The 104,153-nt window shown below is 45.2% G+C and overlaps 2 protein-coding genes and 1 non-coding gene across 5 annotated transcripts; all 3 read left to right on the forward strand.

Annotated features, from left to right (window-relative positions):
- Positions 1-12,104: 12,104 nt before the first annotated feature.
- Positions 12,105-94,522, forward strand: METAP1D (methionyl aminopeptidase type 1D, mitochondrial). 2 transcript variants are annotated; one of them, XM_040971717.1, is made up of 10 exons: positions 12,105-12,208; positions 74,832-74,989; positions 77,374-77,523; positions 78,864-79,012; positions 79,622-79,664; positions 84,197-84,360; positions 91,037-91,134; positions 92,476-92,523; positions 93,424-93,502; positions 93,612-94,522. In XM_040971717.1, the coding sequence occupies exons 1-10, from the start codon at positions 12,169-12,171 to the stop codon at positions 93,688-93,690; spliced, it is 1,008 nt and encodes a 335-aa protein (XP_040827651.1). In that variant the 5' UTR covers positions 12,105-12,168; the 3' UTR covers positions 93,691-94,522. The 2 variants fall into 2 exon arrangements, with proteins under 2 accessions (XP_040827651.1, XP_040827652.1); XM_040971718.1 differs by lacking the exon at positions 92,476-92,523 and having other exon boundaries at positions 12,165-12,208.
- Positions 45,612-45,717, forward strand: LOC121150997. Its single transcript, XR_005883089.1, has one exon. It is a non-coding gene; the product is annotated as a U6 spliceosomal RNA (small nuclear RNA).
- A 3,687-nt stretch (positions 94,523-98,209) lies between the features above and the next one.
- On the forward strand, positions 98,210-101,406 carry DLX1 (distal-less homeobox 1). Of its 2 annotated transcripts, XM_040972093.1 has the most exons (3): positions 98,210-99,065; positions 99,737-99,936; positions 100,971-101,406. In XM_040972093.1, the coding sequence occupies exons 1-3, from the start codon at positions 98,753-98,755 to the stop codon at positions 101,223-101,225; spliced, it is 768 nt and encodes a 255-aa protein (XP_040828027.1). In that variant the 5' UTR covers positions 98,210-98,752; the 3' UTR covers positions 101,226-101,406. The 2 variants fall into 2 exon arrangements, with proteins under 2 accessions (XP_040828027.1, XP_040828028.1); XM_040972094.1 differs by lacking the exon at positions 99,737-99,936 and having other exon boundaries at positions 98,559-99,065.
- The last annotated feature ends 2,747 nt before the right edge of the window (positions 101,407-104,153 follow it).

Here is a 104,153-nt window from a genome sequence, read left to right on the forward strand (position 1 = left end):
TGGCTTCAGAATGGCTCAGCTCCGGCCATCGCTTGGGGAGTGAATCATTGGATGAAGGATCTTCCTCTCTGTCTTTCCTTCTTTCTGTATATCTAACTTTCCAATAAAAATAAATCTTTAAAAGAAAAGGCTATGCCTTTGGTGTTAGAATTTAAATGTGATACTTAGATCTATTTTTCCCAGGAAATTCAGTTTCAGGAGATGTGTATGAAAGCCAACAGTCACCCTTTGGGCCAGCATGCTCTCGGGCCTGCCCCTGAACCCACCCCATCTTAGCCTTCAGAAGTTGGCCAGCCACTTACATTTATTTTATTTTCTTGCTGCCTTCTTTTTCACTGCTCTCCCCACTGCCACTCTTAATGATTTAGCAAGTCTTAGTTATAATATATGATAAAATCTGTGAAATCATTGCCTTAGGATGTATTTCTGCGAAATGCAGTTACTGACAAAGGGTGGGAGTCCTTCAGTGGCTGTCACAGAACGGCTGGTGAAGGACTAACAGGCAGGAGTTCAGTGGTGTTGGATATTGATTTTGATTTTGTTATTTCAACTGGTCTAAAGTCTCACATTTTTTCTAATTTTGTTTTATAACAGTTTAATTTTATATTTAAGATTTTTCCCATATTTTGTGAAAAATGTCTCAGTGTAACCTAGCCACTTGATTTTTGGGAAACTTATTTTTGACAACCTAACCTCTCAGCCCCAGGGTCCTGATTTCTACTCCATCGCATTTTCCATCAAGCAGGCCAGCAGGACTCAGGCATGCTAGCACCATCTGGCTCTTACAAAGGTGGCTCATTTGCATGACATTTGTTCTGGTTACCAGACACCCAGTTGGTCTCATGTAATAAGAAATGGATGCTTGGGGATCAGTGTTGTGGCACAGTGAGTTAAGCTTTCGTATGCAGTGCCAGCATCCCATATGAGCGCCAGCTAGTCTACTTCTGATCCATCCTCCAGCTAAGACATCTGAGAAAACAGTAGAGGATGGCCCAGTCTTTTAGGCCTCTGCCACTCAGTTTCAGACTGCTGGCTTTGGCTGGTCCATCCCCAGGCACTGCAACTATTTGGGAAGTGAAGTGAACCAGCATATGGAAGGAATTTTTATCTGTGTCCTTCCTACCTTTCAAATAAGTGAAGTGTGCAAGAAAATACATACATACAGAAGTACATAAATATACCAATTCATGGTTTTTTTTTTTAAGATTTATTTTATTTTTATTGGAAAGGCGGATATACAGAGAGGAGAGACAGAGAGGAAGATCTTCCTTCCGATGATTCACTCCCCAAGTGAGTGCAACGGGCCGATACTATGCCGATCCAAAGCCAGGAGCCTCTTCTGGGTCTCCCACGCGGGTGCAGGGTCCCAAAGCTTTGGGCCGTCCTCGACTGCTTTCCCAGGCCACAGGCAGGGAGCTGGAAGGGAAGCAGGGCTGCCGGGATTAGAACCGGCGCCCATATGGGATCCCGGGCGTGCAAGGCGAGGACCTTAACCACTGCGCCACCGCGCCGGGCCCTTCATGGTTTTTTTTTAAAGATGAATGTGTGTGTGTGTAGCTTGGGCTAGTAGCATAAGGGTTAAAATGCCCGCTTGGGACACCTGTATTCCATCTTGGAGTGCTGGTTGCAGCCCTAGCTCCTCTGGGAGATGCTGATAATGGATCCTGTACTTTTGTCCCCGCGACTTGCATGGAGTTCCAGAGCCCTGGCTTTTGCCTGACCCAAGTCTGGCTGTTTGCAGCGAGGTGAGCCTGAAGGTGGAAGTTTCCCTGCCTTTCAAGAAAAACTAATAAACATTTGAAAAGAGATGGATGTGCGACAGCAAGAACAATTACTGCTGGCCCCCTTGTCATGTGGCTGGGAGTTACGCATTTCCACCCAACACTTGATCCTCAGGTTTTTTGTGTTGTTCTTGTACATCTCTATTGCACATATTTCATTCTTTTATTATGCTGTACAGTGGAATTACTCAATGCACTTGATTTACACGTTGATTGGGTGGGGCTATCTGTTTCAGTGAGTTCAATAGCAGGCACAGATCCAGCGGGAGCCACTGTTACTGACCCCTTGTGTGTCTTCAGACATCCGTGAGCGTGCTGTGGCATCTAACCACATCCCCCCGTGGCATCAGTACCGCGCTACCACAACCCAGCCTGTCGCCAGACGCTGCGGCATGTCCTCTAGGGGGCAAGATCGCCCAGGGTGAGGACCGCTTCCCTGCAGGGCTGAGCTTTAAGCACCCGCTCCATAGTTCAAGATGAGAAATAAGCTGTCCCCCTGCCCAGTCACCCAGTTCACTTCTCCACAGGCAATTACTTTTAAATGTTGCCATTTACATTTCTGAGCTGCCAGTCTCAAAGATCCAAATACAAATGGTGATACTATAGCAGCACTCAGAATCTTAACCATTTCCTGTTAAATTTAGTGCATAACTTTATCAATATACTTTACCTCAGTTCTAACTACCTTTAATCTAAACAACAACTGATTTACTGTGTTTAGCACAGTACAATCTTAATATTAACGAACAGCTAGTTTCTTCAATCCGCTCCTACAAACTACCGCGGGAAACAGCCTATAGCATATAGCTCTTTATGTCCTATAGCATATACCTCTTTGTACATGCAAGACAGAATGTACAGAATAGAGTGCCGATCACTGGGTGGAAAGCTATGTACATTTCACATTGTTATATTTTTCATTTTTAACACAGTGGGAAAGGTTTGAGTAAGATTTCTATGAGATGGGCCCAGTGCAGTAGCCCAGTGGCTAAAGTCCTCGCCTTGAATGCACCAGGATCCTATATAGACATCAGTTCATATCGCAGCTGCTCCACTTCCCATCCAGCTCCCTGTTTGAGGCCTGGAAGAGCAGTCTAGGGCGACCCAAAGCTTTGGGACCCTGCACCCATGTGGGATACCCAGAAGAGGCTCCTGTACCCTGTTCTGCTCCAGCCCTTGGGGCCACTTGGGGAGTGAATCATTGGACTGAAGATCTTCCTTTCTGTCTCTCCTCCTCTCTATATATCTGACTTCCTAATAAAAATAAATCATCTTTAAAAGAATAAATCATGACTAAAATTTATTTGGCATTTACTGTCTGCTAGAGACCTGCATAAGTTAGCTCAGCTATTTTGACAACCCACTGAGGGGTAGGGGTGGGTGTGGGTGAGTGTGTGTGTGTGTGTGTGTGTGTGTGTGTGTGATGTCTGTGATGTACATATCTGGTCCTGTCATTACGTGAGGCCCAGGAAGCTTACTGTAATTGGTAATTGGTCATACAGCCAGATAAGTGGCAGAGCTGGGTGTTTTGCTCAATTTTTTTTTTTTAAAAACTTATTTTATTTTTATTGGAAAGTCAGATTTATAGAGAGGAGAGAACAAATGGTCTTCCGTCCACTGATTTACTCCCTAAGTGGCTGAAACAGCCAGAGCTGAGCAGACCTGAAGCCAGGAGCCAGGAGCTTTTTCCAGGCTTCCTACAGGGGACACAGGGTCCCAAGGCTTTGGGTCATCCTCAACTGCTTTCCCAGGCTACAAGCAGAGAGTTGAATGGTACGCGGAACAGCCAGGACATGAACCGGCATCCATATGGGATCCCGGCACATGCAAGGATTTAGCCACTAGGCTATAGCACCAGACCCACACACTTGGGTTCTTAGCCACTATTCTACCTTCCCAAATGAAGATACACTCTGTGCTAAATTATTAAGTTTCAAAACTCAGAGAATAAAGTGAAGATCTTAGGATGGGTGTTTGGCAGAGTGGCTGAGATGCCACTTGGGACACCCACACCCCATATGAAAGCACCTGGGCTTAAGCTCTGGCTCTAGTTCTGACTGCAGCTTCCTGCTGATGCACACCTGGGAAGCCGCAGGTGATGGCCGAAGGAGTTTGGTTCCTATCACTCGTGTGGGAGACCCCAGTTGAGCTCCTGGATCCTCGCCTCACCTAGACATTTGGGGGAGTGAAGCAGCAGACAGATCTGTCTCTGACTCTCTGCTCCCTTTCAAAGGAACGGGAAAAATGCTTCCAGAGGGAAAAGTACAGGTGACTTGGGAGAGAAACAGGAATTCAGCATTTGACTTATCAGCCATTTACATGCTGAAAGACAATGGAATGTTACCTGCTGGGAAATTATTTTGAATCTAGAACACACTGCCCAAACTCTCCATCAGCATGGGAGCAAGATCAAGGTGGTTTTAGAAATCTAAGAAACCAGGGCCGGGTGGCTTGGCGTAGTGGCTAAAGTCTTCACCTTGAACATGCTGGGATCCCATATAGGCTCCAAGGACAGCCTAATGTTTTGGGACCCTGCACCTGTGTGGGAGACCCAGAAGAGCTCCTGGCTCCTGGCTTCGGATCAGTGCAGCACCGGCCGTTGCGCTCACTTGGGGAGTGAATCATCGGACAGAAGTTCTTCCTCTCTGTCTCTCCCCTTCTCTCTCTCTATATATATATCTGACTTTCAAGTAAAAATAAAATAAATCTTAAAAAAAAAAAAAGAAATCTGAGAAACCAGAAAACTTAGCTCACAGTTTTTGAGAAAGTTTCCTGTAAATTTGTTTCAGCAACAGAAAGGTGAAATCAGCTGGCATGTAGATGGAGTGGACAAAAAACAGACTAACATAATGACAAATCTCAGAATGGCAACTGAATAATATGTCTATGAAAACAATCGGAGCCCGCAGCCGATCCACCCACCATCTACCGTGCTTGACCGAAGTCTGGACACTGGTTCCTGCCCGAACTGCTCCCCCTGCCATGCGGCTTCCTGCCAGGGGCCCAGGAAGGCAGTGTGGGTGGCCCGCACTTGTGCCCCCACCACCTTCATGGAAACCTGGCAGAAGCTTCTGGCTCCTGGCTTCCGTCTGGCCTAGTCCTGCCTTGGCAGTCATTTTTGGGAATGAACCAGCAGATGGAAGATCTCTGTCTCTCTTCTGTAACTCTGACTTTCAAATAAGTAAATATTTAGAAGAAGATCACAGAAGTAGAATAGGAAATTAAAAGTCTAGAATAGGTGGTCCGTGTCCAGCGACAGAATGCAGCTGACACGGCTTTGAGCAGGACAAAGGGGCTGAGTCAGGGAGAAGACTGGAAATGGTAGGATGGGAGACTTCTCATTGTAAATTTTGTTATATGAATCTCAGAAAATAGGTGTGTATTATTATGATTAAAACTTTTGGGAGACTGGCACTGTGGTACAGTGAACAAAGCTGCTATCTAATGATGCCAGCATCCCATAGGGGTACTGGTTTGAGTCCCTGATGCTCCACTTATGGTCCACTTCCCTGTTCATTTGCCTGGGAAATAAATCTTCCAAAAAAAAAAAAAGAACTTTTTTTGTTTACTATTATCAAACTCATTTGCCAACAAATGTTCCATTAAATTATGATATAAGATTGTAAACCATGAACATTCTAAATTCAGAAAACAGGGAAGGGGAAGGTATAGTGGCATAGCACATTAAACTACACTGTTTTTCAATTTCTTTTAAAAATATCAAAAGTAGAGGTCTCCTTGAAGGAGACAAGTGGCACCTCTAAAGGGTTTTTTAAAAATTCCTTTGAAAGGCAGAGATCGTTTAGCTTTTCAGTTTCCACATGCCAACATCAGCCAAGGCGGGGCCCAGCCAAAGCCAGAAACTTGCAACTCAGTCCTGGTCTCCCACACGTGGGTGGCAGGGACCCAAGCAGTCGCACCATCAGCTGCCATCACCTGTCATCACCTGTCATCACCTGCCCATCACCTGCCCATCACCTGCTGCCATCACCTGCTGCCTCCCAGGATGTGCATTAGCAGGGAGCTGGAACCAGCAACAGAGTTGGGATTCAAACCCAAGGACTCGGCCACAGGATGTAAACATCCTGAGGATTCAGGTTTTTTTTTTTTTTTCAAGATTTATTTATTTTTACTGAAAAGGTAGACATGCAGAGAGGAAAATCTTCTGTCTGTTGACTCACTCCCCAAGTGACCACAACAGCTGGAACTGAGCCAATCCGAAGCCAGGAGCCAGAAACTTCTGTCTCTCCCACACAGGTGCAGGGTCCCAAGGCTTTGGGCCGTCCTCGACTACTTTCCCAGGCCACAAGCAGGGAGCTGGATGGGAAGTGGGGCCACCAGGATTAGAGTCGGCACCCATATGGGATCCTAGCTCATTCAAAGCAAGGACTATCACACTGGGCCCAAGCATTTAGTTTAATATGCTGCCTTACAACATCCACCCCGACAAGTGGCACTTTCCAGTAGTGAGGCTGTGTCCTGTTTGCCTCCCACAAGCAAAGCACAATTCAAGCTTGACCACAGAAACCAACACAACCATGTCTTTGGAAACTGATGTCAATAGGGCCTCCTAGCTTCCTCTGCATCTTATGGGACAAAGGACAAAGGCGTGGGACACTTGGGACCAAATGCAAGGTATCTCCATCTCTCACACCCTGGTTCTGTAAGCCAACAGGCTCTGGCTGAGCAACCACTGCTCTGAGACAGGCCATTTTTCTGTGGGCTTTTTGCACAGAAATAAGAAAGCAATAAAACACAAACCCTCTCTTATTCTATATATGGTGAGTTATCGTGGATCAGGCATTGTAAGAAGTACTGCATAAATATTTTGTAAAAAGTGCTTGTTTTCAGCCTCTGGTATTAATATCAAATGTGCATGGGCTGTAAAGGGGCCGCATGCTCTCCCCTGTGCCCTGTTTCTTAAAATGAGAAGGGATTAGGTGATGCTTGAAGTTCGCAGTTCTTCCTCCACTTCCTCTCCCCTCTGTTTCAATGAAATATCAGCTGGAACATATGCTGGGTCAACTCTCCCTTCACCTGGGCAGCTCTTCACAGAGTTGCATGAATCACTCTGGCAGGTGAATCTGCAGCACGGAAGTCATCGTTAGGACGTGCTTGCCTGGCCGATTCTCAGCGTGCCCTTTTGTGCAGGCCGTGGGGGCCACCGCAGTGGGGCTTGTTTGCTGCCTGTGCCCAGAGCAGCTGCTGCTTTTCTTCCTTTATCCTTCATCCAGCAAAAAGAGCACACGGCGATTGGTGGTGCAGGCTTCCCAGGAGCAAACTGCGCTGCTCACAGGTTATTCTCTGGGCTAAAGTGCACCGGGGGAGTATGGAGGCGCGTGGCTCAATGGGAAGAGGGGCTGGGGAAGCATCTGCCCTTTTGTTTGTTTCAACAGTTTCCGTGTTGACTATACAACTTGTTAAGTGAGAAGCAGAAGAAGTTAAGAAATGCACTACAGGAGTTTCTCTGCCAGTCTGGAGGGAGAGGTGAAGAAAGGCAGGGGGAGGGACAGACAGCTAGTTTTCTTCTTTTATTATTAAACACCTTCTTATTTCATAATCTCCACTTCGGAGACTGCTACTGCCGTCTAAGTGGTGTGACTGTGGATTGATTAGAGAATACTGTTTCATGCTCACAGGCAGAAGGCATCAAAACCATACAAATGTTTAACCTCTGATAATATCAACCAAACTACTCTCCACATACAGTGGCTGCAGACAATCCTACAGGCTCATGCATCTTTTAAATTTATTTTTTTATAGGAAAGGCAGATACACAGAGAGAAAGATCTTCCATCCACTGGTTCACACCCCAAGGGGCCACAACGGCTGGAGCTGAGCCAATCTGAAGCCAGAAGCCAGGAACTTCTTCCAGGTCTCTCACATGGGTGCAAGGTCTTAAGGCTTTGGACCATCTTCTATTACTTTCCCAGGCCACAAGCAGGGAGCTGGATGGGAAGTGGGGCTGCTGGGACATGAACCAGCATCCATATGGGATCCTGGTGCGTGTAAGGCGAGGACTTTAGCTGCTAGGCCTCTGTATCGGGCCCAGGACCATGCATTTTTAACCAAACGCACTAAGGACTCATAGCAGAAAGAACCAAACAGCTAGCAAAAGAATCAGCAAAGGGAGTAGCACAGACATAGTATTTAAGATGCTGTTAGAGAGAATCTTCTACCTGCTGGTTCACCTGCCAAATGCCCACAGCAGCCATGGCTGAGCCAGGTGGAAGCCAGGAGCCAGGAACTCCCCTCTGCATCTGCCCTGTGGGTAGCATGCAGTGAGACCTCATCTGCCTCCCAGGATGATGCCACGACTCAAACTGGCATTTCCATCTGGGATACACGTGTCGCAAGTAGTCACTTCACCTGCTGCATATAGCAACACCCACCCATTCTAGTCTCCCACCCATTCTAGTCTCCCTTTATGGACAATCTTGTGAACATGTCAGTCTCAGCTCTCTAATTCTGTTTCACAAGAACAAAGACACTGTCATCTCCCCCTGAAATCTACAGAGTAGGCACTCACATCCTCCTGTGTATTGATCGACTGATGGATCGCTGAATTCCCTTGAGAACTTGTCTCCTGCCTTCTCTAGCACAAACGGCATTCTCCATTCTCCACAGTGTACAGGCAGGTGCTACTTTCCCAGGAATTGCCATGTGGGGAAAAGGTACATTCCCAATGGGCCACACCTTTATCAAGATTCCAGGAAGCAAACGTGTTTCGGAGGCCCAGGTCCAGGCTCTCATGTCTGCACAGTTCTGAAGCACATAGTGGGGTGAAAAAGACACAACAGTGTGACTGGTCTGGGACCACCTGCGTGCTCCTCCCTGCATCCTTGCCTTCCCTTCTCTCCCTCAACCCCTGCTATTCCGCTGTGGTTACTGCGCCCGCAGTGGATAGATTCCCTGGTATACACAAGTTGTATCCCATACCAGACATATCCCACACTGTCTCAGAAGGCGGTTCAACCAGCTTGAAGATAGGGGCTGGCCAGATTGGGGTAGACATGCACAACTCCTTGGGGACAATGTTCTGCTATGTGACAATGTTACCCCGTCTGGCCACTTCTACTCCCCCTTTCTGGAGAGAACGCTCAGGAGGGGACAGCAGGTGACTCCTGGGGCCCACCTGAGTCGTGCTCATCAGTAAGGGGCTGGAGACCTCAGGAACCTTCAGAATGTCCATGGAGGAAGGGCTCAGGGAGGGCCATCTCATTAGAAGGCAAGAGAGATTTCAAATTGCATTTATACAGAATTGGATGACTGAGAAACATGCTATCAAAGTGGAAGGGCAAGGGGTCCATAGCACAAAAGACCCCCTCCTTGCATTCTGACCCCTGCCTGGTACCACCAGAAGTCAGGGTTCAAGCAGTAGAGACAAACCATTTGATTTCTCCCAATCACCTCACATACGGCATTACTTTTCAATATGAAACACAGAGTATTTACACATTTTCTCCAAGCATAATCCTAGATTACTCAGTAACATGTCCCTGATTGTCTCAAATGACTGGCATAGGAAACATGACATCCTGCCAGCAAGTTGGCCACGAGAGTGCCCTAGAAACTATTTCCCTGAACATATAATCATTCAAAGCTGGAGCCCAGCTTCAGAAGGCTCCAATCAGCTCCTGAGACAGCTTTCTCTGCTGTACGTGCACATTATGCTTATGCAGACCCCTACTTGCTGGAAAGAATGTTCATTTGGACTTAAAATACATAAATAAATAAAAGCATTTCCTCACACTAAAACAGGACAAATTAGAGGGCAGGATTGGAAATTAGCTTCTCAAGCCACAGAGTAAAATGTGGAGGACCAAAATCAAATCAGAGGCCTCTCTGTTCTGACTGCGAGGACAAAACTGAGAGCAGGGTCAGGGACAGAGAAGGCACCTGGGGTCAGACGACAGATCCACTGAGCAGTACATACCCCAGCCACCAGTTCCTTGCACCATGCCATCCAGCCTGCTTGAGCCCTCTGTATGTATGTATGTATGTATGTATGTATTCGTGGGCCTGGCACAGTAGCCCGGTGGCTAAAGTCCTAGCCTTGCATGTGCCTAAATCCCATATCAGCACTGGTTCATGTCCCAGCAGCCCCACTTCCCATCCAGCTCCCTGCTTGTGGCCTGGGAAAGCAGTTGAGGACGGCCCAAAGTCTTGGGACCCTGCACCCATGTAGGGAGGCCCAGAAGAGGCTCCTGGCTTCTGGTTTCAGATTGGCTCAGCTCCAGCTGTTGTGGCCCCTTAGGGTGTGAACCAGTGGATGGAAGATCTTTCTCTCTGTCTCTCCTCTCTGTAAATCTTACTTTCTAATAAAAATAAATAAATCTTTAAAAAAGAAAGAGTTTGGCATTGTGGCATGGCAGATAAAGCTCTGACCTGTGACTGTGGCATCCTCTATGGGTGCTAGTGCATGTCCTGCTGTTCCAGCCAATCCAGTGTCCTGCCAGTGGTCTGGGAAAGCATCAGAAGATGGCTCAAGTGTTTGGGCCTCTGCTACCCATGTGGAAGACCTAGGTGAAGCTCCTGACTCCTGGCTTCAGTCTGGCCCAAACTTGGCCATTGTGGCCATGTAGGGAGTGAACACAGTGGATGGAAACTTTTTCTCTCTCCATTTCCTTCTCTCTCTCTGTAACTCTTTCAAATGAACCAATCAATGAGAAGATACCTATTCCCTGCTTCTAGTTCATCTAAACCCAGAAGGATATGATGTGAGAGAAGACCAGACAAAGATCATTGGATGAATTATCACCCATGCAAATTCCACTTTGGTCACTTCAAGCTCACTCCAGAGAGATCCACTCTCTGAGCTGCACTTGTTGGAGAGTTCTTCAGTGGACCGCACTCCACCGCTGCCACGTGGGCCCTCACAGCATTTCCTTTCCCTCCTAATTGCATGGAACACATCATGCATTTGTTTACCAACGGTGGGCCATGCTGGACCACACGCACGTGCGTTCCATTCAGATGTATTTATATTAAGTGCAAAAAGCAGGTAATAGCACCAAGTACATGATTCCATCTAAAACGTTTACACCTATTTGCTCGTTTAACTCAAAGGTCTTGGGGCCCATAGAGTATTTTAGGTGGTATAGAGTATATTAGGCCGCTGCCTGAAATGCTGGTATTTCATGTGCACGCTGGTTTGATTTCCACATGTTCCAATCCAGCTTTTTACTGATGGCCTGGGAAAGCGTTAGAGGAAAGCCCAAGTGAGAAAGCCACCGCACCCACGTGGGAGATCAGGATGAAGCTCCTATCTTTTGCCTGGCCCAGTCCCGCCACTGCAGCCATGGAGGGGTGAACCAGTAGATGGAAGATCGCTCTCCTTCAGTAACTCTGCCTATTAAATAATAATAATGATGATGATGATAATAAGGGCAAAGTTCTGGAGCTTTGTACTTTTACTGTTTCATTTCTGAATTATCCAGATGTTTCCCTGAGTACATAAACTAAATTCTTTAAAAATTAACTAGAAGCCCTCATAGCGCTTCACCAAGAATCTTTATCCACGTTCAGCATACTGAACATCTGGAAAGTCTTCTCAGTGTGATGCTTCCATGAAGGGTCCCTGCACCTCCTGTGGAGATGAGGGTCTGCGCCCAGCCCACAGGTTACCCAGACAGCACTAGTGTGGGCCAGGATGATAGTCTACCCCAGCACAGCTAAGAGGCAGGGCAGATCTGATTTAAAAAATAAAAATTCAGCACCGTGGGCAAGGGGAACACAGCAGCTCCTCTGGCTTCACTCCTGATCAGGCTTCTGCAGGCTTCTTCTTTTGGTAGGTGTCTTCTTTTTTATATTTAGAGGCCAGCTATAAGGGAGGGGTCCTTGAAGACCAGGCCCCTGAACTGGTCCGCCAGGGAAACTAAAATACACCATGCTGAAGGAATCCTGCCGGGTCTCCTAGTCTCTGCTGAGTAATGCAGATGCTGGGACAGGAAAGGAAAAGTGGTGTGTTGGTTTCAAATTTAAACTCTGAAGTAAATCCTGGGAATCACTTGGCAACAGAGTGGCAGACGGCGCAAAGTGCTATGTGGAACACCGGACTGTGGTTTATTATTATTATTTTTTTTTTCTGCCTAACTTCGCGTTCCCATGCACCAAAACGTTGATGCTGATAAATATTGGGATGCCGCGCTTACCTGACCGGCTTCCTTCATCCCACCTGGGCACGGGGGCTCAGCGTGAGCCCGCCTCTCGTGGCTGGAGCCGGCCCGGCCGCCCGTGGGCTCCGCGCTGGCCTCGGGGTCCCGCAGACGGCGGCCGCGCGCACGCGCGCTCCCCTCAGGCTCCTGGCCCCGGTCTCCCGCGGGGCTGAGACCGGCCGGGGGCGGGGCGGCGGGCGAGCGCTCACGGGCACGTGACCGGCCCGAACATGGCGGCGCCCAGCGGCGTCCACCTGCTCGTCCGCAGAGGTAAGCGCCTGAAGGGCGGCCTCGGCGGGCTGCTCTCGCTCGCCGCGCTCGGGGTTCAAAGGGTTCCACGCCGGTGCTCAGGCTTCTCGGCGCGCGCGAACGCACTGTTAGCCCCCCGGGCACACCGAGTGACACTTTTGCACGCCCCGATACGTTCCCAAGCAGCAGGAACATACACACACACACACACTGCTTTGACGTTCTCCGCAGTGGACCAACGTCTCCGCGTGGCAGCAACCTACGGGTTCTAGTCTGAAGTTTTCTTTCCCCAGTCGGTTATAACACTACTGTAACAAGCATGTGTTTCAGGCTCTCAGCTTTTTGCCTAAAATACCAGCTTGGTCTGTCAGATATATTTTTCTTTGAACTCGGTTACGGAAAAGAAATTCCAGCGCCGAGCAGTGACTCCTCTGGTAACTCCGAAATCACTCGGACATGCAAATTCCTTCTCTTGACCTATTGTGTTGGCATCTCTTTGGGAAAACTTGGAAAATGTGCTTGTTGCATTTGCACTAGGTTGTCAATCTTTGTTGGAAAGAAGTAGGAAATTGTTTCAAGGATGAGAAAGAGAAAAACATTCTGCAAAGTTAATTGGGTTTAAGGCATTTAGTTCAGTGTTTTTAGTGCAATAGCTACCAAAGTTTATGTACCTTTTCTGAATGAGATACTGTGTTTCCCACCTCCTATATGCTAGCTACCATTTAAACTGAGTTAGGAATTCTTTCCTCGGCTGATGGGAGTAAAGCTAGAGAGGTTTTAACTAGGATTCACCTCACACAGATGGTAACAGGCAGAATGTGTGACTTCTTAAGGCATCATTCCTCTGAACTGCATGGTCTGGTCTCCTAGAAACCAGAGGGTAAAATGGGTGAAATGCCGCAGCACCAGTATGATGACTGAATAAGGCCTATTCAGGTAGAGGAAGGGGTTTGATACAGGAAGAAGGTTGGTAGATACATAGACTTCAGTGGTAGATGAATAAGGAGCCGCAGGAAGATCTGAGGTGAAGGATGTGTAAAAGGAAGGTGAAGGAAGAGTGTTTTGCATTCGGTGCGAGGCAGACCGGTGGTAGACATGAGAGTTCAGTCTTGTAAAGAGAGCCCATTGATGGATATTCCTTAAGATCTGGGCTTCAGGCCAAACTCTATTTGCTATTTTAGTTACCTTTTTCTTTTCTCTTTTGACAAGACATAATGGCATTTTGATCTTGTTTTTGTGTGCTGCAGGTAATAGAAGGTTTTGTGGAGATAAACAGAGTAGAGGAGGAGCAAGTAAATAATAAATTGCCCTAAGTTGTGTGTGTGTGTGTGTAAATCTTTTTGCAGGTCACTAAGGTAACAGTCATTCCTTCTGGTCTCCCTTGTTCTGTTCCTTTCTCCCTTGTTTCAGGTTTTCCAGCCAGTGTTTACTGGCTTGATTTTTTAATCATGAAACTTTAAATATACTTGTATTTACAAGAAAGGCAACAATAGCAAAGTGAACAGCTGTATAGCCACCACCCAGATTCAACACTTTCCAAGGATTCATCGTATCTGTTTCATCTCTCCTTTTTCCTTTTGCTAAAGCAGTTTTAAAAATAAACTTGTTTCTTTATTTGGAAGAATGATGGGAAGGTTTTGCATATACTGATTACTGATTCATTCTCCAAATTGTACAAGGTAGTTGGGACTTGGATGGGCCAAAACTAAGAGTCAGGAGCCCCAACATAGTGTCCCATGTGGAAGACAGGGGCCTGGGCGCTTAAGTCATTGTTTGTTTTTTTCTCAGATGCATTAACAGGAAGCTGAGTGGGAAGCAGGGAAGTTGGGGTTTGAACAGGCACTTCAATAAGGGATGCTGCTATCACAGCTGGTAGCTTAATCCGCTATACCACACAAATTGTAATTTGTACCATCTTGGGAAAAGCTACTGTAGGGAAGGCAGATCAGCAGCCAAGAGGGGACTGTTTTAATTAGAAGAAAGGAAAAAATATGCTGAGGAAAGCATTTTAGGGTAAGGGAAAAGGTAATTTTCTGGAATTTTCTTTTTTTTAAAGATTTTATTTTTATTATTTTTTCATTGGAAAGGCAGATATACAGAGAGGAGAGACAGAGAGGAAGATCTTCCGTCCGATGATTCACTCCCCAAGTGAGTGCAACGGGCCGATGCTATGCCGATCCGAAGCCAGGAGCCTCTTCCGGGTCTCCCACGCGGGTGCAGGTTCCCAAAGCCTTGGGCCGTCCTCGACTGCTTTCCCAGGCCACAGGCAGGGAGCTGGAAGGGAAGCTGGGCTGCCCGGACTAGAACTGTCGCCCATATGGGATCCCGGGCGTGCAAGGCGAGGACCTTTAACCACTTGCGCCACCGCGCCGGGCCCTATTTTCTGGAATTTTCATAGCTAGGTTTGAATTGCAGACAGGTCTTTCCTCTCATCCACTCCCCAACCCACAGGGTTGAAAATGAAAGAGAGGGCCCGATGTGATGATGGTCCAAGTGGCTAAATCTTCATGTTGCATGCACCAGGATCCTATATGGGTGCCAGTTTGTATCCTGGCTGCTCCACTTCCCATCCAGCTCCCTGCCTGTGGCCTGAGAAGGCAGTAGAGAATGATCCAAAAGCCTTGGGTCCTTGCACCTACATGGGAGACCCATAAGAAGCTCCTGGCTTCTGACTTCAGACTGACTTAGCTCTGGCTATTGTGATCACTTGGGGAGTGCATCAGCGGACAGAAGATCTTTTTCTCTGTCTCTTCTTCTCTGTATACCTGCCTTTCCAATATAAATAAATTAATATTTTCAAAAAAAAAAAGAAAAATAAATGAAGGACAAGGGCCAACATTGTGGCACAATAGGTTAAACCTCCTCCTGTGGTTCTGGCAACCCTTCTGGGCACTGGTTTGAGTTCTAGCTGTTCCACTTCCCATCCAGCTCCCTGCTAATGAGCCTGTGAAAGCAGAATAAGCTGGCCCTAGTGCCTGGGCCCCTGCACCCACGTGGGAGGCCTGGAAGAAGCTCCTGGCTTGAGGTCAGCCCCACTCTGGTGGTATGGGGAGTGAGCCTGTGAATGGAAGATCTCTCACTCTCTTCCTCTCTCTGTGTCTGTCACTCTGACCTAAAAAAAAAAAAAAAGAGAGAGAGAGAGAGAAAGAAAATGAGGATGAATTGGTGAATTGGTAAAAATTCTTTTCTATGTGTTCTTTCCCTTCTTTCCTCACTTAGATTGATGCATTCCAATTCAATACAACAATCTTTAGGTGTCAAGATCCATCACCAGCATTTATTATATCATTAGCATCTTACCTTAAACAGACCTCTGAAGACCCTCTGAAGAAGAGTGTGGGGCTTTTCCATGCTTTCTCAGCTCACGTGGCTTTAATTGCAGCATATCCATATCTAGTACTTAGTCCTCTCACTATCCATACTGCTAACTAGACTATGAATTCCTGATGAACAGGAACCATGGGTTCTTCTGCTGCTTTTCCTAGGCCATTAGGGAGCTGGATTGGAAGTGGAGCAGCCAGGATATAACACAAAATGCCTGTGTATTTAAAGTGTAAGAAAAGTATATCTGGGCCCGGCGCGGTGGCGCAAGTGGTTAAAGGTCCTCGCCTTGCACGCCCGGGATCCCATATGGGCGCCGGTTCTAATCCCGGCAGCCCCGCTTCCCTTCCAGCTCCCTGCCTGTGGCCTGGGAGAGCAGTCGAGGACAGCCCAAAGCTTTGGGAACCTGCACCCGCGTGGGAGACCCGGAAGAGGCTCCTGGCTTTGGATCGGCATAGTATCGGCCCGTTGCGCTCACTTGGGGAGTGAATCATCGGATGGAAGATCTTCCTCTCTGTCTCTCCTCTCTGTATATCTGCCTTTCCAATGAAAAAATAATAAAAATAAATCTTTAAAAAAAAAAAAAAACGAAATAAAAAAAAAAAAAAAGAAAAGTATATCTTTAAGATCCCCACAAAGAATGGTAGATGGATATATTCCTACTGCTGTACTTTAGTTGCTATTTAGTTATTTAATTATATATATTTTTAAAGATTTATTTTTTATTTTTATTACAAAGTCAGATATACAGAGAGGAGGAGAGACAGAGAGGAAGATCTTCCGTCTGATGGTTCAGTCCCCAAGTGAGCGCAATGGCTGATGCTATGCCGGTCCAAAGCCAGGAGCCTCTTCCGGATCTCCCACGCGGGTGCAGGGTCCCAAGGCTTTGGGCCATCCTCCACTGCTTTCCCAGGCCACAAGCAGGGAGCTAGATGGGAAGCGGGGCTACCGGGATTAGAACCGGCGCCCATATGGGATCCCGGGCGTGCAAGGCGAGGACCTTAACCACTGCGCCACCGTGCCGGGCCCTTAATTCTATTTTTAAAAATTAAAAAATATTTATTAAGTGCATTGTTAAGTTCTGACCCTAATGGCTATAGATTCTTCCATGGAGAAATTGCTTACATAGCCATCTTTTTTTTTTTTTTTCCTCAAAAATGTAACACCTGGGTTGGGGATATCATTCTATATCATGACATTTTTTGTTAAAAAATGTTCATTTATGATTTGGAAGGCAAAGAGACAGAGAGCTCTTCCATCAGCTTACTCAGTCCATAAATGGACTGAGTAAATAACCAGGGCTGCCTAACCTGAAGCCAGCAGCCTAGAACTTCATTCCATTCTCTCACAGATGACAGAAACTCAAGTACTTGGGCCATCATCTGGTCCTTAGTAGGAACACTAACTGGATTGTAAGTGGGACAGTTGAAACTTACACTGGAGCTCTGATATGGGATAATGGTATTGCAGGTGGCTGCTTAACCCACTGGACAACAATGCTGGCCTCTTACACATGAATTAAGTGTTTACCTTTTTTTTAAAAAGAGTTATTTATTTTTGAGCTGGTGCTGTTGCCTAGTGGCTAAAGTCCTTGCCTTGCATATGCTGGATCCCATGTGGCTGCTGGTTCTAATCCTGGTGACCTCGCTTCCCATCCAGCTCTCTGCTTGTGGCCTGGGAAAGCAGTCAAGGACGGCCCACTTGGGACCCTGCACCCAAGTGGGAAATCTGAAAGAGGCTTCTGGCTTCTGGCTTTGGCAGGTGAAGTCTAGAGGCAGAAAGATCTGAGGGCCTTCTTAGCCTTCTGGGGCCTCTGCTGGCTTCACAAGACAGGCCAGTCCACTGACAGCCACAGGAGAGGTTGAAGGTAGCTACTTTTGGCAAGAGAAGAGACCAGGTTTTAGAGTGGACATTTGCTACTATAGATAACATGCTGCTTGGGAGACCCACATTAAATATGAGATTACCTGGATTGCTCTGCTTCCAGTTCCAACTTCCTGCTCATGCATATCCTGGGATGCAGAGGAGACGCAGGTGGTTCAGACCTGCCACGCCTGTGGAGAGCCTGGATCGAGCTCCTGATCTCAGACTTTGACCCAGCCCAGCTCCAACCTTTGTGGGCATTCAGGAGCTGAACCAGCAGATGGCAGATCTCTGCCTCCGTCTCTCTGCCTTTCAAATGAAAATGGGAATTTTTAAAAAGAAGATGCAGGATTTGGGGACCATCTGAGTGGGACAGCTGGGGCATGCCCATGAGGGAATTTGGACAGACTCCATTCTCTTAGAGTTGGTGGAAGTGAAGGATGCGCATGCCAGGTAGCTTTTTCAAGGGGGAGAAGGGACAGAAAAATTAAGGAAACTCTTTGTCCCCAGTTGACTGCTATGCATTTGTGGAGATCAGAGATGAAATGATGAGATAGAGAACTGATAAATGGGAGGAAAAGATTGATAATGAATAAAGAGAAGGATTACCCAGCAGAGCTATGATCCAAGGGAAATCAGACATTAGTATCCCTGGTTTGTAGCTGCCCAGGTCATTGCTGTGTGATATTCTCACCCTGTGTGTAGAAAGGGATGCAGGTAGAGAATTGGCTTGAGTGGACTTTTTTTTTTTTAGATTTATTTATTTTTGAAAAGTCAGATATACAGAGAGGAGGAGAGACAGAGAGGAAGATCTTCCATCTACTGATTTACTCCCCAAATGGCCACATCGACCTGAGCTGAGCCGATCTGAAGCCATTCTGAAGCCAGGCACTTCCTCTAGGTCTCCCATGTGGGTGCAGGATTCCAAGGCTTTTAACCATCCTCAGCTGCTTTCCCAGGCCACAAGCAGGGAGCTGGATGGGAAGTGGGGCCTCTGGGATACAAACTGGCACCCAGATAGGATCTCAGTACATGCTAGGCAAGGACTTTAGCCACCGGGCTACTGTACTGGGCCCTGGGATTTTGGGGGTGGGTGGGTTGGGGGGATGATGTTTACACAGTTGATTAGGGTGGGAAGGGTTGAGGATCAGGGAAAAGCAGGTGAGACTACCATTTCCACACCTTTCTTATCTTATACATCTGGGGGTAGGGGGAGCAAGGAGAAAAACCACACCCAGCCTCGCAACTATCTCAGCACCCAGGAATTGGGAACAGCCACCCGATGTCATCCCAGGGTCCCCTGATGTGGAGCATGCCCTGAGGGTTCTGTTCAAGTGGTTTTGATAGTTCTGACATGCTATCAATCTTGCATATCCAAGGATGAAGAATTGATTGTAATTTCTAAAGAAATGCATTGGAAGGAGCAGAGGATAAGAGAGGCAGGGAAGGTGGCAACAAGGGGACAGAGCTAATAAATCCCAGAGTGTAACCTAGGCTGGAAGTGTCCCAGCGGAATGGGCCTTATGCCTCTATCCATCATTATTATCAAAAATAACTATCTGCAAGGCAGAAAAGATAAAAAAGAAAGAGTTTGGAGAAGAACTTGTGCAGAAATGAGAACTCCCAGCAAGGTTCAAGAATGGGTATGGAGGGAGCGAGTGGGAGAACTGAGGTGCTAAGGCTAGGGGCTGGAGTTTCATGGTGGGGTGGGAGTCACTTCTGAGCCGAAGCAATTTTTGGTATAACTAGAGAAAGAAGCCCCAAAGATATGTTAACAGACAGAAGGTATGTAATAGTGGTCTGGGAGCAAGAGGAAGAAAAGACCATTTGGGGCTGGAGTGGTCGGGGCATAAAAATGGGAGTTGGGCTAGGCCTTGAAAGGCAGTGAGCAGAGGTCCTGAGGAGAGCCTTCCAGAAAGCTAAGCCAGGACAGTGGTGGCAGAGCTGCGTGACTATAGGAAAAAGACAAGACAGGTTTAGAGGATTCTGGAATGGAGAGTTTGTCTAGGCTGGAGTTTGTGTGAGTGAAGCTTAGTAACACAGGTAGGGTCAGATTGTGAAGAACCTTGAAGACCACTTTGGGATTTATATTCTGGGCAGCAGGGACCCCTGAAGGCTTCTGACAGAGATGAGACAATGTCTCCATTTTAGTTTACTGCTGCTGTGTTTCAGATATAGTAGAGGGAAAACCCATTGTCCTCAGGAGATAGTGGCAGAAGCAAAGTGGGTCATGACTCTGTAGTGGAAAGGGAGAGACGGAAGCAAGAGCAAGGGTATGGCACAGTGTTCCTTTCCAGCTCCCTTCCAAAGGCCTGGGGAAAATGACAGGAGATCTCCAAGTGCTTGGGCTCCAGCACTCATGTGGGACACCAGGCAGAGGTTCCTGGCTCTGCTTGTACTTTGGCTTGGCTCAGCCCCAGCTGTTGTTGCCATCTGGGGGGCAAACCAGTGGGATGCAACTCTCTCCGTCTCTGTAAAATAACTGAAAGGGAGAAAGGGGATGGAGGATTGCTCGTCAGGGCATGGAGGCTTGTTGAGAGGGGGACCCGAGGAAGGAGAAGAATCATGAAAACTGAAAAGGAGGGGCTGGCAGGAACCCAGATTCTGGTCAGGAATGACCTGAGGAGGAAGTCCAGGGACCGCCAGGGTAGGAGGGCAGATCACAGTGTCATGGGCCCAACTGGAGCAATAGAAGGAAGCAGAGTAAGTGCTGGTTGGTGGTGGTTGTCAAGAACTGTGGAGGTTTTGTTGTCCCTTCTTTTTCTAATAACAACTTTCTCAAGTTGTAATTCGCAAACCATACAATTCACTTATTTAAAATGTATAATTCAGTGGTTTTTCGAATACTCACGGAGTCATGCAACCATCACCACAATCCCTTTTACATGTTTATCATCCTCAGAAAAAGCCTGTTACCTATTAACAGTCACTCCCCAAATCCTGCATGCCCTGCAGCCCCAGGCAACTGGTAATCTCCTGTCAGTATAGGTTTGCCAATTTGGGATATCTCATACAGATGCAGTTGTACAAGAGGTGGCCTTTTGTTGCTAGCCTCTCAAGATTAGCATGATGTTTTCAAGGCTCATTCGTACTATAGCATATATAAGTATTTTATTCCTACTTATTATTTAATAATATTTCATATATACATACAAACTGTGTATGCATATAAGATCAACTTTTGAATTCCTTGTACCAGTTGATAGATGTTTAAATTAGTTTTACTTTTTTTTAAAAAACTTTTTAACATTTATATGAAGGGTTGAGTCACAGAAGGAGGAGGATAGACTGAGAAAGTCAACCTGCCATCCTCTGGCACTCTCCCCAAGTGGTTGCAACTGCTAGAACTGAGCCAGGCTCAGAACAGCTGCTAGAACAGCTCCAGGATCCTGGAGCCTCTTCTGGATCTCCCACAGGGATGCAGGGTTCCAAGGACCTTGTCTGTCTTCTGCTTTCCAAGGAGCACTAGCAGGGAGCTGGTTTGGAAGTGGAACAGCCAGGACTTGATTCTGCACCCTAAGGGATCCAGGTGCTGCAAGCAGTAGCTTAACCCACTATGCCACAATATCAGCCCCAGCTTATTTCTACTTTTGAATCATGCCTCTGTGAACAACTGGGTTGAAGCTTTTGTTTGGGCCTCTGTTAGATTTTTGCAGTAAAGGCTTTGGCTATGTTATGGAACAGAGAGAAAAAGAACTGATAAGGAAGAAGGGGCACTGGAAATCCTAGAGACCCAGAAGCTGCTTGTGAAGAAAGTAGAGGACTCGGTGCAGTGGTGTGGGCGTTCGTTAGGCTGCCCCGACCAGAGGCTCCTTGTTGAAGGCTTGGTTCCCAAACTCTTGTGGCAGTGGTGCCGCGAGGCTGGGAACAGGATCCGGCTTGGTGTTTAGCAGTGAGGCCGTTGGGAGGTGATTAGCCTGACTCAGGCTGATCGGGTGGAGCCTGCAGAGACACTGAACGCCCTCCCACTCACCCTGAGGTGCTCTGGGCTGCCCCAGGACGCTGGCATGAGCGCCATCACCAGAGGCCCAGCCAACGGACTGTGGTGGAAATAAGGCCTCTTTGCCACCTAACTAGCCCGTATCAGATATTCTGCTATAGTGGCAGAAAGCTGACAAGCCAAATGGGAATTTCTTTTTCTAGGAATGAAGCTATTTTTAAAATATATTTTTTCTGGTTATAAACATAATGCAAGCACATAGGTTCTCAGATTAGCCTGCCTAGGTTTGAACCTTGATACTGCAGTGTAGTAGTTATGAAATCTTGGACTTGTTAGATACCCTTTCTAAACTTGAGGTTCTTTCTTTCTTTTTTTACTTATTTATTTTCATCGGAAAGGCATTTCAGAGGAAAGAAGAGACTGAGAGGGACAGATCTTCCCTTCACTGGTTCATTCCCCAAATGGCCACAATGGCAGGAGCTGAGTTGCTCTGAAGCCGGGAGCTGGGAGCCAGAAGCTTCTTCACAATTTCCCATATGGGTGTGGGAACCCAAGCTCTTTGGTCATCTTCCACTGCTTTCCTGGGCCATTCACAGGGAGTTATTCACAGGCCATTCATCAGGAGTGAAGCAATTTAGACTTGAACCAACATCCATATTTGTAAAACAGAGATAAGGAGTTCCTAATTTACTGATCTATTCTGGGGATTAAAAAGAAACAGTAACCTGTGCAGCTGATTACCCATTCACCATGAAACAAATTGCCCCAAAACATCTGACTCTAAGTCAGTTTCCAAGGCCCTAGAAACCAGGGTGAACTTGTCCCTGGCCCAGGATTGTCCATGAAGTTGCAGTTGAGCTGTTGTCTGAAGCTGTAGTTGTGTGATGACTTCATGGGATAGTCGCGTGGCAGCCTCACTTTGTGGCTCCCCGCCCCTCTTTGTGACTGCCCACAACAGAGAACCAGAGACGCGGTCTCAGGAGAGCCAGAGTGCCCATGGTCTTTCCTACCCAAGCCTCTGAGGTGACTGCCTGTCAGTCGGAAGCTGTGGGTTACATAGAGCAGTAGTTTGGGAGGAGACCCGGTCAGGTGCCAGGTGAGTGGTTAGCCTGTAATCAATACTCTTAGTGACAGTGTTGGCATATTGTAGAAACGTGTAAGCAGGAGACTGAGCATCACCCATGGCCCCAGCATTTATATAGAAAGACTAGGCATTTCCAAAGTGAACTTTTTTTTTTCTAAGGAAGGCTACTAGTAATATGACAGTGTTTCTGAAAACCTGCCTACCCTGCCTATTAGAGAAAATCTATTAATTGCTAAAATATCATCTTAGGAAAGTGAACCTTAAGATTCTTTTTCCCTCTCACATTTGGAATGTGCATTTTACGCTGTTGTTTATCCTTCAGTTTGGCACGTGCTTGTTCTGAATTTCGGACTCCCCAACTCTGTCATGAGTAAGATAACGGTTTTCTCATAAGATCAAATCAAAATAGGTCAGGAGAGAAAAGAACACCCAGGCCATATTCAACAAGCAGTCAAAGCGGCTGAATCCCAGCCCCCACCAGGAGCTGCTGTTCCAAGGACAGCTCCTCTGTCGGCTGCTGTCCTCTCTCCCCTGCTTGATGCTCTGTGAACAGCAGCTGTTCAGGGCATGGCCAAGAGCAGGGGCACTGCAATCAGAAGAGTGAGCGAGGACGCAGCAGGGAGAAGGCTTGCGCTGGGGCCACGGGAGGGAAGCAGGACAAACAGCTAGAGAGCTGGATGATGGCTTCTCTGTGGGATGAAGTGTGGGGAGGATTGTCAATTACCTAAATGCAAAAAACCCAAAAGCCCTTTGTCTCTGGTGTTTCTAGTCATTTTTCAGCCAGGCCTTCTAACTTGGGGCACTAGCAGACGGTATGTGTGTGTTAAAGAGAAGTCACAGCAGCCCCAGAGTCAGGAAGTCAGCCTAGGTGGGTTGGTGCTTTGTGGTAGCTTCTTTTACAAGGGTCAGATTGATTTTCTAATGCTGTCTTCTACTTTAATGTTGCTGCTTTAATCATTAGAATACCAGCAGTTCCTTCGGGCAAAGGAAGCTATTGAAGATTTAATGAGATTCATATTGCTTATGCTTAAATGTTGATGACTTCCTGTATGCATATTAATCATTCCTGACCTTGATCTCAAATTCCTTCCCAGTACAAATTCTCATCAAGCAAACCTACTAGATCCCTCGATAGCCCCCAAATCCCTCGTCTGTTTCCGAAAGTACATGAAAGAACATGAAGTCTGGTGTGCAGTGTGTGTCAAATTTTCAGTACCCTTCTATGATTTGTCTTCCAGTTCTTACCATGACTGTTAATCTGGAAAATTGAGAGGGGAGAGAAATCACTAACTCTTAACAGGGGATTTAGCCTACTTTGAAAGTCTGTGTTATGTGCAGCAGACCTTAAACTTGCCTTAATTGCTTTGTCTAGGTCAGCGTTTCCAACTGGCAGCTCCCAGGGCCCATCTACACTGCAAAGCTTGTTCTGGTGGCCTGTGTGTGCGAGCTCCGGCTGTCGAGCAGCAGGACTCAGCCTCTGTCCCCTGTCTCCTCGGCCCCATCCTGTAGGCTGGGTCTCCCCCCTCCCACCATAGTGGCCTGGGAAACCCAGGCTGACCACCTGGTCTCCTCATGCCCAGCGTCTCTGCATCTGCCCTCATTGTCCCCACAGCCACCTGGGCAGAGCTTCAGACAACAGCCTATTGTGGAACAAGGGCCCAGGCGGGAGATGTTGGAGGAGGCAGAAGATCTCAGGAAGCTAAGGAAGTAGGAGGGCGAGAGTAAAGGGGTGTGGGATAGCGAGAAGGATCATGTTAAAGGAAGAGCAGATAAATAGGTAAGAACAAGAGGGAGAGACTGTGTATACAGAGGCAGGATGTGAGGGGAGAAGGTGGCAGAGCCGAACAGAGGCCTGCGTGTGCCCATGCCAGACACTTTTTTTTTTAGTGATGATGTTACATAATTGATCAGAGTGGGAAATGTCGAGGATCAGGGAATAGTGGGTGAAACCCTTGTTTACACATTTTCTTCGTCCCATATATGGGGGAGAGGGAGCTACAAGAGGAAAAACCATGCCCAGCTTCCAACTGCCGCATTACCCCAGGAATTGGGGAACTGCCACCTGATGTCATCCAAAGTTCCCCATTATGGAGCATTTTTTGAGGGTTCTGTTCATGTGGTTTTTTTTTAAAGTTTTATTTATTTTTATTGCAAAGTCAGATATACAGAGAGGAGGAGAGATAGAGAGAAATACCTGCCGTCCGATGATTCACTCCCAAATGAGCACAACGGCGGGTGCTGTGCCGATCCGGAGCCAGGAGCCAGGAGCCTCCTCGAGGTTTCCCACACGGGTATAGGATCCCAAAGCATTGGGCCGTCCTTAACTGCTTTCCCAGGCCACAAGCAGGGAGCTGCATGGGAAGTGGAGCTGCCGGGATTAGAACTGTCGCCCCATATGAGATCCTGGCATGTTCAAGGCAAGGACTTTACCCACTAGACTACGCCACCAGACCCCATGCGGTTTTGATAGTTCTGAGATGCTGCTGATATTGCCACTCCATGAATGAGGAAAGCTTTCCAAAGTTGATTGGCTGCCATAGACTGCCTCTGAATTTCCATTGGCCCAGAAATTTGCTGTCAAGTTTCGCTGGGGTAGTTGATCAATTTGTTCTGTCCTCCATCCTCAGCAAACCAATGAGTGCTGCAACCTAGACAAGCCCTGCCCAACACACATTTGGCCCTCATATTACTTCAGGAGGAGCTGCAGCCCAGGCAGAGAGACTCCCAATAACTATCATGGACCAGCCCCCCAACTCAGGTTCTTGTACCTACCAGCCTGTGCAGTGGACTGATCTGATCTGCTCCACATCCCATTTAGATCTTGTATACATCATTGGGCATTGACGCCTAACTCAACCCAACTGACTCCATCCTCCAGCATACACTCATGCCAGTGGGCACCACCCCCTACTAAACAGGCCTGCCTCCAGTCTTGGTTCTCATGCTCACCTGTGGAAATTGCAGCCCATCATAGAGGAGCCCACAACCCCCTCTCAGGACCCACCTCCCGCCTTGGATCTCACACTCTCCAGGTGATTTTGTGGTTTAGCTTGACAAGATTTGCCCCCAGTCCCAGCACTTGCCAGCTGATGCTGTGGTGAAGCCCAGCCCACCTGCCCTTATTCTGGCTCATGCCTGTACCAGTGGATACAGTTGGCTACCCCAGCCTGGCTATCCCCCTAACCCAGTTCACATGTAGGCCAACAGGTATTGTTGCCCTGCCCAACCTGGTCTGTCCCCAGTTCCAACTCTCACGCTCACCAGCATGAGCAGTGGCTCAGCACTGAAGTTCCCACTACTCCCCTACCAGACTAAACCCCTTATCTCAGTCTCACGTGTGCTGGTTGGTGCTGTCGCCCAGTCTAGCGTAGCCTGTGTCACCTCGGCATTTGTTGGCAGGTATTGTAGTCTGCTCTGGCCCAGTCTGTTCCCATCCCAGCTCAGGCTTGTGCCAGCCACTCTTAGGAAGAACAAAAGAGAAAGGTGCAGGGCACATGTGAGGGGAGAGAAAACAGACAGCCAAGTGACCACTGTGCCTGGCAGGACAGAGCGTGTGTATCATGGGAGACAGGGAGACATGGTCTGACAGAGTGGGGTGGTTTTTTTTCTAATTTGTGAATATATCACTAGCAAAATGTTATGAATAAAAAGAGGTAAACCAAAAATATATGCTTAGAATGTCATATGACAAGAGAGGATATAGTGGCTCAATAAGTTAAACTGCCACTTAGGTTGCCCACATTCCATATTGGAATACCTAGTTTGAGTCCCAGCTTCCCACTAGTGCATACTGTCGGAGACAGCAGATGGTGGCACAAGTCCTTGGGCCACTGCCACCCATACATGGAAGGAAAGTGTCCACCCAAGGATGAGAGCCGGATTGACTCTCATTGTGACCTGTCTTCCTCCTTCGTAATGCATATCACATTTTTTATAAGACCTATTTTTAATTTATTTGGAAGGCAGAGTTACAGAGAGAGATGAAACAACACAGAGATCTTCCATCTGCTGGCTCACTCCCCAAATGGCTGTAACAGCTGGGGCTGGGCCAGGCGAGTCAGCAGGTTCTTCTAGGTCTTCTGTATGGCTGCAGGGGCCCACAGACTTACGCCATTCTTTACTGCTTTCCCAGAAAGGTACCTTAGCAGGGAGCTGGATCGGAAGTAGAACAGCCGGGTCTCAAACCGGCACCCATATGGGATGTCATTGCTGCTGGCAGCACCAACTCATTATGCTGTAACACTGGTCCCCATATGTCACATTTTAAAGTCACATATTTATGGTTATAAGTATCCACTTAGGACCAGGAATTTGTCTTTTTTTTTTTTTTTTTTAAGAGTTACAGAGAAAATTGGAGAGATGGTAAAAAAGAGATCTGTCTGCTGGTTCACTTCTTAAGTGACAGCAGTGACTGGAACTAGGCCGGATTAAAGCCAGGAGCTAGGAACTCCACCTGGGTTTCCCACGTGGGCAGCAGGGAACCAAGAACTTGGCTTTCATATGCTGTTTTTTCCAGGCGTGTTAGTAGGGAGCTGCAGCAGAATCTGAACCTCCTGGCCTTGAAGCAGCACTCCTGTGGACTTCCTGCATCTGCAGGTGGCAGCGCTGCACTGCAGCACCCACCCCTGGTCCTTTTGTTTTAGCTCTCCTTTCTGAGAAGGTTCCTCAAGTTTATTCTCCATCCCTTCAATTAAGGCTTTCATTTCTGACTCCCTGTTTTGTTTTGTTCTGTGTTTTTTTTTTTTTTCAAAAGGTGTATTTATTTTACTTGGAAAGACAGAGAGAGAACTTCCATTCATTTGTTCACACCCCAAATGACTGCAATGGCCAGAGCTGGGCCAGTCTGATGCTGGAGCCATGAGCTTCTTCCAGGTCTTCCAGGTCAGAGCACTGGTTTAAAAACCTGGACAATGGCCAGAGCCCAGGCAATCCAAAGCCAGGAGCCAGGAGCTTCCTCCAGATCTCCTACATGGGTACAGGATCCTAAAGCATTGGGTCATCCTTCACTTGCTTTCCCAAGCCACAAGCAGGGAGCTGGATGGGAAGTGGAGCAGCCAGGTGCCCAGATAGGATCCAGGTGCTTGAAAGGGGAGGATTAACCAGTTAAAGCCATTGTGTCAGGCCTGGTATTTTTCTTCTATATTAAAGACTCGTTCAGGCATTTGGAAGAAAGACTAAGGAAACTGTTACAAATTGTAGAACAATAAGGAGACTTGACAATTAATTACATGGTGGAATTCTAGAGTGGATCCTCAAACAGAAAGGGGGTTTAAATGGAAAAACTAGTAACACTCATCTGGCCACCAGCATCCTGGAAACGAAGTGGGCTGAGGCCAGGGGCCCGGATCTCAGCGCCCGAGTCTGCAGTTGGTCTCCTGTGTTCATCATTGTACCCTAATCACAAGTGTTCCTGGCTTTGTCAAGACCTGCTGCTTTACTCTCTCCTAAATAGAAAACTGGTGTTTTGCCAGAGGAAGTAGAAGGACAGTCCCTTCATTTCATAGAGCAGAATATGGAGTTTGGAGGTTGAACTTTGTCCTAAAACAGGTTTTCAGCTGCTCCTTCTTATCTTGAGTTCCACTTCCCCCTTAGGTCTGCAGACTATCCCTTGGCCCTTGGGAATCCTTGCCTTTCTCTGCTGCCTGAACCAGATCCAGTTTTTGTGGTTTGCCCTAGCACGTACCTCCCATTGTCTGTTTTACTCTTGCTGTCTGTCCTGCTTTCTGCTCTTCCAGGAGCATGCCTGCATCTACAGGAGAGGCAGTAACAGCAGATGTGTATTTGAGTTTATCACCTTTTTTTTTTCTAACTTTTACAACACATTTTGTTGCCTTTTGGCTAGATATATTGCACTGATGTCATTTTATTGCAGTTTCATAATTTTTTTCTTTTTTTTTCCTCTCCCTTTTGTGGGGGAAAAGAATCCTCAACTCATTTCTTTTTATTATTTTATTATTATTAAAGGTTTGTTTATTTTACTTGGAAAGTCAGAATTTCAGAAAGAGGGAGGAACAGAGAGATATGCCATCCACTGATTCACTCCCCAGATGGCTGCAGTGGTCAGAGCTGGGCAGGTCCACAGTTGGAGCCAGGAGCTTTTTCCAGGTCTTCCATTTGGGTATAGGGGTTCAAGGACCTGGCCATCCTCCACTGCTTTCTCAGGCCATAAGCAGAAAACTGGATAAGGAAGTAGAGCAGCTGGGACTCGAACCAGCGCTCATATGGGATGCCTACACCAGGCCAGGATTAGCCTGTTATGCCACCGTGCTGGCTCCCTTTATCTTATTTCAACCCTTTTCCTTTACCCAATAACAGCCAACTGGTTGACTCATTTTCAGGGTCTTACCCGCCCGATGTGATGGAAGCTAATGTTCCTCACTCAAATTTTTCTGCAAATACTTTTATTTTTCTCTTAAATCCTGGGCCAGTCAGTGTTTTTAAAAACTGTGATCCATGACATTTTGTTTGTATTCTTTTAGTTGCTTTTTTTTTTTTAATGTGCTTATCTCTTTGAAAACCAAAGTTACAGAGAGGAAAAGAGATTTTCCATCTGCGGTTTATTCCTATATGGTTGCAATGGCCAGGGCTGGGCTAGGCACAAACCAGGAAGCAGACTTCATGAAGGTCTTCATATGGGTGCCAGGGGCCCAAATACTTGGGCCGACTTCTGTGGCTTTTCCCAGGTCATTAGCAGGAAGCTGGATTAGAGGTGGAGCAGCTGGGACATAAATTGGTCCCAGGTGGCAGCATCACTTGCACCAGTCCCCATTTGCTTTCTTTTGACATAATACTTCAATTCTGGTGTAGTAGTCCCCTTATCTTTGAAGAATGTATTCTATCACTGGTGGGTACCAGAAACTGGATAATACTCAACTTTATATGTACACTATGCTCTTTCCTAGAAATACATAATAAAAGATTATGTATAACCTAGACTGAGTGAGATATTAGCAGCAATAACTGATAATTGCCTCAGCAGTACCTGATGTAAGTACTTGGATTCCTGCCACTTGCTTGGTATGTTGAATGGAATGCCAAGCTCCTGGCATTGGGCTGGCCCAGCCTTGGCTGTTGTGGACATCTGAGGAGCAAGCAGATGGATGAGACAGTCTCTTCTTGCTCTCCTCTTTCTCCCTCTCTTCACCTCTTAAATAAAATAAAAAATAAAAATAACTAACAGTAAGAACAGTTATAATATACTATAATAAAAGTTATATGAACATGATCTCTCTGTCTCACAATATCTTATTATCACTTAAAGAAAGATTTTATGGGGCCTGGCACGGTGGCCTAGCAACCAAAGTCCTTGCCTTGAACATGTCAGGATCCCATATGGGCGCCAGTTCTAATCCTGGCAGCCCCTCTTCCCATCCAGCTCCCTGCTTGTGGCCTGGGAAAGCAGTTGAGGATGGCCCAAGGCCTTGGGACCCTGCATCCATGTGGGAGACCTGAAGGAGGTTCCTGGCTCCTGGCTTCAGATTTACATAGTTCTAGCCATTGTGGCGACTTGGGGAGAATCCATAGACAGAAGAGTTTCCCCTCTGTCTTTCCTCCTCCTTGTATCTCTGCCTTTCCAATAAAAAGAAGTGAATCTTTTTAAAAAAAAAGAGTTTTTATGACTCTTTTTTTGGCATATCCAAATTACCAGCCACAACACTTTTATGCTTTGGAGCCAGTAGTAAGTAAAATGAGGGATACCTCAAGAGTTGGTCTCGTGACCAATTTATAAGGGCAGGGGGACCGTATGTAGCATTAATTCATTGGATAAAATAGTGATCCCAATCCCTGGTGGAAGGTACACAATTTTATCATGCTAATCAGAACAATGTGCAACTTAAATTGCAAATTGTTTATTTCTGGAATGATCTATCTAGTATTTTGGGACTACAGTTGACAAGGTAACTAGAGCCACAAGATGTGAAACCATGGAGAGCACAACTACAGCTAATGGGACACTACTGTCATTTCATTAGTTAGAAATCTGTCACCTACCTTGCATGGAAAAGACATAGTCCTTGCTATAGAAAGCTTACGATCTAGCAATGCAAGGTAATGGTGATACAGCTGTTAAGGACTGTGAGAAGGGTCAGCACAAAGGGACTGTGAGGCACAGTGGCAGGGTATCTGCTGTCATCTTAAAGGATCAAAGAAGACTTCTCAGAAAAATTGACATTTAAGAGGAGACCTGAAGGATGAGTGGTGGTGAAGGGAAAGAGTGGCAGGGCAGAAGCGCAATAGGTTTAAAAGCCTACAAGAGGAAAATGTGCCGTGTATGTTTGAAGCAGATCATATCATGAGAGCCCAGAGACAAAGGGCAGGTTTCAAGAGATGAGGAATAAGGTAATCAGGATTCAGAGCCTAAGAAATCTGTCAGGTGCATTCATGTAGTTGATGGCAAAAGGGTACAAACCTTCCTCTCTGTTTCTTTGTTTATGATTTTTGATGTTCCTCCTGTTCTGAGGTCAACTCTGTTTTTGTGCCATTTGGATCTCGGCTGGTCATGTAACTTCTTTGACAAATGAGATGGTGTTAAAAGGCTTGGAAAGTATTCGAGTGTTAGATTTTTCTTGTGCTGCCCCTGGCAACAGTGTGACCATCTGAGAGACCCCAGCCTGGGTGATGAGAATCACATGATTGAGTCTCTATCATCACAAGAGCCAGCACTGAGCCGGCGTTAGCAGGTTGTCTTCAGTCATCTTGATCTGACCAGAGAAGCCACCCAGCCATACCACAGAATCATGAGAACTAACAAAGATTTGTTCTTTCAAGACACTGATTTTTGGAGCGATTGTGACACAGCCAACACAGGAAGGATTATGTGTGAGAGTGTGATGTGTTAAAATGGGCATGGTGTGAAGTTCTCACCAGCTTCCAGGTGGAGGACAGTATGGAGTCAGATGACACTAGAAATAAAAGAGACTAGGAGGGAAGCTGTTGCACTTGTTCTGGGTAACAGAGGAGAGCAGCCTGAACTAGGACAGTAAGTACAGAGAAGTGAATTCTGTAAGGAGACGCTTGTGAGGTAGATTCATAAACTGATTATTGCTTGGTTTGAGGAAGAGGAGGAGGATGGGAAGGGCTGTATAGGGAATGCTCCTCTGGCTCCCAAGCTCTTCTGGCTTGGGTGCTTGAGAAGACTATGGTGCCAGTCATTGAGAACATTGGAGAGAGGATAAGGTTTGGAAGAGAATATGAACACAATGTGAGTCATGCTGAATGTGGAATGCCTATAGACAGGATTTCCTTAAACAAAGGAAATCAACTAGTCAGGTAAATTCTGGAAAAGGATCTGGACTGGAAGTACAGATTTGGAAGACCTAAAGAGCTGATGGCATTTCCAAGGTAGAAGGCCAATAGCTTGGGAAGAAGAGAAATAAGGACAAATCTCTAAGAAAAACTGGTCAACAAGGAGTGGACAGGGGAGGGACGCCTACACAAGAGGGCGAGGAGCAGCTAGACAAATGGGAATTTTATACTGACTTTCAGTTAATATTTCAGATAGAGTGTCATATTGTTGCTACAACATGGCTGACCTCTTCAGCACCAACCCTGCACTTCTGCACACTCTTCCAGAACGTCCTGCTAATACTTCTCATTTGGTGGATCCAAAGGCAAAATACAGATTTTTCTCCAGAGCAAAAGCAACTTGCCCCCTGCTTTCCCTTTTTTCTGTAAATACTCTGTTGTCCTCTGAGTAATCTTTGACTCTTCTTCCCTAACGTGTATATGTCATCTACTGTTACTTCACATTAGTTGTACCTCTGCCACATGTTTTACCAAGGGGGTTAATCCTTTTATTACTTTCCATTTATCCTCTTGTAGTAACCTAACTATACCATATTCTGATTGTTTACTCTAAGTCATTTAGCCTTTTTAATTTCCCCCAGGATTCATTTCTGATATTGCCATTCTCTTACTCAAGAACATCAGGAATTCACTATGTTGAATTTTAAACTGTGCTCCTGAGCATGTTAAACTTTTCATAATGGAACTAGCATTTGGTGCAGCAGTACCTTGCCACTTGGGCATCTGCATTACAAACCAGAGTGCCTGGTTTAAATCCCTGCTACTGTGAATACCTTCACTTTCCTGCTAGCATGTACCCTGGAGGCAGCGGGTGATGGCTCAAGTACTTGGGTTCCTGCCACCCACACAGGAGACCCTGAAGGAATTCTGCGCTCCTGCCTTCAGCCTGGTTTGGCCCTGAACTAGTGGATTAAGTATTTCTGACTACTGGTGTATGTCTTTTTGTCTGAAAATAAATATATCAGGAATAAAACATTCTTGCAGAGTATGGTCAAACTTACTCTTCCTAAGCATACTCAATACCTCAGCAAACACAAGACTGGCTTCATGGGCTTTCAGAACGCTCCTATGTCTTTAGCCTAGAATTCTTTACCTTCAGCCTAGAATTCTGTTCTCTGGCTTTTTGTTAAAGTCTTATCTGGGTAGCAAGGAGATACCATCAGAGGCTCCCTTGGTCTTCTCTGATCATTTTGATCTTGCCTTTCTGCCTCTTTGCCTGCAATCCTTCCTTCTTCCCATCAATATTAGAACCCCACTAGTTTGGTTACAGTTGTAGGAAGCTGAAATTATTTAGCTATTTTGAGCACTTTAAGTGTATTTAGCAAGCACTGGATGCTCCTAATGATAAAAGAAAAATTCAGAGGTGTCCTAAATTTAATTGCAAAGCATGGGGAAGAGATAAACGAAGTTAAATCAGTTTACTGCTTTGGGCAAAGTGAACAAAAAGACTGTTCCACATTCCTGAAGGTATGTTGAAACCTAGACTTTAATCCCATCACAGCTGACCACCCAGGCTACCTGCACCTTGTTTTCATAAAAACTTTCCAAACTGTTGACCCAACCAATGCAGAAGCAACAAAGATCTCTACTTAGTGACTGTCCTGCTATCTCAAAGCTCCTTTCTTTTCTCATCTATAGCCACCATGGATTAATGCACTGGCCTAGACTTTCATCCACCAACTTTCTGTGACTCTTAGCTGTAGATCTGTTGGCCACTTTACACTGGTAGTTGCTGGAGAGATCCTAGCTGGGGCTGATGTTGTGGCACAGGGATTAGCTTCTATTGCGAGTGCGAGAGAGATCACACTGGACCCAAGTGTAGGATGTTAGGAGAAGTGTTTATTTCCCAAGCTTGGTGACAGCAGCTCCCACCACCCTCCAGGATCCACTGTGCTGGACAGCGAAAGTCGGGTTTTTAAACTTTCATCCTCCAATCAGATTGAGAGCCTCTCAGTACAGACAAGGTTTCAGGCAGTGAGGGAATTACCAGAGCCCAGCGTTTTTCTATGGTTAGCTAACCTAACTTAGCACAGCAGGAGGCAGGAGGCAGGAGGGGCCAGGTGCATGGAACTTCTGGAGTGATTTCCCGTGCTGTCAGTTGTTGTGTGAGTAGTACGGAAGGCAGGAGGGGCAGGGTGTGCTTTTCGCGCCTTCAATTAACTCAATGGCGCAAGAGGACGTAGGAAGGCCGGGATGCGGAAACCGTTTCTGTGTCCTGTCTGCTGTCAATTAACCTGACAAGCGCTGTGCGGCACCCCTTTACGCTTCCACCTTAAATGCCAACATCCCATAGGATGTTGCTGGTGCAATTAGTAGAGGTCATGTAGAAAAACTAGTATAACAGCTTCTGGCTGAGAGCAAATCACTGGGAGGAACTAGTTTGAGTCCTGGATGCTCCACTTCCAGCTTGCTGCTACTGCACCTGGAAAAGCAGTCAAGGATAGTCCAAGCTCTTGGTCCCTGACTCCCATGTGGGAGACCTGGCTGAAGTTTCTCTTGGTTGGAAAGTGTGTGTGTGTGTGTGTGTGTGTGTGTGTGTGTGTGTGTGGCCATCTCTCTGTAACTGTGCCTTGAAAATAAATACATCTGGGCCCAGCGCAGTGGCCTAGTGGCTAAAGTCCTTGCCTTGAAAGCACCGGGATCCTCTATGGGTGCCAGTTCTAATCCCAGCAGCTCCATCCAGCTCCCTGCTTGTGGCCTGGGAAAGCAGTCGAGGACGGCCCAAAGCCTTGGGACCCTGCACCCACGTGGTAGACCAGGGGGAAGTTCCTGGCTCCTGGCTCCTGATCGGCACAGCGCTGGCCGTTGTGCTCATTTGGAGAGTGACTCATCGGACAGAAGATCTTCTTTATCTCTCCTCCTCTCTGTATAGCTGACTTTGTAATAAAAATAAATAAATCTTTTAAAAAGAAAAGAAAAGAAATATATCTTTTAAAAAGAGAGAGAGACTCTGAGGTTTGAATGATTTAGAAGAGTAACCTGTAGGCTAAGCCTGCAGTAACAACTTCCAGAACCACCGAGTGAACTGGCCCACCGGAGAGCAAGTAGGACTGGCCCACTAGGGATGCCAAGCTGCCACCACCTCCAGCTGCTTTTTGGTACTTAGAAGCTATCTGGGACAAAGCTGCATAAACTCGGCAGCAGAAAAAAGAATGGCCACTACTGCAGGGATGACACCTCCTCCACACTCCCCCGCTTCAGATCAACCATATATGCATCTAATTGGAAGCGTCAAATCCAGATATAGACCCTTATGTACAGGGAGTCTGGGAAATGTAGTTCTTAGCTGTAGCACAGAAGACCACTTAGGAGGTTACAATGGATATGAAATGCACTGTTAGTTTCAGTCATTTGCTGTCAGCCAGGAGCTGTTATAGTAGTTTTTCTACATGACCTCTATTTATTGAATTAATAAATTACTGAATTGTCAAGTCTTCTGAAACAGAAGATGTGTACAAATAATTTCCTAAGCTCCCCTCCCCACAGTAAATGTACAAAAGTCTATAGAGTATAAAAACTACTTTTTGATAGATGAATGAAATTAGCCATCTTGCCAAAAATACTTGGATTTAAGAAAAACCTTTTTTTTAAAAAACTTATTTTTTATTTACTTGAAGAGTTACAGAGAAGAGGAGAACTAGAGAAAGAAGTCTCCCATTCACTGACTCTCTCCCCTAATGGCTGCAATGACCAGGGCTGGGCCAGGCCAAAGCAAGGAGCCTGGAGATTCTTCTGGAGCTCTCACATGGGTGCATGGGTCCAATCACTTGGGCTGTCTTCCACTGCTTTTTTAAAAACAACTATTTTTTCCCCAAATATTTATGTATTTTTATTGGAAAGGCAAATTTAAAGAAAGATCTTCCATCTACTGGTTCACTCCCCAAGTGGCAGTTGGATCTGAGCTGATATGAAGTCGGGAGTCAAGAGCCTCTTCTGGATCCCAAGGCTTTGGGCCATCCTCTAACTGCCTTCCCAGGCCACAAGCAGAGAGCTGGATGGGAAATGGAGTAGCTGGGACATGATCCCAGCACATGCAAGTTGAGGATTTAGTCACTAGGCTTTCAAGCCAAGCCCTATCTTCTACTGCTTTCCCAGGTGCCTTAACAGGAAGCTGAATTGGAAAGGGAGCAGCTGTATCCTGAACTTGCACCCATAGGTTATTGGCCTCACAAGTGGAGGTTTAATGTGCTATACCACAATGCCGACCCTGTCCCCTACCCCCTGGAAAATGTTTTAAATTAATCAAGACAAGGTACTAATTAGAAGGGATTATGAAGAACTCTAAAAGAAAATCCAATTTATTTATATAAAAAGAAGAAATTGAGTTGAGACTCCAGCTGCAAATTGCTCCTTCTCTCCCCCAACGTTGAAAAGAAGAGAGTCTGGAGGACCCTAATGTCATTGAATAATGTCACAAATAATGTGACTGAATTGAAGGAAGTGTCCTAGGGGGAAGGTGCATCTGCCATTGTTTAGAGAGAGAGACAATCGAAGATAATGCACTTTAATTGTGACCTGTAAACTAAGGTCTACTTACTAAGAATAAGAGCAGGTGACCTACTGTGCTAATCATGATAAGGCAGAGAGACTTAAAGAAAAAAACAGTGAAAAACATGTGCATGCGACGGTTTATCATAGTGTAGATGTAGCAAGATTGATCAACTTGAATTCATGGCTTTTGACATGTGAGAATGTAAGGGTTTGAGTGACAATTTGGTAATACAACAAATAATATAAATTGTATTCAAAGTTTTTATTTGAAATAAGAAGCTTACGTAAAGAGACATTTCTAGGGCCTGGCGCGGTGGCACAGTGGTTAAGGTCCTCACCTTGCACGCCCGGGATCCCATATGGGCACCGGTTCTAATCCCGGCAGCTCCGCTTCCCTTCCAGCTCCCTGCCTGTGGCCCGGGAAAGCAGTCGAGGACGGCCCAAAGCTTTGGGACCCTGCACCCACGTGGGAGACCCGAAAGAGGCTCCTGGCTTCGGACCTGCATAGCATGGGCCGTTGCGGCTCACTTGGGGAGTGAATCATTGGACGGAAGATCTTCCTCTCTGTCTCTCTTCTCTGTATATCTGCCTTTCCAATAAAAAAAAAAAAAAAAGACATTTCTGGGTAGGAACACAAAATGCAAGAGTGGCAACCCCAGCTCAAAGTTGACCTTGCCATGTGACCTTTAGGTGGTGCCAGACACTGTTTTTATTTGTTGTTTTGAAAGATTTATTTATTTTTATTTGAAAGCCAGATTTGCAGAGAGAAGAAGAAAGAGATTGATTTTCCTTATTTGGTTCACACCCCAAATGGCCACATCAGCCAGAGATTAGCTGACCCAAAGCCAGGAGCCAGGAGGTTCCTCCAAGTCTCTGGGTGACTGCAGTGGTCCAAGGACTGCTTTCCTCCACTGCTTTCCCAGACCATAAGCAGGGAGCAGATAAGCAGAGCAGGTAGGATATGAACAGGCGTCCATATGGCATACCATTGCTAGCAGGTGGAAGATAAACTGATCCCAACGCTGTGGTAAGTCATTTGGAGGATAACCCTGACAAAAATTCCTGCCCTGAAGGAGCTTGCCTTGTCCGGCAATGAATACAATCAGGAAATCACTGAATATTTTAGAAGGTGATAAATACTGTGGAGAAGATTTAACAGGAAGTAGAGGAGGGTGACATTGTTGCACAGTGACTTAAGCTGCCTGTGCTGACATTCCATATCAGAACAGCTCCCTGCTTATGTACCTGGGAAAAGAGCAGAAGATGGCTCAAGTGCTTGGGCTCCTGTCACCAACATGGGAGACCCAGTTGGAGCTGCTTGTGGCCATTTGGGACGTAAATCAGGAAGTGGAAATTCTATGTCTCTCCTCTCTCTGTCACACTGTGTTTTAAGCAAATAAATAAAATTTTTAAAGACTATGATTATTGGAAAGACAGATCAGATTTACAGAGAGAAGAGACAGAAAGATCTTTCCTCTGCCGCTCATTCCCCAGATAGGTGCAGAGGCCAGTGCGGAGCCAATCCCATGTGGATGTTGGGTCCCAAGGTCCTCTACTGCTTTCCCAGGCCACCAAGCAGAGAGCTGGATGGGAAGTAGAGTAGCCAGGACATGAATTGACACCCATATGGGATCCCAGCATGTGCAAGGCGAGGATTTAGCCATTGAGCCATCACACTGGGCCCAAATAAATTGTTTTTAAAAGATCATATCTTTTAAGAAAACAAAACAACAGTGAAGGGGGCTTTCTTTTACTGCAGTATTTACTGCTAAATTACTGCCAAGTAGTAATTCATTTAATTTGAGCAATTTAAATAAACCATGATTCCAAAGGCAGAATTTAACCTTCTCTGTATTGGAAGAGAACATGGAATTTGCAAAACACAGATCTGATTTCCTTTATAAAATTGACAATAAGTGGCTTTTCTATCAAAAGGAAAGATAATTTAGTGGCTCAGGGAATTGTTTCTAAGGAATGAAAAGTAAATTATGTTGACATAAATATTTTACCACTGTATTTAGAAAGTAGAAGTGATTACCTGTAAGATTGAATTAATTTTATTATTTACAAGCAACAACAAAAACTTATACTCCAAAATATCTTATGTTGTCATCTCTTCATTTTGATGTCTTATTTGTTTGCAGTTTCACAGTTAGGTAAAAAAGACATAGATCCTTTAATCACAAAACCTTCACTTTGCTTCTCTGGGGTGGTTTGCAGTAAGACTGTCTGTCTCAGTGGGGAAAAAGAAAAAAAGAAAAAATATTTCTGCGTCTTGACTCTCCAACAACTTAAGCCAAAGCTCTGCTGTTTCATTGTACACAGTCTTAAAAGTGAGCATCATGTCACCTACAGAGTCAGCTCAACAAGTGATGAGCATTGTTTGGTACAGCAGTGTGTTTTTTTTTTTTTAAAGATTTATTTTTATTATTTTTTTTATTGGAAAGGCAGATATACAGAGAAGAGAGACAGAGAGGAAGATCTTCCGTCCAATGATTCACTCCCCAAGTGAGCACAACGGCCGATGCTATGCTGGTCCGAAGCCAGGAGCCTCTTTCGGGTCTCCCACACGGGTGAAGGGTCCCAAGGCTTGGGGCCGTCCTCGACTGCTCTCCCGGGCCACAGGCAGGGAGCTAGATGGGAAGCGGGGCCGCCAGGATTAGAACCGGCGCCCATATGGGATCCTGGGCGTGCAAGGCGAGGACCTTAACCACTGTGCCACCACGCAGGGCCCAGCAGTGTGTTTTAAAGTAGGGGTAAGTCCTGCCGCAAGGAAAGACTTCTCTTTGCTTGTTAAGAATTGGGGCTGTGTGATAATTCTGACGACTGTCAGTTCTCGTAGGGTGCTTACATAGAAGTGCTTCTAAATGCAGAATCATTTTTAGAGCAATTAGAGGAGAGGCTAGACAGGGAAGAGGAAGTCTGGGACCTGCAGGTTGGGGTTGAGAGTTATGGACAGGGCAGTGTCGAGCATCACCCCTGTTGCTATTGCCCAGTGGACCCGCCTTCCCAAGATCTCCCCAGCTCTGGCTGCTGGTCCCGAGCCAGTCCGCAGCAATGGTGTTCTGAGGAGGAAGAGGGGCACGAGTTCTGCCTACACACCACAGTTCAGTATTGCAATGTAAGCTTGAGAATATTTCTGTGTCCTTTGTGGTCAAGATGTTGTGTCCTGTAAGGAAGAAGAAACTTCTAAAAACACACAAAGAATTGTCTGTTCTTTGCACTTTGTCGTTTGCAGTTATTGCATCCTGAAGAAAGAAATTTCCTGGCTCGAGTAGTCTCTTAATTTCATTTTTCAGTTTTGAGTTACAGGTTCCTGGCAAACTCCCTGACCACTACTGTTACCTGGTGGCGCCTATATTTCATCAAATTTAGACAGGCAGACTACCTGGATCCGGGCCCAGATGAGCTGTTGTGACTGATACACATGTCCCATGCTGCCCCCCACACGCTCCTGCTTTTTCCCTTCAAGGGAATCTAAGACTTTGGAGTCGTTGGATTCCCATGGGAACTGAAGAAAAATGTGTTCCGGCATTCCCTTTGGCCCTGTGGTTTCCTCTTGCTCAGCCCTGCTTGCCCAGGGGCTGGTGAACATCCCAGCAGTGTCTCCACTTCTCGAGGCATGGTAATTAATGGAGGGAACATTGTTTTGTTTTTAATAAAAACAAGCAGAGACATCTATCAGTACCCACTGTCAAGGCAGAATTTGTTTGACATCTTGTGATTGCTGCTTATACAAAGAAATGACAGCAGTTATTAAACAAATAAGCTATTTGTTGGTAGTTTGCAGATATCCTAGGAATATCCCTGGTAGTCTTGCTGCCTTTGCTTGCATGAGTAGGAAATAATAGAAGCATTAAATTCTGAAGTCTGTGTTGTATTAAATCTGGGGTCATATTAAAAATTCAAAGGTAGACTTTTTAGCTGTATAATATGCTAAGTGCTTTTCTTTTTATTGGAATACTTTTCAAACATTTTTTTAAGACTGCAGGGGGAGTATTACCAGTCAGTGTAATTAGTCTTAATTGAATTTTCTGTGAGAATTGTTTTTAGCCTGTTTAAATGCATTAATAATTCTTTTCCTCAGTTTTAGCTATTTCTGTGGTTTCTCTTTGATAAAAGGTTATGGGAAATTATTTGCTTGAAAACAGTCAAAACTTATAAATTTGATTTTAATTTAATTGAGAAGTTTTGTAATGAACACATGGGGCTTAAGTGGGAAAAACATTGACTGTTTAGGCACTGAAGTTTTTGTTCTCTTGTTACAATGATGTGATCTATGCAATATAATTCATCTCCCTCTGGTTTAAGTTATTCCACTAGGGAAACGTTACCATGATGTTAGATGACGTACAAACATCACATACTTTCATAGGCACTGGTGGGGTAGGGGGGATTTGCTGGAAAGCAGGGAGAGAGAAACTTCTGGAATCTTGTTAACTGTCTGGCTGTAAAGATGTATGCACTTGTGAGGATTCATTGAATGATATGCTTCAGATTTGTGCAGGTTGGGTAGGCATTTGTCTAAGCAACTAAGATGCTGGTTATACCATCAACTCCTGTATTCAGGTCTGGACTCTGGCTCCAGCTCTAGCTTCCAGTTTCAGCTTGCTACGGAGCATACTCTGGGAGGCAGCAGTGATAGTTCAAGCAGTTGTATCCCTAATATTCACGTAAGATAGCTAGATTGAGTTACCAGCTCCCTGCATCAGTCTCATAGGGAGTGAATCAGTGCATGGGAGTACTCTATTTTTTCTATCATCCATCACTCTCTCTCTGCCTATCAGAATTTTTTTTTATTTGAGGACCAGTGTTTTGGCACAGCAAGTTAAATTATTAACTGTACTTACAACACTGACATCACATGTTGGAGTACCTGATTCAGCTCCTAGGTGTTCTGCTTCTCATCTGGCATCTCATGCTAATATATCTGGAAAGTCACAAGTGATAGCTCCAGTGCTTGAATTCTGCCACCCACTTGGAAAACCCAAAACAAGCTCTTGTCTCCTGACATTAGACTGGCCCAGCCCTGACAGTTGAGACCACTGGGCAGTGAGTCAGCAGACAGAAAGAATCTGTGTCTCTTTCTGTCCCTCTGACTTTCATATAACTAAGTAAGTAAATAAGAAAATAAACTAATAAATAAATCTTTTCAAGAAGTGGATAGATGAGTATTGAGGCATTCTAGAAATGTGATAAGAGGAAATACAGTAAAATGTTAACTATAGAATTAGTAAAATGTTAACTATAGGTTGCCAATGTGTGTATTCATCATAAAATTCTCTCACTGTTTTTGTAAGTTGGAGCCTTTTCATAATAAAGTCTCAGGGAAAATAAAGGCCTTAGATTTTGCTCATTTGGAGTGGTGTGAATGTAGCCATTCAGATAAGTAGAGAAATGTGCCAGCCTCATCCATTCTCTAGTTACCTACTGAGTGACCATTACCAACCATGGGAGCCAAGAGGGTCTCCACAAAGAGCTCTGAGAAACCCAAGCCACGAAGCCCAGCCAGTGACCTCTCTGATGGGGCTGAAAATTGGCCTCCAGAATGCTTCCCATGGAAAAGGACATGGCCTCCTGGCACACGATCCTCACCAACAATGAGCAAGTGATTCCCCTGCTGTATACCTCATGCTACGGCCCTATCAAATGAAAATGGGATTTCAGTTTTCAGCCAAGTCCCAGAGATTTGACCATGAATTCCTCTACTTTTATCAGAATGCCAAGCTATCTCTTACATCCTGATAGAGGCTTCTTATAAAAGGTATCTTTGATGGGACCCTCACAGGATTTAGGGGTGTATGTATGTGTGTGGGGGGGTGTGTTTTAATCTTCAAAGGTCAAAAGGTTACATGGGTTCTGATGCAATATAATCCTACTTTGAAAAGCTAGTGAAAAAGTTTTTAAATGAGGCTGAGTTGCTCAGTTGGTGCTTGAGTAGGAAACTGGAAAGTCAGGATTTGAGAGACTCCAAGATCTCATTTTTTTCTGGATCCTGACATGAACTCTGGCTAGTATTTTTATCTCTGTCTTTTGATTTGTCCCACTTCATAAACTGAGAAATAAAACCTAAAAAACTCTTAGCTAGTAGTTCTCAAATTTTAGTGTGTGTGGGAATCACTTGTGCAAGAAACTTTAGTATGTATGAAAATTATTTAGTTAAAACCTGGTTCCACGCTAGGTTTTCTAAATCTGTAGTTCTATAGTCAAACCCAGAAATCTACATTTAAAAAATTTGACTTGGAACATCAGAGTTATAGAGAGTGGTTCACTCCCCATACAGCTGTGACAGTAAGAGCTGGGTTGGTCCGAAAATGGAGCCAGAAATTTCCTATATATTCCCAGGTGGGTTCAGGGACCTACGGATTTGAGCTGTCCTCTACCACTTTCCTAGGCCATAAACAGGGAGCTGGATTAGAAGTGGAGCAGCTGGGACACAAACTGGCACCCATATGGGATGCTGGCACCAACAGCTGCTGGAAGCCTGGGAACATCAGGTGGATATGTTCAGATCATTCAGGAAACTGGGTAGGAATGGACTCATTCTTTCTCCATTCTACAAACATAACCATTGTCAATTATGTAGGAGACACTGAAGTCAATGGTTAATACTAGAAACTTGGGCCCCGTGTGATAACCTAGTGACTATATCTTCACCTTGCACATGCTGGGATCCCATATGGGAACAGGTTTGTGTCCTGGCTGCTCCACTTCCCATACAGCTCCCTGCTTGTAGCCTGGAAAAGCATTCGAGGATGGTTCAAAGCCTTGGGTCCCTGCACCTCCTTGGCAGACCCAAAAGAAATTCCTGGCTCCTGGCTTTGGATAGCTCAGCTCCAACCATTGCAACCACCTGGGGAGTGAACCAGCAGATGGATCTTTCTCTCTGTCTCTCCTTCTCTAAATCTGCCTTTCCAATAAAATAAATAAATCTTTTTAAATTTATTTAAGACAATGCTTAGTTGTGATGTCTATTATAGTTATAAATTCACTTTAATAGCTAAGCCCATTAAAATAAATTGCATCTTGGCTTTTGATTTTTCTTGTAAACATGTCATAATTACTGTGTTGCTTTAATCATGCATTTATTGTTGAAGCAGCTTCACTGACGATTTTGTTCTAGATACAACACAGCCTATAAAAAGTGGAAAATGGAAGAATAAGAATTCAACAAGAAATGCAGTCATAATGAAACAGTAGATTTTTTTTTAAGATTTATTTTTATTATTTTTTTATTGGAAAGGCAGATATACAGAGAGGAGAGACAGAGAGGAAGATCTTCCATCCGATGATTCACTCCCCAAGTGAGCGCAATGGCTGATACTATGCCAATCCGAAGCCAGGAGACTCCTCCGGTTCTCCCACATGGGTGCAGGGTCCCAAAGCTTTGGGCCATCCTCCACTGCTTTCCCGGGCCACAGGCAGGGAGCTGGAAGGGAAGCGGGGCTGCCGGGACTAGAACCGGCGCCCATATGGGATCCCGGGCATGCAAGGCGAGGACTTAACCACTGTGCCACCGCGCCGGGCCTGAAACAGTAGATTTTTAAGCTCCACAGAGAGCTTTAAGAAGTGCAGTGTTGGGGGCCCAACACGGTGGCCTAGCAGCTAAAGTCCTTGCCTTGAAAGCGCCAGGATCCCATATGGTGGCTGGATCTAATCCCAGCAACTCCACTTCCCATCCAGCTCCCTGCTTGTGGCCTGGGAAAGCAGTTGAGGATGGCCCAAAAATTTGGGATCCTGCATCCATGTGGGAGACCTGGAGGAGGCTCCTGGCTTCGGATTGGCACAGCACGGCTGTTGCAGTCACTTGGGGAGTGAATCAACAGACGAAAGATCTTCCTCTCTGTCTCTCCTCCTCTCTGTATATCTGGTTTTGCAATAAAAATAAAATAAATCTAAAAAAAAAAGTACAGTGTCCTATGACTAGTAATTATACATATACTGTTTTTTGATTTAGAAAATATATTTAATTTTTGAAAAATGCCCCCTAAGAGCCTTTGAACAATAGGAAACCCAGCATATTGCCCACTTATAAACTGTAGCACAAGTCTGCTTCAGAGAAACTGCCTGTTTCAGTGGTCTTAATGCCCCCCATTGTCTGAGCATCTGTGGGAGCAACTGTTTTCCAAAATTGCAGGTGAATAGAAAAAAACTATAGCTTATTAAAATAACTGCCTCAAACACATGAACGCTCACATAGCTCATTTTTAAGCTTGCATTTATTATACACATATTTATTTACTTAGGGGGAAACAGTGGAAAACAAGCGAGAAGCAAAGTAGTCCAAAGCTGTGTAACACAAGCTAACTCCCATGTTACAGAGGTAGATACCCCTAAACCTTTGCCTCAAGCCCCAGCATTTGAAAGCATTTTTCCAGCTCAGTTTTCTGATATGCTTCTGGTTTTGTAGTAAAGACCTGAGCCTAATGCAGTCAGTAATTACCATCTTGCCTTTTATCTTACCTTTGAGACACTGCCGCAACATCATTAGCAGGAAATACTCTGTTTCTTTTTTTCTTTTTTCTTTTCTTTTTTAGTACTGTTTCTTAAGAATATCCTTCATTTTAATTTTGCTCTGTAGTTAAAAATGATTATATATTAAGCTCCTCCAAATGTTTAATACTGTGTGTTCCATTTGTTAAAAGATACCTTCTTTCCACAATTAAACACACACACACGTATTTTGTGTGTTAAAAACATTTTCCTATTATTGATTTTAAGAAATGGTTTTGAGGAATAAGACTGAATGACAGGTTAGGAATATTTTGTCTTAAGTGCTTATCATTTTCAGAAATTCATATTTCAGAAATACTTAATTGGAAGGAAAGTGTTAAAATATTTTTACCTCCAGAGCATCATATTTATAGAACAGATTCTTAGGGAGAAGAACAAATCCCTATACCTACAAAACTGCATCATGGAAAATAATAATGACAATTAAATTTTTTTTAGAAATTAGGCCTGGCACGATAGCATAGCAGTTAAAGTCCTCACCCTGAACGCACCGGTTTTACATATGGGTGCCAATTCTAATCCTGGCAGCCCTGCTTCCCATCCAGCTCCCTGCTTGTGGCCTGGGAAAGCAGTCGAGGACGGCCAAAAGCCTTGGGACCCTGCACCCACGTAGGAGACCCGGAAGAAGTTCCTGGCTCCTGGCTTCGGATTGGCTCAGCTCCAGCCGTTGCAGCCTCTTGGGGAATGAACCACCAGACAGAAGATCTTCCTCTCTGTCTCTCCTCCTCTCTCTCTATATATCTGACTTTCAAATAAAAAAAATCTTACACATTTTTTTAGAAAGTAAAAAATGGAACATATTTCTAATAAATAGTGTAATTTGAAGTGGAAAGGCTCTTTAGTTCAGAATTACTCTCCTACAGTTTCCTTGGAACCTAAAGTTTCCAACTATTAAAATGATTTCTGTGCTCACTTCGGCAGCACATACACTAAAATTGGAATGATACAGAGAAGATTAGCATGGCCCCTGTATAAGGATGACACGCAAATTGTGAAGCATTCCATATTAAAAAAAAAAAATGGTTTCTTTGAATGAAAAGAATAGCCCCAGAAGGCCATAGTTTGATAGGAATTGTTGTTCCTGTGTTTTGCCAAATGTGTTAGAAGGAATAAGTTGAATCTGTTTTTAGTATTTTTGTTCAAAATCCTAGAGGAGAAGAGGAGTTGGGACCTTGGTAGGAGAGACCAGAAAAACTCCCTTAACAAGGGGCTCCAGTTGACGCTGTAGACCATGGAAGACAGGTGAAGCCCGTGCTTCCTAACTAAAATGTTCACTTAAATGCAAGGGCAGCTTCTCATACTGAGTGGGCATTGGGTGCAGCTGGTTAAGCAGCCACTGGAGCACACGTCTCTTGTTGGAGCCTAGAGTCCAGCCCTGTCTCCACTTTTGAACCAGTTTCTTGCAAAGGCACACCTCAGGAGGCAGCAGGTGATGGCTCAAGCATTTGGTTCTCTGCCACGTATATAGGAGAACTGGACTGAATTCCAGATTCCTAGCTCGGGTCTGCCTGACCCAGCCCTGACTGATGTGCTCAAGTGGCAAATGCAAAGTGTGTCTGTCTCTTTCTCTCTGTTTCTCCCTCCGTTGCTCTGCCTGTCAAATAAATAAATAAATAGATAAATCCTTTTAAAACTAAAAACAAAACAGCACTTGTGCTCTATTCTTCTGAGCTGCAAAGGGGATATTGTGTAATGAGATGGAAGCCACCGTACAGGCATGCTCCTGTCTCTTTGGAGCACAATGCCTGAGTGCTTGTTTGCATGATCATTTGGCATCCTCTCCTCCTCCACTGTCTGGGGGGCGTTAGGAGGGGCGCAGAGGGAGCAGACTAGTCAAATTCTCAGATGGGTTCTTGGCAAGAACACAAGGTGGCTTTATGCAGCTCATCTCTGGTGCCTCTCCCCCTCCCCCCAACACACGTCTGAAAGAAAAGGGAGGCTTTGGACCTGATTAAAATGAGGAAGTCACCCAGTGACATAAAGAGGCGTGGTGTGCAATTTGAATCCTGAAATAAAGTCCTCCATCCTGGCTCTCGGGCCATGGGAATAGTCGGTGACTTGGTTGTGTGTGTTTTGGCCGAAGCGCCTGGGCCGTGTGGTCGGCCTGATGGTTACCTGCTGCCCCTTTTTAGAGCCTCTGCCGGCTTTGTTGTTGCTCCACTGGTCAAACATGTGTCGTGGTGCCCGGGGGTACCAGCGTGCCCTGGAGGAGCTAAGTGCTGCCAGATGTAGGGAGCAAGGCTTGATTCACATGGACGTCATTTCAATAGCTAATTTTACCTGTTTTCTTTTGGTTTTGGGTTTCCTTCTTAAAGAAAAAAATCTGCTTGGAGGCTCCCCCCTCCCCCTTTAAATTGCAGTCTCGTTACTGCTAATCTTCCAGCTCTGCCTTACCTCCAAAATTAAAGGGAGAGAAGAAAAGCATAGAGAAGATGTGTGATGTTTTGAGCCTGGGTGTTTGCGTTTCATTACTTAATGATAAAAGTCACTAAAGGGTTTGTGTCATCAGTTTTAGACCACTGTTTTTACTTCAAAATAAAATTGTTTCCCTGACTTTCTTTTTCCTATGGCAACACTTTAGATAGAAATAATCTAGATAGAAGTGTTAATGTCACCTCTGATTGCAGAAAAGGAATTTGTTATTTGAAACCCTAGGTTTTGAACTTATTCTGGAAAAGTGGTTAGAGTAGACGGGAAGAATGTGTGAGGTGAACCTCAAGATGCCAAGAGTAAAGGAAGTTCCTTTTTACAGACGTATTCCTGCTGATGAATGAACAAGGACGCAAGAATATTGCCATCTGGCAAAAGCCCGAGATAGTGGTTCTAGGCATTGATCCTGCATGCTTACTAATATCACAAATAGAATAGCAGCTGTCAGAATACGCCAGAATTCATTAAATATTCTCACCCTCCTTCACCACCCCCCAGTCTGACCTGAAGTAATAATCTGTAGGAAATATAAGGCACAGAGAAAACATGTGAAATGACACCACCAAGTTAGCGCTGGTGAATACCAGAATGTGAGAAGTGCTAAAGACAGATTTTCTTAACTAATTTTGCAAGAAAGAGGGGAAAAAGGAATTGATGTAAACGAGCACACTAGACTTGTTCATCAAATGCAGTAGACCTTATTTAGACTTTATTTTAATAAACCATTTGTTTAACTTAAACAAAGAATAAAATAGATGGGAAGATCGCCAAAGGCTGACCGTATATTTGGTGGTATTAAGGGATGACCTGACTGTTTAAGATATCATGTTATGTTGGGGCCCGGCGCAATAGCCTAGTGGCTGAAGTCCTTGCCTTGCACGCTTCGGGATCCCAAATGGGCGCTGGTTCCCATCAGCTCCCTGTTTGTGGCCTGGGAAAGCAGTGAAGAAATGGCCCAAAGCCTTGGGTCCCTGTGCCCAAGTGGGAGACCCGGAGAAGGCTCCTAACACTAGCTTCGGATCAGCGTAGCTCTGGCTGCTGTGGCCACTTGGGGAGTGAATCATCAGATGGAGGATCTTCCTCTCTTTCCTCCTCTCTATATTATCTGCCTTTCCAATAAAATTTTTTAAATTAAAATAATATATTGTGTTATGTTGTTAAAACACGTAAGAGAGCCCTCATCTCTTGGATATATACACATCAAACTATTTTCAGATAAATTGATATAATAGCTGGGATTGACTTCAGAACACTTCTATGGGAAGACAGGATGGTTACAGATAAATAAGTAACAAATTGTCAATGCTGGATGATGGGTACAGAATAGTTTGTTATACTAATCTACTTTTGTATATGTTTGAAATTTGCGTTAATGAAGTTTTTAAAAATAATACAGGCTTGCAACCCATAGTTACCTTTCCTAACCTGTTTTGAACTTGGACAGATTCCTTACCCCCTTGAGTCTGAACTCTCGCTTACTTCTGTTTCTGGTTTGTCTTTGTTTTACCTGTGAACAAGGTGTGAGGAATCTTCACAAATTTATCTCCCCCTGGTTGTTGGATCAAATTAATGTTAACCAAATTGTGTTAATGTGTAAATATTGAAGGGTACTTTATAAATTGCCTCAAATATGTCAACTTTTTCTCCTTATTTTTGGTTCCTGAAAGGATAGTTTTCTATCTAAGAAAATTAGGTCGCTAATTAGGTCAATTACATCAGCCCAATTAAAAATCTCTCCGCTTCAGGATATTTATTAGCTGGTTTTTATTAGTAGAATAAATGTAGAAGTTTACCATAATTTGTCCATTCTGTTTCTGATGGGCATTTGGGTTGGCTTTCCACTTTCTTCTGTTGCAAGCATTCTTGCATGTGTGTGTGTGTGTGTGTGTGATGGTGCACAACTATATGCATTTTTGTTGTGTATGCCTACAATTGCATGACTGACTCACAGTGACAGTTTTCCAAAGTAGTTATACCAACAGACATTCTCCAGCCACTTGGGTTTGTCTTGACCCATATCCTTACCTGTGTTTGTTATTGTTAGACGTTTAAAACTTTTCCTCTTTTGGACCCAGTGCAATAGCGTAGCGGCTCAAGTGCTCGCCTTGAAAATACTAGGATCCCATATGGGCACCGGTTCTAATCCTGGCAGCCCTGCTTCCCATCCAGCTCCCTGCTTGCAGCATGGGAAAGCAGTCGAGGACAGTCCAGGGTCTTGGGACCTTGCACCTGCATGAGAGACTTGGAAGAGGCTCCTGGCTTAGATTGGCTCAGCTCCAGCTCTTGAGGTCTTTTAGGGAGTGAACCTCCACACAGAAGATCTTTTCCTGTGTCTCTCCTCCTCTACGTGTATCTGTCTTTCCAATAAAAATGAATAAATCTCTCAAATACTTTCTTTTTTCTTGTCAAAATCATCACTGGTTCGTGGATTACACGGCGGCATCATTTTTCCCAAACGACTTTTGTGTTTCCTTTCTGTTACCCATGTGTTGGTTACTCAATGGCGTGTTTTTTCATGGTGGTGTAATTGGTTGTTGTTGTTGTGGCTGTTGTTCTAATTCATACCAGTTGTTGACCTTGTTTCATGGCTTCTCATTTATGGAAATGTATAGTGGTGGAGTACTGGGTCTACCATTTCCAAATGTGGGGGAATTATGTGACATGCATCTCTGCTTCCAAACAAAAGGTGGACTCCCAGTGAAACTGTTGGAAATGTGTAGACAATGGGATGCTGGACTGTCTGACACTGTCTGTACTAGCAATGTTGGGGCACACTTAAATAAGAGGCTGATAGAATTATGACTCCTTATGAAGGACTACACCATTGTAGCAACACGGGGAAAATCTGTCGGGGATGGGAGTTTGAGGGGGTTTCCCAAATAAAATTTTAAAAAGAATATAAAACTTTAAAAAAAAACATTATTAGTAAAACAAAATAATTAAATGTTTAAAAGTAGTTGTTTCTAAAAGAAGTTTATTTTATTTATTTGAGAAGCAGAGAGAAAAAAATGAGATAGAGAAATCTTCCATCCACTGGCTCATTCTCCAAATACCTGCAGAATTGGAGGTGGGCCAGATTGAAGGCAGGGGCTAGACCTCCATCCAGGTCTCATATGGGTGGGAAGGACCCAAATTCTTTGGCCGCCATTGACTCCCTCTCAGGATGCATATTAGCAAGAAGCTGTATTCTTGTAAAGATTTATTGTTTGTTTGAAAGAATTACAGAGGGAGAGCCCGGCACAGTAACCTAGTGATTAAAGTTCTTACCTTGCATGCGCCAGGATCCCATATGGGCTCTGGTTCGTGTCCTGGCTGCTTCACTTCCCATCCAGCTCCCTGCTGTAGCCTGGGAAAGCAGTCGAGGATGGTTCAAAGCCTTGGGACCCTGCACCTATGTGGGCGATCTGGAAGAAGCTCCAGGCTCCTGGCTTCAGATCAGCTCCAGCTCCAGCTATTGTGGCCGCTTGGGGAGTGAGTCCTTGGATGGAGGATCTTCCTCTCTGTCTCTCCTCCTCTCTGTATGTCTAACTTTCCAATACAAAATAAAATATTTAAAAAATAAAACAATTAGAGAGGGAGCAGCACAGAGGTCTTTCATCTTCTAGACTACTGCTCAGGTGGCCACAGTGCGGGGGAACAGACCAAATACTTGGGCCATCCATCAGTCATGTGGAAGATATGGATTGAGGTCTACTTCATGTCTTTAGCCTCCCCATTTGGAAAGTGAACAATACATAGAAGATTTTTTTAAATATTTATTTATTTTTATTGGAAAGGCAGATACACAGAGAGGAGGAGAGACAGAGAGAAAGATCCTCCATCCAAGGACTCACTCCCCAAGCGGCCACAAGAGCTGGAGTTGAGCTGATCTGAAGCCAGGAGCCAGAAATCTCCTTCAGGTCTCCTACTTGGGTGTAGGGTCCCAAGACTTTGGGCCATCCTTCACTGCTTTCCCAGGCCACAAGCAGGGAGCTGGATGGGAAGTGGAGCTGCTGGGATTAGATCTGGCGCCCATATGGGATCCTGGCACTTTCAAGGCGAGGACCTGTGCTATCACGCTGACCCCTAGATAGAAGATCTTTAAGATCTCTCTCTGATTTCTCCCTCCCCCTTCTCTCCCCAACTCTTCCAAATAAATTCGTCTTTTTAAAATTAATTTTTTATTTGTTTGAGAAGCACAGAAGAAAGAGCGAGAGAGAACACATTCCTGTTGGCTGATTTACTCCCCCAAATGGGTAAATGTCCCAGTTGAAGGCAGAGCCAGGAACTCAATTGAGATATTCTGTCTAAATAGCAGGAACCTAATTACTTGAGCCATTATGGCTGCATGCCAGGGTCTGCATTAGCAGGAAGCAGTGATTTTCAACCAGAACCAGGGTTTATTGAATCCAGGTACTCTGATGTGGGACTTGGTTATATTTGGAATTGTTTTTAATTTTTAAAATAATTTGTTTAATTAAAAGAGGAAGAGATAAGGAGATACAGAGAAAAAGAAATCTTCTATTTACTGGTTCACTCCCCAGGTGGCCAAGTCAAAGCCCAGTGGGAGCTCCATTCGAGTCTCCCACGTGGAGCCATCTTCCACCAGCTTCCCAGGTGCACTGGCAGGAAGCTGTGTGAGAAGCAGAGCATCTAAGAGTTGAACTGGTGCTCCGATATAGGATGTCAGCATCACAGGAGATGGCTTAAATTACTGTTCCATGATGCCAGCCCCCAGAGTCGCGGGTATTTTAAACACATGTCATAACCACTTGTCCAAATGCATGCCCTGATTTCTCCAATTTTCAGTCAGTAAAGAAGCTGTGGTAGGAAATGGTTAAATAACTTGGTGATGGTTGACAGCTAGTAAATCATGGGGCCGGAGCTAAAGCTAGACAGTCCAGCTCCACTGGCTCCATCTGTGCTACGAACACTTAATCATACTGAGACCTCCTGCACCGCGCCCACCCCCCGCCCGGCTTCCAGTGAACTCTGGACCGAGGGACATCAGTTTTCCAAGGCCACCTTGGTTTCTCCCAGAGTGGTGTCCTGGAGCTTGAGCTGCTCTCTTAGATGCTGAGGAGAAGGTGAGCAGGGTTGCCTGAACCCAAAGATAGAAACTTTCTGCCTGTCACTTCTGGAGCTTGGACGGCGCTAAGGTGCAGTGAGACTCCTGGCTGAGGGGCTTGCCTGGGAAGGGGCAAGACGTGACCCCTCCCTACTTCTCTCTGTTTCTCAGGGATGCTCAGCCTTCATCCTCTTTGTGCTTGGAACTTGAGAGAAAGAAGCAGAGAATTGGAGGGAGGAAACAAGAAGTGACCTCCTTACTTTCACTAATTGTCTGACGTGTTATAAATGGTGGCAACATTCCCAGCAGCGCTCAGAAGACTCAACAGGTAGCTCCGTTGTGTTGTGCTTATAAGCTGAATTATTCATTGTTTCCCGTTGGGTTTTTGTTTGTTTTCATTGCAAATCTCTAATATTTTTATTATCTTATGACAAAGGGCTAACCTGATAACTTACATTGTTTATGTAGAAAAACAGATTCCAAAAAGCTGATACCTCATTCTTGGATATATCTTTGAGTAGAACTAACTGTATCCATAATGTATATTACTGATGACCTAAACACTCTGCTCCAAGCAAAGTATCCCTTTTGGGGTGGTAAAGTCAAAAGCATCTCTATTAGATTTGGAATCACTTTCTATAGATACAGTGTGATTCTGATCAATTAATTAGCTCACAATGTTGAAAAAATGTGGTAACACATCCATCCATCTGTTTTTCATTTGTCGCACTTTTATCAACCCAACTAAAACATGGCAAAGTATTAATGTCACCACCTAGACCACTTGTGGATCTTCAGGCTTGTGTGGCAAAAGGAATGATAATTATAAGCTTCAGGCTACAGACTAGAATAATTCAAAAGGAAATATGCATTGCTAATACAGCCGAGCTCATAAATTCTCCAAGTCAGTTAGTTTCCCACTTGTGCAGCCAGGCTGGTTGGCTAGAGGCAAAAAGGCTAGGATTTCCTAATATTGATGAGGTCTGAGTTTAGCCATTGCCAAACTCAAATATTGCCAGTCTTTTCAGATGATTCATATACATTGCAGTAGCATCCAGTTACGGCAGGGTGAATTTGATGATGATGAAATGTTAGTTAAGTATAAATTCTGTCCATTTTAGTGCCTAACCACCTGTTGCAAATATATATTATAAGAATACGATATATAAAATATTCTGCTTTTAATGCTTCCCATGTCTATCGGAAGGACCCACTGCTTCCTGCAAAATTTTGCTTGCCACCCCAGACTTTAGAACCCAAAAATGGAAATGGAACTTCTAATTTTTGGTCTAACATTGGTGGACACTTCCTATCCGTCTGTCATCACTGTGGCCAAGACTGAAACATTCCCAGATCTTAACCAGCAGCTTGTATCATGCTGTGCTCAGCGATAATAAGGGTCAAGCCAGAGCTTGCTCTGGGGCTCTAGAGTAAGTAACCTGGGAGTTTAACTTGTGGCGTGATGAGTAGCCATGACCTGAGGCCCACATGCACTGCCAAGCACATGTGCCTGGAAACTGCCATAGGAGTGTGGGAACAATGTACCATTTTCCCCACAGGAAGCACGTACAGCCCAGGGCCAACTGCAGATGAGGGCCCTTTTGAATGCGTTTTTTTAACATATATATATACATATAAACAGAGCATCCCAGATGTAAAATAACCTCCAGAGGTTGCATTTAACAGAGCAATTAAGACGCCAGTTGAGATGCTCACATCTCCTCTAAGCACCTGGGCTCCAATCCCAGCTTGGCTCCTGGATCCCCCTCTCTGCTCATTCAGACTGTGGGAGGTGGCCAGTGAGGGCCGAGGGCCTTGGTCCCTATCGCTCCATGTGGGAGACCTGGATTGAGTTCCCAGCTCCCGACTTTGGCCCAGATGTTCCCTCACCACTCCTGTCTGCCTTTCAAATAAAATTAAAGAAACTTTTAAATATCTTTCATTCTTACACTTAGAATATTTTAGGAAAGATTTTGGGGGGGGGGAGCAGCTGCTGGATCCAATAGCTTTAAGACATTTTATTGCAGAGCTAGTATTGTGACATAACAGATAAATCTATTGCCTGTAACACTGGCATCCCTTTTAGGCATCAGTTCAACACCTACCTGCTCTACTTTTGATCCAACTCCCTGCTAATGGTCTGGGGAAGCAGTGAAAGATGGCCCAAGTCCTTAGTTCCTTGACATCTCCATGGGAGACTCAGATGAAACTAAGTCCCAGCTGCTCTACTTTGGATGTAACCCCTGCTGATGCACGTGGAAGAGCAGCAGAAGATGGCTCAAGTGCTTGGGTCCCTGCATCCAGGGGAGGCTCCTGGCTTTGGACCAGCCTAGAGCTGGCCGTTGTGGTGATTTCAGGAGTGAACCAGTAGATGGAAGAGGTCTCTCTCTATCCTTACCTCTTTGCAACTCTGCCTTTCAAATACAAATAAATATTAAAAAGAGAAAGAAGCAGGAAAGGAGGGAGGGAAGACAGAAAAGAGGGCGTACATAATCCTAGCAGGTTTCAGCACCCTTCATTCTTTTTTTTTTATTTAAGATTTAATTATTTTTATTACAAAGTTAGATATACAGAGAGGAGGAGAGACAGAGAGGAAGATCTTCCGTCCGATGATTCACTTCCCAAGTGAGCGCAATGGCCAATGCTGGCGCCAGTCTGAAGCCGGGAACCCAGAACCTCTTCAGGTCTACTACGTGAGTGCAGGGTCCCAAGGCTTTGGGCCGTCCATGACTGCTTTCCCAGGCCAAGCTGGATGGGAAGTGGAGCTGCCGGGATTAGAACCGGCGCCCATATGGGATCCCGGCGCATTCAAGGTGAGGACTTCAGTGGTTAGGCCACGGTGCAGGGCCCAGCACCCTTCATTCTAATGGAGAATGTGAATCTGTTGATTTTTCATATATGAAGAAATATGAAAATGTGGCACTAGAATATCATACCTTTTAAAATTTATTTAAAAAATTTTTTAAATTTATTTAATAGGGCCCAGCATGGTAGCCTAGTGGCTCAAGTCCTCGCCTTGCACATGCCACAATTACATGTAGGCACTGGTTCATGTCACCACATCCCCGCTTCCCATCCAGCTCCCTGATTGTGGCCTGGGAAAGCTGTTGAGGACGGCCTAAAGCCTTGGGACCATGCACCTATATGGGAGATCTGGAAGAAGCTCCTGGTCCAGGCTCCTGGTTTCGGATTGGCACAGCTCTGGCTGTTGCGACCGCTTGGGGAGTGAATCATTGGACGAAAGATCTTCCTCTCTCTCTCCTCTCTGAGTATCTGACTTTCCAATAAAAATAAATCTTTAAAAAATAATAAAAATAGTAAATAAAATGTATGTAATAAAAATAAGTTTGTGGCATAGTGTGTTAAGCTACTGCTTTCAGCACCAGCATCCCATCTGATTGCCTGGTACGAGTCCTAGCTATTCCACTTCTGATCCAGTTCCCTGCCAGTGAACCTGGGAAAGCAGCAAAAGAAGGCTGCCATCCATCTGAGAGACCTGGATGGAGTTCATGACCCTGGCTTCAACCTGGCCTAATGCAGGCTGTTCTAACCATTGTGAGATGGAAGATATCTCTCTCTCTTCTCCCCTCCTTCTCTGTAACTTTGCTGATTATATAAATACATTTTTTTAAAATAAGCTCAATATTATGCAAAAATAAATTTCTATGTGTACAGTAGCATTATGCTTTATAAAAACTCAGTCTATTAATAGCAACCAAGCAGGTATCTAGAAATAGACATTTATTTTTTTGTTTTTTTTTTTAAGATTTATTTAGGGTTTTTTTTTTATTGGAAAGGCAGATATATAGAGAGGAGAGACAGAGAGGAAGATCTTCTGCCTGATGGTACACTCCCCAAGTGGCTGCAACGGCCAGTACTACGCCAATCCAAAGCCAGGAGCCAGGAGCAATAATAGAAAGTTAGGGGGAAGAAACAACCCAAGAGGCCTAGTCTCTAGAGATACATAAAAGAAGGAAAAACATCTGTGCTTTGATGAAAAATAAACTTATCGAACTAACAAGGATTTTAACAATAATGTTGGTGAGAATGTAGTGAAATAGACACCACTGGCATTAGGAATTGCTACTACTGTGGAGAAAAGTTTTTCAAATATGTCAAATTTTGTATATTTTCTTAACTTAAGAATTTGACTTTTACAAATTTAAGAGGAATAAATGGCCATGTGGAAAATTATATTATTTAAGTATACTATGCAAAAAAAAAAAAAAAAAAGAGGGTGAGCGTGGTAATGTGGGCTAAGTCACTGCTTGGTACGCCTGCATCACATTTCAGTGCCTGGTTTGAGTCCCAGCTCTGCTTCCAATCCAGCTTCTTGCCAATGCTGGCAGGCAGCAAAGGATAGCCAGCTGCTTTGGACATTGACACCTACATGGAAGATTGGGATGAAGTTCCTGGCTCATGGCTTCATTCCTGGCTGTAGTGAGCAAATGGACAGTGAACCAGCAAATGAAAGAGCTGTATCTTTCTCTTCTCTGTTGCTCTGCGTTTCAAATAAATTAAAAGAAGGAGAAGGGCCTGGCAATGGTAGCCTAGTAGTAAAGTTCTTAGCTTGCATGTGCCACGATCCCATATGGGTGCCGGTTCTAATTCCGGAGGCCTTGCTTCCCATCCAGCTCCCTGCTATGTCATTGGAAAGCAGGTGAGGATGGCCCAAAGCCTTGGGACCCTGCACCTGCGTGGGAGCTCCTAACTCCTGGCTTTGAATAAGCTCAGCTCTGGCTGTTGCAGCCACTTTGGGAGTGAATTGGCAGATGAAAGATTTTCCTCTCTGTCTCTCCTCTCTGTATATCTGATTTTTCAATAAAAATAAATAAATCTTAAAAAAAAAAGGGAGGAAGAAAGTACCCATTCTGGCACATAGACTAGCCATGGAGACATGGCATTTCTTGAGGTGGGGATGGGGCAGGAAGCTGTGGCCCCATGTCTCCTCTGACTCATTGCTGGTGCAAAGTAATTTGCAGCTGATTTTAATGGCTGCCTTCCCTCTCTTCTTCTTTTCCAGCCCCCATTCCACCACCCCCCTCCAGCAGGTGAAGGTCACACTGTTGCCCAGAGTGAGGGCTGAGTCCCCATCTGTCCTGTGGACCATCTAGGTAGAGTCTGTCAAGCCTGCCCCTGCCCTCAGGGCTCAGTCATGACTGGACTGGGCTCCTCAATTCGTCAGTGAACAGTTTTTGCATGGATGTGCATTGGATGCTTTGTTTAACCTCCTTCACCATTTGATATCTCAGAAATATGTCTCTGTGGGTGTTCACTTGGTTTCTGAAAATAGATCAGGGTCTTGAAGTGGTTTCTGAATAAATAATGAAACATGTGTTCAAGGTCTGTAACTCTTCCTTCTTCCTAACCACATCCTAGATAAGCTGGCAATGGGGAGTGTCATTTGTGTGAATAGATTCTCTAGTTTTAGTTCTCAAGGCCTCCTTTTTTTCATTCTAGCTGTCTGGATGATTAATGTGACTAGGAAAGTACTGTTGACCCATTTAAATCATGTCAAACAACATCCATTGCTCATCTACATAATGAAATACACACTGAACCTTAAGTCTTAAGTGTAGGAGCCAACAAACTGCAAAATAATGTTTTAGTCATTTAGGTTATGGAATAAAAGATAAGACATGAGGATTAACCAAAGCATTAAAGTATTCAAACAGTAATTGTCAGTGAAAAAAAAAAAAACTTTTGTAACGCAAAACAACCAGTAACATTTCTAGTGTAGTAATTAACCAGAGAACCGAGAGTGATTGCATGTAACAGTGAGTGTAAGGAAAATCTGTATGGCAAAGTATGTTTTAATATCACTTGACTATTACAGAATTTATTGTAAATAGCTACATTTTTCAGTTGTTAATCAGTGGTTTGGAAATAACAGTTTTCTGAAAAGTTAGAAAAAATTGTTTGACATTTTTGCTGCAGTTCCATTAAAATGATCTTTGAATCATTTTAAAGACAGCTAATTTATAGTTGAAACTATTTTGATCAATGATCTGATAACAAAGATAAGCTTTGACAGCTTTTGAAACATTTAAGTTTTATAAGGACATCATTTGCACAGTGTTTAATAAATGTGAGATTTAAAGGTACTGAATTTAGGCTATCAGGTTTCCATGGTTACACCTTTCCAAGTTATTTTGTGTACTGTGTAAAAAGGTCTGTGAGTCACTGATAATTATTTGTTGTTTTGTTTGTTCTCTTGGTAATTCTGTGTTTAGCTGAATTTAATACAGTTCACACAGCACGCTCAAGTTTGTGTATATTTTAGTGTTTGTGATTGACAGTGATTGAGCATTTCTTATGGAGTGCTTGCATTTTTTGTCATAAATGATGTATGTTGGTAGTGCTTGAAATGTAAATAAGTTCTTCCTCTATCACTGTTTAATAAACAGGAATTTCTATGTAAGAAGAATTCTCGAATAATAAGATTTGGCAAACTCAAGAGTATTTGTATTAAACAGATCACACAGCCAACTAAATATGTTTACATCTTTACAAATTTTAAGTTACTGAGGTTACCAAGTTCAGCATAGTAGTGCATGGCTGTGAATGACTTGACTGAATATTATCTGGTAACAATGAAAACAGCATTCTGACCTCACTCTTAAAATTGTTTGTGATAGTGAGTGTTACAGGAAGTATCATCAGTGCAAAGTGGAGTCTTTCTGTAAGGTGATTTATCCCATCTCACCCTCTGCACAAATTTAAGAACTATTCAATAGAGTAATATGTTTAGAGAGATGAGATTCTCCGAAAACGCCAGGGTGTTTTATGCCTGTGAATGGACGAAGAGATTTCCCTTAGACCTTATCTATTAACCATGAGCATACTAGCCAGGCACCACCAGGAACTCTTCAGAAAAGCAAAATTAGGCTGTGCGTGGTTCATCCTCCAGCGGAGAAGCCATTGCTGGATCCACTACTGTCCTGAGATGCTGGCCACTTGGTAAAGTGTTTCTACATCTGCATCCTCTAATATTACATCATCGGAGTGGCCCTGAGATGTAAGGAAAGGCCAGTGCTCTGGAGAATGTGGATTTTAAGTAGCAGCTTTGGAAACTAACCTAAGGTCTTGTGATTACTTTGTGAGTTACCTGCTTTGTAGATTATCCAAAGCACATTTGTAATTCAGGCTGTGCTCTGCCTACTGGGTGGTCCTTTCAGAGTACCCTCCTCCTGTAGCTGGGCAGCCAGGGAGAGCAGTTATGTTGATGGGCTGCTAACCTTGTGGCCCTTTCGATGTAACACAGCAACCCTGCAAGAAAGGTGTTCTTATTCCTGTTAATAGATAAGCAAAGGAAAACTTGGAAAATTTAACTAACCAAGAAAACCAACAAGTACTAAAGAAGGAAATGCAATTTCAACAAGAATTCTTATAATACATAATTACGAAGGCAAGTCTTCTGGAATAAGCATCCTCATGGTGCATTCACAAACAAAAATAAAGGTGTTTTTTTTTTTCAGGTGGGAGGGGTTCCTTCTTCTTCTTTTTCATTTTCTGTGAGAAACAGACAGAGGCAGACAGAGATCTTTCATATTCTGGTTCCTACCCAGATGCACTCAGCAGCTGGGGTTCTGCCATACCAAAGCCAGAGAAGGCTGGACTTCAGTCTGAGTCTCCCATGTGGGTGGCCGGGGCCCAGATGCTTGAGCCATCACCTGCTGCCTCCCAGGGCACACACTAGCAGGAAGCTGGAATTGGGACAGAACAGCCAAAATATGAACCAGGCATTCTAATAGGGGAGGTGGGTCTGCCAAGTGGTGCCTTACCTCCTGCACCTGGTAACAACTACCTTTAAATTCCACACTGTTGCCTTCTTTTTTATTCCCATTAACTCTGTTTTACTGATAGATAGTTCAAAACATGCTCAGTTCATGTCACATTTGATAATAAATGTCTATTTTGTACATCACATATTTCAGTTCTGTGGCAATAATTAAAGTCTATAACCTAAAATGAGATGATGAATTTGTCATTCCACTTACTGTAATTTCTGTCAGTTAACATTTTCAAAGAATGTTGTGTCTTCATTTATGAGAAGCAATCTAGAATGAACACATGAAGAGTAAATATTTTGCTTACAATAAGATAAAAATTAATTTTTAATCGTTAGTAGAGAAATAACAGATAACGGGGTCAGCATTGTGGTGTGGTAGATAAAGCACAGCCTGTGAAAGCAGCATGCCATATGGGTGCCAGTTCCTGTCCTGGTTGCTCCACTTCTGATCAGGCTCCCTGACAATGAACCTGGGAGGGCAGCAGAAGATAGCCAAAAGTTTGGGACACTGAACCCACCTGGAAGACCTAGGTAGAACTTGGCTTTGTCTAAAGCAGCTCTGGCTGTTGCCCATTAGGGGAATGAACCAAAAGGTGAAGATCTCTGTCCTTCCCTGTGTCCATGACACGGCCTTTCAGACAGAACAACGAAGAAATACATTAGCAGCTAATTGATCATACATGTCTCTGAAGAACCCTTATTTAAGGACCAGGTAGTAAGCAGGCTTTCTTGAAAGCTTGTAACACTTTTGTACGTTGCACTTTCTGCATGCATGTCAAATTTAGGGAGCAATTATTTGTGCTTAACTCAATCTGTCTACTCAAATTGAATGTCAAGTTGCACGGGACAGCAGTGTCAGTCTCAAGCATCACATTCAGATAACTGGAACTTTCTCTTATACCGAAGAAGCTGATGTATATTTTTTATTTTTCTGATTGAAAATAACTCCCTCATGGGTGATCTTGGCTTCTGTTGTCTTCACTCTGAATGTGTTGTTTTCCTGAAGCTCTTACTTTAAAACAATTTGATTTATGTAACAGACAGAGTTACAGAGGGAGAAGGATAGATTGAAGGATCTTCCATCCGCTAATTCACTCCCAAGTGATCCTGGTGGGGCTGTGACTTGGACAAGCTGAAACCAGAAGCCTGACCGCCATCCAAATCTCACACAGGGTGCAGGGGCACGAGCACTTGGGCCTTCTGCCGCTTTCCCAGGCGCATTAGCAAAGAGCTGGGACCTTTGTGCTTCAACATGGGATTATTGATCCCCCTACCTACCTCCCACCCATGCTCCCTACCATGGTATTGTTGAATTATAGGGCAGACAAAATCCCCGCAGTTGTCAAAATGCGATTACAAAACTTATATCCAGATTTTTTTTTTTAAATTTCATACCTTTCACTTGTAGTTCCACAGTGAAAATATTTTCAGGCAAGTATTAAGCTACTGGGCTTTTTGACTGCTTGTCTTTCTGTTTCTTGCTTTTGGTATTGACACTGCAAATTTTGGTCAGACCTCTGCTATGTTTTTCTTTTTAAGATTTATTTATTTTTATTGCAAAGTCAGATATATAGAGAGGAGGAGAGACAGAGAGGAAGATCTTCCGTTTGATGATTCATTCCCCAAGTGGCCAAACAGCCGGAGCTGCACGGATCAGGAGCCAGGAGCTCTTCTCGGTCTCCCACAGGGTATAGGGTCCCAAGGCCTTGGGCTGTCCTCAACTGCTTTCCCAGGACACAAGCAGGGAGCTGGATGGGAAACAGGGCTGCTGGAATTAGAACCGGTGCCCATATGGGATTCTTGCACATTCAAGGCGATACCCTTCGCTGCTAGCCCACCATGCTGGGCCTTCTGCTGTCTTCTATCAGTTGTTTGGCTGTGCAGCAATAATGTCAAATGGCTCGTCAAAACAGAAAAGAAAAAATACCTAGGATAGGCATTGATAATATGTAAGGGTTAAGACACATGCCCTTGGGCCTGACGCTGTGGCCTAGTGGCTGAATGCACCTGGATCCCATATGGATGCTGGTTCTAATTCTGGCAGCTCCACTTCCCATCCAGCTCCCTGCTTGTGGCCTGGGAAAGCAGTTGAGGATGGCCCAAAGCTTTGGGACCCTGCACCCAAGTAGGAGCCCTGGAGGAAGTTCCTGGCTCCTGGCTTCGGATTGGTTCAGCTCCAGCCACTGTGGCCACTTGAGGAGTGAATCATCAGATGGAAAATCTTCATCTCTGTCTCTCCCCCACTCTCTCTATATATCTGACTTTGCAATAAAAATAAATAAATCTTAAAAAAGAAAAAAAGACACATCTGTCTCCAAGTGTCTAGATGCATGTCCTAGCTCGACTTGCAATTCCAACTTGCTACTAACATACACTCTGGGAGACCCACACTGAGTGTCTGGTTCCCAGCTTTGGCCTAGCCCAACCCAGGGCAAACTGCTGTAGTCATTTAAGAAATAAATCTTGCACTCTCTCTCTTTCTCTCTGTTTCATTCTCTCTGCCCTTCGAATGGATAAAGCAAATTAATTAAAACCCTGAGGCTTATAGATAGGTTTAGAAAAGAAAGAAAGAACAGTCAATAGTGTTCCTAGCACCTTCTCCATCTAGAGTTCAGTTGATAATATTTAAGGTGAGCACTAAAATTATTCTGTTTCAAATATTTTAATACTATTTAAAAACATTCATATTAAATCTCTGCCTTTATAGTAAACTGTAAGTCCCCACATGTTCTGAAAATACTGTGTATTTTCATCCAGATGACTAATATTTTGAGTAGTATTTTGTATGACAATGGTATTGATGAGTAGATTGGCTTCTTATTTAAGAATTAAAGAATGGTTTTATCAGTTCTCTTAAACTGAGGAATTCTTTGGATGAGCTTTTTCTGCAGTTGAATTTCTTGTGTAATTTCTGTAAATTGCTCTTTCTGGTTTCTTCTTGTATGCATTAATAAAAATTATTTTAGTCTCCTCATCTTTAATCAAAGTGCATGAGTAGCAGGAATGTTGCTTTTGAGAAACTTAGGGAAGCTGAGGTTTGCCAGATGTTCCGTGCTAACCCAGAAGTGTGCATTCCCTGGGTGCCAGGACTAAAGGCTTTTTTTGACGGAGCCTCTGGTTGGGGTTCACTGTGGTGTGGTGCCTCTCCTCTGATCAGAGTGTGTCTTTTATTCTGTGTTTAAACAGTATCACGGCATCCAGAAAATCTGGCGAAGGAAATGGTATTTTGATGACATTTTTCACAGGGCTCAACTGGAATGAATTATTACATTTTAACCACAACCCCTAATAAACAGCTCCTTTATTTTGCCTGAAAGGACACAATATTTCTTTGTCCAAGAAGTTGCCTGAGAATATGTATTGTTGAAGTGCTAAAAAGCTGCTTTTCTCTAAACTTTAGCTGAGAGACAATAGGATTTGCTAAGCATGTACTACTGCAGCATGGTTCAATATTTTATGCTTATTAAGAATTTAAATTTTGAAGCAGTTTTTTAACATAATAAATGGAGAAATTTTATGCCATAGCCCTATTTCCCTGTGAAAGTTATTCAGCACTGTAATTTCCACTTATCTACCCAAGGATCTGCTTTTAGTTTTAAGACTTTTGAACTTTTACTATAATTTTTAGCATCCTTCTTCCTGCTTTAGTTAGGCCCGCCGAAAGGAACTTTTTTCTCTTTGCCGACAAACATGAGTCCATGCTACTAAATAAGAATGTTTCTGAATCTGTGTTTCTAAAGTAGGTTGAGTTGTTTTTATTCCTAGCAAGGAGGAGGGGAAGGTTTCTTGTTTAATATGAACTCTCCAATAAGTATGTAAGGATTTAAATAAACACATGCGGTGTTAGTGGTGTGCATTAATGAATTGCCACATATTATCTACTTTAAACACCTGCAGCAAGAAGCCAAATGAAGTATTTTCCTCCAGGATTTCCGAATCTGTCCTGGAGATTATACTCCTATCTCTTGCAATTGACACATATTTTGAGAGGAGAAGGGAGGGCGCTTGGAGCCAGCTTCCTGACAGGGCCTTGGGGAAGGTCATGCTTTACTGTGACCTAGGCACTGCTCTTGAATGTTGTTATTATTGGAAGATGGTGCCCTCCGGCTGCTACCCTTCCTCTGCCCAGAACTCTGTGACTGGCCTCCCAGTTGCTTTTGTCTGGAACCAGGCACTCCCAAGTTTGGGCTTACAGTCCGTGATCAGTTCGGACATCCTTAGCGTGCTATCCAGTCTCACCCACATCTGATCACTTTCTTCTGTTTGTTGTAGTGGCCCAATCATACTTGAAGAAGAGAGTTGCTGCATTCTTATGGAAATTTCCAACTTAGATCATTAAAATTGAACTACGACTTTTTTTTTCTTTTGTCATTTGAAATGTTTTGCACATTTCTCTTACTTCTCTGGCATCTTTGTTACAGTTTTTGAGGTCAGAGCTATAAATAACTTCAAGGGCAACCCTGTAGGATGTCAAGCAGAATCTTTACTTTAGACGAGTGTTCATGCCAGTGTTTTCTAGATTTCACCGTGCTCTTTATTTTGAGCACTGAAGAAAAGGCGTAAGTTTCCAGCACCTGTGCACCAACTGGCCTTGCGTACCCTTTTGAGATGTTGGTTAATAAACACTGCAGCTTTATCATCCAGAGGCTGTTTCCAAATGCTATTAATTATGACCCACTCCCCCCACCCCCACCAAAAAAAAGTTGGGGGAGGTCCTGGATTGGTGAAACAAATTTCTGTAACGGCATCCTTAGCTTGGAATCCAGGAAGCAGTGGTGTACGGTGTCCATATCCATGATTTCCTGAATTGGAGATAAAGTGTGGAAAGCATCTGGGCAAAAGGAGGCTCTTTACCAGCTTGTTTCCTGTAAGTTCAATTGGAAGACCTTGTCTGTGCAAATAGATTTCAAAATAGAGCCTGCCCTTTGACTGTCTCCATAATTACATGGCTCACTCTGTATTTTACTTGGCAGCCAGAGCAGTTAACCCCTGGAAGGAAGGGGCTTGATGGCATGCCCAGCTTGGCTTCCCAGACATGTCCATGGGAATGAATAAACCACTGTTTGGAGAAGCTCACAGCTAAAAACACACTAGTCTTCAACTCAACTGAAGGTCTTTTAAAATAGGTTTCATAATGTTTATTATGACTGGTTAATAATCTTAACTGCGTCCTCCTTGTGTAGATTACAGAGTCCCATGAATTGTTCTAAAATAGTAGTGAGCTTGGGGGAGTCCCTTGTTGCTTTGATGTAATCAACATCTGTCAACAGAATGAGTTTGCTTTTGTTTCATTTCTAGGGCCCTTGTCCTTCAGCTTTGCCCAATCAGTATCTGCTCCAGCCTGGGACAGTGTGTGGGGTTCCCCACCACCACAACCTTCAGCAAATGCACAGGTTGTTTTATTGGGAAGCTGGAACTTTTGTGTTGTTCAGTTGCTTGAAAAGGAGAAGGAATCTTAAGTCCCTCTCGTTTAGCATAGAAACATGCATTCAGGGCTGCTAAGTTCAAGAATCAGGTCTGCAGACTTTTTTTTTTTAATGTTATTGTTGATGATGTTTACATAGTTGATCAAAGTGGGAAGAATCAAGAGCAGGGGATAGTGGATGAGACCCTTGTTTACACATTTTCTTCTTCCCGTATATGGAGGAGAGGGGGATACAAAAGAAGAAACCACGCTCAGCTTTCCAACCACCACGTTACCCCAAGGATTGGGGAACTGTCACCTGATGTCATCCCAAGTTCCCCATTGTGGAGCATTTTCTGAGGGTTCTGATATATGTTTTTGATAGTTCTGAAATGCTGCTGATACTGCCTCTCCATGGATGAGGAAATCTTTCCAAGGTCGATTGGCTGTCATAGTCTGTCTAAGTCTCCATTGGCCCAGAAATTTGCTGTCAAGTTTCGCTCGGGTAGTTGAGTAATTTGTTCTGCCCTCCATCTTGAGCAAACCAATGGGTGCTGCGTGGTTCTGCAGACTTTCATCAGCTAATTCAGGCTATTTAATTTTTTCCTTTGGCAAACTTTGTGCAAGTTGTGAAAGCTGTCAAGGGAATGGTCAGTGTTTTAGGTCAAGAAGCACAAGGCAAAGATGCATTTGCAGTGTGGCTCTGCCTGGAAGCCCCCAGTGCTCCTACTCTGGGTAACTGGTTGCTGAAGTGTGACCTCAGTGTGCTTCTAAATCAGCACCTTGAGGATGTTCTCATCTGGTGCAGGCACTTCTGAACCCACTGTGGGAAGCAACATTTGTCTACAGCTAAGAATATATCAGAGTACTAGCATAAAGTTGCTTTTTGTTGGGGGCAGGGTTAATATATTATTTAAGCAAATCACTTAGCTTAAAATGAAAATTATCAATGAGTATTGAGTATAAGAGTCATATTTTGAAAATGAATTAGCAAAAAACACTGTTGCGTTCTGTCTTGGCAATCATAAATCATTTATATCTGGCAGGCATTCCTCCCTCCATCCAAAATAATTAGCTCCATTTGTAAAATCAATTAGATGTTAATATGCTATAAATAATAGTTTTGTTACTAGACTTTGGCATTTGCTGATCATTATGAAAAAACACATTCAGTAAGACATTTTACAGGGTGTCTTGTAAATTACCTATTATCTCTGGTGGACATTGTTATCGAATGTCAAGTAGTACCAGGCTACCTTACTGTGCTGTTTTCTACCCAGATATTTGATCCCTCTGCAATATAAGGTCACTGAAGGTTGATGGCACGCTGCAGGGGGAAAGTGCTTCCTTGGAAACGTACAATGAAAAATATAGGTGTTGGTAGCCCACACTTGAGTACAAACGGACTTTGTTCAGTTTTACCGCTGCTTAAAATACTAAGCATTTTAAACGGCTCTTTGAAAGTTCATTCAGAGCTCTCCCTTAAAAGAAAAAAAAAAAAAGACTTGTTGACTAAAAGAAAACTCACATTTTCCAGGGTAAAATCAGCCTAATTAAGGGTCATTAGAAGAGGTGCACCTAGAAACCCAGGGCTCAGTGGGTGAAATGGAAGCATTTCATTATGTGGTATAGAATGCATGCACAGATAACAATTAAAATGGACCCCGAGTAAGAGGCCAATGAATACAGGGAAGATTGCATGCAACGTTAGTCATTTCACATGCACTCCTCCCTCTGTTGTACGCGCAATCTGTATGCCCACCTTGCAGACTAAATCTTAAAGGAAATAAAATGGGGCTTTTAAAATTTGATGTTATTACCAAGTGTGCAGATATTTAAAACAACCACTTGGACTTACATTTCCCAGTACAAATCCAAAACATGAAAAGTGTGCAGCAAGTTTCAGAGGATGTATGGTACTTTCGGGGGACATTTAGGCCACCCAGTGCGTTCCTCCATGTTGTGAAAGAGGCAGTTGCCTGTAATTTTCTGTGTTTGGCTGAAAGTAGGTACTAGTAGAATTTTTGTGGCACAGGCAGTAATTCTTATTATTACCCCTGGTAACAGTAAATATTCTGCTCTTTCATCACAAGTTGCGCATGGACTTACTGCCCAAGCAGATGCTCCCTCCCGCTTCTCTGAGATGCAGCAGTGACGTGCTCCATTGTCTCTTTCCAGCTCAGATGAGTGCAGAGCTCTCCTGTGAGCTCTAAGGAGTTTCCTGGTCATCTCCTAAAGGTTGTCTAACTGCCTGTTGCAGGGATATTAGTCTGCACCTGCATCATATTTCCCCAGATGGCTTTCCCAAAGGGATACTTGGTGAGCCTGGGTGAATGACAGTGAGGCCAGCCCAGGGCTCATGGGACCCGGCTGGCATTCTTGCTCTCTGAGGATTCCCATCGTGCATCCTATGAGCTGTGACATGGATGAAAGCAATTTGGAAGTTAGATATAAGTGTATGGTATCAGCTGTATTTTTAAGATGTCTACATTCACTGTACCTCGGTTTAATTCCTGGCTCTGGCTCCTGACCCCAGCTTCCTGCTAATGCCAACCCTGGGAGACAGCAGTGATGGCTCGAGTAGTTAGATTCCTGCTGTCTGTATAGAAGACCTGGATTCAGATTTCCAGCTTGCTTAACCTATCCCTGTCCATTGGAGGTATTTGGTGAGTGAACCAGTGGATGGGAACTCTGTGACCATCCCTCATTCTTCTTCTTGCTCTCTTTCTCCCTCTCAAATAAGTAAATAAATTATTTCTTTTTTTTTAAAGATTTATTTTTATTATTATTTTTTTTCATTGGAAAGGCGGATATACAGAGAGGAGAGACAGAGAGGAAGATCTTCCGTCCGATGATTCACTCCCCAAGTGAGCGCAACGGGCCGATACTATGCCGATCCGAAGCCAGGAGCCTCTTCCGGGTCTCCCAGGCGGGTGCAGGTTCCCAAAGCTTTGGGCCGTCCTCGACTGCTTTCCCAGGCCACAGGCAGGGGGCTGGAAGGGAAGCGGGGCTGCCGGGATTAGAACCGGCGCCCATATGGGATCCCGGGCGTGCAAGGCGAGGACCTTTAACCACTTGCGCCACCGAGCCGGGCCCAATAAATTATTTCTTAAATGAAAAGCTACAGTTGTCCCTTAGTGTCCATCAGGGATTGGTCCCAGGACTCTCGGGGATAGCAAAATCTGCAGATGCTCAAGTGTTCAGTATTTGTATATAACCTGTGCTGCATACTCTCCTTCATTCTTTAAAACATCTCTCAATTACTCATAATAACTAATGCAATTTAAATGCTATGTGAATTGCCATAGGGAATATCATTATAGGAAATAATGCTTAAAAAAAGATGTCTGTAATTGAACAGAGGTGGAATTCTGTCCATGGTTGTCCCCCATTTTTTGTGTTCCAGATTAATTTCGGGACTCTTACCTCCCAAAGGTTCCATAACTGAAACCCATGTCTTCATTTCAACCTGTGAAAACACTAGATCTCTTTGGCTTGTAATAAACAGTTGTGCCAGCACTAACAATCATGTCTTTTATCAAACTGAAAGGAGAGATTTTGCTTCCAACACAACAGCATCTTATGACAGTGGGATTACCAGGTACACTGCGGATCGATGATTGTTACAGACTGGATTCGTTCAGGCTGGTGTTTGGGAGCTTGCTGTCCAGTCACCTGGCTGAGGCGGCCTCGTTCCAGCAGTGAGCCTGTCATTTGGCAGGACAGGTAAACAGTGATCATTCCCAACGTAAGGGTCTCAGAAGCTTCATCCTGATATCCTAGTAGGGGTCTGATGACTTCATACTTCAAGTTCAAGTGCACAAAAAAGATTCCCCTGTAATGGCTCTGCACTTGAGCTTGATAATACTGATAAAGAAGGTCTCTCTTTCATATAATCAGCCTATATCATTCCCATCAGCAAGGATGGAGCATGACAATCAGATATGACAAAATGAATGGATACACTGGTGATGAAGGGACCTCACAGGGGCCAGGTCCCCCTCGCTCGTCTTGCTCAGCCTCTCTGCTGAGCACAGAGCTTGATAGCACTCAGCTCTGGGTCAGTCAGCATCCACTGTTGCTGATTCTGCTCTAGGTCAGCCAGGGGCAGCAGGACTGCACAGGGCACTGTCTCTCTTGTGCCATGCAGAGCACCATCTGACACATTCTCACAGATTTATTGGTTTGCCTGCTGTCTGCCTCGTACCATAAGAGTGTAAGTACCACGGGCCCGGGAGTTGGGTCCCCTGCTCACCACTGTAGTCCTGCATCCAAAACATGAGTGCCTTAGTTGTGTGGAGGAATACATTTAGAGGCCCCACCGGTAGCTATGTTAAAGAATGGAAAAGGAAAATAATGAGCTTTTATAGGATGCATTTTTAAAAAGATTTATGTATTTTATATCTGGAAGACAGATTTACAGGTAGAAGGAGAGAGATAGCCGGCCGGGGGGGCGGGCGGGGGGAGACAGAGAGGCGGGGAGAGAGAAAGAAAGAGTGCTTCCATCCATTGTCCACTCCCCAAATGGCTGCAAGGGCTGGGACTGGGCAAGGCTGAAGCCAGGAACGTCTTTCACGTCTCCATGTGGATGCAACCGTCCAAGGACTTGAGCCATCTTCTGTTGTTTTCCCAGTCTGTTAGTGGTTAACTGGATCAGAAGTGGAGAAGCCAAAACAAGAATGGTTACTCATATAGGATGCTGATTTTTATAGGTAGAGGATTAGCCTATTGAGCCATTGTGCCAGCCCCAAGGGACATAATTTTTTTTAAGATTTACTTATTTTTATTGCAAAGTCAGATATACAGAGAGAAGGAGAGACAGAGAGAAAGATCTTCCATCCAATGATTCACTTCCCAAGTGACCACAAAGGCCAGTGCTGTGCTGATCCAAAGCCAGGAGCCAGGAGCTCTTCTGGGTCTCCCAGGCGGGTACAGGGTCCCAAGGCTTTGGGCCATCCTCTACTGCTTTCCCGGGTCACAAGCAGGGAGTTGGAAGCGGGGCCACCCGGATTAGAACTGGCGACCATATGGGACCCCGGTGCATTCAAGGCAAGAACTTCAGACGCTAGGCCACTGTGCTGGGCCCCACATTTTGTTTTTGATGATAATTTACATGTATGAGAACTTCACAATGTTTATACCAAATGTAATCAAAGGCTTAAGAACAGAAACAATTTTTTGAATTTATGCCTAATCTGCCTCATCCTTTTTTTCATAATGCACATTTTCCAAGAACTTTTTTTCTTTTTGAAAAGCAGAGACACACAAAGAGAGTCAGGTGGACATAAGCCTTCCTGTATGCAGGTTCGCTCCCCAGCCGTGCAGCAATAGCAAGAGCTGGGTAGGACCGACGTCAGGAGCCTAGTGCTGTAGGCCACGTGGGTGACAGTGCCATCACCTGCTACTCCCAGGGTGCACATCAGCAGGAAGCTAGAGTCAAATGTAGAGCGAGGACTTGAGCCCAGGCAGTCTGAGATGAGATGTGTGTATCCCAAAAGTGTTTACACTGAAATAAACTTATCCTTTCATTCATTTTATTAGCTACTTCAATTTTTTAAGAGTTTTTATTTGAAAGAGAGAGAAAGAAAGACTGAGAGAGAAAGATCTTCCATTCACTGGATCATTCTTTAACTGCCCATAACAGACAGGGCTGAGCCAGGCTAAGCCAGAAACCTAGAACTCAGTATGAATCTCCACGTGAGGGACAGGGACCTAGGTTCTTGAGCTATAAATTGTTGCCTCCTGAGTTTGCATTAGGAATCTGGCATCAGAAGTGGAGCTGGGGCTTGAGGTCAGGCATTCTGGTATGGAATGCGAGTGTCCCAAGAAGTGACTTAGTCACTGTGCCAGCTGACTGCCCTTAGTTTGTTTTCTTCAAACGTTTTGAAGCCCCCTCGTACGTGTAATTCCAGCTAATGCACCATCAGCCCCTACATAGACTATTCATGTTCTCCAATGAGGAAAGTAAGAACTTGGATTAATTTCAGACATCAAGGTTCCTGATGTTTTCGCTACCGAAGTGTGTTCCAATGAAGCTATCCCTTTTCATTCTACATGTCTCTGGGATGTCTCCCATTTTTTTGTCCCCTAACTTTTGTAGTATCCTAGAAGAGGTAGTAGCTTAATGCAAGACATTGCCGCATCCCCTGTTACAGTTAATTCTCAACTGAGACTGAAAAGAGGAAACTTGTTTGGGGCCGCGCGCTAACAAGTGCCAGAGCTAAACCCACTCCAGTGCAGGCTTGTACCTGCCAACCATGTGCTTTGCCTGTGACACCTGCCTGCCTCTATCTGTCCGTGGGTCATCTGAGGTGAGGTGATGTCATCAGGGAAATGCCGTGTTTCACAAACTATAGAATAAGTAACTGGCTCTATCTGTCAAGCAACTATGTTTTAAAAGCAAATGGTTTAAAACAGACCTTTTGTGAGGTTTGTTTGGAATTGTTTGAAATACAAAGGTGCTTCAAAATGTTCATGGAAAAACATCAAAAAGTTAGTTTTATTTTCTTGCAAAAAAAACCCACCTGAAATCAATTAATTTTTAAATTTCACTTTACATAAACTGTTTGAAATATTCTCATAGTACCCAAGCACCTTTGTTAGCTTGGCTCAAGAATATGATGTAATTATGAGTGCCTGGTAAGGGAGTTAGGATGTCTACATCCCATATTGAGACCCAGCTCTGCCTCCAGTGTCAGCTTCTTAATAGCATGTACCCAAGAAGCAGCCGGTGATGGCTCAGGTGGTTGGGTTCTCAGGTGGAGTAGAAGGCCTGGATGGAGTTCCCAGCTATTGCAGGCATGTGAGAGTGAGACAGTAGATTGTAAGAACTGTTTCTCTGCTTTTCAAATAAAAGAAAAAAATTTTTTTTAAGTTAGAGGCTGGTATTTTGGTATAGTTGGTAAAGCTGCCACCCGTAAGGCCAACATCCCTCAGTTTAGGTCTGGTCCTGCCTGCTCCAGGATGGCCCAAGTTTTTGTGCCCATACACCCATGTGAAGTTCCTGGCTCCTGACCGCAACCTGGCCCAGCTCTGACCACTGCAGCCATCTAGGCAGATACAAAGTCTCTCTCTCTCTCTCTGTCTCCCTCTTTATCTCCCCCCTCCCTCCTTACCCCTTTTCACCGCACCCCCCCCCCCGTGTAACTCTTTCAAATAAATAAATCAATGTTTAAAACAAGACAAACACGATATTAGTGAAATGAAATTTGTGACGCTGAGTCACCGACCATCGGGGTTTGCATCAGTGACTTTCTCCCAGCTTCATTAGAGATCTTGAGTTTTGGGGGACCTGGACTCGGCTGCAGCCTGTTTCCATTGCTCTGGCACCAGCTGTCCAGCACTGTGTGTGTCAGGGCCACCCCAGGGTTTGTGAGAGCACATGACCCCGGCCTCCCCTGAGGGTTCTGAGGCAGTAGATCCAAGAGGGGACCCAAGAAGTTGTGTCTGTTCCCTACGGGTGCTGATATTGCTGGTCTGGAAGCTGCTTTTTGAGAATCAGTGCTCTGAACCAGGAAAGCACAAACTACTGCCGTTAAGGGTCAAATAGTAAAAATTTTGTTCTTTGTGGGCCATATGGTCTCTGTTACAACCATTAAACTCTACCTGTTGTAGCTCAAAATCAGCCCTAGACAATTGTAAACAAATCAGGTAGCTATAGTCCAATGAAACTTTACTTTTTGGGCTCTGAAATTTCTTAAGTTTCTTAAGATTTCATAAGAAATATAAGAACCATTTATAAATATGAAAACTTTTTAGGTCTTAGCTATATAAAAACAAGTAGCAGGGTTAGTGCTGTGTCGCGGTGGGTTAAGCCACTACTTGCAGTGCTAGTATTCCCTTATGAGCACCGATTTGAATAGCAACTGCTTTGCTTCCAATCCAGCTCCTGGCCAGTATGCCTGGGAAGGTCATAGAACATGGTCCACCTCTAGCCACTTGAGAGATCTGGGTGGAGTCCTAGGCTCTTGACTTCTCCTTGCCCCAGTTCTAGCTGTTGCTGCCGTTTGGGAGACTGAATCAGCATATCAGAATGTTTTCTCTCTAATAATTAAATAATCTTTAAACAAAAACAAATAGGATCAGGCCACATTTGCTCCTGGGGCTGTAGTTAGTTAATCCTGTTATGTAGTTGTGACTTGTAATAATTTTTTTAAAAAAAAGGTTATTTATTAAAACAAAACAAAACAAAACCTTATTTAGGGCCCAGCACGATAACTATAACCTAGTGCTAAAGTCCTCACTTGTATGCACTGGGATTCCATATGGGCATCAGTTTGTATCCCAGCTGCTCCACTTCCCATCCAGCTCCCTGCTTGTGGCCTGGGAAAGCAGTCAAGGACGGCCCCAAAGCCTTAGGACCCTGCACCCGCGTGGGAGACCTGGAAAAAGCTCCTGGCTCCTGGCTTTGGATTGGCTTAGCTGAGCTGTTGCAGCCACTTGGGGGAGTGAACTAGTGAACAGAAGACCTTTCTGTTTCTCCTTCTCTCTATAAATCTTTCCAATAAAAGAAACAAATCTTTTAAACGTATTTTTAATAAAATAAGTATATAAACTCTTTAGTGGGGTTTTTATATGTATTGTTTGGCATTTGCCTTTTTTCTTAGCAATGTACTGAGCTCTTTCTGTGTTAATATAGACATAGTTAGCTTATTATTATTATTATTATTTTCCTTTGGGAGACAGAGGCAGAGAAACACAGAGAGTTTCCATAATTCCATCTATTGGACCACTGCCCCCAAAAGACCCACAGTGACCCTGGCTGGGCTGGACATCCCCGACATCCGTCCCTGCCTGTTAGCTACAAGATCAAGTCCTGGGAGGTGAATTACAAAGGGGAGATGTATTGCAAATGTAGATAGATGCCTTTAAATACCTGTGGTGGGGACTTAAGACCCTGTGTTGATTTTCTCTCAGGATCATACCTACACTTTTGCTGTTTGGTCTTTATCTGGCTGGAGCTCTGATCACAGTGCATTTCGGCATAATGCCTCGCTGCACATGAACTTAACACAGAGCCGTAATCCTGCAGAGGGTACAAGGTGCAGCTGGCCGTTTGTTCATGATTCTTGAAAGAGAAACAGATTGAAAGAGTGTAAAACCATCAAGATAGTGCCGTGAATCCGGGGTCATCCTGGACATGGCCGCAGAAAGTACTAGAGCAGAAATTGTTCTTTTTATAGATCGGGTGAGCAGCAATTGTTTCTATATGTTTGTTTCCCATTAGATTAGAGTTCTCCATTGTGAAGCATTCATGTAAACATAGTATTAGCTAATGAATATGCTGCACTTGTACCAGAACTCAGAGCGCTGCTGCTTTCTTATCTATTTGAATCTTTTCCTTTCTGAGTCAACAAAGGATTAGAATCATGAGTGAATAGACAACACCACATATCCTAAAGTGCAGAGCTTATGTTGTTTTTAACTTAAAGGATGCCTGTGTTTGCTCGTAGGTTGTCAAAGAATTTTGTCTTCAGCACTCAGTCCTATCTACTTATATAAGCAGTCAAGAAAGCAACAAAGAAGACATTTCATTTTCCGAAAACAAAGGAACATCTCCCACAGTATCGTTTCCCCGGCCATGGTTTCTTCAGCTCATCCAGTCCCCGAGGTACCTTCTTCTGCCTATTATCTGCTGCCTTTTCCGGCCAAGACAGAGATTGACTGCCAAAGCCATCCAATGTCTTAACACCTCTGATTTCCAGACCACTCAGTCATAATTTAAAATCTTGATTTGTGATTTTTGAATTGTGATGTGAGAAGTTTTAACATCCTTCAGTTTTAATCACATTAATTTGTAAAAGTTAAGCTCTGAACTTAGAGTTACTTAACTGATCTGGGGTTAAAATTTTGCTCATGGAATTTTTTATGTTGAATTTTTAACATGAAGGTAAAACTATGCACAGACACACACACTCAGTTTCCCAACTTTTTTAGAAGGAAGGAAAAAAGCTCTTAAGTTTTCAGTTGAGATGCTTGTCAGGAGATTACTTGAAACTAATACACTCGATGGCTGTTTCAAAGCATGCTCTTAATGCTTTCCACGTTATTAATGCTGTGGGTGTCTCTGAATCATCCTTCAGAGTAAGTTAACTTGAGACATCTTGTCTTGAAGTACTCTTGTTTTTTTTTTCCCAGAAATTACAATTCTATGGATAGAGGGTCTACCCATTTTTCAAGATAAGGTGTAAAGGAAGTGTGTGAGTTATGGAGGAAAAACAGCTCAAAGAGACACAGATTTGTCACAAAGGAAGCACATGCTTTCTTGCTTATTTGCATCCATCACCCCCCCCCCCCCGTGAGCTTACAGTAGCATTAAGTGTGTTGAATCTCTTCATGGTGAGTGGCTCTACTTTGTGGCAAGGGCAAATGAGGCTGAAGAACTTGCTCACCCCACCCCAGAATTCATTACTGGTTTGACTGAGGCCTGGACATCACAGTAAGAACCAGCATTTATTATTATCCACACAAAACTGACATTATTTGACGTTGGTAGAACAGAGAAGCAAATCTCCAGGCAGGTCAGTATGTTGTTTCAGCAGTCACAGTCCATTGTAGTGGCTGTACACCTGCTCTTCTGCCTGGAGCTGTCACCTGGTCCCATCACAGAGTGGAGACAGCCCGGGCCCTCTGCGGGAGACCTGAAGAGGATCCATCGCCCCTAGTGGTGACGTCCTAAGAGGAGCTCAACAGAACAGGGAATGCTGTCTGATGCCCCTCACCAGGCATGAGGCCCTGCTCCTGGTTGCTGTGATGTTTCTGCTAAGGAGTTATCTGGCTCAGCTTCCTGTCCCAAACTGCTACAAACTGCTCTGTAGCCTTCCTGTGTACTGTTCCCAGACGCTCAAGTAGCAGTTGCTATATATAGCTTGTGAAGTGCTGCCGCCATGCAAAGCCTTGGGGACTGAAAGGCCCTCTGTGTGTCAGGAAGTGTTTGTTTTCTGAATATTGCCATTGGCTCTAAGTGCAGGAGAGACTTCTATAGCAACCATCAGAACTGAATGTTTTGAGTTGGGCAAGTGTGTGTGTGCTGGGAGGTGGGGAGGCCTTGGTTTGGTCTGGGTGGTTCTAGGTAATGCATATGTATCTAGAAAAGAAAAGAAAACCATTTTGTTTTATTCTCCAATCTTCCAGTGTGAGTATGATTGCAAAGTAGAAGAGATGCATGCATGAGGCCTCAAGGGACTTAGCCAGCAGTCCATCTTACATACCTTCATCCAGACAGTGGGAAGCTGTCCTTTGCCTACATTTTGTTATTATGCCAAGATGACAGGGTTTAATGACTCATTTAGCAAACTGGAAGCTTGGTGCATTTTTAAAAAAGATTTATTTATTTTTATTGCAAAGTCAGATATACAGAGAGGAAAATCTTCTGTCCAACGGTTCACTCCCCATGTGACCGCAGTGGCTGGAACTGAGCCAAACCAAAGCCAGGAGCCAGGAGCTTCTTCGGGGTCTCCCACGTAGGTGAAGGAACCTAAGATTTTGGGCTGTCCTCAACTGTTTTCCCAGGCCACAAGCAGGGAGCTGGATGGGAAGTGGGGCAGCTGAGATCAGAACCAGCACCCATATGGGATCCTGGCACACTCAGGGCGAGGACTTTTTGCCCCGCTATGCTATCATGCTGAGCCAAACTTGGTGCATTTTTGTTTTTGTTTTTTTAAATCAATACTGGGTTGCTTCTGGTGGGGCTAGGTGGAAGAAGAAAAGAAACCACTATGTGTTTTGACCAGCAGCCTACTTCAGTACAACTGGACTGAAAGATTATTAAGGTTAGCAGACCATCCAGAGGCAGCACTAACAGGCAATGTGAAGTTCAAAAGGGCAGGGGAAGGAACCCGGGGCAGCCTGGAGGGTCTGTTGTGCTGGCTTTGGAGGTCGGAGCTCCGGCAGGAAGGGCAGAGCTCCATGAAGCAGGAGGCTGTGTCCGAAAAAATGATCCCATTGTCGAGGGTTGGGTTCTGATGTTCGTTTTTCAATCCTTTTTTCCCCAAGCACATAAAGAAGCCAGACTATGTGACGACAGGCATTGTACCCGACTGGGGAGACAGCATCGAAGTGAAGAATGAAGATCAGATCCAAGGGCTGCATCAGGCCTGTCAGCTGGCCCGCCATGTCCTCCTCCTGGCGGGGAAGAGTTTAAAGGTGACGCCTTCCCAAGCCTCAGGGTGACTTCCTCCCAGGGCTGCAAGCGCTCCTTGTCTTCCCCCTCTAACTCTTCCTTTGTACATATCTCATTTGTTTAGACAGAATTAAGTAAAGACTCAGGATGGGAGGCACGGGTATTATAGCTTTCAACCCAAGTTCAACTTTAACTAGCAAAATTCTAGAAATTCTTTGGGCCCAATCAGGATATCCAAGTTGATCCACAGCAGTCACTTTGGACTTTGGCTGCCCTACTTCTTCCTTTAGTCCCCCAGGTTATTTCTGTGTCTGAAGAGTTGCTCTACCATGCATTTTGTCTCCTGTTCTCTTGCTCTGCAAAGAAAGATTAAGCCAGATATACAAAGCTAACGATGATATAGCGATGTAACTATATACAACTGTCCTACCATTTGCCTTACTTATGTATCCTACCATATGACTTTCAATATCCTGCCATAGGAGGATTGTAAAAGAAAATATGGACTTCTAGTTTCCAAGAGGTAGGAGAACTTCAGAAGTGAGACCCAAAGATAGAAGCGTGTAAATGGTTCTGTGTCATAAACTTTCAGCCATATAATTAGTCTGTGGAGGTAAGATAACATGAAGAAAATGCTTAAAGAAATAGTTCATTTTTTGTAAAGATTTTGTTGTTGTTTTACAATTTTATGACTTACCAGTTTGTGGAAATAGTCTTCATGTTGCTAATAAACTCAATTTCAGTTTGCTGTTAGTTGAAGAGTGAATGTCAGGGGGATCTTTTTAGAAAAAGTTTTTTTAAAAAATCAGGGTTAGTAAAACACACTTGTCTACAAAATGTGTGACCTTCTTCTTCTTCTTTTTTTTTTTAATCATGACCCATAATCTCCCAGCCATTGCTGCAATCCCTACAGAACGTCTCACTGGGCTGAGAAGGTGTAGGCTGGGCCAGTGTTCAAGCTGTGTCATCTAAACTGGAGTTTTTTTGAGCATTAATGTATAGGCTTTGGTCAGCTTAGAGCATTAACCACTACAAAAGAGGAAGGCATTTCCAAAGAATGCAGTTTCTAAATCTCCAGGCTAAAAGGGAATCAGTTCATTCAGTGACTGACAAATGATTTAGAGGATCCCACAGTTTCTATTTCCTAATAATCCATAACTCCACTGTGCTCACAAATGATTGACAAAAAGGCTCAGTTGAAGATTTTTAACATTAGTCATAATTAATTAGGATATTAGACCATAAATTTACCCTGGTAAATTCATGCAGTCTCATGGAGAAGCGCTGTTAATGTAGGCCTAGTCGATAAATACTGGGAATGTCTTGGACTGTCACTGCACAATTTCTTTCTTTCATGTTTTAGGTTGACATGACAACTGAAGAGATAGATGCCCTTGTCCACCAGGAAATCATCAGTCATAATGCCTACCCCTCACCTCTAGGCTACAGAGGTTTTCCAAAATCTGTGTGTACCTCTGTCAACAACGTGCTCTGCCATGGTATTCCCGACAGGTATTCATTTTTTAATAACATACTGTGCCTGTGGAAACTAAAATGGGAAACTAGGATATGGTGTATATTGAAACACACTATATCCAGTTGGAATCCACCTGCAGATTTCAGAAGCTAGTTACAGGGAGAACAAATTTAGAAGTGTTTTGCTTAGAAGTAGACATATTGTCACCAAGTCAATGTCTATTAAAGCTATGTCTAACCTTAAGATTGGTTTTACAGCAAGCAAAATATGAATTTCAGTAAAATTTCTTTTACCTTCTTAGATGGTAGTGATAAAAATGGTAAAGTAAAAAAAGAAAAAAGAATTTAAATGTAGGTACCTTTTTGGGGTACCAGCTATAGAGTTGTGGCTCTTAGTAAAATTTAGGTGACTAACAAACACATCCTTTTAAAGAATGCCCCACAATGGCAATGGATTCATATTTTTTATTTCTTACATAATTTGATGAGACTGATGTCAGTTAAAGATTAGTTACTCATTTCTTCCTCTCTCACTCTAAATTATCGTTGCAACTCATTGGAGTTGTAATTCTGGTGATGAGGTGTTTCCTATTGCTTCTTATTGAGATCTGCACATCACCCTCATTTTTCCTGCTTCTGTTTCAGTCGACCTCTTCAGGATGGCGATATTATCAACATTGATGTCACAGTGAGTAAATCATATAAAAAATAGTCTGCTATTTACTTCTAGCCCCAGACGCAAGCAGCTGGTTTCCTTTTTTTTTTGTCTTTAACTCTGTGTTTATTCCAAGTAAACCCAGGCCTGACTTGAATTTAGGGCTGGAATCAGATGCACTGAGATCAATGTTGGCCTAAGTGAAATGTCAGCCCAATCCTGCTATGTGTCATGTTTTTGAGAAGGTGTAATTGTTATTGATCCACTGTGTAGTTAACGCCGAGCACCACAGCCCTGGGCAGCTGCTGAAGCTAGATATGTATGAGATGAGCTAACACGAGGAAAGCCAGTGTTTTTCCTTCACTCTGCCAAGATTGATCTTCCTCTTCCTGCTGATTTGGAGTGGGGCCTGTCATTATCTTACTCTGTCATTAGGGGCTACATTGGCCTGTGTGTGTCAGTCTATTTGGACAGCAACTCTTTTGCTAGCAGTGTTCCTTAGATTTATTAAAATCCTTGAAGGTAACGTCGTGTTTCATTTCTGGTCTAGAGAGCCTTGAGCGCCAGGCGTGCAAGCAGAATGGCTTTCTCCCTGGACTTCAGTTCTCACCAAATGGTTAATAGCCTTCCTTTGAATAACAAGCCTAAGTAATTTAACACAGAGATTTCAAATTGTACAAGCTTTAATCTTTTCCTATGTTCTCAGCCTTTCAGTATTCTCAGACTTGAAGTGTGTATACTGAATTTCCTTTTTTAAAAAATGTGTAATGCTTCCTCTGAATTATATAGATTGTAAATAAATGTACACATCTGGTAATTACCCAGTACATTTTACATAAATAAATACAGTTTCAACATCTGATGAAAACAATGGACAGCAATCACAGTTTCTATTAATGAGGAGATAGTTTCAGGTAATAGTCATTTTCTATCCAGACCACAGATCCTGGGGAAGAGTAGGAATAAGGTAGGAAGAGACATATGCCAGTTGATTTCAGTCCGATTTTTAGTTGTTTGAATTAGTTGAAGATTTTTTTTTCCTTCACATCAATTTGTGTAGAAATATAGCCAAAGATCCTTTTATTGCTATGCTGTTTCCTGTATTGTTTTGTCCTACTTAGAGTACTTGAACCATTTGCTCTGTATATATCCTCTTGGTATCTGTCCATCTCCAAATCATGTAGAAGGAGATATTTTATGAAGTGTACCTGATCAAGTCTTGTTCATGGTACACTTTTATTTTGGATTGCATCTGATTTTAGGGTTTTATACTTATTATCTCACCTAATCACCCGCTAGGAAAATTTTACTTCTTTGAATGAAATCAGCGCTTCCTTATTGATTTCAATGTGTCCAGAGAATATTCTGCTTGTATTTGTTTCTTTCTTTTTTTTTTTTTAAGTGTTTATCTATTTAATTGAAAGGCAGAGTTACAGAGAGATGGGGAGAGACAGACAGATCTTCTGTTCACCTACTCATTCTCCAAATGGCCATAGGGGCCATTTGGGTTCGATTGGGTGCAAAGCCAGGAGTTTGCTGGCCTTCCACATGGCACTTGAGCCATCCTCCACTACTTTCCAAGGCCATGAGCAGGGAGCTGCTTCAGAAGTGGAGTAGCTGGTGTCACAGGTGGCAGCTTTACTCACTGTACCACAGTGCTGGCTGCCTACCCATCTTTCTTTTCTAAAGTTTCCTGAAGACTCTTAATAAACAATTTCATTTTCAACATTCAAATGATTTTACCAGTTAAAAAAATCATAAAGCAAAGGGATATGCTTTCAAGTACCTAGAAATGTTAAGGAAACTAGGAAGCATATGGGTCATTATCTTAATAAATTATATTCATTATGAAAGATTTCAGTGAGTGAAGGACTCTGTGATCAGATCCTTTATTTTTAGTAGAAAATACATTGCATTTTACAGTTGTTTATGTCCGGTGTGCAGCACAAGAACATAGATTTCTTTCCCCTTTGGAAGTTGAATGGTTTTGCAAAACACCAGGAGAAGCCAGTAGACCTCCCTTAGTAAGTATGTGTTAAATAATGAAGGGACAGTGTCTGATGCCGTGGTTACGATGTTGCTTGGCTCCAACCACTGGTTCTTTTCCACACCAGTATGAAGCTCCAGGAAGCACGAACAAGCAAGCAATGTGCACACAGACCCATACTCGCATGCAGATGGATTCTCACACACACATGCACACCTACACACGCACTACGGTCTGTGCACCACTCCTGCCCCCAACTCTAGAAAGCTTCATTGCAACTCAGCAAGCCCATCAGAAGGTGGCCAGCCCAGGCAGAAAGTCTGTGTTCCCGGAGGACCCCCTTAGCCCCAGTCCTGTCCAACGCCATGTTAGGGGAAAAGAACTATTAAAAAAAAAAAAAGATGTTGCTTGGGATGCCTGCATACCACAGCGGAGTGTCTGCCTAGGTTGAATGCTGTTTCTAGTATCAGCTTTCTGCTAATACAAACCTTTGGAGGGCAGCAGGGAATGGCCTGAATACTTGGGTCTCTGCCACCCATGTGGATCCAGATCCAGTTCCCACCTCTCGGCTTCAGCCTGGTCCAGCCCCAGCTATTGCGAACATTTGGAGAGGAAGCCAGTGGACGAAGACCTCCGCCTAGCTCTATCTGGGTCATGTTTTTTGCATTTCAAATAATGGCTTTTTTTAAATGAATAAACTTTTAAAGATTAAAGTATTATTAATACATATGTGAGTACAAACAGTAGTTACAGATGACTACTACAGACTTCTCAAAAGTATCGTATCTCCATGTACATTAAGACATCCACAAAAAAGTCTTTGACTTTTTAAAATACATGTACATAATTACATAAATATTCACAGCTGCAAATTTTCTTGAATAATTGCTCTTATATTATCAAATTTTATTTTCATGTATATAAAATCAAAACACTTTTCTAAACTGCCAAGGGCTGTAAGTGGGAATGAATGTATAAAACACTACTGTCCTGCAAGATACTTAAGATAATTGATATGGTAGAGAAGACTTACTGTATTAACTAGGGTCTATCTCTGTATTCTGCCACGAAATTTTAGCAAGTTACTTGGCTGTGCCTCAGTTTTCTGACTTGCAAGGTGAAGACAATTGAATATGGGAGAGCATTTTCAAAATGCAGAAGAGTATACAGATCTAAGACTGTGAATCAGTGTCAAAACTGAATATCTTTTTTTAAAGTATCTTTCTTTACAATAATTTTGGCATCCTGATTTATGAGAAAGAGAAATATGAGAAATAATTAGCTGGGTCAAATTTATGTAAAATGGCAAATTCTATGCCCAGGCTTCAAGCCCTCTCCTTTATCCTCTATATTTATTATAGTGTTTGGGTATTTTTTTTTTTCTTCATAATGAATGTGTTGTCTTTCAAGATCCTATGGGAGGCCTGGCACGATAGCCTACTGGCTAAAGTCCTTTCCTTGCACACACTGGAATCCTATATGGATGCAGGTTCATGTCCCAGCTGTTCCACTTCGCATCCAGCTCCCTGCTTGTGGCCTGGGAAGGCAATAGAGGACAGCCCAAAACCTTGGGACCCTGCACCCGCATGGCCAACCCTGAAGAGGCTTCTGGTTTCTGGCTCCTGGCTTCGAATCAGCTCATCTCTGGCCATTGTGGCCACTTGGGGAGTGAACCAGCAGATGGAAGATCTTTCTGTCTCTCCTTCTCTCTGTAAATCTGACTTTTCAGTAAAAATATATAAATCTTTTTTAAAAAAATACTTCAAAAAGTATCCTTTCAAAACAAAGATCTTATAAGGCTTTTGAATCATTGAAGATGGAGAAAATTTTATTTTCTGTCATTTTACTCAATCTTGTTTATATATATGTGTGTGTGTGTGTGTATGTACTAATTATTTTAAAAATGAACCAATTTATAGTGTTTTCTGTTAACAGTTTGTTATCTAGAATATTTGATTAAAATTTCACCTCTGAACACAGGATTTTTCTATCACATATTTCATTCCCCTGCTGAATCACTGTAGTTCTTAAAAAAAATTCTCCTCTATTGACATATCTATCTTATTTCTTCCTGTCATTACTTCTCATTTCTGGTATGAAAATGGCAAATAACAGATCCAGTAAATCTTTATGAGACTGAATAAACTTTTCACTACGTTCAATGCTTCTCAGTTCTTTCAGTGTATTGTAAAAATTATAGGTCAGTGTCTTGGATGGCTAGTTTTGTTTAGTATTGTTTTTCAAATATACTTCTGTCCTCTCAGGAATAAGATGTGAGGAACCAAAATGTTGCAATAGTATTGCTAACTAGAATGCTGAAATAGCCATACTGGTGACTTATTTTTAAATTTTGCAATAATATCATTCAATGTCTTCATCTTTTGAATTTCAGCAAGGTTTCAGTATTTCTATTTCTGCTCTTTTCTCTCACTTTTTTTTTTCAATTTATAGGCAAATGAGAGAGTAATTCTGGATGGCTAAACGCATGAAGCTGCTAAGCATCACATGAACACAGTGTGTATTTAGAAGAGTAGACTTTTAAATAAGGATGCATTGTAAAATGTCTGCCTGTGTCTAGGTCTATTTCAACGGCTACCACGGGGACACCTCGGAGACATTTTTGGTGGGCAATGTGGATGAACGTGGTAAAAAGCTAGTAGAGATTGCCAGGAGGTGTAGAGATGAAGCAATTGCAGCCTGCAGAGTGGGGGCCCCCTTTTCTGTAATTGGAAACACAATCAGGTAAGCCTTGCACTGACAAGTAAAGGGAGGGTTGGCAAATGGCACTAAGGTTACTTGGTGGCTTGGTATAAAGCTGATGACATGTTTTGTGATTCGGAGCCATCATTACAGTCTGATATCAGTATGTGAACTGCCAGTGTTATTCCCTGAATTGAAGAGAAAAAAAAAGTCTTAAAAAAATTATAGCAAGGTCAGCAAAGAAACTTACCGGAGCAGCAAGCAATATTTGTATGGCTGCATTCATATGCAATATTTGTGTGGCTGCTTGACCTATAGGTGTGTGGTGTTTCTTTGCCAAAAGGCCAGCACCTAGCACACGTGGAAGAAACGCCTCCCAGGGAGTGAGCCTCCCATTTTCCTGTGGCAGGAGAAAAACAGCTGAATTGTATCCAGGCATCAAGTGGAGCAGATTCCTACAACACAAAGAGGGAAAGTTTTCCCTCCAGCAAGCTTTCCCTTCCAAACCTGCACATCAGCAGAGAGCCTGGGCCCACTGTCCTTTTTGTTGTCGGGTTCATTTCCCCTAGAAACTGTGGTTTGTTTCCTCACGGTGTTTGTTCTAGGCCAGCTTTCTGAGCCTGTGTGTTTTCTGAATTCAAGACTTTCCTTTGTAATCTGTCATCTACTTTTAGGTCTTCCCCCCCCCCCCCCCGCAACTCTAACTGTCTTGAAATAGGCAGAGTGTGTGTTTTCATTTAAAAAGAGTGTATTTCGTTAAAGATGATCACCTCAGTACCCCTTGATGTTCTGTCATCATTAATATACACCACTGAATACTTCCCATTTGTCTGAAGGATGGAAGTCTAGTCATCTTGAAAAGATGCTGCCTTTTTCGTTCGTATGCCTTCCAATCCTTTAAGAAAAAAGGCAGTAAAATATCAGTTAAATGTATTTATGGCTTTAAAAAATATTGTAACAATGTCTGAATCAAACTTTAGTAAAATCTCTTTGGGTTATATCTGAGAAGCTTTTATTGAAGACTTTGCACAAAATTGTGTTTTTGACAGTTTTAAATTATAGGCTAACTAGCCTGGGAAAAAAGGATAGTGTCTCTCTGTTCTTTCATAGGAAATGTTGAATCAGACCCCTACTGGGAAAAGAAATTTAATGCATATCTCACTATCTTACTGCCCATGAATATAATAGAAATGAATTCAAAATGCAGTTTTATTTTTGCAAATGGGATGAGTCGATAGATGCACCTCATATTTTTGAACACCTAGGGTTCAACAAATTTACTGGTGGTGCTCTTGCATTTTAACAAAATTTATTCTTCAGTGGAAGGGGGCAGAGAACACTGGATTCTTATTCAAGCATTCTATGGAGCTCTGCATTCATGGCTGTGTCTAAAGGGCATGTCAGCCTTTGATTCTCTCTGAGAGGTAATTATCCTTTTCCTGTCACGGAACAACAAATGATAGCTAACTACAGAGGCACATTTGCAGTAGTCACATTCATCAACTGCAGGAAAAAAAAAATTCAATTTAATTGTGCACCACAGCTGCACATGGGCTTTTGAGCATTTCTGTTGTTCTCCCTGTCTCGCTATTCCTCCCTCCAGATCTATTTTTTAAACTTTTTTTTTTCTGGTTATTTTTTCCCCCTTTTTGTCTCTTCTTCCATTTTTACTCTCTGTACTTTCTTGTTAAAGTAATTTTCCTTTGTGGCTCTCACTCTTTTTTCCCCATTGAAGGCTATGAATGTAGAAAATTATCACAATTACTCCTATAATTGAGCCTCTTTGTAGCAAGTGCAACTCCAGTAGCCTTTCTCCATCATGAAAATGGTTTCATTATAGGGTTTTTCATATTCCCTGACACCATCTACACAGAGGGACAGGCGTGCAGATGAGATGTGCTAGGAACAGGCTGGATCAGTAAGGTCACAGTAGGAATAATTAGCTCTGCTATGGAAAGAGCATCTAGGCCTTTTACTGCTACATAAATGTACTGTCCGTGGCTTTTAGTCACAGAAAAAAACTTACTAACAAATGGAGCTCCCGCCTACTACTTTGAAAAAAAGATTTGTATCAACACTACAATTTTCCATCATTAAGACTAATAACACGGAGGCTAGTATACATCAAGGGGAATAAAAAGAAAAATCTCACATTCAAGTGGCGGCTGGGTGCTGACCTTTGTTCTCTTTTTTTGTGTACGACTTAACTCTTTACAAAAAAGAGCCACACGCCACACCAACATGCAGGTGAACTCCAGTGTGTACTAGCAAAGCACAGCATTCAGTCGGGAAATCTGATAAATCTCCATGCAGGATAATGCATCTCATTACATATGCACTGCATTAATTCTAGGCACATTTAAAAAAAAAAAAAGAAGAAGAAGAGTAGAATTGAAAGTGACATTGGATTTTAGCTATCTGGAAGCAAAGGTCAGTTTTCACAGAGTATGAATTTGTATGTATGAGCTCCTTTGAAAACCAGACCAGTCCCAAACAACTGTACTTACAAAAAACTATGTGGGAAATAACAGACAATGAACTTTTTCCTTTTCCCCCAATACATTTCATTATTTAGATGGTTTCGGTCTGCCGCTGGGGAGGAAGTTGGCCCCGATTCTAACAAATGTTTGATTTGATGTGTGAGAGCGGTGGCTCTGGACATCTCTCTTGTACCTTTTCTCATTCAAGCAGTATCTTGAGGGAGGAAATAAAGAAATGATATTCACTTGTAAGCCAGAAGTCCTTAAAATCATTACAGCTTAAACGTTTACAAACATCCTTCAACCCGATATCATTTATTCTAAGATTTTGACTCTTGCATAGCTTCTGTCTACGGAGACACAAGGAAAAGAACATTCGTCCTGCATCGTAGCATGAATACTGCAAACGACTTTGGCAAAAGACTTCCAGATCACTGTTGGAAATTTGGAAATTTTCCTCTGACAGCTGAAAAAGAGTGGAATCTGTACAGAGATATCAGCTGAAATGATTTAACGACCAGTGTTCTCTCTGCACCCTTCGGCTTTGCAAGGGTGCCCAGCAAGCTTAGTCTTGAAGTTGTTATACTCACGCGGCCTCCACTTCCTTGCAGTTATTGCCAAATCTGCATGTTTTTTGTTGCCACCTCTGGATTATATGATCCATTCACATGAAAATATGATGAGAATGTGTAGAATCAGGCATCACAAATATGTGACAATCCAACTTAAACTTAGAGTTGTCAATGTGTCATGATAAGGGTATCAATAATTGGCTTTTAATATTTAAATCATAAGTATATGTTTTGATATTAATTTAGAACAATACAGAGCAGATTTTAGAAAACAATCCCTATTAGATTATGCACATTTAAACAATAACTGGCTCAGGCAAAATAAGTCATTTTAACGTCATCTGTGATGGATTTTTCTTGACAGCTACTGTAAATTACAATTACACTGCTCTCCGCACATGAAAGTAAGCATTGCAATAAATTATCTTTTATTTCAATCCATCATGTCTGCTTTTCAGAAACAGGAAAACCCCAAATAAAAGTTCAGCACTATTATAAGAAAAATACAGTAATTTGTGATCCAGTTTGAAACAAACAAAAAAAAATACCATTCTTTTAGAAAACAGTTATCGGCTTTCAAAAATACCATTAATTGTACTTCAAACATTCCTTGTCATTAAAGGGAATCCTTGGATTTGGGTTTGTATTCACTCAGAGAACACTGTTGATTCTAAAACTCTAGAAGGATTAAGATCAAACTCCATAACTTATCTAATCAGGTGCCATTTGAAATCCCTCACTGGAGAGGTGGCCATTGGAAGATCAGTCTTGTTAATAGAATTCATGCGAAACTGTCGGAAAACCATTTCCTTGTGCACTTAGATGTCTTTATGAGAGCACTGGCTTAAACACAGTAGTCCTCTGCCCTGGCCGAGAATATGAAAAAAGTAGTTGAAATGGATTAAGACATGGAATTCATCCAGAAAACGCTTCATAGAGTACAACTGTCACATGAACGGGAATTAAGCCACCAGCGATGGTTATAAGATACAGCTTCTTAAAGAAGAGTTCTGTCCCCACACTAGCTGAAACATGAGCTGTGATAGCAGGGCATCACTGGAAAGCAAGGCTGTCAGCTGCCTCTATACACCTGCTTCCGCCTTTTCCCACTCTGCAGACAAACCCAAACAGCCCAGCCTCACGTGCAGGCATCCTTTGGTCTTAGAGGGCATTCAATTAGAGGGATTCAGGACTGGAGGTTTCAGCAGAGAGATGCAGGTGAGAGGTTCAGGGCACGGAGATCCTTGTGTGCATAAACTGCAGCTTGCAGCAGCTGACCACAGGCAACCCAGAGCAACATCTGCCCTGCGATTTCCCTCTGTTCTCTCGGTGACACGTCTTCCAAGAGGCATATCCACGCCTCTGTCTACCCATGCCAGTTAGGGTTTACCAGCATCTATGATCTGGTAAAGGGAGAGAAATTTGCCACTATAAGTCACTTGGATTGTCTAGGAAGTGAGATTTAAACCCTACAAACAAGTAAATCTCCTGCTCCCTGTGTATCCCAAAATGACAGAAGAGACAGACCCTTAAATAGAGGTTGGAAGCACTCATGACCTGCTATCCCATGCGGTCCCAGTGGTATGCATTGAAAAGGAACTGCCTGTTTAAAAGGATGACTGATACCCCGAAAAGAGGACAGAAGTGCACAGACTGGGTCCCTGGCACTGGAGTCCTAATGGGAATACTCCAGGGGAGGTGACCCGCTCGCCCTGAGCTCTCCTCTCCGGGACATGTCCTAACCTTTAGGTGCTTGACACAGGCATTCTGCAATACTCCTGTGGCCGGAAGTTCCAGCAGGAACCTGGGAGTCAATTGTAGGAGCATGCACTCAGATATCTCTAGCTGTCTGGTAATTGCACAGCTTCTTTTATGAAGAGGAGTGAGAAGTATGGTGGGGGAGGGACCCCGAGTGTTTTTCCAGAGTGGGCTTTCTTCCGCTCCTCTCATCGGAAATTAAAATGAAGGTTGCCATTGTAACATGTTTAAGATGTGGCCATGATGCCTGCCAATCAATCGGATCCTTCAAAAAAAAACTAGAATTTTTTTAAAGAAGAAAATAAGAGAATAGTTTGTATTGAATGCTGTTTGAATCACTGAGGTTTGTGGAGTTTGAAATTTACATAATTTATGGATTTAGGTAGGATCTTTAAAAAAAATCTAGAGCATTATATCTTATTCAGCAATATCTTTTCCATTCTTCCTATCTATTTAAAAATTGTGTAGTAGAAACACTTTGGGAAAGACACACAGAAATAATCATAACTGAGTAACTTCAGACATGCAAATATTGACTTGTCATAATTGTCCTCAGTGTGGGACTAGCTCATCCATTTTTACACTGTGAGTTTTACTTTGAAATGAAATAGGAATGAGAGGCTGCCCCTCACTGGTTGCATTGTCATCTAGTCTCACTGAACATTCTTACAAGTCTAGAGATGGTTTAAAAAAATGTCCTAAAACAATGCTGGCCAGAAGCCTTTGGGTTCCTGTGGAATTCAAGCTGCAGTCAGCTGACAACTCTAGTTTGTGATGTAAAAGCTTTAATTTCATTAAGAATTGAAATAGTAAGCTTGTAAACGCCACTCCATTTGAATAAGGTTTAGGGACTTTATGCCCTTGTCCACGTGAAAATATGAACCGCTGACAGAATCCTTGTTCTTGTCTGTGTCATACCCTCAGAAATAAACCTGCGCCCCTCTTGGCTACAGGGTCTTCTCCACCTGATCGTTGAAATTTTTAAGGTTAGATTTGATGTGCTAGATTCATACAGAATTGATGGAATCCAGAATATCTACATATACAAATATCTTACGAAAGATTAAGAATTAGTCCCATGATGGGGCATTTGGTTCAGCTGTTACGAAGCAAGGTAGAACACCTGTGTCCCACAGTGTGGTGGCTGGGTTTGGATCCTGACAGTGAGAATTTCAGAAGTGAGCTAGTGAACAGCAGCTCATTCTGTCTCCCTCTCCATATCTCTTTGCCTCTCAAATAAATACAATTAAAAAAATTTAAGAATTAAAAAGGATCGACACTAGCTTCTCTTAAGCATCATCATGATTAACAACCATTCTTTATAAATGTTGTAATACTGTAGGGATTGAGTGGAACTCCCAAATTATCAATAAGTTTTGGAGTGTTTCATAAATACTGACAAAGCAGATCTTGCCTTCTGTGTGATTATGTTTGCGAACTGCATGATGGTTTTGAAATAGATTAGAATAAAGGGAACCACAAAAGTAGCAAATCACAGTCCTTAATTTTAATGTTTTCTTTCAGTTGGATTACAAATAAGTAGTAATTTTTTGTGAAACCCCATGGAAAGCAGACAGCTTATGACTTGTACCGTATGTACACATAAGTGCACCAGTCTGTAGGTGTGTGCATGTGGTCTGAGAGCAACTTGCTCTGCTAAGGTCACTGACTCAAACAACTGCAGCTGCTACATAATCTTCTTCCTGTATCCGAGTGGAGTTGTTACAAGCAACTGTGAAAAGTAAGATCATTTCAGTGTGATGAAAGCATGTGAATACTACCTGACTCTCAGCAATATGGATTTTTTTTTCTTTTTCAGATGTGATTTTAAAGTCATTTTGTTTTATATTAGTATGGATTAAGCACTTACCTACTTTAAGCATCTTTGTGTTGTTTTTACTTCCAAAGCCGTATAACTCGACAGAATGGTTTGCAAGTCTGCCCACATTTTGTGGGACATGGAATAGGATCGTACTTTCATGGACATCCAGAAATTTGGCATCATGGTAAGGAAATTGATTTGGAAACTGTATACTGAATAGGGTCAGAAGAAGGTGATTTTAACTCCTGAAGCTCTTCCTCTACCTTTGAATTTTGATTGTCCTCTGAGTGTTTGTGTGTGTATGTGAGAGTGTATGTGTATTGAGAGGGGAGATTTGTCTGCTTGATTTGAACCAGCACATCACTATGTTACTGCACATTACTAAGTTACTAGATCAGAGCCCAGAAGTTTCATCCCAGAGTAAGGCTTATTTTCCTCTTTGTCTTTGCCCAAAGGAGTGCATGGCTTTTAAGGCACAAGGGAAATTTGTCTCAAAAAAAAGTTCCTGGAGACAAAATGCCACTGCATCAACTCCCAGCAGCGTGCACATATGACTGTTTTCTGTTTTTCTTTCCCTACCCCCTTCTCTAACCGCTGGCTGTTGTGGTTAAACTTCATTACATCCCACACAGCGCTGACAGCTGATGTAGTTCGCAGCATGTACTCTTTAGTGATTTCTAGATTATGACCACCCTGTGTTCCTTCCCAGAGCCTCCTGTGTGGCACTGCCTGGGAGAAGTTCACTTGCCTGGTCCTTCGGTGGGACTGCAGGGCCTGAGGATTTGGACTAAGATGGGAGGCCAGCTCAGTGGGCTGCCCCTCTTCCGTTCCCCCCACTGCAGGAGGAGGGGATGGGGCTAGGGGGCAGGGCACACCTGGAAAGTCATTGGTTCTGGGGGAAAATTACTGGTTCTGGGCCCTTGATTTTCACACTTGAGATGGACTAGGCCCCAGTGGAACTGGTGCCAGGAACTACCCCCTAGGGGATCCCTGGAGATTGGTAAGACAGAACTCCCAGCAGCCCCAGCAGGAGCTCAGAAAAGGGCCAGGGAGCCACACAGAAAGAGCGGTAGAGGGAGCCCAGTGCCCTACCCCAGCGCCTACACTCTCAGGGCTTTGTGCTATCTGTGTATGCTTGCCCCGGGCTTGCTTCCTTTCTGGGGCTAGGAGTGTGAGTAGGGCCTGTAATTCCCTTGGGCCTAGAGACCTAGCAGCAGGTGGCCGGGTATGCGGTTGGGGTGAGGTGGGGGGCATGGCAGCAAGGCAGGGAGCTGCACAGCTGTCTAAATCACCCTGGCTGCCCCTGTCAGGCCTCAGTACGTTTCTTTGGTCGGGGAGGAGGGAACAGGGGAAGGGTCCTCTGCCCACAGCCTAGAAAATACAAACTAAGGCCCCGGGGCTCTGTGCATGGCCACTGTTTCCTCAAAAGCAGAGCAGAGTGACCACTTTTTAAGTAACCCCACCCTGCTCTGTTTCTGGCTGTCTTCCTATTTCCTGCTCTCACCACCTCATTTTCTGTTGGCAGCAAATGACAACGATCTACGCATGGAGGAGGGCATGGCATTCACCATAGGTAATACTGGGCCCCCTCCTCCCCCAACCTTGATTCTTGGCCGGAAGCTGGCCCGGGCCCGGCAGCCCCAAGAAGGACTAATAAACCCAATCATCATAATGAAATAATTCGGATGCATAGCAAATCTGATTAAACAGCATCTTCGAGCCCCGTCTTCCTAAATCAGATACTTACCAACACATTTAGGAGAAGGCAGGAGGCCAACCTCTAATTCTGTTACCAGCATAATGTGGCGTTCGGGTGTGTGTGTGTGTGTGTGTGTGTGTTCATTAACACCCAGTAACTAGAGGCAACTGCATCCGTTGTGCCCTGTCAGCGAGTGGCACGTGTGCTCTGGCTTTGGTGTGACAAGAGTCTGATGGCGTGATTGGTGTCACCACCAAATCCCAATCACCTAGGGCCCTGAATTCAGCGGATTTCTGACTGTGGGACTTAATGGAGAAGCAATTAGAGTGAAATAAGAAAATTGTTATTTGCTCATTAATGAACATTTTGAGCGTGTTTTAAAAATTTAAATATTTTTAAAAACCGACTGGTATTTATAATAAGAAGGACTGGTGTTTGGGTGGTTATTATCCACGGGGTCCTAATTAAGGCTTGATTAAAATGCCCTTATTTCTCTAAAAAAAAAAAAAAATCACAAACCAGGCAACTTCCTTCATTTTGTATGGCTGCCGTAGCAGCTTTCCTCTTCCCACTGTTTGGTTTGTAGTGCGTCCTGAACGGGGCGTTAATTATCAGCCCTCCCAATGACAACAAGAACCTGTGGGGGAAACATTTGAGGGGTGGGGGAGAACCTGCCTATTCTCTCCCCTTAGTTCCCCTCCCCCCAATCAGCAGAAACAATGTTTGACACGAATCTGATGAGGTCACTGCCGTAAATATTTTTGCTTCTTTCAGAGCCCATTATCACCGAGGGATCTCCTGAATTTCAGGTCCTGGAGGACGGGTGGACTGCGGTCTCTCTGGACAACCAAAGGTGTCTGCTTTTCTGCCCCTGCGCTTTTTAAAATCTTTAGGGGAAGTTGGGGGGTGAGGTGAGGAGGTAAGCGCTGCGTGCCTGCTGACCACGGCTCCACGCGTTTCAGGTCCGCCCAGTTTGAGCACACGGTGCTCATCACCTCGAGGGGCGCACACATCCTTACCAAGCTGCCCCACGAGGCCTGAGGAGCAGCTGCGGCCCAGAGTGAGGCATGCTGGAAAACTTTGGGATGGAGCTGGGAGCCGGCCACCAGCGTGGATGCGACCTGTGCTGGCGTCCTGGAGAAATGCCCCCAGGCTGGCACCCCTGCCCTGCCCCCTGGAAGTGAACGGAGAGCCTGCTTTCCCTTTGCCTTGTCTTCTGCTGAGTAAAAGCCCCTCTTTAAGATGCCTGTGTCTGCACTGCTTTCATCTCTAAGAGACAAGGGGGAGAGGGTGGCCTGCTGGTTTGTGAATCTCCACTTCAATGTGCAAACCTGTTAGCTGCGAATTTTTGTGAATGTTTTTCTTGTGGCTCAGACGCTAGGGATCCCAGGTGCATCCAGAGGGCAGCACCTGCTCCCATGCCCCTGGCCCTTCATTCATTTCCCTTGGATCCGGGCTGTGCTGTGAGAAGAGCTGTTCGCAAATACTTCCTTAGCTGTGGATTCCCAGTGGATCAGGCCCATCATTGCTTCTGCCAATCCAGAAATACCAACTATTCCTGGGCTGGTGGCTGCTGTTCCCAGGGAGCATGCATCCGACCCTGGGACCCCATCCTTGACGTGGAGTCTGAGACCCTCCTCTTGGCCCTCTCCAGCCCCCGTCTCTCCCTCTCCCACACACCAAATCCGCAGCTGCACCAGGAGTCAAAAACCTGGGCTGCCCTTGTACAGAAGGCACAGCTCTGCGCAGGCAGGCTGGTCCCCCAACAGGACTGGCCCTGAATGACTCCAGGCTAGGCTGGGGCCTGGGTGGGGAGGTGCACAGAAGCCAAACATTCCAGAGAGCACTCTCCCATCCCAGCAAGAGGAGATAGGACCACATAGCTGGAGGATTCACTTCTCAGTGCAGCTGCGACCTACCCTAGCAGAAACGAATTCAAGGTTTCCTGGCCTCCCATTCCAGCCTGGAGTACTCTGCCTTGTACTTGCTCCCCAGATCTGTTCACACCTGGGCACCTGGGTAGGGAGTCCTGGAAGGAAGCCTATGGTTCAGGAACTAGTCCACTGAGAGTGCCTTGGCCGCCAGCAGCTGTACCAACTCCTGTTTCTACCAAGAAGGGGTCGACCAAAAATGGCTTGGGCTTACAGTGGTCACTTGGGCATCTTCCAAAAGTGGCTTCGGCTTACAGTGGTCACTAAGGAAGTGTAACCATGTGGAGATGCCAAGACAGAGGATAAGTCTGGTCATCCGGGGTGGGGAAAAGAACTACCTTGTCTTTGCCACACCTAAAGGGAAGGGGTGAGTGGGCAAGGAATTGGAAAACAGGACAATAAGTTGGTGTGGAAAAGTGATGGATTCTAACTTCTGCTTGAATTCAAGGTTTTCTGAGCTATCCAGCACCCCCTTGTTGCTCAGTTTCTCTGTGTTTGGGGATACGGGTTTTGATTGAGGTGATCCTGATTCTAATGTGCTGGAAAAGAGGAGGAGCTGTAGATTTACAAGATTCCTGGGGGTGGGGGTGTAGTTTTGGAGACCCAGAGACTGAGGCTGCTGTCCCGGAACAGTGCAGATTCTCCAGGGAGGCCTTGGAGATGTGCACACCAGCATGAGCTCACTTCCGTCCAAGAGCAATGGCTTTGCACCCATTAACCTGGTATCTTATCTGTGGATCAGCTTAATGGGAGGTTCCTGGAGGACCATGGTGCAGCAATGACTCCGAGGTGTTTATGGGATGGGTTTATCATCCCATTTATTAAAGTCACTAAAGTTTTATATGTGTGTGATCTAGATCTAGACACATCCATCTCCCTATGATCAGCAGCTCTGTCAGAAACGAACTTGAACTAGAATAAACTCCCTTTAACTTGCATTGAAATTGAGACAGAAAAAGGTTTTCTTAAAAAAAAAAAAAGTTCTTGTCAGGACCTCCTCATCCATCTGCCTGCTAAACTGCCCACAAACTTCTCCCAGAGCCACAAAAACTCCAGCCAGTTACAACTATGGCTACCTTGGCCAGAACCACCTGCTCCCCAACCCCCGGGGAAGTTCTACTCTCAAGTCGGGGACACTCGGGGCACACGGAGTTTAGGCAGAAGAAAATCTTAGCAACCCAGTCTCTCAGAGTAGGTGTCACTTAGCAGAGGTGGTAGGATGAGGGTGGAATCTACCCCGGGGCCCGGGAGGATAGCGAAGATCCTTCACTGAGAAGCCACCGCTGGAGACCCGCGACGTTACCCACCACGATTTAGCGCCACCCCCCCCCCGACCTGTTTCTCCGGACTAAGAAATAATTCTAAAGTGTAGACTTTACTTTCCCTCGCCTGCACGCAATTCACTTCTTAATTAAGCGAAGGTTCTGAAAACACATCCCGAGGTGGCGCTTGCGGATTTGGAGCCTGTCCAGGTTCCATTCTCCGCCAAGGTCTTTCTTGGCTCCAGGCGCGGAGAAACGGAGTCGAGCGCCCGGGACACTGCCCAAACACGGCGGGCCCTTCTCGCCCTTTCTCCCGCCCCACTGTTCCCTAAGCCGGCTCTAAACTGTCCAGCCACCGAGTGTTCCTCACACCTCACCTTGAGCCCCAAGAGTGCGTTGCAACCAGCCTTACCCACTCCCACCCCCGACCTGGTGCCCGCCGCGGCGATCACTTACGTGCGCAGGGCCCCGCAAGGCGCGCGCGAGAGACCCGGGACCTGGGCGGCGTCCTAGCAGCTGTGCTGGGGTGCTCCGGACCGCGCTCCACACCCCCAAAACGGGCTCTGGGAAAGAGCAGTGAAAACCACCAGTGCACCACGGAGGATCTGGACGAGCCGAGCTGCTGCCGGACGCGTCTGGTGGCAGTCATTAGTTAGGTTGTTGCTACAAAGCCTCACCGTTGTGGTTCGGTGATTAAGATTTGAAAAAAAATCTTTTAAACGTTGGCAAACCTGTTATTGGTTTGGAGGACTGGCTTTTTTTTTTTTCTTGCTTTGCCTTTGTTTTTTCGTTTTTTTTTCTCCAACCACGCCACGCTGCCTGAAATATTTCTGCCCCCGGCATCATGCCCTTATCCCCCCCCCACCACCACAAAAAAGAGAGAGAGAGAGAGAGAGAGGAGCGACTCCGTGGCCTGCAGCCGTCGCTGCAGAAGTTGAAACTGAGAAACTCCCTCCACTAATATCTGTAACGACAGCACCGATGTAATTTGTTTTGAATGTTCATTTTTATTGGCGTTCCCTCTGCCAAAATGTGCTTGATTACAGAGGTTTGTCCCGTGATCACCACACACTCCACATAGGGGAAGGTGCAGCGGCGAAGGTTCAGCTCAGGCCAGATCAAACCCCGGGCTGTTGAACGCTTAAAGGCTGCATGTTGCTATTAGTGTTAAATATATGGCTAATTATGCGTATGAAAATTAAACATCAGTGTTATGCTAATGGGGCGCCTTCAGCTGCGGATCTGAGCACTTGAGACTACCATTTAATCAAATGAATCAGTAACTAATACATCTGCACGTGTGAACTTTCACAAGATCATTTCCCCGTTCCCGTCACACCGCTAAATGATGAAAGAAATAATTATCAACACTTTCTAATTACCTAACAAAGTAATTTGGGAATTCACTGTGGGGCTGGTGGGATGGGGTGGGGGAGACTAACAGCGCCCTGGCAACCAGCGTGGAGTGCGCCACACCGCCTGGGGGTGGCCCGGTGGTGGCTGGGGCTGCAGGGCGGGGTGTTTGGGGGGTTTCTCCGCAAGCTTTTCTATGCCCAGTATCCCAGAAGGAGACGTCGTAGCTTCGCCCTCTGCCTCCACTAGCTCCGGGGCCACTAGACCCGGTGGCGCCAACTCTGGCCCCTGGAGGTGAGGAAGACCCTGGGCGACCGTGAAAGACGTGTCTGCACACGGATATGTTGGAACCTACCAGAGGCCTGGTTTGACTGCGGGTTTTCGGCGTCCATCCCACCCCCCTGGACTCCTGAGCCTGGGGTGCTATCGCCAGACACCCAGGAGGCCGCAAAATGAGCATTTGGCGCTCGCGGCCGGAGCAAACAGGCTGTGCGCGGTCCCCCGGGGCTCCACGCTGCCCGGCGCCCTCCGGGAGAGTGAGCCCGGGGCGCCCTGCGCAGAGGGAGTGCAGAGGGGAGAGGGAGGCGGAGGAAGGTGGGGGAGGGAAGAAGGGTGTGTGATGGGGGAGGGGGCGGTGCGGCCGCCTTTCCTGGGAAGAGAGGCGCGGGTTCCTGGCTCTCCGCGCGCACTGCTTTAATCAGACCAGTGCAGCCTCGAGCCGGAGTGGCCAGCTGGGCCTGGAGCAATGCGAGCGGGCCCCAGGGAGCGGCGGCAGCGGCCCAGTGAGTGAGTCTGTCCGGAAGGCCCCCCAGGCCCGGACCCCAGGGAATGTGACCAGCCGGGCGCGGCGCTAGAAACGGGCCGCCAGGGAGGGCTGCTGTGTCGGGCCGCCTCGGGCGCCCCCCAGTGCGCGGCTGGCTGTGAATGCTCGCCCCCCAGTGACGGCCAAGGCTGCGGAGCGCGGGACTGGGTGGGTGGCGGCGTTGAGCGGCGCTCCGGGGTCCCGCAGCTTCTGGGGTGGGCGGAGGGTGTGCGGACCGTAAGAGGGGAGGACCGCGGCGGTGGAGCGGGGGTTGGGAGGAGAAAAGAGCAGGGGAGGCGGGAGGCCGAGCAGACTGCCGTGCGCGCGCGGACGCCCCCCACCCCAGCCCCTCGTGCGCCCCGCGCGGCGCCGCTCTGTTGCAGAGGAGCCCAGGCCGGGAAGTGTGGACGCGGCTCTCCCGAGGCCGGGCCGCCTCTCCCGCTCTGGTCCAGCGGAGCCGGAGTTCCTCGGGCCAATCCTCGGTGATTATGCAAGACGGCGGACCAATCAGCTCCGCCAGCTCATGAATATTTATGACCTCGGCTGAGTCAAAGCTTTGAACCGAGTTTGGGGAGCTCGGCGGCATCATGCTCGGACTTTTCAAAGGGACAAACTCCATTTTCTTATGAATGGAAAGTGAAAACCCCTGTTCCTCTTAAATTGGGTTCCTTCCTGTCCTGAGAAACACAGAGAAACCCCCAAAAGGGAAGCAGAGGAGAGACAGAGAGACCCACACTCAGACCCCGCGAGAAGAGATGACCATGACCACCATGCCAGAAAGTCTCAACAGCCCCGTGTCGGGCAAGGCGGTCTTTATGGAGTTTGGGCCGCCCAACCAGCAGATGTCTCCTTCTCCCATGTCCCACGGGCACTACTCCATGCACTGTTTGCACTCGGCGGGCCACTCGCAGCCCGACGGTGCCTACAGCTCGGCCTCGTCCTTCTCCCGACCGCTGGGCTACCCTTACGTCAACTCGGTCAGCAGCCACGCGTCCAGCCCCTACATCAGTTCGGTGCAGTCCTACCCGGGCAGTGCCAGCCTCGCCCAGAGCCGCCTGGAGGATCCAGGTACGTGCGCTTGCCCGGGAGAGAAGGGGAGGGGAGAGGAAAGAGTGAGAGAGAAAGAGATGGGGTAGGGGTGGGGAGGGCGCGGGAGCGATGGAGGTTTCGGATATCAACCTCTGCCTCCTTGTCAAAGCTGAGATTAAAGGGGAAAAAAATCCACTCAGTTCATCACGAATCCCGCAAAGGGTGAACTCGAGCCGTCTGCTGGCACTAGCTGGGGCTTCTGGGCGACTGGCTGCGCTGTGCGCACGCTGCCCCGCTGCTGGAAAACAGAAACCCACACGTACACGTATTCGTCTCGGTAATTATTTATTGCGTAGAGCTATAAACAATGTATGCAATTAAGGGCAATTAAACCTCCAACTACTGCCTGCGAAAAATAGCAAACTTTCTCTTGCAAAGGCAGGAGCTGCACTCCCGTGGCGGGGGGTTGGGGGGGGAGGGCCTGGATGGCCGAGACCTGACCGACGGTCTCTGGGGACCCTTCTCTGGCCTCCAAGTTTTCTGGAGCATTTTCCGGCCAACCTGGCCTGGCCTGGGGCCTCCTGGCCCTAGCCCTGGCCACCCGCCACCCCGACCCCAACCCTGGAGGCTGCCTGCCTGTTCTTGGCTCCACGTCTTCCAGGCACTCCTTCTGCGTAACCTTGAGCCCCTTGCTCTGCTGTCCCCCGCAGGGGCCGACTCGGAGAAGAGCACGGTGGTGGAAGGCGGCGAAGTGCGCTTCAATGGCAAGGGGAAAAAGATCCGTAAACCAAGGACGATTTATTCCAGTTTGCAGTTGCAGGCTTTGAACCGGAGGTTCCAGCAAACTCAGTACCTAGCTCTGCCCGAAAGGGCGGAGCTCGCGGCCTCCTTGGGACTCACGCAGACGCAGGTACCTGGCCCCAGCCAGCCGGCCCAGCCGGCTTCCCGCCCGGCTGGGGCTCCACTTCTTGGGCGCTGGGCCTCAGGGTTGGGATGTCGGGGCGTGTGTGTGTCTGTCCGGAGTGCACCTTGGCTCTCACTCCTCTTACCCTGGCTCCTCTGCTGTCTGACGCCTGCCAGCCACATCCCCCTCCCCTCATGTCATCCAGAGACAATCTGATTAGGGCGCAAGAAGGGTTTCCCTAGGCGTTTAGTTTGGGGTCCCTGAGGTCACACGTGTCTCCACAACTGAAACAATAGTGGCGGGGCTTAATTCCCCCCATTTGCCTTTACAATGTGTGGCCAATCACCCCTCCTCCTCCTCCTCCCGCTCTTCCGAAGGGAAGGGTGAGCAGGATGAAGAAATTCCCTACTTTTCCCCCCCCTCACCTAGGGTCCCAGGCTCTAAAAGAGAAAGGAGACTTTTCCGTTTCCGGATTGCTAAATCTCTGGGGGCGCATCTATGGGGGATGGGTTGGTGTCTGGCTGGGGATTCCAACATCCCACTGGACATCTGGAGCAGAGCTGGTGAAAGCCAACAGACCCCTAGGGCCAGATCGCTTTTTATCCAAAGTAAAGTTCAACGAAACCTCGCGGCCTCCTCGGGCAGTCCCCACCCAACTCACTTAAGCGCGAAAAGGCACAGCACAGAAAGAAGATGGTACAATTACAAATAAATATCCTCCACTTTCCCCTAGTTTTCGGTTCTTTTATTGGTGTTGATAAGCAGAACTGGTTGCTCAGTGCTGTTGGGGCAGGGTGCTGTTTGCTCTATCTTTGGTAACCAAGTTGGGACTGAGCCTCTGGCACGGGCAAGGCCTAGGTACCCCACAGGCAGGGCCCTCGCCACGCCACTGCGTTCCCGCTCCTGGCTTTCCCAGGGGCGGCCCGGGCTTCCTTCGAACCCTCTGGTTTATGTGGAGGGGAGGGTGGCCTCAGCGACTCTAGGCCGGGGCTTCCTCCTGGCCCGCGCCACAGCCCAAGTCATGTTGTCCATTCTCGTAGGTCAAGATCTGGTTCCAGAACAAACGCTCCAAGTTCAAGAAGCTGATGAAGCAGGGCGGGGCGGCTTTGGAAAGCAGCGCGCTGGCCAACGGCCGGGCCCTGTCTGCGGGTTCCCCTCCCGTGCCGCCCGGCTGGAACCCTAACTCCTCATCCGGGAAGGGCTCGGGCGGCAGCGCCGGCTCCTACATCCCCAGCTACACGTCGTGGTACCCCTCGGCACACCAAGAAGCCATGCCGCAGCCCCAGCTCATGTGAGCGCACCCATCTGCCCGTCTCCCTCCCGTCTTCCTCCGGCCCGGGCCCCTCCCGCCTCCAAGTCCGTCGCCACTCCACATCCCTATCGTCAGAGCCCGGAGCAGAGGGAAAAGAAGGAGCAGCGAAAGCAGCACGGTTGCCGCCGCTCGGAGCCCCGTGGGCCGGCCATGCGCCTCCCCAGAGCCTGAGCTTTTTGCCAGGGCGGGGGGGCCACTCCCATCCCGACCTTGGCTTCCCTGGTGATGGCCTCCGAGTGGCCTCGGAGCGCCCGCACAGCCCCCGAGACGGGCCGCTCGACTCCCCAGCTTTGTGGGACTATCAGGAAAACAAAAAAGCGCAGCCAACGCTCTTTTCTGTCCTGTCTCTTCGTTGTTCGCTGTCTGTGTGCTGGCGACGTCTAGGCCCTTGCGCTTCCGTCCGCCGTCCTAGTCCCGTTGGCTATGCACACGCACCAGGTCCAAGCGGCAAGCAGGCTGTCTGCCCTGCCCGAACGCCCCAAGCCTGGGGTTTGGCCACGTGCTGTCTTCTCCGGTCCTGTAGGCCGCACCTGACCACCTGTGCAGCTTGTTCGGAAACTGGGGAGAACTGGAGGGGAGGGGATTTTATTTATTGAGACGTGGACTCCACCGGCCCGTCGGGAGACTAGCTGTTCCGCGGCGCCGGTCCAGCGCGCGGGCTGGACGCACCGTTTACTTGAAACACGCAGGAGCAAGCAAACAAGGAAGACGCGAATTTTAACTTATACAGGATCTTTTTTGTACCTTGCGGGTATGGAGAGGCTGGAGCCAAATGATTTTTTTTTACACATCCCATATAACTAAAGACTTCCTTGTTTTTGCCTGGGCACGAAAGAAAACCCAGTTTCTTCCCTATTGGAGGAGAAGAGACGGGTCTCACTGGGCAGCAAACAGGCAGGCAGGTGTGCCTCGGCGCACTGAACCCCAAGAGCTGGAAAGTGAGAACCTCAGCTTCCCCTGCGCACGCCCCCGACCTCACTCCGGTCACCCCCGCGCAGTCTCCCGCGCAGGATCGAATTGCTGTACATATGATTGTTATTGTTATTCTCGTTCCGTAAACGTTGCACAAGCTTAGCCTTTTTCTGTTCTGTTGTGTGTGGCTGTAAGAACCCGTTGCTTTGTGAAATGAGGAATCTTGACATTTTACTTGTGAACTTCGGAAAATGTGATCAGTTGAAATCAGCCGTGTTTTGTGTTCTCTATGTCAAAGTTTAGTTTTATATTGAGAATGTTAACTTATTGCTTTGTATCTTGAAAAAAAACTGAACTTTGTAAATAAGTTATAAAGTTTCTTTGAGACAGTAAAATTATGGTTTCGAGAAAGAGCTGCTGTCTCGTGTCCTGTGTGATGGGGGCGGGGTGGGTCCAGAGGCCAGGCTCCTTTCTTGGGGATGCAGGGAGCTGAGAGGCAGGGACAACAGGATATCCTCCGTAGGCTACTGTGTCTCTCTCCCTCCTCAAAGCGTCTAACCCCCAACTGTGTTAGGGGGGCTGGAGAGGGTTCCTGGCTCGGAACAGTCAGGAACAGGTGCGGCAGGACAGAGCCGAGGCTCGACTGTGGAACTCATGGCGAAGATCGGCCAGGAGATGAAGACAGCCAGCCTGAAGAGATTCAGGTCCTTGCCCCCTCCTCTGCAGGCCTGGAAGCGGACACCCTGCGTTACCCCCAGCCTCCGCCGGGACCTGGCCTCCGAGCTGGTTGTTTGCCTCTGGGCAAGCCCCGGATCCGTCGAGGAAAAGACACGGCCAGACGCCGGGCTGGAGCCGGAAGGACACGTCTGTCAGGCTACCCCTCAATCAATCTGTGCGCTCCGGGGGACAAGGCAGGGTTCCAGGGAGTCACCCGGGCTCCACAACGAGGCAGGCCCCCTCCTGCCTAAGGGCTTTGCTCTGCTCTACCGAAAAGGACTAGGCTGACTCGCTGGAACCTCAGAGCCGGTCAACGTCAGATGCCATCGTTCCAGCGTGACCAGGCCTGCACGGCAAGCACCTCGGACGGCGCACTTTAGGAACCCTAGGTTTCCGAGGAACGCACAAAAGATGGGCCCTCTGTCCGCTGCACCCATGGCCAATCACAACTCCAACCCCAGACCCCGGCCGCCTGCCGACCTCTGTGGCCCTTCGCCTGGGGGGGAGGGTGTGCTTCTTCCTGTCGCGCTGTGGGGAGTGGAGCCGGGAAGGCAGTGATCTGTGTTGTGACAAGCACCCATTTTTCAATTGGTGCTGGTGAAAGATCAGATGCGCTGGGCTCTTCCGACCCCTTCCAGCAAGGGGAGAAAAATGTGGTGGGGGCCACGCTGGGTTGGGAGCGTGAAGGAAGAAGCTAGCGAGTGTGTGTCGGGTGTAGCCTAGGCTCCCCCATCCCCGCTTGGCACCTGGAATTGGGGTTTCACCTCAGCCGGCAGCCCCCAGGAACTAAGGCCTTGAAGGGGCGCTCAGACCCTCCAAGACCCGGGTTGCGAGGGACACACAGGCCTCCAAGCCGAGACCCGTCCGCGTTCCCCAGGCCAGGCTCCAGCTTGGGGCAGGCACCGGCGTGGATTCGGTTTCTTCTGGGATAGAAGACTTCACTCACGCATCCCACTCGGGTCTCCCGGACCAACGCTGGGGCCCAAGCCGCAAAGCCACAGGCAAAATCTGTTTGGTCAAGCAGCTTGTAATACTTTGAGATACTAGTTTGTACTAATTTAATAATCTCTTGCTAACAGTTCAAATAGAGAAATTATTAGTTTTAGCTCCACGAAGGCGGTCTTTAGTTAGGATGTATTATAATTATAAGCGGTTGTACTTTTAAAAATGTTAATCTCAATATAGGCCTAATTAATGCTGCCTTGTTACTGACAAGTAGTTCATCAAATATCTGATTCAAAGATTTTCATAATGAGTATATTAATTAAACTATGAATAATCT

The sequence above is a fragment of the Ochotona curzoniae genome, unplaced genomic scaffold, assembly GCF_017591425.1.
Source record: "Ochotona curzoniae isolate NIBS_2020 unplaced genomic scaffold, NIBS_Ocur_1.0 contig_2210, whole genome shotgun sequence".
Lineage (NCBI taxonomy): Eukaryota > Metazoa > Chordata > Mammalia > Lagomorpha > Ochotonidae > Ochotona > Ochotona curzoniae.

Excerpts from the sequence above, each read along its gene's own strand:
- METAP1D (XM_040971717.1), top strand. The coding sequence starts at position 12,169 with ATGGCGGCGCCCAGCGGCGTCCACCTGCTCGTCCGCAGAG. Across the intron at positions 79,013-79,621 it reads TGCCATGGTATTCCCGACAG|TCGACCTCTTCAGGATGGCG; the intron begins GTATTCATTTTT and ends CTTCTGTTTCAG. Across the intron at positions 93,503-93,611 it reads GTCTCTCTGGACAACCAAAG|GTCCGCCCAGTTTGAGCACA; the intron begins GTGTCTGCTTTT and ends CACGCGTTTCAG.
- DLX1 (XM_040972093.1), top strand. The coding sequence starts at position 98,753 with ATGACCATGACCACCATGCCAGAAAGTCTCAACAGCCCCGTGTCGGGC. Across the intron at positions 99,066-99,736 it reads GAGCCGCCTGGAGGATCCAG|GGGCCGACTCGGAGAAGAGC; the intron begins GTACGTGCGCTT and ends TGTCCCCCGCAG. Across the intron at positions 99,937-100,970 it reads TGGGACTCACGCAGACGCAG|GTCAAGATCTGGTTCCAGAA; the intron begins GTACCTGGCCCC and ends CCATTCTCGTAG.